General features: G+C 49.8%; 7 protein-coding genes and 1 pseudogene across 11 annotated transcripts; 4 read left to right on the forward strand and 4 right to left on the reverse strand.

The window, feature by feature from the left end:
- Window positions 1–5,525: 5,525 nt before the first annotated feature.
- Window positions 5,526–14,416, reverse strand: SPRED3 (sprouty related EVH1 domain containing 3; the record flags this gene model as incomplete). Of its 3 annotated transcripts, none has more annotated exons than XM_080704583.1 (5): window positions 5,526–6,191; window positions 6,906–7,046; window positions 12,303–12,382; window positions 12,474–12,642; window positions 14,333–14,416. In XM_080704583.1, 5 exons carry the CDS (start codon window positions 14,414–14,416, stop codon window positions 5,526–5,528), a joined length of 1,140 nt encoding a protein of 379 aa, XP_080560709.1. The 3 variants fall into 3 exon arrangements, with proteins under 3 accessions (XP_080560709.1, XP_080560708.1, XP_080560710.1); XM_080704582.1 differs by having other exon boundaries at window positions 14,240–14,416; XM_080704584.1 differs by lacking the exon at window positions 6,906–7,046 and having other exon boundaries at window positions 14,240–14,416.
- Window positions 14,417–17,572: 3,156 nt separating this feature from the next.
- Window positions 17,573–20,315, forward strand: GGN (gametogenetin; the record flags this gene model as incomplete). The annotated part of the gene is made up of 2 exons (XM_080704661.1): window positions 17,573–19,431; window positions 20,198–20,315. 2 exons carry the CDS (start codon window positions 17,573–17,575, stop codon window positions 20,313–20,315), a joined length of 1,977 nt encoding a protein of 658 aa, XP_080560787.1.
- A 1,245-nt stretch (window positions 20,316–21,560) lies between these two features.
- On the reverse strand, window positions 21,561–32,076 carry PSMD8 (proteasome 26S subunit, non-ATPase 8; the record flags this gene model as incomplete). Its single annotated transcript, XM_080702349.1, has 7 exons — window positions 31,830–32,076; window positions 30,418–30,490; window positions 30,200–30,302; window positions 27,175–27,340; window positions 26,161–26,261; window positions 24,390–24,501; window positions 21,561–21,698 (listed from the first exon to the last, which is right to left on the reverse strand). The coding sequence occupies exons 1-7, from the start codon at window positions 31,998–32,000 to the stop codon at window positions 21,561–21,563; spliced, it is 864 nt and encodes a 287-aa protein (XP_080558475.1). The 5' UTR covers window positions 32,001–32,076.
- A 5,807-nt stretch (window positions 32,077–37,883) lies between these two features.
- On the forward strand, window positions 37,884–38,256 carry LOC308267622 (large ribosomal subunit protein eL30; the record flags this gene model as incomplete). Its single annotated transcript, XM_080702459.1, has 1 exon — window positions 37,884–38,256. Exon 1 carries the CDS (start codon window positions 37,909–37,911, stop codon window positions 38,254–38,256), a length of 348 nt encoding a protein of 115 aa, XP_080558585.1. The 5' UTR covers window positions 37,884–37,908.
- Window positions 38,257–38,418: 162 nt separating this feature from the next.
- On the forward strand, window positions 38,419–38,863 carry LOC308267972 (single-stranded DNA-binding protein, mitochondrial-like; annotated as a pseudogene). Its single transcript has one exon. The product of its transcript is annotated as a single-stranded DNA-binding protein, mitochondrial-like (transcript).
- A 6,933-nt stretch (window positions 38,864–45,796) lies between these two features.
- CATSPERG (cation channel sperm associated auxiliary subunit gamma) lies at window positions 45,797–84,110 on the reverse strand (the record flags this gene model as incomplete). The annotated part of the gene is given in 26 exon segments (XM_080703586.1): window positions 45,797–46,054; window positions 46,139–46,238; window positions 46,329–46,421; window positions 46,897–46,992; window positions 47,207–47,302; window positions 47,408–47,471; window positions 47,648–47,804; window positions 52,199–52,255; window positions 52,334–52,414; window positions 52,483–52,989; window positions 53,164–53,226; window positions 53,424–53,637; window positions 56,687–56,796; window positions 56,879–57,037; window positions 59,856–59,967; window positions 61,554–61,683; window positions 62,600–62,719; window positions 62,831–62,947; window positions 67,050–67,187; window positions 68,535–68,706; window positions 72,826–72,981; window positions 76,668–76,740; window positions 76,859–76,985; window positions 77,095–77,239; window positions 83,721–83,822; window positions 83,826–84,110. Coding segments are annotated over 26 exon segments (3,732 nt in total).
- Window positions 84,111–94,862: 10,752 nt separating this feature from the next.
- On the reverse strand, window positions 94,863–107,397 carry KCNK6 (potassium two pore domain channel subfamily K member 6; the record flags this gene model as incomplete). Its single annotated transcript, XM_080704585.1, has 3 exons — window positions 94,863–95,086; window positions 95,249–95,644; window positions 107,076–107,397. 3 exons carry the CDS (start codon window positions 107,395–107,397, stop codon window positions 94,863–94,865), a joined length of 942 nt encoding a protein of 313 aa, XP_080560711.1.
- Window positions 107,398–127,422: 20,025 nt separating this feature from the next.
- Window positions 127,423–139,951, forward strand: YIF1B (Yip1 interacting factor homolog B, membrane trafficking protein; the record flags this gene model as incomplete). Of its 2 annotated transcripts, none has more annotated exons than XM_080702941.1 (8): window positions 127,423–127,474; window positions 134,329–134,558; window positions 134,630–134,734; window positions 134,834–134,912; window positions 135,006–135,063; window positions 136,224–136,379; window positions 136,462–136,555; window positions 139,796–139,951. In XM_080702941.1, the coding sequence occupies 8 exons, from the start codon at window positions 127,423–127,425 to the stop codon at window positions 139,949–139,951; spliced, it is 930 nt and encodes a 309-aa protein (XP_080559067.1). The 2 variants fall into 2 exon arrangements, with proteins under 2 accessions (XP_080559067.1, XP_080559068.1); XM_080702942.1 differs by having other exon boundaries at window positions 127,423–127,465.
- Between the last annotated feature and the right edge of the window lie 1,020 nt (window positions 139,952–140,971).

The raw sequence follows: 140,971 nt of genomic DNA on the forward strand, positions 1-140,971 counted from the left end.
GGAGACTCAGGAGAACAAGGGCCACAACTTTTCAGGATCAGAGCCTGCTCTGGATTTCATCCCTCCATAGACCTGCCTAACCCTAGTCAGGGCACTTAGGTTGACATTTGTTGAACTAAAAAAAAAACCATTAAAAAGTGCTTAGCCAAGTCAGGCGTGGTGGCGCGCGCTTGTAATCCCCGCACTTGGGAGGCTGAGACAGGAGGATCGCACGGGTTCGAAGCCAGCCTCAGCTAGTGAGGCTCTCAGCAACTTAGTGAGACCCTGTTTCCAAATAAAATATTAACAAAATAGATCTGGGAGTATAGCCCAGAGGTAGAAAGCCTCTGGGTTCCACCCCCAGTACCACCAAAAAAAAAAAAAAAAAGTGCTTAGCCCAAAAACTAGATTCATAACCTCAATGTCTCTTTTGTTGGTGGGGGAGGGTACTGATGGGTGGAACCCAGAGGTTTTCTACCTCCAAGCTATACCTCCAGCCCCATTTTATTTCTTATTTGAAAACAGGATCTCACTAGGTTGCTGAGTACCTTGGTAAGTTCCCGAGGCTGGCTTTGAACCTGTAATCCTCCTGTCTCAACCTCCCAAGTATTGGAATTACAAGCGTGCTCTATCACACTGGGCTCTGTCTCTTTTCTTTCCTCCTCCCCCCACTGATGATGGGGATTGTACATGCTAAGCACATGCTCTACCACTGAGCTATGCCCCCAGCTTTGATTCTTCTCTTTATATTAAGCCATATACATAAATCTGTGAACAGTACCTTCACAGTATCCTCACACTTGCGCTCCCTTCTGCTCTGCTGTCCCCCACCCTGGTCTTATCCACCACTGCCTCCCCCTGGATCATCACAACAGCCTCCTCACCAACACCCTGCCGCTCCCCCAAATGTCTATTACCCACCTGCAGCCAGAGGGAGCCTGTGAACACATGAGTCAGGCCGGATCCCACCTTTGCCTAGAGGCTTCTTGTGGCTCCATCTCAGGATAAAAACCCAAGTCTATGCAATGGCCCCGCAAGACCCCACAGATCTGCCCTGTCCCCCTCTCCTAGGATTCTCCCTACTTTCTCCCCTGTAGGAGCTCTAGCCCCCTTGATATTCCTCTTTTAGTTTTTTGTTTGTTTTGGTGCCAGGGATTGAATCCAGGGACATTCTTATCCTTGAGCTATACCCACCCCCAACACATTTTTTTTTTTTTTTGGTGGTACTGGGGGTGGAACCCAGAGGCTTTCTACCTCTGGGCTATACTCCCAGACCTATTTTTTATATTTTATTTGGAAACAGAGTCTCACTAAGTAGCTGAGAGCCTCACTAAGTGGCTGATCGTGGTCCGCAAACCACGATCCTCAGGTCTCAGCCTCCCGAGTGCTGGGATTACAAGTGTGTGCCACCACGCCCGGCTTCGAACCTGTGTGATCCTCCTGTCTCAGCCTCCCAAGTGCTGGGATTACAAGCGGGCACCACTACACTGGCCCCCTAACACAGGGTCTCAAGAAGTTGCTGAGGCTGACCTCAAACTGTGAGCTTCCTGTTTCAGTATCCCGAGTACTGGGATTATAGGTGTGTGCCACTGCTCCTAGACAAAAGCATTTTTTGTTTATTGTTTTGTTCCTAGCTCTTTTGTTTGTTTATTGGTACTAGGGATCAAACCCAGAACATTGAGTGTGTAAGGTAAACACTGCCACTGAGCTACAGCCCATCTCCAGCCTTTTTTTTTTTTTGCGGGTCTGAGGATGGAACTCAGGGGCATTTGACCTCCAAGCTACACCCCCTGCCCTATTTTTTATTCTTTATTTTGAAACCGGGTCTCACTGAGTTGCAGAGGGCCTAAGGTCCGCAAACCACGATCCTCAGGTCTCAGCCTCCCGAGTGCTGGGATTACAAGTGTGTGCCACCACGCCTGGCTATTCTTTATTTTGAAACAGGGTCTCACTGAGTTGCAAAGGGCCTCACTAAGTAGCAGAGGCTGTCCACGAACCGCGATCCTCTGGTCTCAGTCTCTGGAATGCTGGGATTACAAGCATGTGCCACCACGCCCGGCAGCCCTTTATATTATTTATTTAGTGGTACTAGGGATGGAACCCTCATGACATTTTACCTCTGAGCTACACATTCAGCCCTATTTTATATTTTATTTGGAACCAGGGTCTCATTAAGTCGCAGAGAACCTCACTAAGTTGCTGAGGCTGGCCCAAGCATGTGCCATCCCCACCCCCTTATAATTTTTATTTTGAAACAAAGTTTCACCAAATTGCAGAGAGTCTTACTAAATTGCTGAGGCTGGTTTGGAACCTGCTATCAAGACTCTTGTCTTCCCCTCCCAAGTACTAGGATTGCAGGCATGCTCCATCATACCCAACTTTTGCCTGTTCTGATTGATGCTTCCTCCCCAACATCTACTACAAGCCTGGGCACATCATAATGTTCTTGTCGGGTGACTGAATGTATAAGACTCAGCTGGACGGTCGGCTTGAGACCAAAGGTTATGGAGGTACAGGGAACTGAGGCAGGCCACCGGCGTGGCACTGGACAGGGTGCGCCAATGCAAATAAAGGACACAGGCTGAGACTTTGTCACACATGTTTCTTGGAGCAGATCTCATGCCCCCTCCCCCGATGACAAACTGGGTCTTTGGCCCCCATCCTCCCCACCACTTCAGCCTGCACTGACGCTGACAATACTGAGGTCATAGACTGGCTTAGAATCCAGATCAGGAAGATAAATGTGGAGGTGCCTCCCCCAAGTCTGGGGGCCAAGCATCCGATCTGAGGGGCAAGCAGCTGGAAAATTGGGCCTGGGAGCTCCAGGGTGTGAGGTCTTCCTGGATCCCAGGGTCAGCCCTCAAAGCACCCCTGATTTGGGGGCAATGAAGGGTAATCATGGATCAGAGGTGGGTATCAGCAGGGAACAGGACTGGGAGACCTGGGAGAGGCGGTGCTGGGGGGTGGGGGCCAGGAGGTTCCCCGGCCCCCACCACTTCATCCAAAGATCCCACAGCACCATACAGCACTCTGGTCCCCTGTCCCACCCCTCCCCCAAAACGAGGTAGGTTAAGAATGGAGCTTCCCCCCTCCCGCCCACCATGGAGGGGGAGACCGAGGCACAGAGGGGGGATGGGGACCCCGGCTGCCCAGCCCCCAGTCCCTTTGCCCTCAGCTCTGGAGGATCTGACAGTGATGAGAGCCAGGCATCGTGGGGATGGGAGGGACACCCTCCCTTTTCTCTCTCCCATCCCAGGGTCTGGTTTGGAGAGCTGAATCTCACAGGTTCCGGATGCAATAAATAGTTAATAACTTAAAGGAAGTGACAAAAACGTCTATCCCTTGAAACCCCACAAGGCCACCCAAGTCCAGATAATAAAGGTAAATGCACATTTCTAGATGCTTGGGGCCAGAGGCAGGTCCCAAGCCCATAAAACGGAGGCCCTTGCTCCAAGACCTTGGTTTCCTCATACAGGACACCAGATCTTAGGTACACTGGCATCTCACTTTACTCAGGGTAAAGACTGTGGCATCCTTCCTCTCCAGAAGAGGAGTCTCAGAGGACCATTAAATAAGATCTTAAGCTCTCCAAAGCAACCCCTGACTCTGAGATGGAAGAGGAGGTTATTGGAGGGATAAACTTAGACCAGGGCTCAGGGTTGAGCTTGAAGGAGGATCTGCCAAGGCTGGGGAGAACAGGGGTCCCAGCAGAGCCATCACTCACCCAAAAGATGTCTTTGTGCAAATGACAAAAAGGTTGGCCGTCATTTGACCACCCAGTTTGGCCAGCAGACTCCAGTAGGAGACCCAGACCCAGTGCACCATGGTGGCTGTGTGCCTTAGCTTAGCGAATGGCCTATACAATCCTCTGTGGCACGCTGGGCCCTGGAAGTGGAAATGGAGAGTTCCCAGGTGTCCAGGAATCTGAGTTCTAAATGGTGGAAGGTTCTCTCTAGGATAAAGGGTAATTCTGAGGATTGCGGGGATGTTGAGATAGGGGTCTGGAGACCAGAATTCCAAAGTCTAGGATCCTGGGGTTTCAGGAGTCTATGGATGGAAGAATTCAAGGGCCAACTGTTCTGAGGGTGCATGAGCCAGGCCTGGGAAATCAGGTGTAGAGGCATCTGGGGGCTTCATCAGGCTAGAGAGGTTTGAGTCCAAAGAAATCTGAAGTCTGAGGGTGCTAGGGTGCTGGGACATCTCGGATCTGAATGACTGGTATGGAGGGAGGGACCAAGGTCTTTGGCCAGGAATAATCCCAGTGTTGTGGGGGTTTGAGCTCTGCATCTGAGGGTCAGTGGTACCTTGAAGTCTTGGATCCAGTGCTCTTGGGATCTAAAGCACCTTGGGGTCACTCAGGAGCTGGAAGCCCAGGATCAAGGTCTGGATTGCCATGACCTTTCCATCTTCTGGGAGCTGGACTCCTGCCTGTCTTTAAGGGATTGGGGATCTGTGAGTAGAAGGAAACCAAATATTGTAGGACATTTTGGGTCTCAAAATTTAGGTCCAAGGGGAAGACGGCTACTATTTAAGGACTTGAGACCAGTGTCTTGGACCCTGAGATGCTAGTGACGTCCAGAAATGAGACACCTCAGAGTCCACACATGAGATCCAAAGCTCCCAAGAAGACTGGCTTGGGGGTGGATGAGTCCAGAGGGGGCTTTGATCCCTGGCTCCCAGGGCATCTTGGTGTCTGGACCCTGTGGCATGGGCCTCTCAAATCATTTGATCAGAGGGCATCTCATATTTGAGCATAGCCAAGGACTCAGTGCATCTTACATCTACACTTCTAGTACAGCTGGTGTCACGTGGACATCTTAGACCTGTGTCCTGGATCAAAGGCTCAGTCTGTGGGCACCCAGAAGTGGTAGGCTTAGGGCCAGCATCTGATGATTCCAGACCATATCAGAGTCTCAAACCCAGGAGGTTTGGTGTCTCGGGGAGGAGGGGGTCCTAGGGCTACAAGAATATCTCAGATGTGGGTGTAACAGGCCTCAGGTGAATGTTCAGGGACCACGTGGTGGTGATTCTGGGTCCTCTGGTCTCAAGATCTGGGAGTAATTGGATACATACAGGTGGGGTCAACTATTGGCAACTCCTGATTAATTAATTCTAGGGCTGTAATCTGAGGGTTATGGTGCCATGTGTGACCAGGGCCTGGGTTGGTCATTTGGACAGAGTCGGGCAGGGCTCAAGGTCCCCGCTCTGTCAGGGGCCTGGGTGCTCCCGGTCCCTCTGAGATGCGATCCGGAGATGCCTGGAGTCTCCTCCGTGGGGGGGGGGGGGCGAGGGGCGGAGACTCCTGGGTGCTCTCTACAGACGTCCCACTGAAGCCGGGTCTGAATTCACTCTGTTATAGGTTTGGTGGCTTGGTGGTAGGTTTGGGGTCCAGGTTCCAGGTCTGGGATTTCTCACTCCAAACTCAAGCTCCAAGTTCCCGACGTGCCTAGGTTTGGTTTTTAGGTTCGAACGGGGTCCGAGTCCCGGACCCTTGAGCCAGGGTCCTCGGTCTGGCTAAGACCCCACCGGCCGGCCGCGCTCACTCCTCACCGCGCAGCCTCCTCGTGGCGACCCCCGCAGCCCGCGCAGCCGCAGCGCGCCGCGACCCAGTGGCAGGCGCGCAGGGGCGCGTAGCAGCAGAGGCAGGGCACGGCCAGAGACAGCGCGGCCAGCGCCGCCCAGCGCGCGGCCGGCCGCGGGTGGCCCGGCTCGCAGGCGCACGGGTCCGAGAAGTCGCCCTCGGCGTCCGACAGGCAGTGGTAGAGCAAGCTCTCGGCGCACCACAGGCAGCTGAGCCGCCGCACCAGCAGGCGTCCCGGGTCCGGAGCCTCGGCGCAGCGGCCGCCACGCCCGTCCGCGCGGCGGCGGAAGAGCGCCCGGCAGTGCACGCAGCGCGCCGCCTCCTCCGCCTCCGGGGAGCCCTTGGCCGGCGCGGGGATGGGGCCCGGGCCCGGGGGCGGGCGAGCCGGGGGCGCTGGGGGCGCAGCCTCGGAAAGAGGGGCCGGTAGTGACACCGGGGGGCCCAGGGCTGCGCCTCTCAAGGGGCCAGTCTTAGCGAAGCGCACCACGCAGGTGGACAGGGCGAGGGGCGTGGGCGGCCCGGAGCGCCGGTAATCCTCATAGCCACGTCCACCCCAGCCGGGGCCCCCTGCCCCGGCCATGGGCTCCGAGGGCTCCGGAGCCCCGGTGAACGGTAGAAGGGGAGGGTAGCTCTGCAGGACGAAGGAACAAGATCAGTTTAGCGAGGCCTGTGACTCACTCACCCCCCAAGACAATCTACCCCAGTCTCAGAAACACCAAGGATCCCAAGACCTTTCAGACACAGGCTTGTCACCAGGAGTGCTATCCCCTAAGACGCTCCTGGGTTCAGGATTTAGACTTCCAGACCCAAGCCTGCTCCTCTTCCAAGGTCCCTCGGCCTCCTCCTCTCCCAGGGACAGAGGAATCCGAGCACCACTCCCATAATTCAAGGATCTCATAGCCTAAACCATGGCAGTCTCAACATCCGGGAATCCCAGGCTCCAGCCCCCTCTACCTTCCCAGGAGTTCAGGACAAGGAGTCCCATCTCTGGGCCCCTTATGGACCAAGTCTCCCATGCTGACAGGTGAATTAGCAGTTTCAAGGAGCCCATGAGTAGCAGCCAGCATCCTCTAATAAGCTCAGAAATCTGTCCACTTCTTCCCCAAAGCTCCTCCGAAATTCAGAAATTCCCCAAATCCACAGGAGCCCAGGAGATGGGAGAAGCCCCAACTCAACCCTGGGAGAATCCCAGGCCTCTTCTCTCCACACCCCAGCACAAGAATCAAATCAACCATCCTCCGGGTCTGTTTCTCACCCCTCTAGGTCTCAGCTCCAGGCCGCTTAGCGACCAGAGCAGCAGGGCCCCCATTCCGCCCAAACTTCCTCCAGGGGGCAGAGGTCGCACCTGAGCTGAGGAGCGGCGGCGCGGGGGCGTAGCCGGCCCGAAGGCAGAAGCGGACTCCACGGTGACTATGGGGGCCGCTGTGGCGGTGGGAGGCGTCTCCTGGCGGCTGTGACTGGAGGACGAGTCGCTATCCACGTGGGACTGGGGGAGATTGACCGTCTCAGCGTGAGCAGTCCCACCCAGCTGAAGCCCTCACACAGACCCCTTCCCATTGAGAGCCAGGACTCTGAGGCCAGGCAGGCCTGGGGGCGATGGGCTGTCACACCTCCCACATGAGCTCACCTCTAAGCCTGCTTCCTCCTCTGTATAACGGGGGGGTCATAATAGTACCTAGTCATAAGGATGTGGTTAGGCCCATGCTGGAAGCACAGAAAGAGCTGGAAACAGTTACGGTTTTATTATTAACCCCCTCTTCTGAACTGCTAACTCACCGACCTACAGAACATCAAATCTGCTCAGAACCCGCTCCCTTAGCCAGTCAGCCAGCCGCCTTCCTGCCTCGTTCCCACCAGAGCACCTTTGTGGGGCAGTTCCCTCACCTGCATCGCCTTTTTCCCTTCCAAATCAGGCTCTGTGCTTTACCAGCTAAACATCACTTCTCGGGTTCTTTCTGAAACTCCCTTTCTGTGATTTGGGCATGATTCCTACTTCATCTGTTCACTACATCCACTATACATTGAGCACCGCGACGTGCCAGATCCAAAAGCCACCTTGAAGAATCAAGCTGGAGCTCGGGACAGCGGCACCATCTGAGTAGAGGCCCCGTGGAGCAGAACTGGTGACCGGCGGGGCCTCACCTCCGGCTCCGGCTCCCTGAGGTCCTCTCCGTTTCGGCCCAGAGAACCAATTTTGTTCCTCCAGGTGTTCTCAGCAACAACCACAATTTCCAGTAAGTGCCCAAATGCACCTGACATTCTGTGTACTCATTCATTCATTCATTCATTCAGTCCATTTATCCAACACATTTATTGGACACTTTCTGTGTACCAGACACTCTTTTAGGTACTAGAGGTGCAGCAAGCAACAAAAGATCCTGGCCCTCCTGGAGCTGACATTCTAGCATGGGGAATGGATAGTAAAATAACAGACCAGAAAGCAAGTAAGGAAAATGTCTTAGAAGATGGGGAAAAAACTAGAACCATATGAGGGGCATTAAGAAATTGCAATGTTAGCACCCAGCGTCGTAGCGCACTCTTGTAATCCCAGCATTCGGGGGGCTGAGACCGGAGGATCGCGGTTCGCGGACAGCCTTGGCTACTTAGTGAGGCCCTCTGCAACCCAGTGAGACCCTGTTGCGAAATAAAGAATAAAGCCGGGCGTGGTGGCGCACACTTGTAATCCCTGTGCTTGGGAGGCAGAGACAGGATCACGCAGGTTCAAAGCCATCCTCGCTGGCTTAAAAGACCCTGTTTCCAAATTTTAAAAAAGTATAAAATAGGTCTGGGAGCCGGGCGTGGTGGCGCACGCTTGTAATTCCAGCATTTGGGAGGCTGAGACAGGAGGATCGCGGTTCGCGGACAGCCTCAGCTATTTAGTGAGGCCCTTTGCAACTCAGTGAGACCCTATTTCAAAATAAAGAAGAAAAAATAGGGCAGGGGGTGTAGCTCGGAGGTCAAATGCCCCTGGGTTCCATTCCTAGACCCGCAAAATAAATAAATAAATAAACAAATAAATAAATAAAATAAAATAGGTCTGGGAGTGTAGCCCAGAGATAGAAGGGTTTCCAGAAACCCCAGTACCACCAAAACACACACACACACACACACACACACACACACACACACACCCCAACAACAAAATATAGGGCAGGGGGTGTAGCTTGGAGGTCAAATGCCTCTGGGTTCCATCCCAAGATTCACATGAAAGAAAGAAAGAAAGAAAGAAAGAAAGAAAGAAAGAAAGAAAGAAAGAGAGAGAGAAATTGCAATTTTAAGCTAGGTGTGATGGCCCTTATTTGTAATCCCAGTACTTGGGAGGCAGAGACAAGAGGAACTGGGTTTGGGGCCAGCCTCTGCTACTTAGTCACTGGGCAACTTAGTGAGACACTGTTTCAAAATAAAGAATAAAATATTGGCCTGGGAGTGTAGCTCAGAGGTAGAATGCCCCTGGGTTCAGTCCCTAGAACAGCAAATAAATAAATAAATTGCCATTTTATTTTATTGTGGGAAAGGGGGTGGAATCCAGGGGTTTTTCTACCTCCCATCTATACTGCCAGACCTAATTTTTTTTATATATTTGGAAACAGGGTCTCACTAAGTTGCTGAGAGCCTAAATAGCTGAGGCTGGCTTCGAACCTATGAGATCTTCCTGTCTCAGCCTCCAAAGCACTGGGATTACAAGCGTGCGCCACCACGCCCGGCAGAAATTGCCATTTTTAAGTCAGTTGTTCAGGTAAAGCGATAGTTCTGTAAAGCACTATGAAGACAATGAGCCATGTGAAAATCTGGGGACACATGTTCCAAACAAGAAGGAGCAGGCCAAGAATGTGCCTGCCCTGCGGAAAGGAGAAAGAGGAGCCAGTGCCGCCGGGGCAGAGAAAGTGAGGGGGGCAGGAACCCGGGGCCAAATGCGTGGGGCCTTAAGTGCCACCCTAAGGACTCTGTCCTGTACCTTAAGTGTGATGGAGCCTGGGAGGGTTCTGAGGCTGGTCTCACTGAGCCAGTGGGAGGGTTTCCCTGGCTGTGTGTAGGAAACAGACCCTGAGGGTCAGCAGCTAGGGAGAGGTGACAATAAGAAGCTGTTGAGATGGTCCAGTTGGGAAAGGTGCAGAGCTGGCCACTCTGAGAGCAGAAGTGATATCTGCTTATAGATTAGACAAAAAGCATAAACAGGAGTCAGCCCTGCCTCGAGGCTTGTAGTCTACGTGACTGCAATATGGAGCTGTCACTCATTTGCTCACCCATTTACTGTGTGCGTGTGTGTATGTGTGTGAAAGAGTGTAAGAGAGTGTGAATGTGTGTTATTGGGAATTGAGTCCAGAGGCATTCTGCCTGGCAGCTATGCCCTAGCCCTATTTTTAAATTCTGAAACAGGATCTCACTAAGTAGCCGAGGGTCTCATGAAGTAGCTGAGTCTGGCTGTGAACCTGCGATCCTCCTGTCTCAGCCTCCCAAGTACTGGGATTATAGGTGTGCACCACCACACCTGGCTTCACCCATCTTTTTTCTTTCTTTCTTTCTTTCTTTCTTTCTCTTTCTTTCTTTCTTTCTTTCTTTCTCTTTCTTCTTTTCTTTCTTTTTTTGCAGTACTGGGGATGGAACCCAGGGACATTCTACCTCCGAGCAACACCCCCAGCTCTAATTTTATATTCTTTATTTTGAAACAGGGTCTCACTGAGTTGCAAAGCACCTCACTTAAGTAGCTAAGTAGCTGAGGCTGTCCAGGAACTGTGATCCTCCTGTCTCAGCCTCCCAAATGCTGGGGTTACAAGAATGTGCCACCACACCCGGCCTTTTTCTTTATTTTTTTATGGTGCTGGCAGTGAAACCCAGGGCCTTGAGCATGCCAGGCAAGTGTTCTACCACTGTGCTGTTTCCTTAGTCCTTGCTTACTTTTTTCTTCTTTTTGCGGGTCTGGGGATGGAACCCAGGGGCATTCGACCTCCGAGCTACACCCCCTGCCCTATTTTTTTATTCTTTATTTTGAAACAGGGCCTCACTAGGTTGTGGACGTCCTTACTAAGTAGCTGAGGCTGTTCCAGTCTCAGCCTCCCAAATGCTGGGATTACAAGCATGAGCCACCATGCCCGGCTACTTATTTTTCCTTTTGATTGTAGTGGTACTGGGGATTGAGCCCAGAGGCATTCTACCTCTGAGCCCCATTTTATTTATTTATTTTTACTTTGGAAATAGGGTCTCACAATAAATCGTGGAGAGTCTGGCTAGCTGAGGCTGACTTCCAACCTAACATCAGACTGTCTAAGCTTCCCAATTAATTGGGATTAGAGGTATCACCAAGCTCCTCAGCCCTTTTTATTTTATTATTTTTTCTCTTTTTGATGATATTGGGGATTGAACCCACGGGCATCCTACTTCTGAGCTGCACCCCCAGCCCTATTTTATTTTTATTTTTTATTTTATTTTATCTTTTGCAGGTCTGGGGATGGAACCCAGAGGCATTTGACTTCTGAGCTACACCCCTTGCCCAATTTTTTATTCTTTATTTTTATTTATTTATTTATTTTGGTGGTACTGGGGTTCCTGGAAGCCCTTCTACCTCTGGGCTACACTCCCAGACCTATTTTATATTTTTATTTGGAAACAGGGTCTCTTAAGCCAGCACGGCTGGCTTCGAACCTGAGCAATCCTCCTGTCTCCGCCTCCCAAGCGCGGGGATTACAAGCGTGCGCCACCATGCCCAGCTTTATTCTTTATTTTGAAACAGGGTCTCACTGAGTTACAAAGGGCCTCACTAAGTAGCAGAGGCTGTCTGCAAACCGTGATCCTCCTGTCTCAGCCTCCCAAATGCTGGGATTACAAGCATGCACCACCACGCGGCTTATTTTTTATTTTGAAATAGGGTCTTGCTGCCGGGTGTGGTGGCGCTTGTAATCCCAGGATTCGAGGACAGCCTCAGCTACTATTTAGTGGGGCCCTTAGCAACTCAGTGAGACCCTGTTTCAAAATAAATAATTTAAAAATAGGGCTGGGGATGTCACTCAGAGGTAGAATATCCCTGGGTTCCATGCCCAGGACTAAAAAAAAAGAAAGAAAGAAAGAAAAAAGAAATAGGTCTTGCTAAGTTGTTGTGCTGACCTTGAACCTGGATTCTCCTGTCTCAACCTCCCTCCTAAGTACACGCAGTTACCACCATGCCTGGCTATATGGCTATATATATTTACATATTTATTTATTCAATTTTATTTATTTTTTGGTGGTACTGGGGTACCTGGAAGCCCTTCTACCTCCGGGCTACACTCCCAGACCTATTTTATACTTTTTTATTTTTGGAAACAGGGTCTCTAAAGCCAGCGCGGCTGGTTTCGAACCTGCGCGATCCTCCCGTCTCTGCCTCCCAAGCGCGGGGATTACAAGCGTGTGCCACCACGCCCGGCCCACATATTTATTTTTTATTTTGTCTTTTTTTTCCCCTTGCCTTTCCTGCACTAGAATAGATATTCCAGGGGGGTGGGGGGAAAGGAACTTTTTTTCATTCACTGATAGATCTCAAATGCCTAAAAACACTACCTGGTACACAGAAGATGCTCAGTAAGTACCCATGAATAAATGTATAATTAGAATAGAAAAACCCGAATAACTGGGATTGAATTGACACTCACTTGGGGCTCATTGTGTGTTTGCTGTAAGAGGCCTGGTGCCTGCTACACATAGGTGTTCTGCAATGTTTGGAGACTAGGAAACAACCCCTGCCCTCCCAGCAGAAGCACCCCAGACTCACCGTGAGAGGGCAGGGGGTCTCTGCGGTGTCCTGGGAAGGGGAGGAGGAGGAAGAAGAGGAAGAGGAGGGGGTGAGCGAGCCTGGAGCAGGGAGAGAGGCAGAGAGTGAGTCCCTAGGCCCAGCTGCTCCTATGCCTGTCCCAGCCCCAGTGCCACCACCAGTACCACTTACCTCGGCCGAGTGTGGCCAGCGCAGCCTGGAGGCTCTTCTGGAACTCATCCGCCTCTGCAGGACTCTGAAATGTCAGCCCAAACTTGCAGTCGCCCAGGCTCCAGTGGTGGAAGATGGGGTTCACCTTATTGTAAACCAAGCCTGGCCTTAGGGTACACTCCAAGGTAGTCTGAGGGGCAGGAGAAAACAGGTCAGACACTCCTCAGCCATGGCTACGACTTCTCCTCAACCCGTCAGCCTCTCTGCACATCCCAGCATCCTACCAACTTTGTTTTCAATCCCAGGTGTACATCTGAACCCTGATCGACACCCCAGTAGGACCCCCCAATTTTATGGAATCCTCTGATACTGCAGTGTCTCCCTCAATCTTTTGATCCCTACATCTTCTTTGATGCCCCAGTAGGAACCCCACATCTTATAGATTGCTTAAAAAATTAACTTTTTTTTTTTTTTTCGGCACTGGAGATGGAACCCAGGGGCGTTCTACCTCCGAGCTACATCCCCAGCCCTTTATTCTTTATTTTGAAACAGTCTTTCTAGGTTGATGAGTCTTGCTACTTTGCTAAGGCTGTCCTTGAACCTGTGATCCTCCTGTCTCAGCCTCCCAAGTACTGGGATTTCAAGCATATACCACCATGCCCTGGCTCCTCTGTGTGTGTGTGTGTGTGTGTGTGTGTGTGTGTGTGTGTGTGTGTATGCGTGCGCGCGTGCGCGCGCATGTGTGCACACTGGGGATTGAACTCAGGGGCATTATACCTCTGAATTACATCCCCAGCACTTTTTATTTTTTGTTTTGAAACAGGGTCTTTCTAAGTTGCTAAGGCCGGCTTTTAACCTGTGATCCTCTTGTCTCAGCCTCCCAAGTATTGGGATACAGGTATGTGCCACTACACTTGACTCCAAAATATTTTTTTGTGTGTGTATGATACTGGGGATTGAATCCAGGGATATTCTACCTCCAAGCTACACATTTTATTTTGAAACAGTGTCTCGCTGAGTTACACACTGCTGGCCTAGAACCTGCAATCCTCCTGTCTCAGCCTTCCAAGTACTAGGATTATAGACATGGACTACTGCACCTGGCCCCCAAATATTCTTAGTAAACTACCAGATTCCCCCCCAGTGCTGGTCACACCCTAGATCTTCCCTCATATCCTTGTCTAGCACCACGACCTTCCTTCACACCATATCAAACCCCCACACGTGCTTCCCAGTAACCCCTGCTCTGAAACAATCTCCTTCCCCAAAGCCTTTTCAAACAATCCACATCTTCCGATCACCTCCCCCGCTCAAACGTCCACTGTCCCTCCACATCTTGCCAGACAGCCCAGTTATTCCTGCTGAACCCACACAAAGAATTGCCAACTGCATTTGACACCTCCAAGTGGACCCCAACCAATGGCCCCATATACTTAGGGCACCCCGGGGCCAGCTGGTGTGGCCCTCTGCTGAGGCTCGATGAGGAAGATGGAGGCAGGGGAGGGCTCTGAGCTGAGGGGAGCGTCAGCAGGGCCCCTGTGGGCAGGAACAGGGCCCGGGAGATCAGTCAGGAGGCTGGAGTGGTGGATTAACAAGAGACACAGTGGACAGGACCTGGCCATAGCCTGATACTCCTGAAACTTCCAGTTCTCATCCTTGGCTTCTAAACTCCATCCCACTCCCCCATTGGACTTCCAGGCTGGGAAGCAACCTGACTCATCTGCACTTCCAGCCCATGCTCCCACCTCCCCGGGCCCCACCGACCCCCAGGCCCCGGGATGGCTCACTTTCTGGTCCCGGAGGCGCTCCCCGTGGATGACGTAGTGCCCCTGGCGGGCCCCCCCCTCGGGCCTGGACCCTCGGACCCGACATACGCTCACCTGGCTGAGGCCCCCTCCCCCCACAGGCAGCCAGCCCCCACTGGAGTCATCTCGGGCCATCACCACAGCTCGGACCCGCACCATGTACCTGGAAGAGGTTGGGAGGATGAGGACAATAGTCAGTGAATCAGATCCTGCTCCCCCTTCAGTATTCTTCCAATTCGGGTCTCCCCTCTGTAGTCATATCTCACGAACGGATCCACTGCCCCCTCAGCCCAAAATACCCACTGTCTCCCCTCTCATGCCCACTCTTCCTAGCATGGCTTCTTTCCTCCTGTGACATCTCTCCCATGCCTGCCTTCTTCCTCCTCTCCATACCCTTTCCCCCATCTTTCCGTCCCCACCCCCATAGCCTTGGTTTTCCACTTCCCCTCCCCCTCCGCATCCCCTCAACCCGTCTCCTTCCCTCCCAGCACATACCCACAGCCCCACCCATCGGCCCCCCTCACAGCTGGGTTCCTGCGCATATGTCTTTTCTTTGGGCCCATCAACTCAGCCCCAGTCTCCTAACCCTGCCTCCGCACCCACCGCCCAGGCCACTGGGCTGGGTGAGAAACCCTGGCTCTACCCCCCACCCCTTCCCGGATTTATGAATGAGACCGGATGCAAAGCTCTCTGAGTCACCCAGCAACGGGGAGATGGACAGGGAGAGAACCAGAAACGGCCAGAGAGGCCGAGAGCGATGGAGGCAGAGGAAGCCAGAAACGGCCAACCGAAGAGATCCAGGGAGCATTTCATTCACAAAAATCAAGGTTGCTTCTTCAGGTCCCAGCCGGGGGAAGCAAAGGGATAGAGATTGATTGTGTGTGTGTGTGGGGGGGGGGTCGATCCTCCCTCAGCATCCTTCAGAAATGTTTTACCCCGCCCCCCAGCTCAGGGGACGTAGCCCTCCGCCCAGTAATCAGGTTTAGCGTCCAGCCCCTCACTGCCACCCAGCGCAGGGACCCTGGAGTCCCAACCTTAGGGACCCAGGCAACGAGTTCTAGCCCCCTCCCCCATCTGTAGGTTTCTGGGTTTCCCCCGCTCTTCAGGAGGGGAAGGGGCGGCCGCAGCGCCCCCAGCCCCCTTTTCTCAATGGGATGGGATTTTGTGAATGAGCAGTCACGTGACGCTGCTTCCTTTGTCCGCCCGCCTCCCCCGACAACAGGTGAAGCAGGGAGAGGGCAAGGGTCCCCCCAGGGCCTACCTGGGATGGGGCACCCGAATCTCGGGGTGCCCCAGGATCCCCACACATCTATGTTCCCCGGGGGAGTGGTCCTCAGAGTTCCTCAATGGTGAGGGTCCAGGACGGAATTTTGTGAATGGGGCGTCCTCGGAAGAAGTCCAGGACCCCGAAATGAAGACTGGTACCCCAAATGGCTACCGCGCAGTTTTGGGGCGCCCTCCCCATGACCTCCCAGCCGGGGTCCGCGGGCGCCGGGGTGGGCAGAAGGCGCAGAGCGGCCGGGCCGCCCCCTCACTGGGGCAGGCGGTCTGTCAGCCCCCGCCCCCCGGCCGCCCTCGGCACCTGCCTGGGAGGCTCCGGCCGGGCTCCGAGCGGCGGCGACGCGGCCTCCTCCTCCTCCTCCGGCTCGCTCCGGCTCCCTCGCTGGCTCCGGCGGCGCTGGAGACGGGCACCGGGAGCCGGGGCGAGGGGGGAGGGAGGGGGGAACCTGGAAGACGGGGGAGGGGGAGGGGGCGGCCTGGGGGAGGGGTAAGAGCGAGGCGGGCATACTCGCCCGCTGGGTCCTAGAGACCGCTACCGGCGCCAATGGAGAGCCCCCCAGCCCCCGTTTCCTCAGGATCCAGAGGGGATCCCTCACTTTTCCACTCGTACGCTTCTTCGATCCCTAAGGGGGTGGGGAAGGGACAGGGGCAGGGCCTCGGGGTTCTAAAGAGCTGGGGGTCTACGGTGTGGGCTCTGAGGGGAGGAGCTGGGCGCCCGGCAGGGTTCGAGAAGGGGCGGGGCCAGGGGAGCATCGCGTGGGGGCGGGGCCGGAGGGAGGGCCCGAGTTAGGAGAGGGCCGGGATGCTGAGGAGGCCGACGAGAGGCTTCGTCATGGAAGGGGCGGTTCCACGGTAGATGGGCCTTCTGGGCGGGCGGAGGGAGGAGAGGGTCTTGGAAAGACTTGCGGTCGGATCCCAAAACGCCGAGCTGAGATAAACTGCCTTAGGGCTCGGCCGCCGAGAGCTACCAAAGGGAGGAGCTACGTAGGCAGTGTCCACGTGGGCGGGGCTCTGGGAGGGAATAACGGGAGGGCGGGGCATTCTGAGGGGGCGGGGCCAAGGGACGGCCCGGAGGGTGGGGCCCAGGACCCGGCGGCCTGGGGGCGGGAAAGAAGACCCGAGCACCTCACAGGGAGACCCAGGTTCGTAGGAGCCCGAGCTCACGCCGGCTCCTGGGGGCGGGGCCTCGAGCTCGGGGGCGGGGTCTAGATCTCGGGGTCCGCCCTCGTCTCGCCCACTTGCCTTCACCCGCATCCCCGTTCTTTTCGGTTATTTTCTGCTACGGCCGTTCCCCGCCCTACCCTGGGCCCAGGGGGCCGCGGCCTGAACTTTGGTGGGCCGGAGGAGTCGGTGAGTGGGGGTGCCCTGGGCGGAGCCACGGCCGAGCTTGGGAAAAGGGGTGGAGCCTGAGTGTGCAGAGCTGGCGGATGAGAGCCGAGAAGTTTAGGAATAGCCTGGAGGATCTGCCCCTGCCTGGGAAGAGGGTGTCCAAATGGTCAGAGAGAACGTGTGCGGTCGAAGCGCTCGAGCTGAGGCCTGAGAGGCGGCTGGCTTGACCTGGCGTGTGTTGGATGCGGAGGCAGGCGGGGGTAGGGTGAGGAGGGGGAAGGAGCCCCGACTCCCCTACGGGGGGGCCGGGCCAGGGAGCCGGGCTAAGTGCCGGGAGAGTGGCCCGAATTAGTGGTTTACTGGCCACAAACATCGCTAGCAGTGTAACCGGACAGACAGACTGAAGGCGGCGAGGCCTGCGTCTTGAGGCCTGGAGACGCGGGGCCGGCCAGGGTAGAGAGGTGGTCCACCGACCCAGCCAGGGGCCGGGGCCGGGGCTGGGGCCAGCCTCCCGGGGGCCGCGGGGACGTGGGCGGGAGCCTGCGGACTCCGCCAGCCGGCGACTGCCGGGCTGGAAGGCAGGGTTGGGGCGAAGCAGACTAAATAAGTTCGGGAGGAGCCAGCGTCGAGGGGGCTGCTCCCTACGGCCCCCGCCGACTAACTGGCGGACGTTTTTCTGACCCTAGTCCCCGACCTCCGTCGGAAATGGGGAACGTGCAGTCGGAGCCGTCCGCGGGCGGGGGCTCCCGAAAAGAGCAGGCCTCGGACCGCGCCTCTAACTCCCGAACGCCCCTGGCGGAGCCCGAGGTGACCCCCTCCTCCCCGGCCATGCGCCTGGCTCGAGGGCTGGGCGTCTGGTTCCCCGGCAGCTCCGCGCCCCCGGGACTCCTGGTGCCCCCGGAGCCCCAGGCGTCACCCTCACCCCTGCCCCTGCCCTTAGAACTGCCCTCGCCAGTGACGCCTCCCCCAGAGGAGGTGGCTGCGGCCGCGGTCACCACACCACCCCCGCCCCCCGCGGGGGCTCTGCTGCCCGCGCCGTCCAAGTGGCGAAAGCCCACGGGCACCACGGTGCCCCGGATCCGCGGCCTGCTGGAAGCGAGCCATCGCGGCCAGGGCGACCCCCCGAGCCTCCGCCCGCTGCCGCCGCTTCCCCGGCAATTAACCGAGAAGGAGCCTGTCCCGAGGGCAGCAGCCCCACCTCCGACGCCCCTGGAGCCGCGGAAGCCACCGCCGCCCGCTGCAGACCGGCAGCCCGCGAGCCGCAGGATCACTCCAGCGCTGGCCGCACCCGCCGCAGGCCCCACGGAAAGCCCGGCCCGGCACGGGATCGAGGCCCCGGCGGCCGGTGCGACCCGCGCAGGGGCGCCTCTCCCAGCAGGCGAAGGCGAAATGGCTCGGTCTGCGGCGTCCGAGGCCGGCCTGAGCCTGCTGTGTAAAGTCACCTTCAAGTCCGGGCCCCCCTTGTCCCCTGCGGCAGCCTCGGGTCCCTTAGCGGCCAAGGCCTCCCTCGGGGGTGGCGCAGGAGGAGGACTCTTCTCTGCCTCAGGTGCCATCTCTTACGCTGAGGTCCTGAAGCAGGGGCCCCTCCCTCCTGGAGCTGCTCGGCCCTTGGGAGAGGTATCTCGCAGTGGCGCACCAGAAACCGAGGGCGGGGACGGAGACGGAGAAGGGTGTTCTGGACCCCCCTCGGCGCCCGCGCCCCACACCCGGGCTCTCCCGCCGCCCGCCTACACTACATTCCCAGGTTCGAAGCCTAAGTTCGACTGGGTGAGCCCTCCCGACGGCCCTGAACGCCACTTCCGCTTCAATGGGGCCGGCGGAGGCGTCGGGGTGGCCCGACGGCGCACTGCCGCGCTCTCGGGGCCCTGGGGCTCCCCGCCGCCGCCGCCAGGGCAGGCGCACGCCGCGCCCGGGACCCGGAGGCCCGCGCCTGCCCTGCTGGCGCCGCCTATGTTCATCTTCCCGGCGCCCCCCACTGGCGAGTCGACGTGCCCCGCACCTCCGGGCCCGCAGCAGCCGCTGCCTCGCCCGCCGCCGCCCACGCCGCCAGCCACGCCGCCGCCGGTGCCACCGCCCACACCGCAGCCTCCAGCGCTCCAGCCAACGCCGCTGCCAGTGGCCCGGCCGCCCACCCCAGGCTCTGGCCAGGTGGAGCCCGCCCCGGCGCCCGCCCCAGCCCCCACTCCGCCCCCTGCCTCGGCCGCCGAACAGGCCGCGGCCCCGGCCCCAGCTTCAGCTCCCACCACCGCTGAGGGGCCGTCGCCCGCGCCCCCGCCTCCGCCTCCGCCTCCGCCTATCAAGGTTCGCACGCGCAGAAACAAGGGTTCCCGAGCTGCCAGAGGCACGACCCGTGAAGACGGGGTGCCTGGAGATGGGCCTCGCGAACCTGCTGCAGCTACCGTGACTGAGAGCAGCGGCCGCGGCGGGGCACCTCCGGTTGGGGCAGCTAACATGGGCACCGCACGCCACTGGCCACCGTTCCAGGTGCTTAACTCTTGTCCCTGCAAGTGCTACTGCCGCCATCAGCTGCGCCATCGCCGTCTACCTCGCAACGTGTCTGCCTGGTGAGGAAAGGTCAGGTAGTAGGGCTGGAAGGGCACACCCCATAGTCTTGAACCTGTTCCCTGAATAGAATACTATTCAGGGCTTTGGCATCCTAGCCCTAGGCTGATCCTTGACTGTACCTCAAACCTACTGGGCTCCAAACCTCTAGGAACACGAGGAGCCTTAACCCCATACTGACCTCTGGCAGGGGATAGGGGGATAACGTGGCCCTCCTGTGACTCTGGAGCCATCTAGGAGGGAAGCTGGTTTCCATTAACTGCTTTAACGCTGACCCTGAGAACACCAACAGCAACCATGTTCCAAGCTCTTCAGGGGTGGGAGGTGGCTGTCTTCCTAAAACTAAATGGAGGGCCCCAACTTTCCCAACAGGGAGGCCCTGGCCTAGCATCTCTGACTCCTGACCCTTTGGCAACTTCTGACCCAAGGCCCTTATGCCCCAGCCCTCTTGCCACAAAGGCTACTTCTGAGTCCCCAGACCCAGGAAGACACTGCATCCTCCAGCAACCCCCATCCATACCAAACTTCCAAATCTGGCCAGCAGGGTCTGGCCCCCTTTGATGCTGAATCAGAGAAGCTGACGGGGGTTTCTGGAGGTTCAGCTGGGGTACTCACCAATTCTCAGCCCCTTCTTGCTCTCAAGAATGGAAGGGGGGAGTTCTGCCCTAAGTTGCCTTTTTACAGCCAGCCTTCAGGATGGGGAACTGAAGGCCCAGAAAGGGTAGAGGCCTGGTCACACAGGTCCCATTGATTCTTCCTTCCTCTCAGGCTGAGCACAACCACCAACCACCTGAGTGAGCCGCCCTGGGTTGCCACCATCAAGCTGGCTGGTTCCTTGGTAGCTGGGCTGGAGCACTATGACTTGCAGGCCACCCATACCAACTGAGTGCAGTGTGCTCTCTATCCCGTCTTCCCCTCCATGCCAATAAAATAACGAATCCAGCCGCCTAGCTGCTTGTCAGTGACCCACTGCAGGCTGAAGGAGTAGCAAGGGGCAAGAAAGAGGTGTCCATTAAAGTGCCCCATCCTGGAAATGGTAAGGTGGCTGGGGCCAAAGCAGCAGTGACATTCCATTCATCTAGCATCTGCACTGCTGGGGTGCAGAGCTGGGGAGGTCCCATTCCCCTCAATACCATCAGCCCCAACACAAATCACTCTGGAAAGAAGCGATCATTCACAGTTTACAGTGGGGGAAACCATTTCTGGGCAATTTCTTGAAAACCCCCACTCAGTACTTCCTCAAGAACTTTAGGCAGGTAACAAACTGGCATGTGGGCTGGTCCCGTGTCATAGTGCTGGCTCAGGAAGAGGACAAAGTGGGAGAAGTCCATGCCAAGACCCATAGCATGCTTCACAAAGGACTCACAGGGGTAGCCCACAGACAAGTTCCATTTTCATGTCATTTTAAAAATTATTTAATGCATTACTTCTTATTCAGTGGTACTAGGGATTGAACCCTACCTCCCAGCTATACACTCAGCCCTATTTTATTATTTTGAAACAGGGTCTCACTTGGTTGATGAATCTCACTACTTGCTGAGGCTGTCCTTGAAGCTGGAATCCTCCTGTTTCAGCCTCCCAAGAACTGGGATTAAAGGCATGCACCACCACACCAGCTAACTGTCAACGTGTGTGTGTGTGGGGGGGGGGCACTGGGAATGGAACCCAGGGGCTTTCTACATCCAGGCTATACTCCCAAACCTATTTTATATTTTATCTGGAAACAGGGTCTCACCTAGTTGCTGAGAGCCTCACTAAGTAGCTGAGGCTGGTTCCGAACCTGCGTGATACTCCTGTCTCAAGCCTCCCAAGTACTGGGATTAAAAGTGTGCACTACCATGCCCTGCTTGCTGCCAACATTTTAAAGAAACATTACATGTCCATAGCTAGCTGGAGCAACCCCTCTATCTAGGGCCTATGCTCTCCCATGGGCTACTGAACTGCAGAGGCTAACCAATGGAAGGTATCTGCAACTCAAGGGCCCCAAAGATCTAAATTCCCCAGATAGTCCACCAGCCATCCCACCTGGGAAGACAAGGGCCCCGAAGACCAAATGTCAATCCACCTTTATTGGAAGACAGCTGTAATGTTTTAAATAACCATGCCCTGCCCCACCCCAGAGCCTGGTGGCTCAGACAATCATCTCCAGCTGCCGGGCATACTCGATGACCTGTTTGGCCAGTTCCGTAGAGGGGATGGTTGTGTCTTCTGGCTTCTGCTGCTGGCTGGCAAAACTGTAGTAGTTGCTGGGGCCCAGGACCCACCCTCGCTGCAAGAAAGGAAGGATTAGAGATTAGTGGGGTGATCCTAAGGTTGTCCACTCCATGGAGCCACCACTCACACATGGGTGCCACAGCTCCCTTTCCTAACCAAACCCCTTTACACAAAACTAAACAGAGGACTATATACTCTCTGTGCCTCCATGTTCAAGATGGGGACCTGAAGCGGGACATGGCGGCCCATGCTTGTAAGCCCAGTACTTGGGAGGTTGAGACAAGAAGATCTCAGGTTCACAACCAGCCTCCACATTTAGCAAGGTCCTCAGCAAATTAGTGAGACCCTGTTTCAAAATAAAAAATAAGCTAGGTATGGTGGTGCAAGCTTGCAACCCCAGTACTTTGGAGGCTGAGATTGGAGGATTGCAGGTTCTCAGCTAGCCTCAGCTACTTAGTGAAACCCTCTACAACTTAGTAAGACCTGGTTTCAAAATAATAAAAAATCTGAGCCAGGGGTGGTGGTGCACATTTGTAATCCCAGCATTTGGGAGGCTGAGACAGGAGGATCGCACCGGTTCATCCACTACTTACGAGGCTCTCAGCAACTTAGTGAGACCCTGTTTCCAAATAAAATATAAAATAGGTCTGGGAGGGTAGTCCGGGTATACAAAGCCCCTGGGTTCCATCCCCAGTACCAAAAAAAAAAAAAAAAAAAAAAAAGACTGGATGAGCCAGGGGTGGTGGCACATGCTTTTGGGTCCCAGCATTTGTGTGGCTGAGACAGGAGAATGGTAGGTTCACAGCCAACTTCCTTTACTTAGTGAGACTTTCCACAATTTAGCAAGATTGTTTCAAAGTAAGAAATGGTAAAAACTAGGGCTGGGAGTATAACTTGGAGGTAGAGTGCCCCTGGGTTCAATCCCTGGTACTGCAAAGAAAAGAAAGGAAAAAAAAAGGACTGGAGGTATAGTTCAGAGGTAGAATGCCCCTGGGTTGAATTCCCAGTACTGCAAAAGATTAAAATAAAGTAGGGCTAGCCGGGCGTGGTGGTGCTCACTTGTAATCCTCGCACTTGGGAGACTGAGGCAGGAGAACTGCGCAGGTTCGAAGCCAGCCTCAGCTACTTAGCAAGACCCTGTTTCAAAAAAAAAAGGCAAGGGGAAAAAAAAAACAAGAAAAGGGCAGGGGATGCATCTCAGAGGTTCACCCCTCAGTACCACAAACCAAACAAACCTTTGAAGCACAGAAAATGAGTAGGTGACCAATAGCTCTCACCATCAGACTCAATTTTACCCTTTCCACAGTCACTCTTCACTCTCCTCCCACCTCTGGGGACACAGAGCCGCTGTGCCCATGAGTCAGCACTTCCAGGGGTGGTATTCCTGCTCAAATCTCCAAGCCAAATGAAACAATTTTACCAGAAAAGCTGTGGTTTTTTTTTTTTTTTTTTTTAATTAAACCCAGGGGCATTCTACCTCCGAGCTACACCCCAGCCCTATTTTTTTATTCTTTACTTTGAAACAGGGTCTCACTGAGTTGCAAAGGGCCTTATAACTCACTGCGATCCTATTGTTTCAGCCTCCCAAATGCTGGGAATACAAGTGTGCGCCACCTTGCCTGGCTAGAAAGATGTGTTTTGTATTGCTTTTTTACTAAGCATTAAATACAAGGGCATGCTATATCCAAGCTATATCTCCAACCACATTTTATATTTATATTTATTTTATGGCACTGGGGATTGAACCTAGGGGCATTCCACCTCTAAGCTGTACCCCTAGCCCTATTCTCCCCCCCGCCCCCCAGTCTGGGGATGGAACCCAGGAGCATTCGACCTCTGCATCCCCAGCCCTATTTTTTATTCTTTATTTTGAAACAGGGTCTCACTGAGTTGCAGAGAGCCTCACTAAGTAGCTGAGGCTGTCTGCAAACCCTGATCCTCCTGTCTCAGCCTCCCAAGTAGTGGGATTACAAGCGTGTGCCACCATACCCAGCTTTATTTTTATTCAAAATGGTCTCACTAGGTATATGAGAATCTCACTACTTGCTAAGGCTGCCCTTGAGCCTGTGATTGATTCCTGTCTCAGTCTCCCAAGTACTGGGAGAATTGGCCTGCATCAGATCTTAACCGCTCAGCTTAAACTACTGTTTTTAAGGAACTCTGATAATGGCCAAAAAAAAGTGTTAGCACCTGCCTGCACTATCAGCTACTCTGAAGGATGAGACAGGAAGATTGAAGGTCAAGACCAGTATGGGCAACTTAACAAAACCCTGTCTCAAAAAGTTAAAAGGGCTGGGAGCCAGGCATGGTGGCACATACTTGTAATCCCAGTAATTGGGAGGCTGAGATAGGAGGATCCCAGGTTCACAGCCAGCCTCAGCTACTAAGTGAAGCCCTCTGCAATTTAGTGAGACCCTGTTTCAAACTAAAAAAAAATAAGGCTGGGGATGTACCTAAATGGCAGGGCACCTCTAGGATTGATACTCAGTATTGGGAAGAATAAGGGCAAAAGTCAACCCGTACAGAACACTCACCTCCCAGATGATTTGGTAAGCGCTAAACTCCAGCTACATCCTATGGATAGGCAAACTAGCTCAGAGAGAGGTCTGGCAACTTGTCTAAGGTCACATAGCTGGCTTTAACCCTGGGTAGTCTCCTCCCCTCTAGTGTCCTTCTAGATAGCCCCACTGCTAACACTGGTGTCAGAGTGCATCCCTTGGCTTCACGGCCCCTGAACCCCAGTCACCTTCTTGGCATAGTCTGTCATCTTTTTGGGTGTGTTGAAGAAGAGGATCCGGGTGGCCTCAGAGAAAAGGATTTTCTCATAGGCCTTCTCAATGCATCCAGCAATCTCGTCCCTGTGGGAAGATAACAAGGTCCTCATTGAGTACAGACAACCAACCTCCCAGGCCCTATCCTCCCACACCTGATGTCGAGCTAACCGTTCAGTTCATCACTGATGGCTGCAACGTTACTGCCCTATTTCACTGATGGGGGCTCAGAGAGTGGGGTTCGTAGTCAGCCTCAGCTACTGACCCCGGTCACAAAGCAGGCAAAGGGCACCAGGTTTCCACATTTAGACCTCTGACTCCAGAATTGTGGAGCTGAACTCTCAATTCCACTCCTAGCCACAAGGTCTGAAGCTTTCTGAAACCCAGCTTGGGATTCACACGAGGGGATCTCTTCACATATAAAACCATCCTCACGGGGTGCTTCACAGATCCTGAGGAGGATCCTTAAATCCATCAAGAGGTACCATGAAAGCTGGGCATGGTGGCACAGGCTTGTAATCCCAGTACTTTGGAGGATGAGGCAGGAGGATTGCAGGTTCAAAGCCAGCCTCAGATACTTAGTCTCTCAGCAGCTTAGGGAGACTGTTTCCAAAAAAGAATTTAAATAGGTCTGGGGGTAAAGTCCGGAGGTAGAAGGGCTCTGGGTTCCATCTCCAGCACCACACTCACATGGTAACATAAGAGTCAGGCATGATATCGCAAGCCTATAATCCCAGTATTTGGAAGGCTCAGACAAGATGACTGCAGATGCAAGGCCAGCCTCAGCAATTTAGCAAGACCCTGTTTCCAAATTATATATAGCTCAGAAGTAGACTGCCCCTGGGTTCAATCTTGAATATCGCCTAAATAAATAAATAAATAGAATGAGGTTGGGGTAAACTCTGGGGAAACACATAACTCTGGGGGGAAAAAGTGAAAGGAGCACGTCTATTTCTGCAAAATCACATGGGCTACATATGGGTGCTCACGTTAAATTCTTGTTCATTTGGGAGAACTAAGATATTTCATAATAAAAAATACCCCAGGAGCTAGGTATGGTAGCACATGCCTGTAAATCCCAGGACTAGAGAGGCTGAGACAGGAGGCTTGCAGGTGCAAAGAGAGTCTCAGGAACGTAGTGAGGCCTTCTACAATTTAGTGAGACCTTGTTTTAAAATAAAAAAAGAAAGAAACCCATCCAGTTATCCAGTTTGGTGCTCTGTGCAAGGGAATCTGCTCTGCCACCGCCCTAAAACCTTTTTGCACCTCAAGGAATTTGAACATCACATTCAGCCACCTATGTAATGTCACTTGAGCACACAGCAAATGGAGGGACTGGTAAGTTTCGTGGCTCTGCTCTAGGGAAGGGAAAACGGTATTCCAGCTGAGGTTCCTCAAGGCGAGGTCACGCACCCAATGGATGCACTCTGGTCAAGAGATGGGCTGAAACACTTTTCAGAGAGAATGCAAGGCCCCCATCCACTGCGCTGTCTGGGTGCCTGACCAAGACTCAGGTTCAACACACATGGCCACATGTGTAAACTGCCTGGGCCAAGTGGAGGGCTGCTGCCCACCAAGCACGACCAGTTCCAGTTCATGGAAAAGGAGAACTAAGGTGCTAGGAGGATAGGAAACATGCCCAGCCTACCCAGATCACAGTGGCCAGGATGGGACTCAAACTCAGGGCTGTCTGATGGCAGAGTCCATACATTTCCCAAACCCTACAGGTCCTGGCCCCCAGCACACCTGATAGTGTCCAGCAAGATGTCGATGAAGAAGGTGTAGCTCTCAGCAGGGATATTACCCTTGGCCAGGAACACTTTGTTGTAGCTGCCCTCCATCAGGTACTGCAGAGGCCATGGATGAGGAAGAAGAGGATGAAAATGAAGCAGTGCAGAGACCTCGTTGCACTCCTATTGCCCCCATAGCCCTACTCTGCCACAATACCCTTTGCTACATAGCTACCCATTCCTCAAGAGATCAGGTTCCTCCTCCTCCCTGGTTCACACACACATGCACACATATATACTCTCACAAGCCACTAGCTTGTTGTGAAAGAGTGTCTCATCTCACCTCCAATTTAGGAGGACGACAGCTGGATCCACCCTAGGTTCAGCCTTCGACACCTTTGCACAAACGGTGCTGTTGGTCCTACCTGCCCTCTCTGCCATCCCCTCCCCACAGCCAAATCCTCTGGAGCACCCAGCTAACAACTTCCGAAGCCCAGCTCCTAAGGCTTTCCCCTGGCCGCTTCACCTTATTCCAGAAACGCAGGCAGGTTTCTGCCCCACTTTAGACTGGCTGGTCCCTCTGCCTGGATTTCCACATGGCTTGATTCTCATTCCTTTCAAGTCTTCTCAGATCTCACCTCTTCGGTGGAGCCTTCCCTGACCACCCCATGTTAAATTTTGCCACTGCCCTGAACACCCCACCTTCTTCCTGCTTTATTTTTCTCTATAGCACGTAACATCTGGTGGGCAACGCAGGTTGCTTATTCTTTTGGTTTAGTGTCTGCTGCCTCACCTCAGTGTCATTTCCCTAAGATCAAGGATTTTATCTGTTTGACTCACTGCACCATCTGAAAACCTACCACAGTGCGCTGCACACAGCTGGGCTCAGTAGCCATTGCATGAACGAGCCAACAAGTCCATGGCTGAAGATGAGTGAGCCATAACCACTCCTCAGGAAATCCCCACTAAATGCCTGACCCAGCACCACCCACATCAGCCAGGCCCTCCCCTTCGCCTTCCCCAGCCTCACTTGCTCAAGGGACACAGGGTGCTTGATGTAAACATTGGTCTGGATATCCTTGGCGGGCAGGCGCTCCAACTCTGTATGGAACTCAGCCACTCGGTTCTGGGACAGCAGGAAGAGGAGGTTGAGTCCCAAGAGCTGGTGCATATAGGCTGACTCGGGGAGCTGCTCCCTGTGAACCGGGGAAGGGAACCATGGTAAGGAGGGGTTAGAGGCCTACCAAGTACTCTACCCCAGGTGCCAAAGACCCTGGTCTCCATGAGGGGTTATAAGGTTCTGAGTTTTCCTTTTTTTTTTTTTTGTTTTTTGTTTGAGATACCGGGAATAGAACCCAGGGACACTCTACCTCCAAACTACATTCCCACCCCTATTGTTTATTCTTTATTTATTTATTTTGGTGGTACTGGGGTTCCTGGAAGCCCTTCTACCTCTGGGCTACATCCAAGACCTACTTTATACTTTTTTTATTTTTGGAAACAGGGTCTCTTAAGCCAGCGCGGCTGGCTTCGAACCTGCACGATCCTGTCTCCGCCTCCCAAGCGTGGGGATTACAAGCGTGCATCACCACGCCCGGCTTATTCTTTATTTTGAAACAGCCCTATTTTTTTCTTATTCTTTATTTTGAAACAGGGTCTCACTAAGTTACAGAAGGCCTCACTAAGTAGCTGAGGCTGTCCACGAACTGGGATCCATCTGTCCCAGCTTGGAAGTAAAATGCTCCTGGATTCCACCCCCAGTACTAAAAAAAAAGGGGGGGCTGGGGGTGTAGCTCGGAGGTAGAATGTCCCTAGGTGTCGTGGTGCATGTCTATAATCCCAATACTTTAGGAAGCTAAGAATGGAAGATCACAAGTTCAAGGACAGCCTCAGCAAACAGTGAGGCTCTCATCAACGTAGTAAGACCCATTTCAAAAAGTAAAGATAATAAGCCAGGTATGGTGGTGCACACTTGTAATCCCAGTACTTGGGAGGCTGAGACAGAAGGATCAAAGGTTGGAAGCCAACCATGGCAGCTTAGTGAGGCTCTCAGCAACATAATGAGACCCTGTTTCCAAATAAGATACAAAATTAGGCTTGGTGGGCGTAGTGGCGGTGAATGCTTGAAATCTCAAGTCTTTGTAGGCTGAGACAAGAGGATCATGGATTCGAGGCGAGCTTCAGCTACTTAGTGAGGTCCTCCGCAACATAGTAAGAACCTGTTTCAAAAAAAAAGAATTGCCGGGCGTGGTGACGCACGCTTGTAATCCCCGCGCTTGGGAGGCAGAGACAGGAGGATCGCACAGGTTCGAAGCCAGCCACGCGCGCTGGCTTAGGAGACCCTGTTTCCAAATGAAAATGTAAAAATAGGTCTGGGAGTGTAGCCCGGAGGTAGAAGGGCTTCCAGGAACCCCAGTACCACCAAAAAAAAAAAAAAAAAAAGACTTAAAAAAATAGGGCTGGGGGTGTAGCTTAGAGGTAAAATGCCCCTGGATTTCATCTCTATTATCACACACACACAAAAATCAGGCTGGGGGTATAGCTTGGAGGTAGAGTACCTCTGAGTTTATTCCCCAGAGCCTAAAAAATAAAGATAAAATTGGGCTAGGGGAGTAACTCAAAGATAGACTGTCCCTGGGTTCAATCCCCAGTACCACAAAAATATAAAATAAAAAAAACAAAAAAATAGCCGAGCATGGTGGCGCATGCTTGTAACCCCAGCATTTGGGAAGCTGCGACAGGAAGATTGCGGTTCGCGGACAGCCTCAGCTACTTAGCGGGGCCCTTTGCAACTCAGTGAGACCCTGTTTCAAAATAAAGAATAAAAAATAGGGCTGGGGTTGTAGCTCGTAGGTAGAATGCCCCTGGGTTCCATCCCCAGTACCACAAAGTAAATAAATAAAATAAAAAATAGAAAATAGGGCTGGGGGTGTAGCTCGGGGGAAGAATGCCCCTGGGTTCCATCCCTAGTACCCCCCACACACACACACCAAAAAAAATGGAGGTGTAGCTCAGGGGCAGAATGACCCTGTATTCAACCCCCCCCCAAAAAAAATAATGTCTGTCTGATATTTCTTTTTTGGTGGTACTAGGGGTAGAACCTAGCGGGTTTCTACCTCCGGGCTACACTCCCAGACCTATTTTATACTTTATTTGGTAACAGGTTCTCACTAAGTTGCTGAGAGCCTCATTTAGTAGCTGAGGCTGGCTTTGAACCTGTGCGATCCTCCTGTCTCAGCCTCTCAAGCGCGGGGATTACAAGCATGTGTCACCACGCCCAGCAAGTCTGTCTGATATTAAATTATTTATCATTAATTCATGCAAGTGTCAGTTTTATACTCAGCACACATCAAGTCAGTCTCTGCTCTGGGCCTGTGGTAGGCAGTGCTGAGGACACAGCAGTGTCCAAGCTCACAGTCCACTGGAAGAGAATCTAGGGCTGAAATGGAGAAGCACAGACAGCAGAGTCAGGATCAGGACAGGGAGGCACAAGCAGAGGAATGGAAGCCAGGATGGGGAGGCACAGGCAGAGGGTTCAGGGCTGAACTGAACCCTCTGAACTGAGAGCCAGGACCAGTTCAGAGCAGGTCAAGAGGGCCAAATTTTAATGATGGGGCACAAGTGCAACTCAGCAAGTAGAGCACTTGCCCAGCATGTGAAGCCCTGGGTTCAATCCCCAGCACCAAGGGGAAGAAAAAAATTATGTCATAAAAATCCTATTGTTTGCTATAGGATCTGAGTTAGAGGGGGCAAGGCTGGAGCCAGGGCAGGGAAAAGGTGATACAGCTACACTGGGAAGAAAGGATGTGGTATGAGAAAAGATAAGGAGATGATGGACTGGAGATCCACAGAAACTGGATTACACAACCCATCTCAGGACCTCCAAGCCAACCTCCAGACCCTGCTCTGGGGACACAGAAAGGCAGAGTGGAGGTTCCAAGAAAAGAAGATGGCCCACGTGGCTGGAGAGTCAGAGATTCAAGAACTGCCAAGTAACCCCCATCCCTGGGTGCAATCCCCAATACCGCAAAAATTGGGGTAAGGCCCATTCTCACCTGTAATCAAAGTAGTAGCATTTGAGCTGAGCCATGTAGCGCTCGAAGGATGGGATGTCCTTGCGAAGGATACTCCATTGGGCCCCAATCTCCAGTATGTCACCTGTAGGTGACAGGGCAGGCTCTCAGGTGAATGGAGTCCCAACCCAACCATCACTGCCACCATTCCTGCCACAACCCCCAGCCCCTCACCCCGCAGAAACTCAAGGGACACTTACGAGCCAGAATGAGCTGCTGTTTAGTCAGCTTGGTCCCTGTGGTTGGCAGGAAGTTGAGCTCCAGCAGAACTAGCTGATGAGGAAGAAAGGAAGTAAAGATGAAACTTCAAATATAGGTTACTGGGCTGAAAGATGTAGCTCAATGGTAGAGCACTGGCCTAGAATGTGTATGGCCTTGGGTTTGATCTCCAGCACCACACACACACAAATAAAATATAGGGCTGGGCATGATGGTGCATACCTGTAAACTCAGTACTTGGAAGGCTAAGATAGGAGGAGCAGAGGTTGGAGGCCAGCCTCAGCGATCTAGCAAGACCTTCACCAACTGAGCAAGACCTTGTTTCCAGACAAAAAATATAAAAGCTGGAGGTATACTTCAGAGGTAGAATACCTCTGAGTTTGGCCCTCAGTAAAACACACACACACACACACACACACACACACACACACACAACCATATACTAAAAGTAGGGCCAGGAGTGTGACTAGGAGGTAGAACCCCCCTGGGTTCAACCTCCAGTACCATACAAAAAATACAGGCTACTTATGGCTTCAGTTCTCCTACCTGGAAAATGGAGCTAACCATCATCCCTGCCTCATAAAACTGTTGTGTATTACAGGAGTCAGTCCTCATAAAGCACTCAGAACAGAGACTGAGTACACAGCATGTACTCACTTAAGATTACCTAATGCTACAATTATTAATAGCATCACTGGGGAAACAGGAGAGATACTCAATGCCTGGGTCAATGGAGTCATGGGGGTGGACCAGTACCTTCAGTTCATGGCAGAACTCACCCACACTCTTTGGGTAGGGGTAGCTGGGCTATCCCCAAAAACTACAGGGAGGAGATTAGTGCCCCCCAACCCAGCCCATAAACCATTCCTTAAAAGACTCAGCAACTTGGTCCAGCCTACTATATTTATATTCCTTCCCAAACACATGTCTGAAGCACTCTGCGCCCCATATTCTTTTTTTTTTTTTTAAGCCCAGGGGGTGTTCTACCTTTTTAAACTTTTTATTTTGAAGCAGGGCCTAAACTGCTGAAGCTAGCCTCCAATCTGCGATTCTCCAGTCTCAACTTCCCAAGTACTAGGATTCCGGGCACGGGCCACCACCGCCGGTCTTGTTCTGGGTTCAGTCTAGCTCCTACAACTCCAGGGCATCCTCTTCACACAGATGCGTCCCCGAGTCCCGAAATCCTAACTTGTTCTACTCTTAACCCCACATCCCATACACACTCCATCCCCTCGGCCCCATTCTTTCCCGCCCCTCGGCCCAGCACCAACATCTGAAGCCCTCACTGGGTTCCAGCCCTTCCCAGCCCGCGCCCTCGGGGGGCTCCACGCTCTCCCGGCCGTCCCCTTCCCGCAGCTCCCGCCCAGCGCCGGCTCCCCGCCGCCCGCCCTACCTTGAGGCGGCCCAACTCTTCCCCGCACTTGCTCAGATTGGGGCTCTTCCGGTTCCACTCGCCCTTGAGCTGCTCGTACATGCCGGCCGCGGCCTGCAGGACAGCGCCCGAGGCCACCGCGGGCCCCGAGCTCGAGACGCTGGTGGCCCCGTTCACCGCCGCGGCCGCCATCTTCCGTGACGCGGCAACCCCGGGCCCGGTTTACGGCAGCGACGCCTCCCGGCGGCCGCCCGGAAGCGCGGGAGGAGGAGCCGGGCGCCGGGGCGGGGCCACGACTGCGAGCCCTGCCCTCCGCGAACCCGTCACCCGGAGCCCCGCCTTGCCGTCATTCAAAACGGCGACCGGAAGTTGGTTTGCCCTCACTAAAAATGGCAGCCGGCCCCGCGCCGCCCTCCCGCTCCAGTAGTCAATATGGCTGCCCTGGCTTCAAAGCCCCACCTTCGGGGCAGTTCTTGTAAGCCAAGAGGTGGCGATGTGGAGCCTTTCGGACAAAGGTGTTATTCTCATCTACACAGGATTGGAGCTGATTGACCTTCCAAGCTCTAGCAGCGAGAAATTTGACTTCAGTCTCTTTAGTCCCTCTCTCAGTGCATCTTTCCAGTTTCCTTTTTTTCTATTTTTCAGTGGGTATTTCCATTTTCCTCCAAGCTTATACAGATATCAGATAATCACAAGGTGTCTTTGTTACAAAGTTCAACCAGTCCTATGGCTTTAAGTTCCATACAGAAGCAGAAAATTCTCAATGTGTGTGCGTGCGTGTGTGTGTGTGTGTGTGTGTGTGTGTGTGTGTGTGTGTGAAACTGGGGATTTAACAGCAGGGGCATTCTATCTCTGAGCTACACCCCAGCCCTATTATTTATTTATTTATATTTTTGTGGTACAGGGGATGGAACCCAGGGGCATTCTACCTCCAATCTCCACCCCCAGCCCTATTTTTTAGTCTTTTTTTTAATGTTTGAAACAAGGTCTCACTGAGTTGCAAAGGGCCTAAGTAGCTGTGGCTGTCAGTTAACTGCGATCCGCTGGTCTCCACCTCCAGAATCCTGGGATAACAAGCATGTACCACCGCATCCAGCTTATTTATTTATTTATTTATTTATTTATTTATTTATTTATATTTTTGTGGTACAGGGGATGGAACCCAGGGGCCTTTTACCTCCAGGGTACACCCCCAGCCCTGTTTTATTTTTTTATTTTGAAACAGGGTCTCAATCAGTTGTTGAGGGCCTCACTAAATTGCTGAGGCTGGCTTCGAACCTGCTATCTTCAGCATTAAAGTGTACATCATCACACCTGGCTACCAAACCTAATTCATTCATTCATTCTTTCTTTCTTCACAGGGTTTCACTAAATTGCTGAGAGCCTAAGTAGCTGAGGCTGGCCGCGAACCTATGCGATTCTCCTCTCAGCCTCCCAAGTACTGGGATTGCAAGCGTGCGCCACCACGCCCAGCTATGTTTTTTTGTTTTTGTTTTGTTTTTGTTTTTTTCTGTAGCAGGGTGTTACTGGGGACTGAGCCCAGGACCATTCTACCTCTGAGCTATGTCCCCAGACCTATTTTTTATTTGGAAACAGGGTCTCACTAGGTTGCTGAGAGTCTTACTACTTGACAAGGCTGGCGGTGAACCTGTAATCCTCCTGCCTCCGCCTCCCAAGTACTGGGATTACAAGCATGCCACTATACCCGTCTTTAGCCAACATGACTTAGATCGGTTACACTTTTTTTTTTTTTTTTTTTTTTGTGGTACTGGGGTTCCTGGAAGCCCTTCTACCTCCGGGCTACACTCCCAGACCTATTTTATATTTTTATTTAGAAACAGGGTCTCCTAAGCCAGCGCGGGTGGCTGGCTTCGAACCTGCGCGATCCTCCTGTCTCCGCCTCCCAAGTACGAGGATTACAAGCGTGCGCCACCACGCCCGGCCTCATGATCGGTTACACTTTTTACTTGTCCAGCTTCTTAGAGATGGGTGATCTTCGATTGAGAAACACACAGGTGAGTTGAGGAGAGGGCTCCTTATTGATGAGGCCCAGGTCCCTCGAGCTCTTTGACAAGGTCCCAGAGAGAAGAGAACTCCTACAAGGCAGGAGGAGAAGACTACCCTCACATTGACCCTGTTTTGTATTTTGTGTCTTAATTGGATTATTAATCAAGCCAAAGGATCTGGGTGATCTCAATGAGACATGCTGTTCTTTGCAAATGAAGATTACAGGAAAAGGGGTATTAAGAAACCTGGGAGCCTGGCGTGGTGGTGCATGCTTGTAATCCCTGTGCTGGGAGGCTGAGACAAGAGGAGCACACAGGTTCGAAGCCAGCCTCAGCTACTTAGTGAGGCTCTCAGCGACTTAGTGAGACCCTGTTTTCAAATAAAATATATATAAGTCTGGGAGTATAGCCCGGAGGTAGAAAGCCCCTGGATTCCACCCCCAGTACCATCAGAAAGAAAGAAAGAAAGAAAGAAAGAAAGAAAGAAAGAAAGGAGTGAATTGCTTAGAAATTCATAAAATCCCTAATAGTAAAAATCTGACTAGTAGAAAATGAAACAATTAGAGTTGTTTATAGATGCTGAGTCTTTTGAGGAAAGGCCTGACATGATGCCTGCAAAATTAATTGGGTCAGTTTATATGATTAAAGAGCGTCCATGATTGCCACTTCAGGGGGCCAGAACTAATTAGTACATAGTCCCACTACCACCCTTAATAGGAATAGTGTAGGATGGAGCTTGGATGGTAAGGGTTAAGGGAAAATGAACTCTGACACAAAAATAGACTTTTATGGAGAGGTTGGGTAGGCAGGGACCTCCTTGGTGCCTGCTCACTAAGGCACAAAAGAATTTTCTTAGTTAATAATTTAATAGGCATTATAGAAAAATAGGTGTGGGTTTGGTGGTTGGGTCAGAATAAGTTAATAGAATACCTAGTGGTTAAAATAGTAGATAAAGCCAGGTGTGGTGGCGCACACTTGTAATCCCAGCATTCGGGAGGCTGAGACAGGAGGATCGTGATTCGCGGACAGCCTCAGCTACTTAGTGAGGACCTCCGCAACTCAGTGAGACCCTGTTTCAAAATAAAAAATAAAATATAGGGCTGGGGGGGGGTGTCGCTCAGAGGTAGAATGCCCCTGGGTTCTACCCAGGTAGGTGCCTCCAGTACCACCAAATTAAAATAAAATAAAATAAAATAAAATAGCAGATGAAATAAAATAAAAATAAAATAGAGACGCCGGGCGTGGTGGCGCACGCTTGTAATCCCCGCGCTTGGGAGGCAGAGACAGGAGGATCGTGCGGGTTCGAAGCCAGCCGTGCTGGCGTAAGAGACCCTGTTTCAAAAATATAAAATAGGTCTGGGAGTGTAGCCCAGAGGAAGAAGGGCTTCCAGGAACCCCAGTACCACCAAAAAAATAAATAAATAAAATAAAATAAAAATAAAATAGAGACAAGAGGAGCACACAGGTTTGAAGCCAGCCTCAGCTACTTAGTGAGGCTCTCAGCAACTTAGTGAGACCCTGTTTTCAAATAAAATATATATAAGTCTGGGAGTATAGCCCGGAGGTAGAAAGCCCCTGGGTTCCACCCCCAGTACCACCAAAAAGAAAGAAAGAAACAAACCTGTGAATTGCTCAGAAATTAATAAAATCCCTAATAGTAATAATTTGACTAGCAGTTAATTTTAGAAGTTAAAGTAGTAAGTATAGCATTTAGTAGTTAAGGATAAGTTTAGTTAAAGTTTATTGAGTGATGGAGAGATTAGTTGGCACCCCCCCCTTTGGTGTTTTCTGATCAAGGATCAAAAGAATTCCAGAAAATAAATTGTATACTTTGCATTTTAAAATATGAAATATGGCCAGGCGTGGTGGCGCACGCTAGTAATCCCCCCGCTTGGGAGGTGGAGACAGGAAGATCGCACAGGTTTGAAGCTAGCCACGCTGGCTTAAGAGACCCTGTTTCCAAATTTTTAAAAAAAGTATAAAGATAGGTCTTGGAGTGTAGCCCAGAGGTAGAAGGGTTTCCAGGAACCCCAGTACCACCCAAATACATATATGAAATATGACTGGTGTGGTGGCACAGTTTGTAATCCCCGAGTTTGGGAGGCAGAGACAGGAGGATCGCGCAGGTTCGAAGCCCCTCGCTGGCTTAAGAGACCCTGTTTCCAAATAATTAAAAAATAGATTTGGGAGTGTAGCCTGGAGGTAGAAGGGTTCCATCCCCAGCACTATACATATATATATAAGCTGGGCGTGGCAGTGCATGCTTGTAATCCTTGCACTTGGGAGGCTGAGACAGGAGGATTGCACAGGTTCAAAACCAGCCTCAGCTACTTAGTGAGGCTCTCAGCAACTTAGTGAGATGCTGTTTCCAAATAAAATAGGTCTGGGATTATAGCCCAGAGGATGAAAGTCCCTGGGTTCCACACCCATTATCACCAAGAAAGCAAGAAAGCAAGCAAGCAAGAAGTAAAATGCCTTGTGCCCTTTAAAGATCTTTTATAATTTTTGTGTCCTTTTTAATGGAAAAGCCCCTTGTTTTCTATGTTTTCAGCTTAGCCCTGGGTGTGAAAATGCTCTGAAGCTATGCAGAATTTCATTGTTATTTACGTTAATATTAAATAGAATTGATTTTTGTGGCTAGGCAATCAGATGAATTGTATGACATTAATTTGGATGGTTTGGGGTGTTTTTCCAAGCATGATATATGAGCTCAGGTGTGTGCTGAGAAATTTGTGTAAAAATATGTTTTGCCAAAAGTTGTTTGTACCCAGGTGTACCGAAAACATGTTTTGCCAAAAGTTAATATCAAATACTTCATGTAAAAGCATATAAAAATAAAGGATTGACTGCAAATGGCAGTCACGCCTCTGAAAACAGCCGTCTCTCATTCCCTCAAAGCACGGATCTCGCCCACCTTCGAGAACCCCTGAATTGGCTGGAGCTGGGCTTCGGCAGGTGGCGCTCGAACATTGGGACTGGAAGGTACGACCCCTGCATTTGTGTGGATAGGACCCCTGACGAGAACACCAGGTGAGTGAAGGGACGGAAAGTGCAGAACTGTGTTGAGAAGCACTGGCCACACTGAGTCTAAAGAAAGAGGACTCTTTGTAGAGATAGTAAAGCGTATGTTAGAAAAGACGGACATAGCCGGGCATGGTGGTGCACGCTTGTAATCCCCGCGCTTGGGAGGCGGAGACAGATTGCGCAGGTTCGAAGCCAGCCTAGCTGGCTTCAGAGACCCTGTTTCCAAATAAAAATATAAAAAATTAGGTGTCTGGGAGTGTAGCCCGGAGGTAGAAGGGTTTCCAGGAACCCCAGTACCACCAAAAAAAGAAAAAAAGAAAAGAAGGACACTAAAGTCTCTATAGCACAACTTTTGAAGTTCTTTCATTTTGTTCAAACGTGTTGTCCACGGTTCCCAGAGGACGGTTCTCTAGATTTGCAAATGTGGCATAAAATAGGTCAGCAATTAAATATGATTCTAGTGCTCGCTTCGGAAGCACATATACTAAAGTTGGAATGATACAGAGATTAGCATGGCCCCTGCGCAAGGATGACACACAAATTCATGAAGCGTTCCATATTTTTAAAAAAATAAAAAATAAAATAAATAAAAACATTATTCTATCCATGGACCAAAAAATGTTCCTATAGAAATGTTTGTATTATGGAATTTACTAAGAAATGTTTTGGAACAGCCGGGCGTGGTGGCGCACACTTGTAATCCCAGCTCTTGGGAGGCTGAGACAGGAGGATCACAGGTTCGAAGCCAGCCTCAGCTACTTAGTGAGACTCTCAGCAACTGAGTGAGACCCTGTTTCCAAATAAAGTATAAAACTAGGTCTGCGAGGATAGCCTGGAGGTAGAAATGCCCTGGGTTCCACCCCAGTACCACCAAAAAAAAAAAAAAAAAGGAAAGAAAGAAATGTTTTGGAACCATCCATGAGCTAAAAACTTTTTAAAAATCAGGTACAGCACATGGGAATCTGATTGAGAAAACTCCTTTACTTAAAGAAAAGAACAGCCTTTCTCGTTCCCGGGCCATCTTGGCGGCTGCTTGTGGTTGGGGGCCGTCCCGCGCCTAAGGCAGGAAGATGGTGGCCGCAAAGAAGACGAAAAAGTCCCTGGAGTCGATCAACTCCAGGCTCCAGCTTGTTATGAAAAGTGGCAAGTACGTGCTGGGGTACAAGCAGACTCTGAAGATGATCAGACAGGGCAAAGCGAAATTGGTCATCCTCGCCAACAACTGCCCGGCTCTAAGGAAATCTGAAATAGAATACTATGCCATGTTGGCCAAAACAGGTGTTCATCACTACAGTGGCAATAATATAGAATTGGGCACAGCATGCGGAAAGTACTACAGAGTGTGCACACTGGCTATCATTGATCCAGGTGATTCTGATATCATTAGGAGCATGCCAGAACAGACTGGTGAAAAGTAAACCATGTAACATTTTTCTTTAATAAAACTTGCCAGAGCTTGTTTTCAAAAAAAAAAAAAAAAAAGAAAAGAAAAGAACAGTTCTCGGGACACCGGAAGTGATCCCTTGGCTGGAAGTTGACCAGGAAAAGACTAAAGATTAGAATGTAAGAAAATAGAAACCATGTTTCGACGACCTGTAATACAGGTACTTCATAAGTTTGTAAGACATGAATCTGAAATAGCCAGCAGTTTGATTCTTGAAAGATCTCTGAATCGTGTACAGTTACTTGGGCGAGTGGGTTGGGACCCTGTCACAAGACAGGCGGAAGGAAAAAATCCAGTCACAATATTTTCTCTAGTGACAAATGAGATGTGGCAATCAGGGGACAGTAAAGAACATCAAATGTGTGATGCTAGTCAAGAGAGAACACGGCACAGAGCATCAGTGTTCCGGCCAGGCCTCACAGAGGCGGCATCTCAATATGTGAAAAGGGGTCTGGGACGTATGTGGAAGGGAGAGTCGACAATGGTGAATACATGGATAAGAACAATGAGAGGGGCAGGCGACAGCCATCATTGCTGATAACATTATATTTCTGAGTGACCAGCCAAAAGAAAAGGCATAGAATGGACAGTTCTTCTTTGGCCGTTGTTTAGTATAGGCTCAATTTCTAATCATGTATAGTCTTTTTGTGTGTGTGTGGTACTGGGGTTCCTGGAAACCCTTCTACCTCCGGGCTACACTCCCAGACCTATTTTTTATACTTTTTAAATTTGGAAACAGGGTCTCTTAAGCCAGCACAGCTGGCTTCGAACCTGCGCGATCTTCCTGTCTCCGCCTCCCAAGCGCGGGGATTACAAGCATGCGCCACCACGCCCGGCATCAGGTATAGTCTTTATAGTTTCTAATAACAAGAATTAAAATGCTCTTTTCTATAAAAAATAAAAGAACAAACAATCTTTATAATAGAAGAACAGGGTTATGAGGAACTTTCTAAGGAAGATCAAGAATTTTTGGAAGAACAGGCAGCACACTATCATGACGGTGACTGGAACAAAATGACTTTTTTTTTTTTTTTGGTGGTACTGGGGGTGGAACCCAGAGGCTTTCTACCTCCAGGCTATACTCCCAGACCTATTTTTCTATTTTATTTGGAAACAGGGTCTCACTAAGTTGCTGAGAGCCTCACTAAGTAGCTGAGGCTGGCTTCGAACCTGCCTGATCCTCCTGTCTCAGCCTCCCAAGCGCGGGGATTACAAGCGTGCACCACGCCCAGCCAAAATGCCTTTTAAAAGTCGCCCTCCAGCCAGGCGTGGTGGCGCAAGCTTGTAATCCCCGCGCTTGGGAGGCAGAGACAGGAGGATTGCGCAGGTTCGAAGCCAGCCGCGCGTGCTGGCTTAGGAGATCCTGTTTCCAAAAAAAAAGTAAAAATAGGTCTGGGAGTGTAGCCCAGAGCTAGAAGGGCTTCCAGGAACCCCAGTACCACCAAAATAATAATAATAATAATAATAATAATAATAATAATAATAATATAAAAAATAAAAATGACTAAGAAATATGGCCGGGGGTGTAGTTTGGAGGTAGAATGCTCCTGAATTCTATCCCCAGTGCTGAAAAAAAAAAAAAAAGAGATTTCCAAAAACTTCTTGGATATATCAATTGGATACCACCATTACTTAAAATTAACTATAGCAGAACCTAAGACATTACTTGACATATTAAGAGGAGACTCTGATCCTAATTCCAAAAGGAAACTAACCAGAAAGGCTGCAGCGGGTCTACGAAAAGTAGAAAAGGCAATTAATAGTCGAAAATTGCTTAAGGTGGATTATGGTAAAACTTGGGACTTGCTTATTCTTCCCACCCCACATACACCTACTGGATGTCTTTGGCAGGACGGACCACTCAAATGGATCCATTTGCTTGTAACTCCTAAGAAAACTGTGCTTCCTATCCCTCTTTAGCAGCCTTATTAATTACCAACAGATGCCACAGTAGAGAATTATTTGAAATAGATGTGGCTAATAATAGTAATTGTTCCTTTTAAGGAACAATTACTGCTGCCTTTATTTATTTATTTTGCGGTACTGGGGATGGAACCCAGGGGCATTCTGCCTCCGAGCTACACCCCCAGCCCTATTTTTTAATTCTTTATTTTGAAACAGGGCCTCACTGAGTTGCAAAGGGCCTCACTAAATAGCTGAGGCTGTCTGCGAACCCCAATTCTCCCGTCTAAGCCTCCCAAATGCTGGAATTACAAGCACGTGCCACTGCGCCCGGCTCTACAGATGTTTTTAGAATTTGAAGATTCATGGCAGATAGTTGTTAGCTCCTTTACAGAACAAATTTTATTCCATCTACCAGGACATCCCTTGAGACAATTTTTGGCAAAAACCCCTCTTATATTCCCTAGATTAACTTCTCATTTGCCTTTAGAAGGAAATGTTGCTATGGTATCTACAGATGGATCTTTCAATGGTAGAGCTGTGACTATTATTAATAACGTCCCCTTAGTACAGGATACAGAACACAATTAGGCCCAAAAGGCTGAATTGGTGGCAGTTATTATACAGCCTTTGAACGGCTTCAAGAAACACAATTCAGCCAGGCGTGGTGGCGCACGCTTGTAATCCCTGCACTTGGGAGGTGGAGACAGGAGGATCGTGCAGGTTTGAACCAGCCTTGCTGGCTTAAGAGACTGTTTCCAAATAAAAATATAAAATAGGTCTGGAGTGTAGCCCAGAGGTAGAAGGGTTTCCAGGAACCCCAGTACCACAAGAAAGAGAAAGAAAGAAAGAAAGAAAGAAAGAAAGAAAGAAAGAAAGAAAGAAAGAAAGAAAGAAGGAAGAAAGAGAGAGAGAGAGAAAGAAAAGAAAGAAAGGGGGATGGAGGGCGGACAGGCAGGCAATTCGTGCTGGGCGTGGTGGCACACACTTTAATCCCAGCATTTGGGAGGCTGAGACAGGAGGATTGGGATTCGCACACACACAGTAAAAGAAAAAAAGGGCTTGGGTAGCTTGGCATGGCAGAGTACACCTGTAATCTCAATATCTGGGGTTCCATCCCCCGTACTACAAAAAAAGAACCTGGTGCTTAAGTGCCACTCCAAACCAGTTCTCAACCAGTTCTCTTTCCCAGGCCTGTCTGGTTTCAAATTCCTAGGAAATCTGAAGGTCTTAGAGTTAACTGGAAGAAACGGTAATTGCCATATGTATTGCTAACAAGACAGATACAATATCTTTTTTTTTTTTTTTCCGGTACTGGGGATTGAACCCAGAGGCATTCTAGCTCTGAGCTACTCTCCCAGCCCATTTTTAAATCTTTATTTTGAAACAGGGTACCGCTAAGTTTCAGAGGGCCTAAGTAGCTGAGACTGGCCAGAAAGTGAGATCATCCTTTCTCAGTCTTTCAAGCGCTATGATTACAAGTGTGTGCCACCATGCCCAGCTCAGATACAAGACCTTGAGAAACCTATAATATAGGACACTCTCCAGCTTAACTGTTGATCAGACATTGAAGATCTCAATCAGCCTGGACTGAGATCATCCGCATTTGCCTGACACCCTGTTTCTTTGTGTGTGTGTGTATGCTTTGGTTGCGTTGGAACTCAGGGGCATTCTACATTTGAGCTACATACCCAGCCCTATTTTTAATGTTTTATTGGGAAATAGTCTCACAAAGTTGCTGAGGCTGATTTCAAACCTGTGATCCAAGGCTGGGCGTGGTGTCGCACGCTTGTAATCCCTGCGCTTGGGAGGCTGAGACAGGAGGATTTCACAGGTTCGAAGCCAGCCTCAGCTACTTAGTGAGCCTCTCAGCAACTTAGTGAGACCCTGTTTCCAAATAAAGTATAAAATAGGTCTGGGAGTATAGCCTGGAGGTAGAAGGCCCCTGGGTTCCACCCTCAGTACCACACACATACAAAAAAAAAACCCCTGTGATCCACCCATTTTAGCCTCCCAGATATTGAGATTACAGGTGTACTCTGCCATGCCAAGCTACCCAAGCCCTTTTTTATCTTTTACTCTGTATGTGTGTGTGTGTGTGTGTGTGTGTGTGTGTGTGTGTGTGTGTGTACTGGGGATGGAACCCTTGTAGCCTATCTCCAAGCTATCTCCTTACTTTTTATTCTTTATTTTGAAACAGGGTCTCACTAAGTTGCAGAGGGTCTCACTAAGTAGCTGAGGTTGGCTATGAATCTATAATCCTCCTGTCCTAACCTCCCAAGTACTGGATTACAAATGTGTACTACCATGCCCTGCTACCCCTGCCCATTTCTTTTCTTATTTTTAAATTTTTTTTATTTTTGCATTACTGGGGACAAAACCCAGGGGCATTCTATCTCCGAGCTATACCCCCGCCCTATTTTTTATTCTTTATTTGAAACAAGTTCTTATTCAATTGCAGAGGGCCTCACTAAGTAGCTGAAGCTATCTACGAACCTATAAACCTACTGTCTCAGCCTCCCAAGTACTGGGATTACAAGGGTGTGCCACCACACCTATCATACCTCAGACCTTTTTATATTTTATTTATTTATTTATTTTTGGTGGTACTGAGGATTGAAACCAGGAGCATTCTGCCTCTGGGCTACACTCCCAGACCTATTTTATATTTTATTTGGAAACAGGGTCTCTTAAGCCAGCTGAGGCTGGCTTTGAACCTGCACGATCCTCCTGTCTCAGCCTCCCAAACACGGGGATTACAAGCGTGCGCCACCACGCCCAGATGTATGTATGTATGTATGTATGTATGTATGTATGTATTTATTTTTGTGGTACTAGGGTGGAACCCAGGGGCTTTTCTACCTCTGGGTTATACTCCCAGACCTATTTTATACTTTATTTGGAAACAGAATCTCACTAAGTTGCTGAGAGCCTCACTAAGTAGCTGAGGCTGGCTTTGAACCTGTGTGATCCTGTCTCAGCCTCCCAAGCACTGAGATTACAAGTGTTCGCCACCACACCCAGCTACTTATTTTGAAACAGGATCTTGCTAAATTGCTGAAAGACTCACTTTTTTTGTTGTTGTTGTTGTTGCGGTACTGGGGATGAACCCCAGGGGCATTCTACCTCCAAGCTACAACTCCAGTCCTATTTTTTAGTCTTTTTTATTTTTTGAAAGAGGTCTCACTGAGTTGTGAAGGGCCTAAGTAGCTGAGGCTGTCCACGATCCTCTGGTCTCCCCCTCCTGAATGCTGGGATTACAAGCATGTGCTGCCACTCCCGGCTTATTGAGACTGTCCTGAAACCTGTGATCCTCCAGTCTCAGTTTTCCAAGTATTGGGATTACAGCCACCAGGCCTGGCTCCTCTTAAATTTTTTTTTGAGGCAGGATCTCACCTAATTGCCAAGACTGGGTTCAAATTTACAATCCTCTTCGCTGGGTGGCGCATGCTTGTAATCCCAGCATTCGGGAGGCTGAGACCTGGAAGATCATGGTTCGCGGACAGCCTCAGCTGCTTAGTGAGGCCCTCTGCAACTCAGTGAGACCCGGTTTCAAAGAATAAAATATAGGGCAGGGGGAGTAGCCTGGAGGTTGAATGCCCTTGGGTTCCAACCCCAGACCTGCAAAAAAAAAAAAAAAAGAATTAAAAAATAGGGCTGGCAATGTGTGGCTTGGACATAGAATGTCCCTGGGTTACATTCCCAGGACCAAAAACACAAAAAAAAACCCCAAAAAACGCCTTGCAATCCTCCTGACTCAGCCTCCTAAGTAGCTGTAATTACAGGTGAGCGCCACCACCCCTGGCCCATTTACCTTTTTGTGTGTTTTGTGGTTCTGGGGATTGAACCCAGGAACATTCTACCTCCCAGCTGTGTGTGTGTGTGTGTGTGTGTGTGTGTGTGTGTGTGTAGTGCTGGGGATTGAACCCAGAAGCATTCTATCTCCAAATTACACCTCAGTCCTATTTTTTATTTTGAAACAGGGTCTCACTAAGTTGCAGATGGCTTCACTCAGTAGCTGAGGCTGGCCACAAACCTGCGAACTTCTTGTCTCAATCACCCAGTACTGGGATAGTACTGGGATGACAGGCATTACCACCACACCCAGCTCCCCCAGCCCTCATTACTCTTTGATTTGAAACAGAACAGGGAGGGTCTCATTAGATTGCTGAGTCTCACTAAACTGATGATTCTGCTCTCGAACCTGTGATTTTCATGTTTAGCCTCCCAAGGACTGGGATCACAGCTGTGAGCCACCGTGCCTCGCCCTTATTTGATGGTACTGGGGATTGAACCCAGGGGCATTTGTATTTGAGCTATACCCCCATCCCTAATTTTTTTTTTTTTTTTTGTATGTGTGTGTGGTGCTGGCAATTTCTACTTCTGTGCTACACTCCCAGCCCTATTTTAATTTTGGGGGGGGGTTATTTTATTTTATTTTTTTGTGGGTCTGATAATGGAACCCAGGGGCATTCACCTCTGAGCTACACCCCCTGCCCTATTTTTTATTCTTTATTTTGAAACAGAGTCTCACTAAGTTGTGGAGGGCCTAAGTAGCTGAGGCTGTCCGCGAACCGCGATCCTCCTGTCTCAACCTCCAGAATGCTGGGATTACAAGCGTGCGCTACCACGCCCAGCTTGGGGTTCTTATGTTTTGATACTGGGGATTGAACCCAGAGGCATTCTACTTCCAAGCTATACCTCCAGCCTGATTTTATTTTTTTTATTTGGAAACAGGGTCTCACTAGGTTGCTGAGACTGTCCTTGAATCTGAGATCCTCCTGTCCCAACTTCCCAAATACTGGGGGTTCCAAGTGTGCAACACTAAGCAGGGCTCTTTCAATTTTGAAAAGAGGTCTCACTAATTCGCAGAGGGCCCTGCCAAGTGGCTGAGGATGGCCGTGAACCTGTGATCTTTTTTGTCTCAGGCTCCAAAGTACCAGGACTGTAGGAGTCCAGCACCATTCCTGGCTGTCCATTTGGTTTGGGTTTGTTGTTTTTTGCACTACTGGGGATTGAACTCAGGGGCATTCTACCTCTGAGCTACACCCAGCCCTATTTTTAAATTCTTTATTTTGAAACAGGGTTTCAGTAAGTTGCAGAGGGCCTCACTAAGTAGCTGAGGCTAGCCAGGTGTGGTACCCATGCTTATAATACCAGCATTTGGGAGGCTGAGACAGGAGGATTGCAGTTTGAGGACAGCCTCAGCTACTTAGTGGGGCCCTCTGCAACTCAGTGAGGCTCTGCTTCATTCCCAGATCTATTTTACATTTTCATTTTGGAAACAGGGTCTCTTAAACCAGCGCGGCTGGCTTCGAACCTGCGCGATCCTCCTGTCTCCGCCTCCCAAGCGCGGGGATTACAAGCGTGCGCCACCACGCCCCGCTTAGATTTTGATATTTTAATGATCTATGTGCTTGTGCTGGTACAGACCAACTGAACATACACCTTTATGAGGATTCATGGTGGTCCTGAAATGAGGCTTTATTTGGGTCTGAAAAAAAGTGAACTTCCGAGCAAAACAAAAAGGCACGGGATGAGCGAGAGTACATTTCCAAAGAGAGGCCCCGGGCAGGGGAGAGAGATCAGCGAGTCTGCTCCAAGGACTGCTCCTACTTGGCTTTGTCCTCCTCCTCATCCTCCGTGTCCCTGGTGTCAACTTTGGAGGGGCCTTTGGAAGGGGGCCCGGAGCTAGTTTGAGATGAGATGCTGAAGGCTCGTGAAGAGCTGGCGTAGGTGTAGTAGGATTCGGAAGCGATGATGTTGTTGATTTTCCACCGGAGCGAGGCCCAGGCCCTCACCACGTAGGGCCAGACGAGGCAGATGAGGATGTAGAGAACCACCAGGCCCACGAAAAATCCGGATGACACCTGCGGGCACCGTGTGTGGGCGAGGGCGGGCATCTGAGGACCCCACCCCACCCTCCCGGCGGGCTGTTCCTGGGCAGTGCTCACCATGACAATGAAGAGGGCCCGCTTGGCGCTGAGCGGGAGCCCGTGCAGGTGCAGCAGGAAGGTGAGCTGGTGGTCGCAGTAGGTGCTGTTGTCCACGTTCCTGGTGGGGGTGGGGTCCAAGACTGGAGGAGTAGCCAGGCACCCCACAGAACTCCTTAAGACCCCCCCACACGCCACATGCCTGGCTCACCTGTTGCTCACCAACACTCTGAAGTAGAATTCTGGGGTGTAGATGCCTTGGGGGACGGTGTCATAGCATGGGGAGTTCTCCAGACACAGCCACCTGGGAGCCCACGTTCAGGACCTTGTGTTGCCAACCAGGGCCGGTGTGCGCCAAGCCCGGCTTCTTCCTCCACCCCACGCTCTGGGCGGGCACCCCGGGGAACAGTCTCACATCTCACCCACTGCTTCCCCGCATCCACCCAGTCACACTGCCTGAACACCTGACACAACGGGCAACTCGTTTATTCCTTCGCTTCCTCCTGCCTTCGCGTTTCTATCTGCCAACTCACCTGTCCCCCGGCCTCCGTTCACCCAGACTGGGGGCCAGGGACCTATCCCTATCAGGGGCCAATCTCACTCATTCCTTAAGAAAGCACAGGAGGCACAGCACCCAGAGGAGCCCGGCTGGAGCCAGCCAGCCCTCTTTGAGGGACACAGGGGTAGTCGGTGTGGCTGCAAGCTCCAGAAGCCTTTCGAGGCAGAAAGGATAACACACCCCGTGGGCAGGTGGGGGCCACGGGGCCTTGTACACTCACTCGATGCCCGAGTTGCCCAAGGTCTTATGGGACATGACGAAGAAGGGTCCGTCCATGTGCTTTATTCTCTTTGTGGTCCAGATGAGGCTCCTGGTCCTGTACAGGATCGAGGAATCTGAGTGGGCCCCCCCCCCCTAGCTCCCAGGCTGACCCTGCGCACGGGGGCGGGGCCTCGCGGTGTGGGCGGGGCCTGTGGCTGGGAGGTGGGTGGGGCTTGCAGCAAGCCTCAGACCTGCGGGCTGGGGGGTGGGAGGGACTGCTGGGGAGGAAAGGAAGATTACTAGGACACAGGGGCCCAAACAGGGATTACTTGTCCAGCGGGCTGTTGTAGCGGTAGATTTCCTCCTCGCTGTAGTCTCGGACGGTGTCCATCGTGGGCCCGCCCCCTATCACCTTCAGAACGTAGCTGCGGGAGCAGAGGTACCGAGGTGCGCACGCAGGGACCAGTCCGGAGTCCTGCACTAAGGCCACCCCCATATTCCCCTCACCCTGTGGCTCGTCTCGCCTTTACCTTCCCTCAAAACTGCCGGACTCTCCTGTCACCAAGTCTTGAATCAGGAAGAAGGGGTAGAACACTGTGGAGTGGGAGAGGGTGGAGACCAGGAGGAAAGCAATTGGCTTAGCCCGGACGAGAGGGGCAGGGCAGAGGAGGGCGGACCGTGGGGAGGTGGGCTGGAGGGAGAGAAGGTGAAGGAGGGTGAAGGGGTGGGGGCAAGAGGACAGATAACTACGGGAAAGACTGGACACACACGGTCGCGGAAGAGGAAGCAGGGCCTCTCTGGGTCCACCTTCAAGCAGTCGAAATAGTGCTTGTTCTCCTTGCGGTTGTAATGTAACGTGTTCGTGATGTCGAAGGCCAGACGCTTGCCTGGGGGGCAGCCGATAAACACTGGGACCATCAGGTTTCCCTGAGCAGGAGAAAAACCTCGTGCTGGGGGGCAGCCAGATTGGGGAGGGGAAAGGAGAACCACCATCCCTTCAACACAAGACACCAGGCCCTGCCTGCCCCACCACACATGGCAGTACGATCCTATTATAACAAACAAATAAATAAAAATAAATATTTTATGGTATTGGGGATTGAAACTTAGAGCATTCTACTTTTTTTTTTTTTTTTTTTTCGGGTCTGAGGATTTGACCAGAGGCATTTGACCTCCGAGCTACACCCCCTGCCCATTTCTTTTCTTTCCTTTCCTTTTTTTTTTTTTGGTGGTACTGGGGGTGGAACCCAGAGGCTTTCTACCTCCGGGCTATACTCCCAGCCCTATTTTATATTTTATTTGGAAACAGGGTCTCACTAAGTTGCTGAGAGCCTCACTAAGTAGCTGAGGCTGGCTTCGAACCTGTGCTATCCTGTCTCAGCCTCCCAAGCGCAGGGATTACAAGCGCGCGCCACCATGCCCAGCTCTTATTCTTTATTTTGAAACCGGGTCTCACTGAGTTGCAGAGCCTCACTAAGTAGCTGAGGCTGTCTCTGAACCGCGATCCTCCGGTCTCAGCTTCCCAAATGCTAGGATTACAAGTGTGCGCCACCACCACGCCTGGCTTGCATTCTATGTTTGTATGTGTGTGTGGTGTCGGGGATTGAATCCAGAGGCATTCTACCTCCAAGCTACACTCCCGATTCTATTTTATTTTTATTTATTTAGTTTATTTTATTTTTGCGGTACTGGGGATAGAACTCAGGGGCATTCTACCACCAAGCTACATCCCAAGCCCTATTTTTTATTCTTTATTTTTGAAACAGGGTCTCACTGAGTTGCAAAGGGCCTCACTAAATAGCTGAGGCTGGCTTCAAACCTGCGCGGTCCTCCTGTCTCAGCCTCCCAAATGCAGGGATTACAAGTATGTGCCACCACACCTGGCTTTTTAATTTTTTAATTATTTATTTTTACTCTTTTTTTTTTGTGGTGGTGGTACTGGGGGTGGAACCCAGAGGCTCTCTACCTCCAGGCTATACTCCCAGACCTATTTTTTATATTTTATTTGGAAACAGGGTCTCACTAAGTTGCCGAGAGCCTCACTTGGAACCTGTGCGATCCTCCTGTCTCAGCCTCCTAAGTGCAGGGATTACAAGCATGCGCCACCACGCCCGGCCTTTTTATTTTTATTTTGAAACAGGGTCTTGCTAGGTTGATAAGAGTCTTTTTTTTTTCTTTTTCAGTACTGGGGGTGTAGCCCAGGGGCATTCTACCTCTGAGCTACACCCCCAGCCCTATTTTTTTTATTACTCTTTATTTTGAAACAGGGTCTCACTGAGTTGCAAAGAGCCTCACTAAGTAGTAGCTGAGGCTGTCCTCAAACTGCTTTCCTCCTGTCTCAGCCTCCCAAATGCTGAGATTATAAGTGTGCACCACCACCTCTGCCTCTCATTCTTTAGTTTGAAACAGTGTCTCACTGAGTTGCATAGGGCATCACTAAGAGCTGAGACTGGCTGTGGACCATGATCCTCCTGTCTCAGCCTCTCAAATGCTGGGATTACAAGCATGGGCCACCACGCCTGACTCTGAAACAATAATTTTAATAACTGCTAATGTTCTAAAAGCTCCACATATTAAGTCACTTAAGCCGTACGCAGCCTTGCATGGTAGAGAGCATTGATATCCCAATTTTAGACATGTAAGCACAGAAAGGCCAAGCAACTTATTATCCAAAGCCACATGGCTGGTCCATGGTAGGGTTGGGATTGGAGCAGACAGGTGGGCTCCAGATGCCCCTCGTGTGTGACATGGCAAATCACTGACACCAAGGGGGCACCAGAGCCCTGGACACGCACATGACTCTCAAATAACAGGCCAGCAGGAGCATGCGACATTTGACAGAAGTGGTGGCCAGCAGGGGCTTCCAGGGGTGTGGGAATTCCTGATGACATTGTCTGTAGAATGAAGAGTCCCTGGGCTCACTGGAAGGTAGGGTACAAGGGTTTCCCCCAGCTGTCTAAGGAGCATGGACATCAGAGACTATGGCCTGGGACTATGTCCATGGTGACTGCAGAGAGGAGCTGGTGGTCATTAAGTAAGCACTTGCAATGGCGGAGCCCACTCACTGGCAAGGAGGTCCAATGGGCATCTGAGATTCTATCTGTCTAGAACCCAACTTGACCAATGGTGCTTCCATCCCCTTCCCCTCGCTGTTCAAGTTAAAAGCCTTGACCCGTCCTTAAAATCTCCGTCTCCTACACAACCACATCTAGTCCATTAGGAAAACCCATTGATTGTAGCTTTCAAAATACATCCAAAGGAGCCGGGCGTGGTGGCACACACTTGTAATCCCAGCATTCGGGAGGCTGAGAGAGGAGGGTCACTGTTACTGGACAGCCTCAGCTACTCAGTGAGGCCCTCCACAACTCAGTGAGACCCTGTCTCAAAATAAAGAATAAAAAAAGATCCAAAGAAGCCAGGCATGGTGGCACATGCTTGTGAATCCCAGTATTTGGGAGGCTGAGACAGGAGAATTGCAGGTTCAAGAACAGCCTCAGCAATTTAGCAAGGCTCTCAGAAATTTAGCAAGACCCTTTTACAAAAAATATTCTTTTAGCCAGGTGTGGTGGTGCACGCTTGTAATCCCCACGCTTGGGAGGCGGAGACAGGAGGATCGCGCAGGTTCGAAGCTAGCCGCACTGGTGTAAGAGACCCTGTTTCAAAAATATAAAATAGGTCTGGGAGTGTAGCCCGGAGGTAGAAGGGCTTCCAGGAACCCCAGTACCATATATATGTACATATATATACATATATATATATATATATATATATATATATATATATATATATATTCTTTTAAATTAAAAAATAGGCCGGGCGTGGAGGTACACGCTTGTAATCCCCGCGCTTGGGAGGCAGAGACAGGAGGATCACGCAGGTTCGAAGCCAGCCACGTGTGCTGGCTTAGGAGACCCTGTTTCCAAATAAAAAAAAAATATAAAATAGGTCTGGGAGTGTATCCCAGAGGAAGAAGGGCTTCCAGGAACCCCAGTACCACCAAAAAAAAAAAAAAAAAATAGGGCCAGGTATGGTGGTGCACACTTGTAATCCCAGCATTTGGGAGGCTGAGAGAGGAGGATCACGGTTCATGGACAGCCTCAGCTACTCAGTGAGGCCCTCCGCAACTCAGTGAGACCCTGTTTCAAAATAAAGAATAAAAATAAGGGCCTCACTAAATCGCTGAGGCTCATCTAAAACCTGCAATCCTCCTGTCCCAGCCTCTGAAGTATTGGGATTACAAGGGTCTTAACTTGGCCTTCTGGAAGGTAGGTGGACAACCTGAAATTAAAGCCAGGATGACATGTGTGCATTTTCTTTTTCTGGAGAAAGTACCCATTGCTTTCATCAGAGATCCAAGGAGAAAACAAACTTAATAAGAATGCCTGTTAGGCATGGTGGTGCACACTTGTTATCCCAGTACTTGAGCGGCTAAGATTCAGCCACACTTGCTCCTTGTTACTTTAGTCTAACACATGAAATCTCCTGTAAACCAAGGAGCTTGGGGTTACTACAAGCTGCCTTTTACTGCCTGGGTCATTTCAACCTGGAGGGAGACGCCCCAGTCTCTCTGCTGGTGAGTGTGCAAGGAAGTGGGGTAAGCAATACAGCTGAGTCAGCTCCTCCTCTGCCATTTATGAGCTCCCGGGTTTCTCTGAGCAGATGTCTGCACCTCTCTGAGCCTCAGCATCTGCCTGAGTGCAAGGGGGATATTGTATCTGTATGCAAGAGAAGATCCACGAACCCAAAGGTGCGTGGGCAAATGAAGAGCCAAACTAGCCATCTGTGCCAAGTGCAAGGAGGGGCCCTGGCTCTCAGACACACTTTCCTTTGTAGAAAAGTAGTGGATGGACCCGGGCATGGTGTCACATGCTTGCAATTCCAGCATTCAGGAGGCTGAGACAGGAGGATCGCCGTTTGCAGACAGCCTCAGCTACTTATAGTGAGGCCCTTCGCAATTTAGAGAGACCTTGTTTCAAAATAAATAATAAAAAATAGGGCAGAGGCTGTAGCTTGGAGGTAGAATGCCCCTGGATTCCATCCCAGACCCGCAAAAAAAAAAAAAAAAAAAAAAAAAAAAGTAGTGGATAGAATATGTAGGCTTTTGTTCAACCTACACAACTCTGAAGTCAGCTTTTTTTCTGAAAGATGAATGGAAGAAAGGAGTAGAGGGTGGGGGGTATATGTGATGAAAGTGAACGAGAAGGAAAGAAATTCTGAATGCATTAGTGGGATTCCTGGGAGAGTACTGGGAATCAGCCTTGTTGAGACTAAATCCAACCCCTTCCCACCCAGCCCAGGGTCCAGTACCCAAGTTCCAGTACTTGCATGAGGGGTCCAAGGAGCGTGTTCTGGAAGCAGTGCCCAGAAGAACCGATCACCTGCAGGTAGGATCAGGTGATGATGGTGGTCCCATGGACCCAGTCTTTCCGACCCTCCCTTCCAATCTTGGGCCTCACCTTAACCATCAAAGCTGTCCTCAGGAGTTGCTTTCCACTAATGCCTTGTTCATAGCAAAAACTTCTTTCCCTGATTGTAACCTGGGGCGGGGGGGGGAGAGGAGAGGAGTACACAGGACTGCCCAAGGTCTCAGCGACAGTTCCAATACCCCATAGTGGGAACTAGTAGGAAAGCGATGACCGCTTCCGCTTCCTGCACTGGCAAATACTAACAGCACCACAACAGCTCCGCGCCCGCCCTGGCGGAGCCTCACCTGGAAGAGCACGGTGTTGCGATTAACAATGACCCGCTCCTTCACCTCGGCCTCGACACAGTCGGGGTCCGCCAGCACCACGGACACCATCACCCTGCTGTACAAATCGAAGGAGCTGCCTGTGCGGAGGGAGGGGGCGGGTGCGGGGATCAGGGCCGCCCCGCGCGCCGCCCCCGCCGCCCTGCCCTCGCCCAGCTGCTGACTGATGCTGAGGCCCATCCTGAAGGAGTTGCCGGACGACGTGAGGATGATGGAGAAGTGGAACTGTGTGCCCTTGTCCAGGAAGATGCGCTCGGGCAGCGTGTTCGAGGACTTGGAGCTGTAGACCTTCTCGTAGCTATCCATGTCTATGTGAACGCCGCCCGCGCTCTGCCTGTTGCTGGCCAGGTAGAAGAAGTAGTCCTGGGGGTGGGGGCGGGCGGGTCAGCGGGAGGGAGCTAGGGCGGCCACGCCCCCGGCCCGCCACGCCCATGCCACACCCCCACACGCCACGCCCCTGGCACGCCCCGTCCCGCCTCGCGTCCCGACCCCCTCACCCCCCACCCCCGGCGCCCCCCCCCCCCCCCCCCCGCGCACCTTGTCGTGTTTCTTGTTCTTCCACCAGCGCCAGGTGGGGTCGTGCACCGGGTCCGCGTACGGCTGCAGGGGTGGCTCGGCAGGTGAGGGGGGCAGGGGGCCAGCCCTCGGCAAGCGGCAGCCCCGCACCCTTTCCTTCCTGGCCGCGTTCTAGCCCCTCACTCAAGGCGCAAGATGCACACCCGGCCGGCCCGCCCGCAGATCTGGGTCTCCCTCGTCTCCCGGCCGCCCCCGCCCCAGGCCAGCCCCGCGGAGCCCACCTTGTCGTACTTGGCGTGCAGCCAGAGCAGGTAGTAGACCAGGCCCTGGTAGACCGCGAGCGAGGACTCGCTGTGGAAGCCCGAGCTCTCCATCACGAGCGGCGGCCGGGCCCGGTAGCGCTCCTGGCGCGTGTAGATATGCGGGTCGGGCATCTCCCCGAGGCGAATCACCGTGAACGGGCAGAGGTTGGTGAAGGACACCCTCCGGTTGCCACTGGACAGCACAAGTGGGGAAGAGGCTGACTCGCCGCACCCGGGGCTCCAGGCGCCCATCTCGGCACTACTGGCTCCACCGGTCCAACGCAACCTTGACCACCTCCTCGCTCCAGCCTCTCCGGCCGGAGGTCTCTGGACACGTCCCCTTGGCTGTTCCTTGGTCCTTCGGGCCAGAGCACCCTGCCCTGGAGTTAGTCCAGGCTTGCCTTCTACTTAACCCACCTTTTGCCACCTCAGCAAAATGACCCTGCCCCAGCTACAACCCATCTCCAGCGACGTCTCGGGGCTCCTCTGACCCAGTGGGACCAAAAAGACCACTTCGGGGGTTTTTGTTTTGTTTTCGTTGCTGTTGTTTTGGGTACTGGGGATTGAACTCAGGAACATTGTACGTCCAACCTACATCTATAGCTCTATTTATTTACTTATGTACTTGCATATTCATTTTTGCAGAACTGGGGATGGAACCCAGGGGCATTCTACCTCCGATCTATACCACCAGCCCTATTACTATTATTTTTTAGTAGTAGTAGTAGTAGTAGTAGTAGTAGTAGTAGTAGTAGTAGTAGTAGTAGTACTGGGGATGGAACCTAGGGGCATTCTTTTTTTTTTTTTGGTGGTACTGGGGGTGGAACCCAGGAGCTTTCTACCTCCGGGCTATACTCCCAGACCTATTTTATACTTTATTTGGAAGCAGGGTCTCACTAAGTTGCTGAGAGCCTCATTAAGTAGCTGAGGCTGGCTTCGAACCCGTGCGATCCTCCTGTCTCAGCCTCCCAAGTGCGGGGATTACAAGCGTGCGCCACCACGCCCGGCAACCCAGGGACATTCTACCTCTGGGCTATACCCCAGCCCTATTTTTTATTTATTTATTTATTTATTTATTTTTTTATTTTATTTATTTATTTATTTTGCAGATGAAGGATGAGGATGGAACCCAGGGGCATTCATTCTACCTCCGAGCTACTATGTTTTATTCTTTATTTTGAAGAATAGCCCTATGTTTTATTCTTTATTTTTGAAACAAGGTCTCACTGAGTTGCAAAGGGCCTCACTAAATAGCTCGAACCGCAATCCTCCTGTCTCAGCCTCATAAGTGTTGGGATTACAAGCCTGTACCACCACACCCAGCTTTTTAAATTTTACTTATTTGTTTTTGTGGGTGTGGTACTAGGGATAGAACCCAGGGGCATTCTACCTCTGAGCTATACCCCCAACCCTATTTTTTATTCTTTATTTTAAAACGGTCTCACTGAGTTGCAAAGGGCCTCACTACACAGCTGAGGCTGGCCTCGAACCGCAATCCCCTTGTCTCAGCCTCCCAAATGCTGGGATTACAAGCGTGCGCCATCACACCTAGCTTTATTATTATTTTTATTATTATTATTATTATTATTATTATTATTATTAATTTTGAAACAGGGTCCCACTAAGTCTAGCAGAAGCTGGCCACAGACCTGCAATCCTCCTGTCTCGGTCTCCTGAGTACTGGGAACACAAGCATATAAAACCATGCCAGGCTATTATTTTTGGTACGAGGGATTCAACCCAGGTGCATTTTACCTCTAGGCTACACCCTTAGCCTTTTTTATGTTTTACTTTGTTTTGTTTTTGTGGTACTGGAGATTGAACCCAGGGGATATTCTACCTCTGAGCTACACCCTCCAGCCCTATTTTTTATTCTTTCTTTCTTTCTTTTTTCTTTTTTTTTTTTTGTTGTTCTTTTGTGTGGTACTGGGGATAGAACCCAAGGGCTTTCTACCTCCAGACTACACTCCCAGACCTATTTTATATTTTATTTGGAAACAAAGTCTCACTAAGTTGCTGAAAGCCTCACTAAATAGCTGAGGCTGGCTTCTAACCTGTGTGATCCTCCTGTCTCAGCACCTCCCCCCCCCCCAGTACTGGGATTACAAATTACGCCACCACACCCTGCTTATTCTTTATTTTGTTTTTATTTTTCTTTTTTTGTGGTACTGGGGGTAGAACCCAGTGGTTTTTCTACCTCTGGGCTATACTCCTAGACCTATTATATACTTTATTTGAAAACAGGGTCTCACTAAGTTGCTGAGAGCCTCACTAAGTAGCTGAGGCTGGCTTCAAACCTGTGTGATCCTCCTGTCTCAGCCTCCCAAACTCTGGGATTACAAGTGTGCACAACCACACCCAGCCTTATTTTTATTTTATTTCTGTGGTACTAGAGATTGAACCCAGGGGCATTCTACCTCTGAGCTACACTCCCAGCCCTATTTTTCATTCTTCAATTTGAAACAGGGTCTCACTAAGTTGCAGAGGGCCTAAGTATCTGAGGTTAGCTGTCTGTGAACCTGCGATCCTCCTGTCTCAGCCTCCCAAGTACTGGGATTACAAGATGTGCCACCATGCCCAGCTCCTATTTTATTTTTTACTTGGAAACAGGGTCTCGCTAAGTTGCTGAGGGCCTCACTAAGTTGCTGAGGCTGGCTTTGAACCTGTGGTCCTCCTGTCTCAGCCTCCCAAGCACTATGGCTATAGGGGTAGCGGTATAACTGGATTCTCTCACCTTTCCCCCACAAGGTCTTTGCACCTGTGGCTCCCCCACCAGCAACATTCTTCCTTACCTTGTGGCCTGGCTAATTCCTCTACCCCTTAAGTCACAGCTCACCCCACCTCCTCCCTGAAGCCCTACCCCTATTGGCCTTTCTTCAAGGTTGTCCAAGCTCTACTTTGTGTGTGTGTGTGTGTGTGTGTGTGTGTGTGTGTGTGTGTGTGTGTGTTAGTACTGGGGTTCCTGGAAGCCCTTCTACCTCTGGGCTACACTCCTAGACCTATTTTTTATATATTTTTATTTGGAAACAGGGTCTCTTAAGCCAGCGCAGCTGGCTTCGAACCTGCGAGATCCTCCTGTCTCTGCCTCCCAAGCGCAGGGATTACAAGCATGCGCCACCATGCCCAGCCAAGCTCTACCTTTGAGCATCCCCATCCCAGCCCCAAGGTTATCCCTGGGATGGTTTCTGCCCCACTCCAGGGATGAGAGCTCAGCCCGCAGCATGGTCCACATCTTCTCTTACTTTGTCTCATCCAAGTAGTGATGTTTGAGCTGATAGCTGATCAAAAGCTTCTCCACAGGAATAGGCCTCTTGACTAGGCGTTGCTGCCTCTCATCCATAAGATACACCAGCTGCAGGAAGAAGGTGGCCAAGTGAACTGGTGGCGGCCGCCCCCCCATCCCTCCATATGCCTCAGCATCACCCGCCTGGCACCTGGTACAGCTTGCCACTATCATAGAAGAGGGTGACCATCGTCTCATTGCTGGCATAGAGAGTGGATTTCTGCATCATCTGCAGCGTGAATTCGGTGTTCCAGGCACTGGATGGGAATAGCTGGTATACTTTGTAGGTGCCCTCAATGTGGTACCAGATCTGAGGGGCGGGCAGCGGGAGGGGAAAGAAGCCTATGAGCCATGGGAACCTCCCACCCCATGTCTCCCTCAGCCCAGGGTATGAGAAGTGAGGCCTCGCGCTCACCTCTGGAGAGGAGGGACCAGAGGAGACCATATACCTTCTCCCTAGTGCCGTCCCTCTACTTCCAGAGCCTAACCACCTTGAGTTCCAGTCCCTATCAGCATCATCACCTTTCTTTTTCCTCCTCCTCCTCCTCCTCCTTTTTTTTTTTTTTTTTGTACTGGGGATAGAACGCAGGGGCATTCTACCTCTGAGCTACAACCCTAGCTCTAATTTTTATTCTTTATTTTGAAATAGGGTCTCACTGAATCGCAAAGGGCCTAAGTAGCTGAGGCTGGCTTTGAACCTACGCAATCCTCACAAGCATGAGCCAACACACCCGACATCTTTATTCTTTATTTGGAAACAGGGTCTCACTAAGTTATGAAGGGCCTCACTAAGTAGCTGAGGCTGGCTGCAAACCTGTGATCACCTGTCTCAGCCTCTCAAGTACTGGGATTACAAGAGTGTGCCACCATGCCTGGCACTATTTTATTTTGAAACAGGGTCTTAGCTGGGCATGGTGGCTCATGTGTGCGGTGCTGGGGTTTGAACCTGGGGCATTCTACCTCCAAGTTTCACCCCCAGTCCTATTTTATTTTTATTTTTTTTAAATTTATTATTATTTTGTTTTGCAAGTCTGGGGATGGAACCCAGGGGCATTCGACCTCTGAGCTACACCCCCTGCCCTAATTTTTATTCTTTTATTTTGAAACCGAGTCTCACTAAGTTGCAGAGGGTCTCACTAAGTAGCTGAGGCTGTCCACGAACTGCGATCCTCCCGTCTCACCCTCCCGAATGTTGGGATTACAAGCGTGCACCACCACGCCCGGCCCTATTTTATTTTTTTTGTGGTGCTGGGGATTGAATCCAGGGGCATTCTACCTCTGAGCTACACCCCAGCCCTATTTTTATTTATTTATTTTGTGGTACTGGTGGTGGAACCCAGGGGATTTTCTACCTCCAGGCTATACTTCCAGACCTATTTTATACTTTATTTGGAAACAGGGTCTCACTAAGTTGCTGAGAGCCTCACTAAGTAGCAGAGGCTGACTTCAAACCTGTGTGATGCTCCTGCCTCAGCCTCCCAAGCGCTGGGATTACAAGCGTGAGCCACCCCACTTGGCTTTTATTTTTATTTTGAAACAGGATGTCACTAGGTTGATGGGAGTCTCACTTCTAGCTAAATCAGCCTCCCAGGTACTGGGATTACAGGCATGTGCCAGCTACCCTTCTCTCCGTTTTTTTTTTTTTTTTTTCCCCCTCAGTACTGGAGATGGAACCCAGGAGCATTCTACCTCTGAGCTACACCCCCCGCCCTATTTCTTATTTTGAAACAGGGTCTCACTGAGTTGCAAAGGGCCTCACTAAGTAGTTGAGGCTGTCCACAAACCATGATCCTCTAGTCTCAGCCCCTCAAATGCTGGATTACAAGCATGCACCACCACACCTGGCTCTCTCAGTTCTTTTAATTTTTATTTTTTGGTACTGGAGATTAAACCTAGGGGCATGCTACCTTTGAGCTATACTCCCAGCCCAATTTTATTTTATTTTATTTATTTTTGGCACTGGGCATGGACCCCAGGGGCCTTCTACCTCTGGGCTATATCCCCAGACCTTTTTTATATATTTTCTCCTGTCCCAACTTTCCAAGTGCTGGGATTATAGGCAGGCACTGGCATACCCAGCTTGAGACCCTAAGCTTTTTTAAAATTTTTTGCGGTACTGGGGATGGAACCAAGGGGCATTCTACCTCCGAGCTACAGCCCCAGCCCTATTTTTTATTCTTTATTTGGAAACAGGGTCTCACTAAGTTGCTGAGAGCCTCACTAAGTAGCTGAGGCTGGCTTTGAACCTGTGCGATCCTCCTGTCTCAGCCTCCCAAGCGCTGGGATTACAAGCGTGCGCCACCACACACCCAGGTGTAGGTACTGTTTTTTCCACTGCTGTCACTGTCTGGGAATAGATCACTGAGGACAGCAGGGGGCTGACCCGGTCACCATCGTGTCCCCAGCTATGGGTCAAAGCGTGCTCAACAATGTTAAGCCAACACCTGAACAGTGGGATGCAAGTGGCTTCCTCTGGAAATCAGGTCATTGCTCAGAACTTTCATTTCTTTTTGGCGGGAGGTACTGGAGATGGAACCCAGGGGCTTCTACCTCCAAGCTACACCTCCAGTCTATTATTATTATTATTATTATTATTATTATTATTATTATTATTATTTGTGGTGGTACTGGAGATAGAACCCAGGGGCATTCTACCTCCAAGCTATACTCCCAGCCCTATTTTTTATTTTTTATTTTGAAGCAGGGCCTCACTGAGTTGTAAAGCACCTCACTAAGTAGGCTGGCCGTGAACCCATGATCCTCCTGTCTCAGCCTCCCGAATGCTGGGATTACAAGCGTGTGCCACCACACCCAGCCTTTTATTATTTTTATTTTGAAACAGGGTCTTGATAAATTGCTGAGGCTAGCCTCAACCTGTGATCCTCCTGTCTCAGCCTCCCAAAGTCCTGGGATAAAAGGTATGTATCACTGCGCCTGGCTTTCAGGCCTTTCGGTCTGCTGTGTGATTTGGAAGACTCCTGAGTTCCAGAGTTCCAAGTTATCAAGCTTCCACTGCCCTTTCCCAGGGTCCCAGCGGGTACTGCCTCCCTGAGCCCCTCTAACCCTGACAGCAGAAAGAGGGTTTGGGATGGGCAGAGAGGAAGGGAGAGAGGGGCGGGGCAGCCCACCTCCTCGTTCTCTGTGACAATAGCCACATCCCCTCGGAATGAGTTGATCAGGTACTTGATGGTTAACTCCTTAGGGAAGTTTGCCAGGTAGATGAAGTTTTCTGACATGTAGCTGCAGAAGCAGAGAGAGAGAGAGTAGCTCAGGAAGCAGGACAGCTAGCTATCCTGAAACCCCCGATCCCTAGTTCTAGGCTTGATACCACGCAGGACCCACTGAATCTGTTTCTCCCGCAGCCTGGTGAGCAAGTACAAGGAACCCTGGGTTTTTTTTTTCTTTGTTTTTTTTTTTGGTGGTACTGGGGTTCCTGGAAGCCCTTCTACCTCCAGGCTACACTCCCAGACCATATATCCATATATATATATATATATATATATATATATATATATATATATATATATATATTTTTTTTTTTTTTTTTTTAAACAGGGTCTCCTAAGCCAGCAAGGCTGGCTTCGAACCTGCACGATCCTCCTGTCTCTGCCTCCCAAGCGCGGGGATTACAAGCATGCACCACCACGCCCGGCTGGAACCCTGGGTTCTGTCTCCCCCACCTGTTACCTCTCATCCCTAGGTGCAGAGAGGGGTACTGGAGATGGAACCCGGGAGTGTTCTATTTCCGAGCTATACCCCCAGGCCTTTGTTTGTTTGTTTGTTTGTTTTTGTGGTACTGGAGATGGAACCCAGGGGCATTGTACAGCCCTATTTTTTCACTGAGTTGCGAAGGGCCTCACTAAGTTAAGTTAAGGCTGTCCACAAACCTTGATCCTCCTGTCTCCGCCTCCCAAATGCTGGGATTCCAAGTGTGCACCACCACACCTGGCCTGTTTTGTTTGTTTTTGTGGTACTGGGTATTGAACCCAGGGGCATTTTACATCCAAATTACACCCCCAGCCTAAGTAGCTGAGGCTGGACATGAACTGTGATCCTCCTGTGTCAGACTCCCAAGTACTGGGATTACAAGCATGTATCACCGCGCCTGGCCAGGTTGTGATTTGTTGTTGTTGTTGTTGTTTATGTGGTAGTGAGAATTAAGCTAAGGGGGGGGGTTCTAATCCTGAGATACACCCCTGCTTTTTTATTTTCAAACAGGGTCTTGGTAAGTTGCCGAGTCTGGACTCAAACCCACGACCCTCCTGTCTCAGTCCCCCAAGTGTTGAGATTATAGGCGTACACCACCCTTCCCAGCTCAGGTTCTGATATAAGTTTTAATTTTTCAGAAAGGGCTCCCAAAGCCGGCATGGTGATCCATGCTTGTAATCTCAGTACTTGGAAGGCTGAGACAGGAGGATCGCAGGTTCGAGGACAGCTTCAGTAATTAGTGAAGCCCTCTGCAACCCTGTTTCAAAATAATCAAAATTAGGGCTGGGGGTGTAGCTCAGAGGTAGAATACACCTGGGCTCAATCCTCCTTACCATAAAAAAAAAGGCTCTCAGGGCCTGGTGTGTGGCAGAGTGCTTGCCTAGCATGTGCAAGACTCTGGGTTCCATCCCCAGCAACATATGAGTCCGAGTATGCACACGCGTGTGCGTGCACACAGAGATGCACACATTGCCTTCCCCTACCACAGCCCTGATAACTTTTGGACTTGAGCATCCTCTGAAATCTGGGAGACATCAGAAAGGGGCCCAACTTAATGGGGCTGGGGAGGCAGAATAGGCCGGGGCCACCCAGGGATGCAGGGCTTGGGGGAAACCTACCTTTGAATAAGGAAGTTGCCCCAGATAAACAACAGATTGTTGTAAGTGTTAAAGAACATGCCCTTGGGGACCATTGGAGTGGTGGTAAAAGCCTCCGTCCCTATGATCATCATGAAGTCCATGTCCTTAACTGTTCAGAACAGGAGAGAGAATATAGCAGACAGGTGGGTGACCTGGGCCCCTCCTGGCCCCTCCGCTCCTTGGAGGACACACTGCATTCCCCTCTTACCTTTAGGAATGAATTCTGGCAAGGTAGAGAGGACATTCGCAATGTTAGTCGCTACAGGTGGGGAGAAAACAGCAAGATTTCCTGAGACCCTACGCTTTCTTTTTTTTTTTTTTTTTGAGGGGGGAGTACTGGGGATTGAAGCCAGGGGCTTCTACTTTTGAGCTTTTGTTTGCTTGTCTGTAAACAGTGCCTAACTAGTGCCTAACTGCCTAAACAGTGCCCAACTAGTCTAAACAGTGCTACACATCTTGCTGTGTTGCTGAGGCTGGCTTAGAACCTGTGATTCTCCTGTCCCAACTTTCCAAGTGCTGGGATTATAGGCAGGCACTGGCATACCCAGCTTGAGACCCTAAGCTTTTTTTAAATTTTTTGCGGTACTGGGGATGGAACCAAGGGGCATTCTACCTCCGAGCTACAGCCCCAGCCCTATTTTTTATTCTTTATTTGGAAACAGGGTCTCACTGAGATGCAAAGGGTCTCATTAAGTAGCTGAGGCTGGCTGTGAACCACAATCCTCCTGTCTCAGCCTCCCAAGCGCTGGGATTACAAGCGTGCGCCATCACGCCCGGCTTCAATGCTTATTTAGATCGGGCTTCCATCATTTCTCCAATCTCCTGTCCTCCCCTCTCCTTCTAGTCACACTGGCTTACTCTGCGTTTCCGCAGCCCACGCAGCCTCTACCCTGTTCCCCACTTCATCCTTTTCTGGGACTGAGGAGCAACACTGCCCCCTCTAAGAGCTTGTCACAGATTCCTTGGGGTGGGCACACAGGTCACAGTCTGGGCTCCTCCTCCCCCCACACCATCACCCCAATTACTTAAGTCGTACTCGATCACTTCATAAAGTAACTTATTGTTAGGTTTTTTGTTCTCCACCAGCAGCACGAGCTCGTTATCACTGGCGAGGTATTCGGCCCACATTATGGAGCATTTGAAAGCTGAGGGTGGGAGGGAGAGTGGGGCAGTCTCAGGACCCAGCCCCAGCCCACGCCCTCCTGTCACTCCCCACCTCCCCTCAAGGCCCCATCTTGGCGCACCGTCCCTCCCACTTCTCTGCCCTCCACAGTCCCCACCCCCTGCCACAAAACCGTCTGAGGTAGCAGCACCCTTGATCATCTCGCACACAGACTCTTCATTAGGCAGCATCTTGAAGGACACCTGGCCGTCTGTGGAGCAAGGCAGGGTCTGTAGACAGCCGCCCCGTCCCAGTGGTCTGCCTGTCACCCCACCCAACCTGCTTCCAATATTCTCCTCACTCCTCTCTGCCCCGGGGTTCTGGTGTTCCAAGGGGCAGATCTCACCCTCTGGCCTTCCAAGCACCCATACAGAGTTGACCAAAGTGTGTCTGTCTCCAGGCACAGCGCTGGGCTCAGGTCTGGGTATGTGTCCCAGCGTAGACCAATGAGACTGAATTCCGGGGCTTGTGTTAGAGCTAATGGAGTTGGGAGCGTGCTCAATGGTTAGCTCTGGCCTAGTGTGTGTGAGGCGCTGGGGGGTTCCATCCTTAGTATCACACACACACACACACACACACACACACACACACACACGCACAGCCGGTGTGGTGGCGCACACTTGTAATCCCAGCGCTTGGGAGGTTGAGACAAGGGGGATCACATGTGTTCAAAGCCAGCCTCAGCTACTTAGTGAGGCTCTCCGCAACTTGGTGAGACCCTGTTTCCAAATAAAGTATAAAATAGGTCTGGGAGTATAGCCCGGAGGTAGAAAGCCTCTGGGTTCCACCCCTAGTACCACCACCAAAAAAAAGAAGAAGAAGAACAACAACAACAACAACAACTAATGTAAAGATGTTTCTCTCATTCCCCGGGGTAACTCAGATTGGTGAGTATGATGAACCTTGAGTTCCTTGGGATTACCTCTATTTTTTATCTATTTTTATTTTTTGTGGGTCTGGGGATGGAACCCAGGGGCATTCGACCTCCAAGCTACACCCCCTGCCCTATTTTTACTCTTTATTTTGAAACCGGGTCTCACTGAGTTGCAGAGGGCCTCACTAAGTAGCTGAGGCTGTCTGCGAACCGCGATCCTCCGGTTCCAAATGCTGGGATTACAAGCGCGCACCACACCTGGCTTGGGATCACCTTTAAATTCCATAAGAGAGTCTACCTGGAAATGAAGCCAAATCATAGGGTTAATAATAATTCAGCCTTTGTGTTTGTATATGTGGTATGGGGGATTGAACCCAAGGGCATTCTACCTCTGAGCTATACCTCCAGCCCGATATTTATTTACTTACTTACATATTTATTTATAGTCCTGGGGCTTGAGCCCAGGAACATTCTATCTCTGAGCTACAACCCCAGCCTTATTTCTTATCCTTCATTTTGAAACTGGGTTTCTTTTTTTTTTTTTTTTTTTTTTTTGGTGGTACTGGGGGTAGAACCCAGGGGCTTTCTACCTCCAGGCTACACTCCCAGACCTATTTTTTTATTTATTTTTTTTTGGAAACAGGGTCTAAGTTGCCAAGAGCCTCACTAAGTAGCTGAGGCTGGCTTTGAACCTGTGCGATCCTCCTGTCTCAGCCTCCCAAGTGGGGATTACAAGTGTGCGCCACCACGCCCGGCTGAAACTGGGTTTCACTAAATTGCAGAGGGCCTCAATAAGTAGCTGAGGCTGTTCTCGAACCACGATCTTCCTGTCTCAGTCTATCAAGTTCTGGGGTTACAAGCCTGTGCCACCATGCCTGGGTTTAATTTTTATTTTGAAGCAAGGTCTTGCTAAATTGCTAAGGCTGGCCCCCAGCCTGCAATCCTCCTGTCTCAGTGTCCCATGTACTGGGATTACAAGCATGCATCACTCTACCCATTTTTTAAAATATATATAATAGGATAAAACCCAGGGATGCCTTACCACTGAGCTACACCCTGAGCCATTTATTTATTTATTTATTTATTTATTTATTTATTTTTTATTTTGAGATAGTCTCACTGGCCTCAAACTTTCAACTGTCCTGCCGTCTCTACCTCCTCCTACTTCCTCCCCACTCCCCACACACACACACACACACACACCGTGATACTGGAGATTGAACCCAGGGCCATTCTATCTCCAAGCTAAACTCCCAGCCCTATTTTTCATTCTTTATTTTGAAACAGGGTCTCACTAAGTTGCAGAGGGCCTAAGTAGCTGAGGCTGGCTGAGAACCTGCGATCCTCCTGTCTTAGCCTCCAAAGGGATTACAAGCATGCGCCACCATGTCTGGCTCTGCCTGAGCTTCTGAGTGGGTAGGATTACAGATGTGTTTCACCATGCACAGCATAGTCAAATTCACTTTTGCTTTTTGTTTGTTTCTTTATGGGGCCGGAGATGGAACCCAGGGGCATTCTACCTCCAAGCTAAACCCCCAGCCCTATTTTTTTATCCTTTATTTTGAAACAGGGTCTCACTGAGTCACAAAGGGCCTAAGTGTCCTCTGATTGCAATTCTGTCTCAGCCTCCCAAATACTGGGATTACAAGCATGCGCCTTCCACGCCCGGCTTTCAAATTAATTTAATCTTCATATCAACCCAAAGAAGTAGGTATAGTACCATCATTTAGCTCCATGTTGTGTTTGAGGAAAAAAAGGATGATGATTTCAATTCACTGTCAAAAGCCACACACCTAGGGTATGATGGAGCTGCTGTCTCCAGAACCCACTGTGATTAGTTACTGTACTATCCCACCTTGCCCAGAGTCTTGATGATACTCCCCTTGGGCCCCTGGGTCTAGCCATGCCTGACGCTGACCTTGGTCTTTTTATTTAGATAGTCTTTATTGTTGTTGTTACTGGGCAATGAACCCAAGGGTATTTTACCTCCAAGCTACACCCCCAGCCTTCTTTTATTTATTTATATTTTTTAATTTTTTGGTACTTGAGATAGAACCTGAAGGCATTCCACCTTCAAATTATACCCCAAACCGATTTTATTTCTTATTTGGAAACAGGGTCTCACTAAGTATGCACCACTATGCCTGGCTTTTTTATGTACTTCCGAGCTACTTCCCCAGCCCTATTTTTTAGTTTTTTTATTTGTTTTATTTTATTTTTTGCAGTACTGGGGCTGGAACCCAGGGGCATTCTACCTTCAAGCTATACTCCCAGCCCTACTTTTTTATTCTTTATTTTGAAACAGGGTCTGAGTTGCAAAGGGCCTAAGTAGCTGAGGCTATCATCGAATGGCTATCCTCCTGTCTTAGCCTCCCAAATTCTGGGATTACAGGCATGCGCCACCACCCCCGGCTTAGTCTTTTTATTTCTGAAACAGGGTCTTACTGAGTTGCAAAGGGCCTAAGTAGCTGAGGCTGTCTCCCAATGGCAATCCTCCGGTCTCAGCCTCTGGAATGCCAGGATTACAAGCGTGCACCACCATGCCCGGCCGTGGCTTCTTTTTTATTTTGAAATGGGTCTCTCTACATTTCAAGAGTCTCACTGAACCCATGGGCATTTTACCTCCAAGCTACACCCCTATCCCTATTTTATCTTTATTTTGAAATAGGGTCTTGCTATGTTGATGAGTCTCACTACTTGCTGAGGCTGTCCTTGAATCTGTGGTCTTCCTGTTTCCACCTCTCAAGAACTGGAATTTTAAGTATGTGCCACCATACCTGGCTTAAGTGATTTTTCTTTTTTTTGGTGGTACTGGGGATGGAAACCAGGGGGCCTTCTACCTCTGGGCTACACTCCCAGACCTATTTTATATTTTATTTGGAAACAGGGTCTCTTAAACCAGACGAGGCTGGCTTCGAACCTGCGCAATCCTCCTGTCTCAGCCTCCCAAGCGCGGGGATTACAAGTGTGTACCACCACATCCGGCTTAAGTGATTTTTTTTTTTTAATTGGACTTCTGTCCTTTAAAACTCAACACATCGCCCGGCGTGGTGGCGCACGCTTGTAATCCCAGCATTTGGGAGGCTGACACCTCCCAAATGGAGGGTCCACAGTTCACGGACAACCTCAGCTACTTAGTGAGGCCCTTCACAACTCAGTGAGACCCGGTTTCAAAATAAAGAATAAAAAATTGGGCAGAGGTTGTAGCTCAAAGGTCAAATGCCTCTGGGTTCCATCCCAGACCCGCAAAAAGAAAAAAAAAAAACTTAACACATCATGAAATATACATAACACACTCTACAAATACATGCCCCACATACATACACACACAGGGACAATACCCAACCTGAGGCCCCCCCAGTGCACATGACTAGGAACAAGAGTCTGAGGTGGGAGCGTGTGCAGGGTGTTCTTGAACTTCCAGAGCCCCCAGCCTTACCTGTGATGGTCCCAAGGTGGATATAGCCCTCGTGTTTGCCAGAGGTAAGGGCCAGTATGTAGTCAGAGCCATTGCTGTTGAAGTACACGGGGCACAGCCTCTTGATGCACTCATTGGCCAGAACTCGAACCCAGTTTTCTACGGGCAAGCATGCAGTCTCAGGAGTTGCACTTGTGCCTGGCCCAGGCCCGCTCAGGCTGTGTCTGTCCTCTTGGATGGAACAACTGTTACACCTGTTCAGTGTAGTATTCGGGGACCTCTGGCAGTGGCACCAGGTGCCTTTCTGTTTTGTTTTGGTACTAGGAAATTGAACCCAGAAGCATTTTCCTCCAACTGACACTCCTTAGACTTTTTCTTTTATTTATTTATTGATTGATTGAAAAAGGGTTCCAACCCAGCGTGATGGCACACAACTGTAATCCTAGTACTTGAGAGGTTGAGACAGGAGGACTGCAAGTTCGCAGCCAGCCTCAGCAACTTAGTGAGGACCTGTTTCAAAATTAAAAAAATAAAATAGGGCTGGGGTTGTAGCTCAGAGATAGAGTGCCCCTGAGTTCAATCCCTAGTAAATAACTAACAGAGGGAGAGAGGGATGGAGGGATGGAGGGATGGAGGGAGGGAGGGAGGGGGAGAAAGAGAGAGATAGAGAGATAGAGATAGAGATAGAGATAGAGATAGAGAGAGAGAGAGAGAGAGAGGGAAGCAGGCTCACTAAGGTGCAGAGGGTTTCACTAAACTGCTGAGGCAGGCCTTTAACCTGCAGTCCTTCTGTCTCAGCCTCTCATGTACTGGGATCACAGGTATGTACTACCACACTTGGCTACCAGCTGCTTTTGAGAAAAATCTTCCTTACTTGTCTTCTGTTCATGAGGCCCAGATTGGGGTGACTCCTCTCTGGTACTCCCCTAGCCAGAGCAATTGTTTCTGAACTGGGCATGTGACCAAGCTGGGCAATCACTAACAAAAAGATGTTCTTGCCAGGTGTGGTGGTGCACGCTTGTAATCTCAGCATTTGGGAGGCTGAGGCAGAAGGATTCGGGTTCGCGGCCAGCCTCAGGTACTTAGTAAGGCCCTTTGCAATTCAGTGAGACCCAGTTTTAAAACAAAAAATAAAAAACATAGGGCTGGGGGTGCAGCTCGGAGACAGAATGTCCCTGGGTTCCATCCCCAGTACCACACACACACACACACACACACACACACACACACACGTTCTTTCCTGGGGCTACATAACAGTGTGTGGTTCCTGGGTGGGGGTAGGAGCCGCCTTGCCATTCCCAAGGATGAGGCTGTCTAACAGTGACAGCAAGCTCTTGGATCCAGCTGTGCCTAAAACCAACAAGCATCAGCTCTGTAAACCAACAACACCAGTCTCAGTGCCTCCAAAAGACGGGCTCACTGGGGCCCTCCCTTGGGCTCCAACAGTGGACCTCCTCGCCCGACGTGCCAGCGCCCCAAGGCACGAGCCCAGGCCCAGTCCCTCACCGCTGGGTTTTCTTTTCTCATAGAGTGTGTTATAGGTGCCTGAAAAATAGTAGACGAGCTGGTTCTGTCGGATGAAGAGCGTGCTCTCTGTGGAGATGGCGTCATAGATGGTGGCTGAGAAGTCGACTTGGGGGCAGTAAAAGGAGCCCACCCAGCAACTGTCGATGCTCAACTGCAGGGGAGCAGAGGGTAATGGTGAGCCCGTGACCTTGCCCAGCCCCACGTCCCGCCTTGGGATGGACACAGGCAGTCACCCCAGGGTGTTCTTCCTGCAGTGGCACTTTGATGGCCAAACTTCCCCAACATGGGCCAGGAAAGCGGATGACAGAGACCTGAGCCAGCCTGGGCACTGTGTGCCCCTGGAGCACTGTGCCATCCCTGCACCTCTGGTTACAGTCAAGGGTATACCCACATCAATAAAAAAAAATCCCATGCTTGCCTCATGGTTCATTCTAGCAATCCTAGTCTACCTTAAATACTTTTGAATGTCCGGTCAATACCACCTGAACCCAACAGCCAGTTATACCCACCTCATCACTGACAGTGGGACGGCACCACCAATACGGAGATCTTGCCTCTTAAGACCGAATCTAAGTCTAGATAATTAGGTTCCTAGAGCTCACTACCAGCTCAGAGGCAACGCAGGATATAGATGGAACTCTGTCCCCCCCAAATTTATATGTTGAACCTTTAACTTAACTATCTTTGCAGACAGAGTCTTTAAAGGAGGTAAATAACATTAAATGAGGAAGCTAGGAGGTATAAGACTCTAGTTCAAATCCCAGGACCACCCCCACCCAAAAAAAAAAAATTTTAAGTGGGTAGACTGCAGTAGCACCCTCCTCTCATCCCAGTACTTGGAAGACTGAAGCAGAAGGATCACAGGTTCTGGGCCAGGGCAAGATAACTTACATACAGGAGACTTTGTTTCAAAGTAAATGTGTGTGTGTGTGTGTGTGTGTGTGTGTGTGTGTGTGTGTTGCTGGAGATTGAACCCAGGGGCATTCTATCTTCCAGCTACATCCCCAGCCCAATTTTTCATTTTTTATTTTGAAACAGGATCTAACTAAGTTGAAGAGGGCCTCAATAGTTAGCTGAGACTGTCCTCGAATCCAGATCCTCCTTGTCTCAGCCTCCCAAGTACTGGGATTATAAACATATATCACCATGCCTGGCTCTCAAAATAAATAATTTTTGGAAAGGACTGAGGGGATAGCATAGAGGTAGAACCCTCCTAGGTTCAATCCCACTACTGCAAAATAGAATAAAAGTAAAAATAAACCGGGCATGGTGGCACACACTTGCAATCCTAGCATTTGGAAAGCTGAGACAGGAGGATCGGGGTTTGAGGACAGCCTCAGGCCCTTTGCAGCTCAGTGAGACGCTGTTTCAAAAATAAAGAATAGAGCTGGCATGATGGCACACGCTTGTAATCCCAGCATTTGGGAGGCTGAGACCTGGAGGATCGCGGTTCACAGACAGCCTCAGCTACTTAGTGAGGCCCTCTGCAACTCAGTGAGACCCGGTTTCAAAATAAAGAATAAAAAGAGGTTGAATGCCCCTGGGTTCCATCCCCAAACCCAAAAAAAAAATAATAATAATTTAAAAAAATAAAAAAATAAAACATAGGGATGGGGGTGTAGCTCAGAGGTAGAATGCCCCTAGGTTCCATCCCCAATACCACAAAAGAAGAAGAAAAAAGAAACAAAAGTAAAAATCCCAATACTTGGAGGCTGAGACAGGAGGATCACAGGATCAAGGCCAACCTCTGCAACTTAGTGAGATCCTTGACACACTTAGCAAGACCCTGCTTCAAAATAAAAAGTAAAAGATGTAGTAGCAGCTGGGCACAGTGGTGCATGCTTGTAATCCCAGTATTTGGGAGGCTGAGACAGGAGGATCTGAGTTCAGAGCGAGCCTCAGCTACTTAGTGAGGCCCTCTGCAACTTTGTGGAATCTTGTTTCAAAATAAAGAATAAAAAATAGGGCTGTGGGCATAGCTCAAAGGTAGAATGCCCCTCGGTTCCATTCCCAGTACCACAACAAATAAAATAGAATAAAATAAAATAAAATAAAATAGGGCTGAGGGTATAGTTAGAGGTAGAATACCCTTGGGTTCAATCCCCAGTACCACCAAAAATAAAAAAAAAGGCCAGGTGTGGTGGCGCACGCTTGTAATCCTCGCGCTTGGGAGGCGGAGCAGAGACAGGAGGATTGCGCTGGTTTGGAGCCAGCCTCGCTGGCTTAAGAGACCCTGTTTCCACATAAAAAGGTAAAAAAGAGGTCTGGGAGTGTAACCCATGGGAGTGTATCCCGGAGGTAGAAGGGCTTCCAGGAACCCCAGTACCACCAATAAATAAATAAATAAATAAATAAATAAATAAATAAATAAATAAATAAATGTACTGGGGGTATAACTTACAGGTAGAACACCACTGGTTTCAATCTTTAGTACCAAAAAAAGGAAGTAAGTGCATGCCTGTAATTTCAGTCCATGGGAAGCCAAGACAGGAGGATCGCAGGTTTGAGAACAGACTTAGCAACTTAGAGAGGCTCTGTTTCAAAATAAAAAGGGTCTGGGCATGTAGCTCAAAGGTGGAATGCCCCTGGGTTACACACACACACACACACACACACACACACACACACACACACACACAGGTTGGGATGTAGCTCAAAGACAAAAACCCTGGGTTCAAGGCCAGTACCAAAAAAAAAAAAAAAAAATTAGGTATACCTACTAGATCCATTTCTGAGTGCGGCTCTGCCAGCAGCTACACTAACTAATGCAAACATTTTTCTGCCACTCAAACTGAAAGACCAAAGACCTTAATTCCGGTCTCTTCCCACTGTGGGACAACGCAGGCCCTTAATGCCTCATTTGAAACCCTCAGGGCCAGATGTATCTGGCAGTTCAGAATTTTCCAGAATGTAGAAGGCACTATGGCACATAAATACCCTTCATTATGGAAGCCACTGACTTATCCTCAGTGATTTTTTTTTTTTAAGTACTGAGGATAACCCAGAGGCATTCTACCTTTGAGCTACACCCTAGCCTTACTTTTTTTTTTTTAATTATTCTTTTTTCTTTATTGTATTACTGAAGGTGGAACCCAGGGGTTTTTCTGCCTCTGGGATATTCTTCCAGACCTATTTTATATTTTACTTGGAAACAGGGTCTCACAAAGTTGCTGAGAGCCTCACTAAGTAGCTAAGGCTGGCTTCGAACCTGTGTCGATCCTCTTGTCTCAGCCTCCCAAGCGCTGGGAATACACGCGTGCATGGCACCAAGCTATTTTTTCTTTGTTTGTACCTCTGAGCTACACCCCCAGCCATATTTTTTCTTTATTTTGAAAAAAGAGTCTTATTGAGTTGCAAAGGGCCTAAGTAGAGCACATCTGAGGCTGTCCTCTGACCCTAATCCTCCTGTTTTAGCCTCCCAAATGCTGAGATTACAAGCATATGCCACCACGCCCGGCTCTTTATTCTTTATCCATCCATCCTTCCTTCCTTCCTTCCTTCCTTCCTTCCTTCATTTCTTTGCAGGTCTGGGGATGGAACCCAGGGCATCCGACCTCCGAGCTACACCCCCTGCCTTATTTTTTATTCTTTATTTTGAAACAGGGTCTCACTAAGTTGCAGAGGGCCTCTCTAAGTAGCTGAGGCTGTCCAGGAACCGCGATCCTCTGGTCTCAGCCTCCTGAATGCTGGGATTACAAATGTGCGCCACCGCGCCCGGCTTCTTATTCTTTATTTTGAAACAGGGTCTCATTAAGTTGGGAAGGGCTTCACTTTAGTAGCTGAAGCTGGCCACAAACCTGAGATACTCCTGTCTCAGCCTCCCAAGTACCAGGATTACAAGCGTGTGCCACAAGGCCTGGCACACCCAGCAATTTTTTTTTTTTTTTTTTTGGCAGTACTGGGAATGGAACTCAGGGGCATTCACCTCCGAGCTACATCCCCAACCCTGTTTTTTATTCTTTATTTTGAAACAAGGTCTCACTGAGTTGCAAAGGGCCTTACTAAGTAGCTGAGGCTGGCCGTGAACTGAGATCCTCCTGATTCAGCCTCCCGGATGCTGGTATTACAAGTGTGTGCCACCACGCCCAGCTCACTCAGGTATTTTTAAATTTTGAAACAAGGTCTAAGTTGCTGAGGCTCTCGCTAAATTGCTGGGGGTGTAGCTCAAACGTACAAAGTTTCAGCTTCCCAAATACTGAGACTTGAGCCCCCACGCCCGGGTCCAGTTCCTTTTGCCAGACCCAGCCCACTGTCTGTCCACACTACTCACTTCCACAAGAGAAAAATCCTTGAAGTTGGTGTCCGTCATCAGGATGGCCTTCTCGTCGGGAATGCCGCCCAGGATGAACACAGGTGAATGGTTCTCAGTGTGCCATACGGGCCTCGATGGGGCATTCAAAAAGTAGCGGGGCATCAGTTCTACGAGCTGCCAGGGAGGGAAGGAGGCCGCTCAGCACTCTCGCACCCTCTCATGACTTCACATCATCCAGGGAAAAGGCAAAGTCCTCACCCTGACCACAAGGGCCCTCCCCCAGTTTGCCCTGTCTCCAGCCTGACCTCACTGTCCACCCCTGTCTTGTTCTCTCCCAGCCCATGGGCCTCCTCCCTGCCTCCCAGATGTACAAGGCACGTTCCTACCTCAGGGCCGCTGCGCCCGCCCTGCCCTCTGTCGGACATGACGCTCCCTCAGTATCCACAAGCACTCCTCCTTGTCTCTACCCAAATGTCTCCCTTCCCACTGAGGCCTTCCTTAACCATTCTATCAAGCGTGGCATCTCTTCCTGCACAGACCCACTTCTCTTGCCTTGTTCAGTTTCTGTCCAGATGTCCACTGGCCATCGTGTGTGCATGTGTGTGTGCGCGCGCCCCTGTATATATTGAACCCAAGGGCATTCTACCTCCAAGCCACAACCCAGGCCTATTTTCTTTTTTATTGGAAACAGGGTCTCCCTAGGTCACCGAGAGCCTTGCTAATTTGCCGAGGCTGGCATTGAACCTGCGATCCTCTGTCTCAGCCTCACAAGTATTAAGATTACAGGCATTCGCCACCATGGCCGACTACCATCTTTTAACTGAGAGTGGAATGGACTTGATTTTCACACGTGTGTGTCTGGTGTCTGTCTTCCCCACTATCACATCACAGCTCTGTGAGGGCAGGGGTGGGTGTCTGCACGTTCGCGGTTATATCCCCACAATGTCACAATGTGCACTCACAAAGTGTATGTTGAATGAATAAATGAGTGAGTGAATGAATGACTGTACAGTCATTAAGGATCGGGTGCAGGCTGGGCGTGGTGGCACGCTTGTAATCCCAGTACTTGGGAGGCTGAGACAGGAGGATCATAGGTTCAAAGCCAGCCTCAGCTACTTAGTGAGACCCTCTGCAATTTAGTGAGACCCTGTTTCAAAAATAAAAAATAAACCAGGCGTGGTGGCGCACGCTTGTAATCCTAGCATTTGGGAGACTGAGACAGGAGGGTTTACAGTTCGCAGACAGCCTTAGCTATTTAGCAAGGCCCTTTATAACTCAGTGAGACCCTGTTTCCAAATAAAGAATTAAAAACAAAAAAAAAGGGGGGGCTGGGTGTGGAGCTCAGAGGTAGAATGCCCCTGGGTTCCATCCTTAGAACTGGAAAAATAAATAAAATAATAATAACAATAAATAGGGGTAGGGGTGTAGCTTAGAGGCAGAATGTCCCTGGGTTCAATCCCCAATACCACACACACACAAAAGAAAACAAGTACAGGGCCTGTTGGCACATGCGTATAATCCCAGTATTTGGGAAGCTGAGACAGGAGGATTGCAGGTTCAAGGATGGCCTCAACAACTTAGTGAGACACTCTGCAATTTAGCAAGTTCCTGTTTCAAATAAAAAATAAAATAGGGCTGGGAAACTGGGCGTGGTGGCCCATGCTTGTAATCCCAGCATTTGGGAGGCTAAGACAGGAGGATTGCAGTTCTCAGACAGCCTCAGCTACTTACTGAGGTCCTTTGCATCTCATTGAGACCCTGCTTCAAAATAAAGAATTAAAAAATAGGGCTGGGGGTGTAGCTCAGAGGTAGAATGCCCCTGGGTTTCACCCCAAGTACCAAAAAAAAAAAAAAAAAATAGGGCTAGGGATATATAGCCTGAAGGTAGAAGGCCCCTGGGTTCCATTCCCAGTACAATAAATGAATGAATAAATAAATAAATTTTTAAAAATGGATACATGAAACTAGGCATGGTGACACACGCCTGTAATTCCAATCCTTGGGAGGCTAAAACAGGAATATCGCAGGTTTGAGACCAGACTCAGCATCTTAGCAAAACCGTCTCAAAAAATAGAAAGGAGCCAGGTGTGGTGGCGCACACTTGTAATCCCAGCATTTGGGAGATTGAAACCGGAGGATTGCGGTTCCCGGATAGCCTCAGCTACTTAGTGAGGCTCTCTGCAACTCAGTGAGACCCAGTTTCAAAATAAAGAATAAAAAAACAGGGCAGGGGGTGTAGCTCGGAGGTCGAATGCCCCTGGGTTCCATCCCCAAACCCGCAAAAAAAAAAAAAAAGAAAGGAACCAGGCATGGTGGTACATGCTTATAATCCCAGTACTTGGAAGGACCACAGGTTCTTGGCCAGCCTTAGCTACTTAGTGAGGACCTCTGCAACTCAGCAAGACTCTGTTTCAAAATAAAGAATAAAAAGCTGGGCATGGGGGAGTGGTGAGTCGGCCCGGGCCACCCTTCCACCTCATGCCATTTTGGCATGGGGCTGTGACTATTTTCTGTATTTCTATTTTCTACATTTCTATCTTTTTAATAAACTTCTTTAAATCTTCAAAAAAAAAAAAAAAAAAGCTGGGCATAGTGGCACAGGCTTGTAATCCCAGCATTCAGGAGGCTGAGACAGGAGGATTGCAGTTCATGGACAGCCTCAGCTACTTAGTGAGGCCCTCTGCAACTTAGTGAGACCCTGTTTCAAAATAAAGGATAAAAAATAGGGCAGGGTGTGTAGCTCGGAGGTCAAATGCCCCTGGGTTCCATCCCCAGACCCGCAAAAAAAACCCCAAAAAATAAAATAATAATAATAATAATAATAATAATAATAATAAAGAATAAAAAGGCGCTTGGGAGGCTGAGACAAGAGGATCGCACGGGTTCGAAGCCAGCCTCAGCTACTTAGTGAGGCTTTCAGCAACTTAGTGAGACCCTGTTTCCAAATAAAATAGAAAAAAGGTCTGGGAGGTAGAAAGCCTCTGGGTTCCACCCCCAGTACCACCAAAAAAACCCAAAAACAAACAAACAACAACAACAACAACAACAAAAAGCCAGCCTCAGCAGCTACTTAGTGAGGCTCTCAGCAACTTAGTGAGAGCCTGTTTCCAAATAAAAATATAAAATAGGTCTGGGAGTGTGGCCCAGAGGTAGAAGGTCTCTGGGTTCCACCCCCAATACCACCAAAAATAAAAAAAAAAATAAAATAAAAAGCCAGGTATGGTGGCGCATGCCTGTAATCCCAGCATTTGGGAGGCTGAGACAGGGGGATCACGGTTCGAGGACAGCCTCAGCTACTATTTAGTGGGGCCCTTTGGAACTCAGTGAGACCCTGTTTCAAAAAAAATTAAAGAATAAAAATTAAGCCTGGGGGGTGTAGCTCAGAGGTAGAATGCCCCTGGATTCCATTCCCAGTACCACAAAAAATAAAAAAGAAGAAAAAGCCGGGCATGGTGGCGCACGCTTGTAATCCCTGTGCTTGGGAGGCTGAGACAGGAGGATCGCACAGGTTCAAAGCCAGCCTCAGCTACTTAGTGAGGCTCTCAGCAACTTAGTGAGACCCTGTTTCCAAATAAAATATAAAATAGGTCTGGGAGCATAGCCCGGAGGTAGAAAAAGCCCCTGGGTTCCACCTCCAGTACCACAAAAGAAAATAATAATAAAATAAAGCTGGGTACATGAGACCTTCTCCCCTCCCCGGTGACTATTGTGCACTCAGGAAGGCGCTTCCCCTGGGGCCTGGTAGGAAATACCATCCACATGGGATCAGCCTCTTGTTGGGGAGCAAGGAGGGCCCCTCCCAAGGCCTGGGTGGCTGTCCGGTGCCATCTCCCTTTCTGGCAGCCCTCCAGGCCCCTCACCTCTTCTCCCACTGTGAAACGGATGTTGTTCTCTTCATCTTTCTTCAGGAAGCCATTAATATTCATATGGAACCTGGAGGCAGGTGCTAGGCCCAGGTGAGGGTTCCCTTCAGCTCCCAGCCACCTCCCAGCCTCTCCCTTTCCTCTCCCAGGCTCCTTTGGGGACAGGGTTTGGGCAGTGTTCCAAGGACCTTGCATTGGGAATGAAGGGCCCCAGGCCATTGCTGCTGATTTCCACGCTCATGACCACGCTGCCATTCTTGATGGGCATGGGTGTATACCAGTTCATGACGCACACCTCCGTTGCATCACACGACCCTGTGAGTGGGCGCAGGGCTGAGGTGCTGGTGCTCCTGAGGAGGGGGCTCCCAGGCCACGGAGCACAGCAGGGTACCCTGCCACTCCCCCCACAGATCAGGAAGCCCACCTCTGCTGCGGAAGGGGGCCGCCTCCATCTGGATCTGCAGCTCCTCTATCTTCCAGCGATAGAAGTTGACAGGCGCGTAGAAGGTGACCAGGACCATGGGCTTCAGCCCCACCAGATGGCCCCTGCGGACCAGGTTCTGGGATTGCTGAGGAAGAGAGGGCCCCAAAGGCATGTCCTTAAGACAGCCTCTGGGACCCCTGCCTCAAGCCCCACTATAGTGTCCTGTCTGCCCGGGATGGGTGGGGAGGGCAGGTTCTCTGCCCCAGGGTGGGCGAGGTAAGGAGAGGGCAGAGGGGCCGGGATGGGAGTCAGAGGTCTTCCTGGAGGAAGTTATGTCTTCAGAGAAGGTACAGCTGGGTGCCACTGTGCCAGTTTGTAATCTTAGTACCTGGGAGGCTGAGACAGGATAATAGCAACCTTGTGGCCCATCTCTTCAACTTAGCAAGACTGTCATCAACTTAGTGAGACCCTGTCCCAAAATTAAAAATAAAGAGCTGGGTGTGGTGGCACATGCCTATAATCCCAGTACTTGGAAGGCTGAGACAGGAGGATCACAGGTTCGAGGACAGTCTCAGCAAGTAATGAGACTTCTCAGACTTCTCAACCTAGTGAGACCCTGTTTCCAAATAAATAAAATTGGGCAGGGGGGCGTAGCTTAAAGGTAGAATGCCTCTGGGTTCAGTCCCCACTACCATAAAAAATAAAATAAAATAAAATAAAAACATATTAAAAAAAAAGCCAAGCGTGGCAACACATGCCTGTAATCCTAGTACTTGGAAGGCTGAGACAGGATTGCAGGTTCAAGACTAGCCTCAGCAACAATTTAGTGAGGCCATTGTGTGTATATGTGTGTGTGTGTGTGTGTGTGTGTGTGTGTGTGTGTGTGTGTAGTACTGGGGATGGAATCCAGGGGCATCCTACCTCTGAGAGACACCCCCAGCCCTAATTTTTTATTCTTTTTATTTTTGAAACAGGGTCTCACTGAGTTGCAAAGGGCCTCACTAAGTAGCTGAGGCTGGCTGTTGAACCGCGATCCTCTGGTCTCCGCCTCCCAAATGCTGGGATTACAAGCGTGAACCACCATGCCCAGCAAGACCATGTTTTTAAAATAAATAAGTAAATAAAGCCAGGCATGGTGGTGTACGCTTGTAATCCCAGCATTTGAGAGGCTGAGACAGGAGGATCGTGGTCTGTGGACAGCCTCAGCTACTTAGTGAGGCCCTTTGCAACTCAGTGAGACCCTGTTTCAAAATAAAGAATAAGAAATAGGGCTGGGGGGATGCAGTTGTGAGGTAGAATACCCTTGGGTTCCATCCCCAGTACCAAAAAAAAAAAAAAAAAGGAAAGAAAAGTAGGGGCTGGGGCTATAACACTGATGTAGAAATGCCTTTGGGTTCAAACTTCAGAACCAAATAAATAAAATTCTAGTGGTATATCTCAGAGGTAGTACATGCCTAAGTTCAATTCCCAATACCAAAACAAATAAATGAAAAAGGTGCATGCTGGATGTTTAAGGAAGTGGCTGAGTGTGGCAAACTTCCAGAAACTCCATCAGCCCCCCTAACCCCAACCAGTACCCCTGCGCAGAGAGGTGGACTTCTGCCCTCCCTTGCAGAGGCAAGACCTTCTGCTCTCTGCACTGGACAGAGGACAGGGAGGCTGGGGCCTGGGCCTGCCGATGGCAAGTGCTGAGCAATTAGACAGAAAGGGACTGAGGAAGAGGGTTTGGGCAGTTGGGATAACCTCCCTGAGATGCTGGGGTCCTGGCTGGGCTGAGAAGATAAGTGAGGCTTTGAATGTGGTGGCAGGAGGGAAAGAGGAGGGGGTTTCAGAGGAGTGGACAGTGTGAGCGTGCCACAGGTACCCCAACTGCAGGCAGCTAGGGAGTGGGGTGGGGCCAGGGCCAGGGCCAGGTTTTTTTTGTGTGTTTTTTGGGTCTTTTTGCAGTACTGGGGATGGAACCCAGGGGCATTCTACCTCCAAGCTAGCCCTATTTCTTATTCTTTAGTTTGAAACAAGGTCTCACTAAGTTGTGGAGGGCCTTAATAAGTAGTTGAGACTGGCTATGAACCCAGATCCTCCTGTCTCAGCCTCCCAAGTACTGGGATTACAAGTGTGCACCACCATGCCCAGCTCTATCTTATTTTTTATTTGAAAATAGTCTCTAAGTGCCGTGCGTGGTGGCGCACGCTTGTAATCCCCCCGCTTGGGAGGCAGAGACAGGAGGATCGTGCAGGTTCGAAGCCAGCCGCGGGCGCTGGCTTAGGAGACCCTGCTTCCAAATTTAAAAAAAAATGTAAAAATAGGTCTGGGAGTGTAGCCCAGAGGTAGAAGGGCTTCCAGGAACCCCAGTACCACAAAAAAAAAAAAAAAAAAAAAAAAGAAAATAGTCTCTAAGTGACTAAGGGTCTCATGAAATTGCTGAGGCCGGCTTCAAACCTGCCTTTTTTAGCCTCCCTAATACTGGAATTATAGGTGAATGCCACCAAGCCTTTCTGTCATTTTTCTTTCTTTGTTTGTGGCATTGGGTATTGAACCCAGAAGCATTCTATTTCTAAGCTACATCCCCGGTCATCTTTATTATTATTATTATTATTAGTGTTATTATTTTATTATTATTAGTGTGTGTGTGTGTGTGTGTGTGTGGTACTGGGGATTGAACCCAGGGACATTCTATCTCTGAGCTTCACCCCCAGCCCGATTTTTTTTTTCTTCTGAGTATTGGGGATGAAACCCGGGGATATTTTACCCCCAAGCTACACCCTAGCCCTATTTTTTTTTTATTCTTTATTTTGAAACAGGGTCTCACTGAGTTGCAAAGAACCTCACTTAGTAACTGAGGTTGTCCTCAAACTGCGATCCTCTTGTCTCAGCCACCAGAATGCTGCAATTACAAGTGTGCGCCAGCACACCCGGCTTCTATTTCTTTCTCTCTCTCTCTCTTTTTTTTTTTTTTTGGTGTGGCACATGGGATTAAACCCAGGGACATTCTACCTCTGAGCAACACCCCCAGCCCTATTTTTTATTCTATATTTTGAAACAGAGTCTCACTGAGTTGCAAAGGGCCTCACTAAGTAGCTAAGGCTGGCCTCGAATCGCAAACCTCCTGTCTCAGCCTCCCAGATGCTGGGATTACAAGAGTGCACCATCCCGGCCCAGCTTTCGTATTTATTTTGAGACAAGGTCTCACTGAATTGCGGAGGTCCTAAGTTGCTGAGGCTAGCCACAAACCTACAATCCTCTAGTCTCTGCCTCCCAAGTACTGGACTTAGAAACATGCGCCACCATGTCCAGCTGTTTTTAATTTTGAACTATGGTCTAAGTTTCAGAGAGCCTTGCTAAATTGCTAAAACTGTCCCAGAACTTGGCAATCCTCCTGTTTCAACCTCCCAAGTTCTGGAATTACAGGCCTGTGCCACCACTCCAGGCTTTATTTTGTATTTTGAGACAGAGTTGCCCAGGCTGTCATTGCCTAGGCTGGCCTCAAATTAGCACTGAGGATTGCTGAGTTGCTGGGATTGCAGTTGTGCTCCATGACACCCAAAGACCAGGAGCCTTTCCATCTCACCACCTCTCCACCTGTCTCTGGCCTGGCCTCTAGGTGTCCAGTCACTGGGGAACAGGTGCTGGGGCTGGGCACCACCTCCCTACGGGGCGACAGTGGTCGCTAACCCCTGGTCCTGTCCACCCTCATCTCCTGCAAGGACAGCCCAGCAGCCTCCCCACTGTCCCCCACTCCTGCCTAAGCCAGGAAGCCTGAGTCAGAGATCTGCCCCTCCTCTACTCAGAACCCTCCTTCTCCTCCTCCACCTTCTTCCTCCTTCTTCTTTCTCCTCCTTCTTCCTCCTCTTCCTACTTCTTTTTCTCCTCCTCCTCCTCCTCCTCCTTCTTCTTCTCCTCCTCCTCCTCTTTCTTCTTTCTTTCTTTCTTTCTTTCTTTCTTTTTTTTTTTTTTTTTTGCGGGTCTGGAGGTGGAACCCAGCGGCATTCTACCTCTGAGCTACACCTCCAGCCCTATTTTTTATTCTTTATTTTGAAACAGGGTCTTACAAGATTGCAGAGGGCCTCAGTACGTAGCTGAGGCTGTCCTCGGACCACGATCCCCTTGTCTCAGCCTCCCAAATGCTGGGATTACAAGCGTGCACCACCACGCCTGGCTCTGACTTTTATTTCTTATTTGGAAACAGGGCCTCATTAGGTTGATGTGTCTCACTACTTGCTGAGGCTGTCCTCGAACCACGATCCTCTTGCTCAGCCTCCCAAGTACTGGGATTACAAGCAGGCACCAGCACACCTGACTTTGCTCAGAGTCTTTCTTAGGGGTCCACGTCACTCAGAGTCAAAGCTCTATCCTCAGCTTGGCCTGTGAGGCCTATTAATCTTCCCATTGCCTCCCAGGCCTCTCCCCTTCCAGGCCCACCGGTGCTCACTTGCTTCCAGCAGCACGGGCCTCTTTGAGGCGCTCACACATCTACTTCTTCCCCACCTCCAGCTTGAGCCTGGAATGCTCTTCCCAGCCCCCCTCCTGGTAGCCCCTTCTCATCCTGCAGTTCTCTGCTCCAGGCTCTTCCCTGCGATCCTGCTGTCTCAGTCTCCCAAGGACTAGGATTACAGGTATGCACCACTACACTCACTCAGCTTACCCGCAGCCCTTTTTTTAAAAAATGTTAAATTGTTTTAGTTTTTAATTTTGAATTACGGTCCGTCTAAATGGCTCAGGCTGGCCTTGAAACTGTGATCCTCCTATCTCAGCCTCCCAAGTACTGGTATTATAGGCATGTGCCACTATGCTTGGCTTAAACCTCTTTTAAGGGTCCAACTTCAGCCAGGTGTGCTGGCTGGAGAACCCCAACAACATGCTCTACTTCCCTTCCTACTGTACTTTTCCAGGTACATGACAATGACAGACTCAAAGCTACGTCTGCAACCTCCAGAATTTTACTTCTGGACCACAGTACTCTACTGATACCGGGCACACTTGTAATCCCAACGCTGAAGAGGCTAAAGCAGGAGACCTGCAGGTTCAAGGCCAGCCTTAGCAATTTAGTGAAGCTCTCAGGAACTTAGTAAGACCCTGTTTCAAAATAAAAAATAAAATAGGGGTGGGGGTGTAGCTCAGAGGTAGAATGCCTTTGGGTTCAATCCTTAGTACCAACTGGGCATGGTGGCACTTGCCTGTAATTCCAATATTTGGGAGGCTAAAACAGAAGTATTGGAAGTTATGGATAACCTCAGCAATACAGTGAGACTCTCAATAACCTAGTGAGACTTTGTTTCAAAAACATTAACTAACAAAATAGCTGGGGTGTAGCTTGAAAGTAGAATGCCCATGGATTCAAACTCTAGTACCATGGGATAAATAAATAAATGCTGGGCATGGTGGCACTTAAAATCCCAGTACGTGGGAGGTTGAGACAAGAGGTTCACAGGTTTGAGGACAGCCTCAGCAAGTAGTGAGACTCTCATGGTGAATTACATCTCAATAGACAAAATATGAACCTGGACGTGGTGACTGACACATGCCTGTAATCCCAGTACTTGGGAGGCTGAGACAAGAGGATCACAGGTTTGGGGCCAGCCTCAGCTACTTAGTGAGGCCCTCTGAAACTCAGTGAGACCTTGTTTCAAAATAAAGAATAAGAAATGGGGTTGAGAAGCCAGATGTGGTGGTGTACACTTGTAATCCCAGCATTCGGGAGGCTGAGACCTGAGGATCGCAGTTCGCGGACAGCCTCAGCTACTTAGTGAGGTCCTCTGCAACTCAGTGAGACCCGGTTTCAAAATACAGAATAAAAATAGGGCTGGGGGTGTAGCTTGGGGGTAGAATGCCCCTGGGTTCCATCCCCAGTACTGCAAAGAAAAAAAAAATAGTGCCAGAGGTGTAGCTCAGAGGTAGAAAGCTCCTGGGTTCAATATATGGCACTAAAAAAAAATAAAATAAATTAAACTGGGAGAACCCAGGAATAGTGGCTCACGCTTGTAATCCCAGCATTTGGGAGGCTGAGACAGGAGAACTGCAGACAGCCTCAACTACTTAGGGAGGCCCTCTGCAACTCAGTGAGACTCTGTTTCAAAATAAAAAAAATAGGGCTGGAGAGTAGCTCAGAGGTAGAATACCCCTGAGTTCCATCCCCAGTACCTCAAATAAAATAAAATAAAATAAATAAATAAAATAAATAAAGCTGGGAATAAAATAAAATAAAGCTGGGAGTCTTATAATCCCAGTTCTTGGGAGGCTAATACAGGAGGATCGCAGGTTCGAAGCCAGCCTCAGCAGCTTAGTGGGGCTCTCAGCAACTTAGTGAGACCCTGTTTCCAAATAAAGTATAAAATAGGTCTGGAGGTGTAGCATGGAGGTAGAAGGCCCCTGAGTTCCATTCCCAGTACCAAAAAAATAAAAAATAAAAATAGACCTAGAGGTCTATCTCAGAAGTAGAAGCCTCCTGGGTTCAATCCCTTGTACCAAAAACAAAAACAAAAACAAAACAAAACAAACAAACAAAAGTTAGGACTAGGGGTGTAGCTCAGAGGCAGAATATCCCTGGGTTCAATCCCTAGCATCAGAAATAAAACAAAATGGGAATATGAGACCGACAAAATCAGCCCGCCCCCACTGCACCCACTCACCTCTTCGTTACAGGAGTAGTTGATTTTCAGGTAGTAAGGAAAGCCCAGGTATTTCTGCAAGGAGAGGTGGGTGAAATTTCCAGAGCCAAGTAGCATGCCGGTTCAGTACCCTTCTGATTCTCTTGACTTTGTTGACCTTACCTCCTTCGGGTCTATGGGAGAGTCCACCAGCGTCCTGAACACTTTGCCCACAGTATCCAAGGGCTCTTGTTCAAAGAAGCGATCATTCACGTCCCGGCCTAAATTACTAAACCGGTTCAGGACAACCTGCCAGGTGCACACCTGGGTATTGAAGACTGCCCAGAGCCTCGGTGCCAGGAGCACCGCCAGCAGTGGCCACAGAGACTGCAGACCTCGGACTCTCAGCCACACCGGGATGGCAGGGTACATGGCTGGGCAGCACACAATGTAGCTAGAACCTGGAGAATGCGGGGGTTAATACCCAGGTGCAAGACTGCAAGTTAAGGCCGAATTCAGGGATCCTGCCCGGCTTCTGCGCTTCGCCCCGCCCCTGCCCCTGGCTCCGCCTCTGCCCTTGCTCCTGGCTCCGCCTCTGCTCTTGCTCCTGGCTCCGCCTCTGCCCTTGCTCCTGGCTCCGCCTCTGCTTTTACTCCTGGCCCCCGCCCTGCTCTTGCTTCTGGCTCCGCCCCTGCTCTTGCTCCTGACCACGCCCCTACTTCTGCACTTGGTTTCGCCCAGCTTCCTTGCTTCTCCCTGTAACTTTACTCCGCCCTGGCTCCTAGCTCCCACCCCCCTAGGTATTCCGCTCCTGCCCTTCACGGGGTCTCGGTTTCTGTTCCTCCCTTTGACTGGGTCCCTTCTCTTCTGCGCCCTTGTGCTCCAACCTGGGGTCCCTCCCGCGTTCCTGCACCTGGTCCCGCCCTCACCCCTTGCCTCGCCTCCACGTTTCTGTTCGCACCGCCCCTTTCTCCTCCCTCGAGCCCTGCCAGGAAACCGGCTCCGAGGCCTTCTCTCTCCCCTCTCCCGGTCCTGCTCTCCCGCCTTCTCCACTGCCCGCCCTTTCCCCTGTCCCCGCCCCTGTCTCTGGCTGGGGGCTGGCTCCCACCGGGGCTTGCCTTGCTTGCCGCGCCTCTGGTCCTCGAGCCCCGGCTTCTCCGCCCGCCCTTTCCCCTGGTCCTTCCTGCCCTCTTCTTCCCGCTCCTGCTTCCCGCTCCTTCCCTTCCTATGGTCCTGCCCCCTGGCCTCGGCCCGCGCCTTCCCGTGAGAGGCCCTCTCCTCTCCTTCGGCCCCCTCCTCAGCACCAGCCCTCCCCCGAGCCTGGGATCTCTCTCCGCCTTTCTCTTTCCCCTCGTCCCGCCCTGTCTCCTCGCTCAGAGACCTCTCTTCGCCGGACGATTTCTCCTCGCCCCGGGATCGCTCCCCTCCAGGGTCCTGCCCCTTTCCCCGAGATCTCTCCTCATCCCGAGGTCGCACTTCGCCTCTGGATCTCTCCCCGCCTCGGGCCTTGCCCTCTTCGCGAGATCGCTCCTGGGCTCGGGATCTCCCCTCGCCCCGGGATGGCTCCTGGTCTCGGGATCTCCCCTGGTCTCGGGATCGCTCCTCGCCCCGGGATGGCTCCTGGTCTCGGGATCTCCCCTGGTCTCGGGATGGCTCCTGGTCTCGGGATCTCCCCTCGCCCCGGGGTGGCTCCTGGTCTCGGGATCTCCCCTGGTCTCGGGATCGCTCCTCGCCCCGGGATGGCTCCTGGTCTCGGGATCTCCCCTGGTCTCGGGATGGCTCCTGGTCTCGGGATCTCCCCTCGCCCCGGGATGGCTCCTGGTCTCGGGATCTCCCCTCGCCCCGGGATCGCTCCTGGTCTCGGGATCTCCCCTCGCCCCGGGATCGCTCCTGGTCTCGGGATCTCCCCTGGTCTCGGGATCGCTCCTCGCCCCGGGATGGCTCCTGGTCTCGGGATCTCCCCTCGCCCCGGGATGGCTCCTGGTCTCGGGATCTCCCCTGGTCTCGGGATCGCTCCTCGCCCCGGGATGGCTCCTGGTCTCGGGATCTCCCCTGGTCTCGGGATGGCTCCTGGTCTCGGGATCTCCCCTCGCCCCGGGATCTCCCCTGGTCTCGGGATCGCTCCTCGCCCCGGGATGGCTCCTGGTCTCGGGATCTCCCCTCGCCCCGGGATGGCTCCTGGTCTCGGGATCTCCCCTCGCCCCGGGATCGCTCCTGGTCTCGGGATCTCCCCTGTTCTCGGGATCGCTCCTCGCCCCGGGATGGCTCCTGGTCTCGGGATCTCCCCTCGCCCCGGGATGGCTCCTGGTCTCGGGATCTCCCCTCGCCCCGGGATGGCTCCTGGTCTCGGGATCTCCCCTCGCCCCGGGATCGCTCCTGGTCTCGGGATCTCCCCTGTTCTCGGGATCGCTCCTCGCCCCGGGATGGCTCCTGGTCTCGGGATCTCCCCTCGCCCCGGGATGGCTCCTGGTCTCGGGATCTCCCCTCGCCCCGGGATCGCTCCTGGTCTCGGGATCTCCCCTCGCCCCGGGATCGCTCCTCTCCAAGGGCCTGCCCCTCGCTCCAAGGCTTCTCCTCATCCCTGGATCTCTCCTCGCCCCGGGCCTTCCCCTCTCCCCAAGATCGCTCCTGGTCTCGGGATCTCCCCTCGCCCCGAGGTCGCTCCTGTCCGCGGGCCTTCCCCTCGCCGTGAGCTCTCCCCTCGTTCCGCGCTGGCGCTGGCTCCTCTATCCTCACCCTTTCCCACCTCTTGGCCCCGGCCCTGTCCATGCCCCGCACACCTACCAGCAGCGCGCCCCGCCTCCCCGGCCCCGCCCCTCCGCATCGCCCCGGCCCCGCCCCTCCCTGCCTTTGCCCGCCCCTCCCGTCCCGCCCCCCTGGGGTGGCACCGCCCTCTTCTCTCCGCCCCGCGGTACCACCTGGTTAAAACCGGTCAACCGTCGCTGGGCAGCGCCTGTCCTGCCTGGTTCGCCCGGGCTCAAAATGGCCGCCTGGACTTCCTCAACCGACTTCCGCCTTTCTCGGGGGCCGTCGGCTGGTGCGTCTCCATGGTGACGTTCCCCGGCAACCGACGCCCAGGAGTGGGGGGGCTGCGCGGGTGCGGAATTGAGAAAGTTTGCGCTAGAGAGACCTTCAAGGAGTTCCTAGTGACTTCTAGCACCAGGCACTGTCCCTTATTGTCCTTCAGCGTAAAAATTATACTCCTGCGGCCCACGCCCGTAATCCCAGTACTTGGGAGGCTGAGACAGTAGGCTCGCAGGTTGGAGCCCAGCCTCAAAATTTAGTGAGTCCTTCAGCAACTTGGCAAGACACTGGGTGTAATAAAATAGGACTAGGGAGTAGCTCAGAGGTAGAATGTCCTGAATTTAATTCAAAAAATAAAAAGTAAGCCAGGCGTGGTGGTGCACACTTATAATCCCAGCATTTGGGAGGCTGAGATGGAAGGATCGCGGTTCACAGCCAGCCTCAGCTACTTTGGCCCTCTGCAACTCAGCGAGACCCTGTTTCAAAATAAAGAATAAAAAATAGGGCTGGGGATGTTGCTCGGAGTTTGAATGTCCCTGGGTTCCATCCCCAATACCGCAAAAAAAAAAAAAAAAAGTAATAACTACTGAAAAAAAAAATGGAGCCAAGGCACACACCTGTAATCCCAGTACATAGGAGGCTGAGACAGAAGGATTACAAGTTCACAGCAAAACTTAACTTTAGCGAGGCCTTCTGCAATTTAGGGACATCCTGTTTCAAAATAAAAAATAGCAGCATTTGGGAGGCTGAGACAGGAGGATCACCATTCTCAGACAACCTCAGCTACTAAGTGAAGCCCTTTACAACTCAGTTTCAAAATAAAGAATAAAAAATAGGGCTGGGGGTGTATCTCAGAGGTAGAATGCCACCGGGGTTCCATCCCAAGTACCGCAATAAAATAAATAAATAAGGGTGTGGTGACACACGAAATCCTAGCATTCAGGAGGCTGTGACAGGAGGATCGTGCTTCCAGGCCAGCCTCAGCTACTTCGTGAGGCCCTCCACAACTTAGTGAGACCCTATTTAAAAATAAAGAATAACAAATAGGGGAGGGGGGGTGGCTCGGAGGTCGAGTGCCCCTGGGTTCCAACCCCAGACCTGCAATAAATAAATAAATAAATATTTAAAAATAAAAAAATAGGAGCTGGGCGTGGTGGCACACACTTGTAAAACCAGTACTTGGGAGGCTGAGACAGGACGATCCCAGTTCCCAACCAGCCTCAGCTACTTGGTGAGGCCCTCTGTAACTTAGTGAGACCTTGTTTCAAAACAAAGAATAAAAAATAGGGCTGAGGGTATAGCTCAGAGGTAGAATGCCCCTGGGGTCAATCCCCAGTACCACAATAAATAAATAAATAAATAAATAAATAAGTAAGTAAGTAATAAGGCTCCAAGGCAGAATACCCTTGGGTTCAATTCCCAGAACCAGCCAGGCATGGTGGCACATGCCTGTAATCCCACTACTTGGGAAGCTAAGACAGGAGGAGGACAGGTGAGAACAGCCTCAGCAACACAGACTCTCAGCAACCTGGCGAGACTGTCTCAAAAACAATAAATAGGCCAAGTGTGGTGGTTCACCCACGCTTCTTATCTCAGTAATTTGGAGGCTGAGACAGGAGGATCACAGGTCCAAGGCCAGCCTCAGCTAATTGGTGAGGCTCTCTGGAATGTAGTGAGACTCTCTTTCAAAATAAAGAATAAAAAATAGGACTGGAGCCGGGCGTGGTGGCGCACGCTTGTAATCCCCGCGCTTGGGAGGCAGAGACAGGAGGATCGCGCAGGTTCGAAGCCAGCCGCGCGCGCTGGCTTAGGAGACCCTGTTTCCAAATAAAAATGTACAAATAGGTCTGGGAGTGTAGCCCGGAGGTAGAAGGGCTTCCAGGAACCCCAGTACCACTAAAAAAAAAAAAAAAAAAAAATAGGACTGGGGGTGTAGCTTAGAGGTAAAATGTCCCTGGGTTCTATCCCCAGCACCACACACACACACACACAAAATGCGAAACTGAGAATAATCTAGTAAAACGTTATTAGTATATATTAAGTGCAGAAATGAAAAGAGCAGTGATGAGACAACATTTTATTGAGTCCCAGGTGCAGTGTGCTTGCTCACATCCACGGGCTTGGGAGTGACTGAGCTCGGTCATACTCAGGGGCTCTGGCTCTCCCAGACAGTCATCACCACCTCAGCCCAGTGGGTACCATTTGTGTAGAAGGGAAAATAAGTGACACAGAGGTGCATATGGCCGGCACATGATGTAACGCTCTTGGAAGGAGACCTGGACGTCCATCAGCATAATCTGAATGTGGGAGAAAGTCTGACTTTCCATTATAAACTTCATTTTTTCTCTGTGTGTGTGTGTGTCTGTGTGTGTTTCTAGGGATGGAACTCAGGGTCTCATGCATGCCACTGAACTATATATATCCTAGCCCCTTTGAAAAAAAATTTTTATGGCCCTGTGGCCCTGGGGATTGAACTCCGGAGCATTCTACCCCAGCCCGATTTTATTTCTTATTTGAAAACAAGGTCTCACTAAGTTGCTGAGGGCCTAAGTTGTCGAGGCTGTCTTCAACCCTGCGATCCTCTTGTCTCAGCCTCCCAAATACTAGGGTGTCTGCCACCAAACCCTCCCCATTTGAATTTTTTTTTTTTTTTTTGGTGGTACTGGGGTTCCTGGAAACCCTTCTACCTCCAGGCTACACTCCCAGACCTATGTTATGTTTTTTTTTTTTGTTGTTGTTGTTGTTTTTAATTTGGAAACAGGGTTTCTTAGCCAGCAAGGCTGGCTTCAAACCTACACGATCCTCTTGTCTCTGCCTCCCAAGCTCGGAGATTTCAAGCATGCGCCGCCAAGCCCAGCACCCCCTTTGAAATTTTCAGCCCACTTTTTTTATCTTTTTGTACTGGGCATTGAATCCAGAGGCATTTTACCTCTGAGATACACCGACAGCCCTTTTTTTTTTTTTTAATTTTTTTTGTTGTTTGTTACTCTGGGATATAACCCAGAGGCATTCTATCTCTGTGCTACACCCCCACCCCTATTTTATTTATTTATTTATTTATTTATTTATTTATTTATTTTTGTGGTACTGAGGGTAGAACCCAGGGGCCTTCTACCTCCAGGCTATACTCCCAGACCTATTTTATACTTTATTTGGAAACAGGGTCTCACTAAGTTGCTGAGAGGCTAAGTAGCTGAGGCTGGCTTCGAACCTGTGCAATCCTCCTGTCTCAGCCTCCCAAGCGCGGGGATTACAAGCATGCGCCACCATGCCCGGCTATTTTATTTTTATTTTAAAGCAAGGTCTCACTAGTTGATGAAAGTCTCACTACTTGCTGAGACTGTCCTTGAACCTGAGATCCCCCTGTCTCAGCCTCCCATGTACTAGGGTTACAGGCTGTACCACCTTGCCAGGCTTGGACAAGTTATCTATTCTCTCTGGGACCCTTTACCTCAGTCTATAAAAGGTGGAGAAAGTTCATAATTCACAGGTTTGCTGAGAAGAAGGTTAAAAGTATCAAGGGCCACCTGTAATCCCAATCAAAGCCACCATGCCCAGCTCCCTTATTTATTTATTTATTTATTTATTTATTTATTTTTGCAGGTCTGGGGATGGAACCCAGGGGCATTCTACCTCCAAGCTACACCCCCTGCCCTATTTTTTATTCTTTATTTTGAAACTGGGGTCTCACTGAGTTGCAGAGGGCCTCACTAAGTAGCTGTCCATGAACCGCGATCCTCCAGTCTCAGTCCCCCGAATGCTGGGATTACAAGCGTGTGCCACCACACCCGGCTTTATTTTTTATTTAGAGATAAGGTCTCACTAAATTGCTGAGTCTGGCTGCAAAGTTGTGATTTTCCTACTTCATTCAGACTCCTGGATAGCCTACATAAGTACTTTATGTGTATGTGTGTGGTACTGGAGATCCAACCCAGGGGTATTCTACCTCTGAGATACACCCCCTCCCTATTTTATTTTTATTTTGAAACAGGGTCTAGCTAGGTTGATGAGAATCTCGCTACGTGCTGAGGCTATCCTTGAACCTGCAATACCCCGGTCTTAGCCTCTCAAGTACTGGAATTGAAAGTGTGCCTGCCCCACTTTACCTTTTACTTTTGAAACAGAATCTCTCTAAGTTGCAAAGGGCCTCACTAAATTGCTGAGGCTGGCCTCAAACCTCCAGTCCTCTGTCTCAGCCTCTCAAGTACTGGGTTTTATAGGCTGGGTTTTATAGGTGTGTGCCATTGTAAATACTTTTTCTTTTTTCTTTTTGGTACTGGGGATGAAACCCAGGGGCATTCTACCTCTGAGCTACACCCCCAGCCTTTTTTTTTTTTTTTTTTTTTTGGTGGTACTGGGGTTCCTGGAAACCCTTCTACTTCCGGGCTACACTCTACACTCCCAGATATATATATATATATATATATATATTTTTTTTTTCTTTTTTTAAACAGGGTCTCTTAAGCCAGCGAGGCTGACTTCGAACCAGCGCGATCCTCCTGTCTCCACCTCCCAAGCGTGGGGATTACAAGCGTGCGCCACCACGCCTGGCGCCCCAACCCTATTTTTATTCTTTATTTTGAAACAGGGTCTCACTGAGTTGCAAAGGGCCTCACTAAGTAGCTGAGGCTAGCTGAGATCCTCCTGTGCCAGCCTCCCAAGTACTGGGCTTACAGGTGTGCACCACCTGCCTGGCCACCTTCACTGTACTCTAAACTAGCCACAGCATCTCCCATGTCAGAGACAACTGACCGTTCCTTTGACACGTCCCTGGCCTGGTCCCTCTTCACTCCATCAAGCCTCTGGCCCATCGGTGTGGCTCCTAAGCACGCCTCCACTCACCCCTTCCCCACTTCCATTCCCTGCCCAGGCCCCATCCTCTCCCACTTTGTTCTGTCCTACTCTCCCCCTAGTATCCTGTCTCAGTTTCCCTCTCTAGTCTATGTCCACACAGCAATAAAAGGAAATCTCCCTAAACCTAACCATAATCTTCTCCTTCTCAAAAGCCCTCCACAACTGGGTACAGTAGCTCAGGAGGCTGAGACAGGAGGATTGCAAGTTCAAGACCAACCAAGGTAATTTAGCAAGACCCTGTCTTAAATCAAGAAATTAAAAGGGTTGGGGTAAGCCAAGCATGGTGGCGCAGGTCTGTAATCCCAGTACTTGGGAGGCTGAGACAGGAGAATCATGTTTCACGGACAGCCTCAGCTACTTAGAGAGGCCCTTTTCAACTCAGAGAGACCCTGTTTCAAAATAAAGAGTGAAAATAGGGCTGGGGGAACTGGGCATGGTGGCGCACACTTGTAATCCCAGCATTTGGGAGGCTGAGACAGAAGAATCGTGTTCACAGACAGCCTCAGCTACTACTTGGTGAGGCCCTTTGCAACTCAGTGAGCCCTATTTCAAAAAGAAAGAATAAAAAATAGGGCTAGGGCCAGGCATGGTGGTGCACGCTTGTAGTCCCCGCAATCAGGAGGCAGAGACCAGGTGATCACAGTTTGCAGACAGCCTCAGCTACTTAGCAAGCCCCTTCACAAATCAGTGAGACTCCGTTTCAAAAAATAAAAATAAAAAAAAAAATAGGATTGGGGCCAGGTGTGGTAGCTCACGCTTGTAATCCCCGCGCTTGGGAGGTGGAGACAGGAGGATCGCACAGGTTCGAAACCAGCCTTGCTGGCTTAAGAGACCCTGTTTTCAAATAAAAATATAAAATAGGTCTGGGAGTGTAGCCTGGAGATAGAAGGGTCTCCAGGAACCCCAGGACCACAAAGAAAAAAAAAAAAAAGGATGGGGGGTGTGTGGCTTGGAGGTACAATGCCTCTGTGTTCTATCCCCAGTACTGAAAAAATAAATAAAAATAAAAATAGGGCTAGGGATGTAGCTCAGAGGTAGAATGAATACCCTGGGTTCCAATCCAAGTACCACAAAAAAAAAAAAAAAAAAAAAAAAGGAAGGGATAAATCTGGGCACTTAGACCTAAAATCAATTACTTCCTCACTTGGGGGTTAAGACAAGGGATAGTTCTTTCCTGTGCCTCAGTTTCCTTATTTAAGAAAAGAAAATGCTTAATTTTATGTCTTCACTGGGCACAGTGGCATACACCTATAATCCCAATACTTAGGAGACTAAAACAGGAGAATCAAGGTTCAAGGACAGCCTCACAATTTAAGACTCTCAGCAACCTAGTGAGACCCTGTTTCAAAGTTTTAAAAAGTTGTAGCTGTAGCTTGGAGGTAGAATGCCCCTGGGTTCAATCCCCAGTACCACAAAAAAAGAAAAAACAAAAATTGAAAAAGGGCTGGGGTGTAGCTTGGAAGTAGAAGGCCCCTGGGTTCAGTCCTTAGTACATACACATATGCACATATACATACATACATATATATATAAAATCTCCCTCCTATATAAAGTACCCAGAACAGGGCCTGGCTACAGAGTATCGCAGAGCAACACTCGCTCTGTATAAAATCACTTTGTGAAGTAGTACCGTGTGGTCACTATTTTATAGAAACAGTCGAAGAGGTAGAGTGACCGCCCAAGGGCACGGGGAGGATGGCTGAGTTGGGAGCTGCCCCAGGCAGGCTGGCTCCCAAGCCCGGGCGTGGCCTGCTACCTGCACTCAGTACACCAGGGTCAGGCAAGAAGCAGTGTCTCCCATGCACTGGCATCTGGGCTAGGGTCCTGCATCTGCTTCTGGTCTGTTGCCTAGGGCTACCCCAGGGTCCCTGGGGACACCTGAGAAAAACAAGTCAGGACAATCTCTTCCTCTGACCATTTTTTACACTCCAGTCCTTTTTTTTTTTTTTTTGTAGGCACTGGTGTTCCTGGAAACTCTTCTACCTCGGGGATACACTCCCAGACCTATTTTATATTTTTTATTTCGAAACAGGGTCTCTTAAGCCAGCGTGGCTGGCTTCGAACCTGCGTGATCCTCCTGTCTCCGCCTCCCAAGCGTGGGGATTGCAAGTGTGAGCCACCTCGCCTGGCTTTTTTTTTAATTTTTAAACAAGGTCTTTCTAGGTTGCTGAGTCTCACTACTTGCTGAGACTGTCCTTGAATCTGCGATCCTCCTGTGTCAGCCCCCCAAGTACTGGGATTATAGGCGTGCCACCACGCCCGGCTCAGGTCTCATTCCAGTTGTCCCTCCAACAGGGATCGCTCTCTGACCTTTCAGGCTGTGCCGGCCGCGTCCTCACGTCAGCCCGACCCTTCCCTCCAGTGTATCCTCTATCATACCCTGGTCATTCAGCCTCTTCCACTGAAGTCCTGCCCATTTAGAACCATCACTGTCCACCTCACCAATCTGCAGCCCAAGACAGCAGGTCCCAGGGCCACCTCCACTGCTGCACAAAGAGATCTGGAGATGACTGAGCTTCTTGTCATCCACAGCTGAGAAATTCAAGGCTCAGCAAGGAGCAATCACCAAGCAACTGATGTAGCGTCCGAAATGAAGTCCAGGGCAAATGAGAAGCGGTTTAACAAGTACTTGGCATGCTGAGACAGGAGGATCACAGGCTCATCACCAGCCTCGGCAATTTAGCAAGACCCTATTTCAAAAAAGAAAAGGGCCTAGCTGGGCGTGGTGGCGCACGCTTGTAATCCCAGCATTAGAGAGGCTGAGACTGGAGGATCGCGGTTCGCGGACAGCCTCCGCTACTTAGTGAGGCCCTCCGCAACTCAGTGAGACCCAGTTTCAAAATAAAGAATAAAAAATTGGGCAGGGGAAGTAGCTTGGAGGTCAAATGCCTCTGGGTTCCACCCCCAGACCCGCAAAAAAAAAAAAAAAAAAAAAAAAAAAGGCCTGGGGCTGTAGCTCAGAGGTAGAATGCCCCTGTGTTCAATCCCTAGTACCAAGGGGGAGTGGGGGAATGGTTGAATGAGAGACAGATTATGTAAGAGAAAGAGACAAAGAGGCAGTAAGAGGAAAGACAGACAGTGAGGAAGCCAGGAGGCCGGCGTGGGGAAATGGGAGCAAGGGCGGAGGAGAAGGAGGCAATGTTGGAACCCGGGATGGAGGACCACCCAGCCAGCCTTCTCCTCCAGCCAGGTTCTGTAGCACCACATGGACGGGTGTGGGCAACGCCTCACGCACACTCGTGTGCACACATGCACATCCACTCGGCTCTTGCTCGTGGGTCCCGCAGCCTGGCAGCGCCCGGCCGGCTATCTAGGGATGGAGGCGTAGTTGGCATGGGAGCTGGCAGAGAGGTGCTGGTGTGGCTCCGGCTGGGAGCCCAGGATGTCCACCTGATCGTCCCCGTCCTCGCTGAGGCTGGCAGGGCGTGGAGCAGGCAGCAGGATGAGCTCGGTGAGGCCGTGGAGGTCAGACATGTGGCGGAAAGCCTGCAACACCAGCACCATGGCCACCAGGCCCAGGAAGAGGTACACTGCAGACATGCGGAGGGAAGCCAGGTCCACGTAGGGTTCAGATCCAGGGGGCAGGCCGTGGTTCTACACCCATGCACCTACGGGGGCCGCCAGGGAGGGGCTGGCTCCCTCTTGGAACCCCTTCGACACCCCCGGGACAGGGCCATGGCCACCCAACTCACCTGTGACCAGCACCTTGTAGAGGGCCCTGTAGGGCTGGCCGGGGGCCTCCCCCGGCACATAGTCGCCCAGGCCAATGGTGGAGAGAGAGATGAAGCAGAAGTAGAAAGCATCCAGAAAGCTCCAGGTCTCCTCGAGGTGGGCGAAGACCGCAGCCGGCACCAGGAAGCAGATGGTCACTACAACCCCCAGCAGGGCCACCAGGTGCCAGCGGGCTGCCCGCCGGGGGTCCCAGCCCCAGCGCCAGCTCAGCCAAGACAGGGGCTTGTGGGTCAGCAGCAGCGACAGGCGCTGGGCCGTGGCGGTCAGCAGCAGCATGGTGGTGGGCACACCCAGGAGCGCGAAGGCGATGGAGAAGGCCTTGCCCGCGTCGGTCAGCGGCGTGGTGTAGCCATAGCCTGGGGGAAGGCACGAGTCCTCCTGCCCACCTGGCTCCTCCACGGAGGGGCTGGGGACGCCCTAAAGCAACACCTAACTTCCTCTCCAGTCCTGTGCTCCCATGTTCTCTGTCCCAGGCAGTGGTCCCTCTGCCCTTCTGTGGCTCAGGCCAGGAGCCCAGGTTGCTTCTGAAACTGGAATAAACTTCTAGACTTAGCTCCCCGTGCTTGCTTTCCGGGTTTTCGTTTTGCATGAGTGTGTTGTGTATAGTGCTGGGGATGGAACCCAGGGGTATTCTACCTCCAAGCTACACCCCCGGCACTATTTTACTTTTATTTTCTATTTTTATTATTTTTTATTTTTTATATTTATTTATTTATTTATTTATTTTTGTGGTACTGGAGGCAGAACCCAGGGGCTTTTCTACCTCTGGGCTATACTCCCAGACCTATTTTATATTTTATTTAGAAACAGGGTCTCACAAAAATATTGAGAGCCTCACTCAGTAGCTGAGGCTGGCTTCAATCCTGTGCAATCCTCCTGTCTCAGCTTCCCAAGCACTGGGATTACAAGCGTGCGCCACCACGCCCAGCTCCTATTTAACTTTATTTTTATTTTTATTTTTTGCGGGTCTGGGGATGGAACCCAGAGGCATCTGACCTCCGAGTTACACCCCCTGCCCAATTTTTTATTCTTTATTTTGAAACAGGGTCTCACTGAGTTGCGAAGGGCTTAACTAAGTAGCTGAGGCTGTTCACGAACTGCGATCCTCTGGTCTCAGCCTCCCAAATGCTGGGATTACAGGTGTGCACCACCAGGCTGTACTTTTATTTTTAAACAGGGCCTCGCTATGTTGGTAAGAGTCTCACTACTTTTTGAGGCTGTCTTCAAAACTGTGATCATCTTGTCTCATCCTCCAAAGTACTGAGATTATAGCATGTACCACCACACCCAGGTATCTTTTGTTAATGTAGATATGTAAAAAATAAAAATAGAACCAGGCGTGGTGGTGCACACTTATAATCCCAGCATTCAGGAGGATGGGACAAGAGGATCACGATTCGAGAACAGCCTCAGCTACTTATTGAGGCCCTTTGCAACTCAGTGAGACCCTGTTTCAAAATAAAGAAGAAGAAATAGAGCTGGGGATGTTTCCCAGAGGTAGAATGCCCCTGGGTTCCATCCCAGTACCACAAAAAAATAAAAATAAATAAAAAATAAATAAAAATAGTATTCGGTTATGGTGGTGCACAATTGTAATCCCAGTACTTAGGAGGCTAAGGCAGGAGGATCACAGGTTCACAACCAGCCTCAGCTACTTTGTGAGGCCCTCTGCAACTTAGTGAGACCCTGTTTCAAAATAAAGAATAAGCCAGGTGTGGTGGTGCACTTTGTAATCCCAGAATTTGGGAGGCTGAGACAGGAGGATTGTGGTTTGGAGTCAGCCTCAGCTAGTTAGTGAGGTCCTCTGCCACTCAGTGAGACCCTGTTTCAAAATAAAAGAATAAGAAATAGGGCTGGGGGTGTAGCTCTGAGGTAGAATGCCCTCGGGTTCAATCACCCATAAAAAAAATAAATAAATATAACCAGGCATAGTGGTGCACACCTATAATCCCAGTACTCAGGAGGCTGAAACAGGAAGACAGCAGGTTGAAACCAGACTCAGCAACTTAGCAGGACCCTCAGCAATCTAGTGAGACCCTGTTTCAAAATAAGAAATAAAAAGGTAGCCAGCATGGTGGCCGTAGGACTGGCCGGGGGGCCTCCTCAGGCACGTAGTCGCTCAGGCCGATGGTGGAGATAGAAAGGAAGCAGAGGTAGGAAGCAACCAGAAAACTCCAGGTCTCCTTGAGATGGGCGAAGACCACAGCCTTGTAATCCCAGTACTTGGGAGGCTGAGGCAAGAGGATGGCATAGGTTCGAAGCCAGGCTCAGCTACTTAGTGAGGCTCGCGGGAACTTAGTGAGACCCTGTTTCCAAATAGCCCAGAGGTAGAAAGCCCCTGGATTCCATCCATCCCCAGAACCACACATACACACATACGTACGTACACACATACATGAATGGAATGTAGCTAGGAAGTAAAATGCCCTTGGGTTCAATCCTCAGTACTAAAATGAATAATCACTGATTTGAGCAGAGTATGGTGGGAACAGGCCTGTAATCCCTATACTACTTGGGAGGCTGAGACAGGTCACAGGTTCAAGACTAGCCTCAGCAACTTACTGTTTCTTTTCTTTTCGTTCCTTTTCTTTGGTGGTACTGGGGGTAGAACCCAGAAGCATTCTACCTTCAAGCTATATACCCCCAGATGTATTTTATTCTATTATTTGGAAACAGGGTCTCACTAAGTTGCAGATGGCCTCACTAAGTAGCTGAGCCTGGCCATGGGCCTGAGAGCCTCCTTTCTCAGCCTCCCAAGGGCTAAGATTACAAGCATGTGCCACCATGTCCCACTTAAGACCCTGTTTCAAAACAAAAAATAATAGGGCCCTGGGTATAGCTCAGAAGTCAAATGCCTCTGGGTTCATCCCCCAGTGCCACGCAGAAAGAAAGAAAGAGAGAAAGAATGAAAGAAAGAAAGGGAGGGAGGGAAGGAGGGAGGGAGGAAAGGAAGGAAGGAAAAGAAAGGAAGGAAGGAAGATGCTAGATGGACGATAGATGATAGACCGATCGATCACGATCGATCGATCTGGCTCTGGCACAATGACACAGGATTGTGACCCCAGCTACTCTGGAGGCTAAGGCAAGAGGACTGCATGGAGTCAGGCATGGTGGCACACGCTTGTAATCTCCACTATTGGGAGGCGGAGACAGAAGGATTGTGCAGGTTCGAAGCCAGCCTTGCTTTTAAGAGACTCTTTCCAAATAAAAAAATATATAAGAAATAGGTCTGGGAGTGTAACCTGGAGGTAGAAGGGTTTCCAGGAGCCCCAGTACCACCAAAAAAAAATAGTAGTACTCCAGATAAAGCTCAGAGGTTGAATCTCATGGTTTTCATCCCCTGTACCACACAAAAAAAGGGGGGTCTGGGGTGTAACTCAGTGATCGACCACACTGTGTTCAATCCCCAGTACCATGCACACACATACAAATCCCTGATTTCGGGGAGGCTGGGGGTGTAGTTCAATATTAGGCACCTGACTAGGCCTGGCACCAAAAATCACTAATTCTGGAGTTCACACAGCTGAGCAACACATGACTGACTTAATCTCCTACCAGCTCAGCTGTAGATAACACCTCTGACATGTGGGTCACAATGATAATGGGTCCCTAGTTTACTTCACAGGGACTTGAAGACACTTGTGGAAAGAATGGCCTCTGCAGTTGGGTGGGAGCAGGTATGACACGGGTGATCTCTCTGACATAGACGGGGAGGCTGGAAACTACCCTCAGGTCATACTAATGCTGCCATTTTCTGGATTCGAGCCCTGTGGGGAGCCATGATGCAAGTGCAGACCACTGACTGCTTAAATCACACCCTGCTCCTCCCACCCAGAAGTATCCCCGAACCCTGTGCTGGGGAGGCAGATCTGACACTCGCCTTCCTGTCTCCACACTTACACCTTGTGATTAAACTCTTGCAAAACTCCCTCATTTCAGGGATTGACTAAGTACACGGCAAACAAAAAGGGCCTGGTTTCAGGTTTGATCCCCCTCCTGCCAGGCCCCATCGGTCAGTGAGGCCTGTCAACAGACCCAGAACCTACCTGCTTCTCCCCCAACCCAGCCCCAAGGACCGACCCTCATCCTGTGACCACAGCGGCCTCCCCCAGGCCTCCCCTCTCCTAAGACCTGGACTCCACGGTCTATTCGGCCAGAGGAAACCTTTGAACACCTGAGCCAGGTCACATCGTCTCTGGCTCAGAGCCCTCGGTACTGGAGATTGAACCAGGAGCATTCTACCTGAGCCACATCCTAGCTCCTATTATTATTATTATTATTATTATTATTATTATTGACATACTGGGGATGGAACCCAGGGGCATTCTACCTCCAAGCTACACCTCCAGCCCTATTTTGTTATTATTATTTATTATTATTATTATTATTACTTATTTATTTATTTATTTTGAAACAGGGTCTCACTGAGCGGCAAAGGGCCTCACTAAGTAGCTAAGGCTGTCTTCGAACCGCGATCCTTCTGTCTCAGCCTCCCAAATGCTGGGATTACAAGTGCGCACCACCACACCTGGCCTCTTCTTATTTTTTGAGATAAGGTCTTACTAAGTTGCCCAGGATGGCCTCAAACTCGTGATCCTCCTGTCTCATCCTCCAAAGTTCTGGGATTATAGGCATGTACCACTGTGTGCTGCCTTGATTCAAATATCACCCTCTCGTTGATACCTTCCCTAACCACCTTATGATTAATATTACTATTTTGCAGTACTGTGGATTAAGCCCAAGGCCACAACCTCCAGCCTTTTATTTTTTATTTTGAGACAGGACCTCACTATATCGCTGAGAGGGTCTCCCTGAACCTCCTGTCTCAGCCTCTCAAGTATTGTAAGCATAAGCACGCACCACTACGCCTGGCTCTGTGGCCCTTAAGGCCTCCTGCACACTATCTGGTTACTTACTTGGTTACTATCTATCACCCACGAGGGTGTCAATTCCAGGAGGGGAAGGGATTCTGTGGTCACCTCTGTGGGCATTGATCATGTGGGCACTCAACCAATACTTCTCAAATTGACGTATGAAAGAAGGGTGCCGACTCTCACTTGGAGTTTCCTCTACTCTAAAATGGGAGCGTCAGCCATCATGGTGGCTTGTAATCCCAGAGTTCTGGAGGCTGAGACAGGAGGATCACGGTTCTCGGACAGCCTCAACTACTTAGAAGCCCTCCACAACTCAGTGAGACCCTATTTCAAACTAAAAGATAATAAAAATAGGGCTAGGGGTATAGCTCGGAAGTAGAATGTCCCCGGGTTTCATCCCCAATACCACAATAAAATCAAATAAAACAAAATAAATAGGAATGTCGAAGCCAAGCATGGTGGATCACGCTTGTAATCCCAGCAATTGGAAGACTGAGACAGGAGGATCGTGGTTTGAGGACGTCAGCTACTACTTTGTGAGGCCCTTTGTAACTCAGTGAGACCCTGTTTCAAAATAAAGAATAAAAAATAAGGCTAGGGGTGTAGCTTGGAGGTAGAATGCCCCTGGGTTCCATCCCCAGTACTGAAAAAAAAAAATATATATATATATATATATATATAAAATGTATGTATGTATGTGTATGTATGTATGTATGTATGTATGTAATAAAACAGGGCTGGGAATATAATTTAGAGGTAGAGTGCCCCCGTGTTCAATCCCTAGTGCCACACACACAAAAGTCTCACCCCAAATACTGTGCAGACCCAGCTCTGTGACCCACAATAAAGGGGTTCACCCACACCCTTTGTCCATACAAAAGGACGCCTCACTTTGTGTGTGGCGCTGGGTACTGAACTCAGGGACAGTCTTCTTCCAGGCTACACTCTCAATCCTTTTATTTCATGTTTGGAAACAGGATGTTGATAAGTTGTGAGCGCCTTGGTAGGTTGCCAGGCTAGCTACGAGCCTGAGATCCTCCTGTCTCCGCCTCCCAGGTACTTAGACTCCGGTGTGTGCCGCCTGCCCAGCCATTTAGTGTTCCCTTTCAGCAAATACATTCAAGGGTTCCCGCCCCACCCAGAACGAGGATGACCAGGATCTGTAAATATTAGTTATTGCCAGTGCTTCACTCTGACAAAGACGCCTCCTTGATTAAACCTTAGTCAGCTCCTCTAAGCATTGATGGTTCTCAAGTAGGTACAGTTTTAGCAAGAATCCTAAGAATCCTCACCCTGGATATCTCATCCGAGTCTTCACTCCTCTCTCTCTCTTTTTTTCAATACTAGGGATGGGACCCAGGGGCATTCGACCTCCGAGCTACACCCCCAGCCCTATTTTTTATTCTTTATTTTGAAACAGGGTCTCGCTAAGTTGCAGAGGGCCTCACTAAGTAGCTGAGGCTGTCCGCAAACCGTGATCCTCCGGTCTCAGCCTCCTGAATGCTGGGATTACACGCGTGCGCCACCATACCCAGTTTATTATTTTTTATTTTGAAATAGAGTCAGTCTCACTAACTTGATGAGCCTCCTGTCTCAGCCTCCCAAATACTGGGATCAGAGGCATATCCCATTGCATCCAGCTGTTTAAGAATCTTGTTAGGCTAGGATGTAGCTCAGTGGTAGAGTGCTTGTCTAGCTTGTGCGAGACCCTGGGTCTCATCCCCAACACTGAAAAAAAAAAAAAAAAAGAAAATAGAAAAATTGTTAAGTCAAGAAACAATCCCCATCACCCTGACATCTCTTCTTAATAATTTTCTGTCCACTAATCCCCTCATTTTGTTGTCTTTGCTATATTCAGAATTCTTTTACAAGGCCGGATGTGGTGGCACATGCTTGTAATCGTGGTCTGTGGACAGCCTCAGCTACTTAGTAAGGCCCTTTGCAACTCAGTGAGTTCCTGTTTCAAAAATAAAAAGACAGCCTGGCATAGTGGTGCACACTTGTAATCCCAGCATTCAGGAGTCTAAACCAGGAGGATTGTGGTTTGAGGACAGCCTCAGCTACTACTTAGTGAGGCCCTTTGCAACTCAGTGAGACACTGTTTCAAAATAAAGAATAAAAAATTGGGCTAGGAGCCGGGCTTGGTAATCCCAGCATTCGGGCTTGGTAATCCCAGCATTCGGGAGGCTGAGACTGGAGAATCATGGTAGCCTCAGCTACTTTAGTGAGGTGCTATGTAACCCAAGTGAGACCCTGTTTCAAAATAAAGATAAAAAAAAATAGGGCAGGGGGGTGTCGCTCGGAGTTCAAATGCCCCTGGGTTCCATCCCCAGACCCGCAAAAAAAAAAAAAAGAAAATAGGCCTGGGGGGTATAGCTTGGAGGTACAATCCCCCTGGGGTTCCATATACTAGTTCCTAGTACTGCAATAATAATAATAATTAATAATAATAATAATAATACCAAAAAATTAAGGCTAGGGGTGTAGCTCAGAGGTACAATGCCCCTGGGTTCCATTCCTGGTACCGAAAATAATAATAATAATAATAATAATAATAATAATAATAATTCTACAATACAACCATCACCATTCTTCTTGCCCACCAAGTGTTGAAACTGAGCCAGAAAAAGGCAGCTTCCCTGATCCTAAAAACTGTTTAGGCTCTTTTTCAGGACACAGGCACAGAACCTCCAAATCTGACCTTGACAATCCGAATGACCCAAAAGTCTCTAAGGAGCAAACCCAGAAAAAAAGAACAGGCCCTCCTGGACCTGACTTAGAAATTAGGGGTGCTGTTAGCTGGGAGTGGTGGTGCATCTGCAGTCTCAGTACTTGGGAAGCAGAGACAGGAGGATCACAGGTTCAAGGCCAGCCTTGGCAACTTAGCAAAAAAAAAAAAAAAAAAAGGGCTAGGGGCACAGCTTAGAGATAGAAGACATCTGGCTTCAATTCCATATATATATATATACTCCAGTCTCTCTGGGCCTCAGTCTCACATATACACGTCCAATGGTAGCTGCTTCACGAGCCCACTGTGCTGTTTGTGTCCTGTGCCTCTGTCAGGTGACTACTCCCGTGAGGTAGGGAGTGTTATTACCCCATTCTACAGAGGAGGAATAATACCCAATGAGCAGCTGCTGAGCGGGGACGCCGCCAGGCAGGCTGGCCTGCTCCTCTGCCAGGGCCGGCTCCTCAGAAGGCAAACTGGGAGGAGGCAGAACAAGGCGTCCATGAGCCCAGAAGCAGGTCAGGCCGGCCCTGGCAGCGTGGGGGCGAGCAGGTCCCAGACGAGGTCAGCTAATTCCGGCCTGTGAGGAATCGCCCGGCTCTGTGCCAATTGGCCTGAGGTTTGCTGGTTTACAGGGTGGGGCACAAGTAGGAGCTAGGGGGAGAGTGGGGGCCGCCGCCCCCTACTGGTGCACTGCTAACTGGGGGAAAGTTAGGATTCTAGACCAAGCCTCTTCCTGGTTCCAAAAATGACAGGTGAGGTGGGGGGGGGGGGGATATGATGGATTGGAGATTGGAGAACAGCCAGGCCTGAGCGTGGGGGGATTTCCCAGGTTCCTCCATATCAGGGGAAGAAGGGACTTCCCAAGGTCCTGGTTCTCAAGGGCTGTAAAGGGAAAGTAGGGTGGCCCCAGGGCCCCTCTTTTTGTTCTTGTTGCTGTTTGTGTGTGTAGTACTGGGGATTGAACCCAGGCTCATTTTACCTCCAAGCTACATCCCCAACCCTTTTTATTTTGCTACATTCTGAGGCCATCCTTGAATCTCATTTCTGAGGCCATCCTTGAATCTGTCAGTCATCTTTCTGTCTCACCTTTCCAAGTACTGGGATTACAACTGCGCCCCACCATGTCTGCCTTCTTTTTCTTTTTCCTTTTTTTTTTTTTCTGACACCTCTACTTCTGAGCTATACCCTCAGAGACGTGTGTGTGTGTGTGTGTGTGTGTGTGTGTGTGTGTGTGTGTATGTTACTGGAGATGGAACCCAGGGGCATTCTACCTCAAAGCCACACCCCCAGCCCTATTTTTTATTCTTTGTTTTGAAACAGGGTCTGAGTTGCAAAGGGCCTTGCTAAGTAGCTGGGGCTGCCTGCAAACCACAATCCTCCTGTCTCAGCCTCCCAAATGCTGGGATTACAAGCATGTACCACCTCACCCACCTCCCCCAGCCCTATTTTATTTTTTATTTTCACACAGGATTTCATCAAGTTGTGGAAAACCTCAGTAAGTAGCTGAGGCTGGCCATGAACCTGTTATCTTCCTGTCTCAGCCTCCCATGTACTGGGATTACAAGCCTGTGCCAACATACCCACCTCCAGGGTCTCTTTTTTTTAAATTTTGAAACAGGTTCTCACTAAGTTTCAGAGGACCTCACTAAGTAGCTGAAGCTGGCAGCAAACCTGTAATCCTCCTGTCTCAGCCCCCCAAGTACTGGGATTACAAGCATACACCACCACACTTGGCTTGTCCTGTTTTATTTAATTTAATTTGTTTATTAACTAGCCCCCCCCTTTTTTTTGCAGTACTGGAGATTGAACCCAGGGGCATTCTACCTCCAAACCACACTCCCAGCCCTATTTTTTATTCTTTATTTTAAAACAGGGTCTCACTAAGTTGCAGAGGACCTCACTGACCAGCTGAGCCCAGCTGCAAACGTCTGATTCTCCTGTCTCAGCCCTCCCAAGTACTGGGAGTATAAGGGTGAGCCACCACATTCAGGGTCCCTCTTGAATAGGGCTCAGTGAAGGGAGCCTAGAGAGTCTTATCTTTGTGTGTGTGTGTGTGTGTGTGTGTGTGTGTGTGTGGTACTGGGGTTCCTGGAAGCCCTTCTACCTCCGGGCTACACTCCCAGACCTATTTTTACTTTTTTTTTTTTTTTTGGAAACTGGGTCTCCTAAGCCAGCACGCACAGCTGGCTTCGAACCTGCGTGATCCTCCTGTCTCTGCCTCCCAAGTGCGGGGATTACAAGCGTGCGCCACCACGCCTGACGAGAGAGTCATATCTTAAACCACAGCCCACTGTCATGGTTTCAAATGGATCCTGTGTCCAAAGGAAGAAGGGGTGACTTTTTTTTTTTTTTTTTGCGATACTGGGGATTGAATCCAGGGTTGCTTTACCACTGCACCCCCCCCACCTTTTTTATTTTTCATCTTGAAACAGGTCTAAGTCGCCTAGGCTGGCCTCAGATTTGCGATCCACCTCTTGCCTCAGCCTCCAAGTAACTGGGATTACAGGTGTGCACACGGTGCCTGACATCCAGAGGGTGACTTCTAAATCATTTCCTCAGGTGAGGGGGCTTCTGAGCCCTGCTGCCCAAAGCAAGGTGATGAGGCTGACACTGCCAAAAGGGTGCTAAGGGCAGTGTCCCAGATCCTTGCTGAGTGTCCAGGGTAGACAGTGAAATTGTGTGTGTGTGTGTGTGTGTGTGTGTGTGTGTGTGTTAGTTACTGGGAACTGAACCCAGAGGCATTCTACTTCAGAACTGTACCTCCAGCCCTGTTTTACAATGTCTTTGTTTTGAAGCAGGGTCTGTCTAGGTTGCTGAGAGTCTTGCTAAATTCCTGAGGCTGGTCTCAAACCTGCGACCCTCTTGTCTCAGCCTCCCAAGTACTGGGATTACTGGCATGCACCACCATGCTCAGTGTAAAATGGTCTCGAGTGGGCGCCGGGGAGGGTTCTGGATGCTGAGGGCCTGAAGCATCCCTGATGGAGAAAATTTCAAATCCAAAATAGGCTGGAGCAATGTTGGTTAGAGAGGGAGTTCCCAACCACAGATCTGGAGAAGGATGGAGAGGTCCCCAGCCCCCGGAAAATCCCTTGTTTGGGGAATTCACAGTGAGGGGCCCTGGGGCCAGGACAGCAGGTGAGAAGGCCAAGTCCCCCCCCCTGGCCTCCTGTGAGGGGTGGGGGTGGGTTCCGCTCTCTGCAACAGTGTGGAGGGCGCTCAGGTTCCTGGCAGGAAGTCACACTGGTTCTGGGGCTCTTACTGATGGATGCCAGGGTCCAGAAAGGGGTGGGAGTCTCCGTTCATGGGTTTAAAGGGGCCTTCATGGTGAGTCCTCCGTATTGCTGGAGGTGGTTTGAAGACAAAGGGGTGGGAGGGTCTTAGTTGGACAGTCAGTGGTCCTCCGTGGAAAGTATTCTGGCTCTCACCATGCTGGGTCCCTTTCACACACCCACCTTTGCTGGGGGTGTTGAATTGGGAATCCCCGATCTAGAGGAAACAGAGTTCCAGTGGGAGGAAACCCCTGAAAATAAAGGGGAGATCCCAAGTAGGGGGCCAGAAGAGGGGTGGGGGCCGTCCTGGGTCCAGGCCGCTGCTGGAGAGGTCCTGAGCTCCAGAGGGATGGGAGTGTCAGAGGGCCCAGGTCCTTGCCAAGGCCTCTAGCAGGAAGACATTCAGTGGTGGTGCCTGAAAGGTCTGGGGAGTCAGGGTCCTTTGCTGGGGTGCCAGAGTCGGGAGGAAGTTGAGTTGGGGTGTTTGGGGAAGGATGCATCTGGTCACAAACCTGTTCATAAGGGATGGCTGTACCAGCCCAGAGTTAGGGCAGGGTCCTGGCATGGCTGAGGCCCCCCGATGGAGAGGGCAGGTTCTCAGGCAGAAGGCTCCTGGTCCTCCTTGGTCTCTGAGGACAGTCCTAGTCTCCCCAGAGGGCACCGAGGAGACCCAGGTCGCCAGTGAGGTTAAGACGGAGGAGGGGGCTCCAGATACTCTGGCCGAGGTACCGAGGGGGCGCTAGTCCTGGGGTACTTTCTTGCTTAGGAGAAAGGGCTTGGAGGAAGGGACGGGGGAGTGGTGACGCGGGGGTCCTGTGGGTGGGGTGAGGTTGAGGGGCCCTAGGTCCGGGGCGCACGCGGGTGCGGGCGAGGGCGCCGGTGGGAGGCCCGGGGCGGGGCGGCGCTCACGTACCCACGGTGGTGACCAGCGTGCTGGCGAAGAAGAGGGCCGAGGCGAAGTCCCAGGCGGGGTCCGAGGCGTTGGCGGGCCCCGCGGCGTCGGCGAGCGCGGCGCGCCCCAGCCGTCCGGCCGCCAGCACCCGCTCCAGGAAGGCGTCCAGCGCCGCGGCCGCCACGCACGGGCTGCGCCGCAGCAGCTGCTCCCGCAGCGCCCCCAGCTCGGCGCGCAGCCGGGCCTCGTGCGGGCGCTCCAGCCGCGCCACGAGCAGCGCGCCCAGCGCCAGGTAGGCGGCGTAGACGGCCAGGGCGCCCGCCAGCAGCGCGCCCCGCCGCATGGCGCCGCCGACGTGGCCGGCGCCCGCAGCCCGCCGCAGTTCCGGGAGGATCCCCGAGGGGCTGGGGGGGAAGGGGAGGAGCGGCCGAGGCACGCCCAGCCGCCGGGAAACTGAGGCACGCCCAGCCGGCGGGTGCGGGGACGGGACGGAGAGGGTGGGGCTCGGCGCTCCCGGAGCCGGCGGCCGGCGGGACGGAGCGCGCGGAGGAGATCTGCCCTTCCTAACATTCCTTCTCTTTCTTCCTCTCCAAGTTAAAGAGGATCCAGATTGTCCTTTCTGCGCCCGGGCGGGAGAGCGGCTCCCGCCTCCCCGGCGCCGGGCGGCTAAGCGTGTGCGCGCTGCGGGGCAGACTGACATCTGCTTCTCACCGCATTGGCCAGGACTTGGTCCTTGGAGTAGGGAGGCACGATTCACAGAAACGCGCACCGTGGGTAGAGTCAGGTGGTCCCCGCGCCCGCGTGCACGGAGCGCGGCGCAGTGCCCTTCCACCAGACCTTTGCTCAGAGCCACTCTGAGCTGGGGAGCAGTAGTGACCAAGACAGCCTTGGGCCTACCCTCATCGGGCTCTCTGGGGAGACTGAGCGGTGAGCCCAGGGTGGTCAGGGTGGACATGTCCACCAGAGTGGACAGCCCCGGATGCAGGGAGCAAGGCTCAAGGACCAAGGCCGGGCTGCGTGGAGACAGAGGAAGCCATAACCCAGACTAGGAGGTGGGGAGAGCTTCTGGAAGGGGCTAACCTCGCTGGCACACCAGGGCTGACTAGCAGTGAGCCAGGCTCTTTTCCTGGTAGATGCACAAGTATTACAGAGGCACTGGAGAAAGAGAGAAAATTTCACAAGTATATGCCTTTATTGAGGAGTGAGTGCTGGGGAGTATCTCAGTGGTAGAGTGCATGCCAAGGTGCTAAACTCAGTCCTTGGCACAAAAAAGCCTCAGCAACAACAACAAAAGAGAGAATGTTTCCTTCCATGTTCCTCTCGAGTGTCTGTCTCTCCACTTCCCTTGTGCCTGGAACTCAGGGCCCCCTGGCAGCCTCTGCAAAGCAGCGCTAGACCACATCTAACCCACAGAGTAGTAGGTCTTGGGGTCCAGATCAGCCAGCCTACTTGCTTCTATTTATAAAACTGGCAATTCGAGTCGGGCGTGGTGGCACACGCTCGTAATTCCCACGTTTGGGAGGTGGAGACAGGAGGATCGCGCAGGTTGGAAGCCAGCCTCGTTGGCTTGAGACCCTGTTTCCAAATGAAATATAAAGTGGGTCTGGGGGGTGTAGCCCGGAGGTAGGCCCTTTGCAACTCAGTGAGACCCTGTTTCAAAATAAAGAATAGCCGGGCGTGGTGGCGCACGCTTGTAATCCCTGCACTTGGGAGGCCGAGACAGGAGGATCGCACAGGTTCAAAGCCAGCCTCAGATACTTAGTGAGGCTCTTGGCAACTTAATGAGACCCTGTTTCCAAATAAAGTATAAAAAAGGTCTGGGAGTGTAGCCCGGAGATAGAAAGCTTCTGGGTTCCACCTCCAGTACCACCAGAAAAGAAGAAGAAGAAGAAGAAGAAGAAGAAGAAGAAGAAGAAGAAGAAGAAGAAGAAGAAGAAGAAGAAGAAAATCGGACTAGTGGTATAGCTCAGAGGTAGAGTGCCCTGGGTTCCATCCCCAGTACCACTAAATAATAAATAAATAAATAAATAAATAAATAAATAAATAAATAAGAAGGACTAGCTGGGCATGGTAACACATGCTTATAATCCTAGCATTTGGGAGGCTGAGACAGGAGGTTTGCCAACAGCCTCAGCTACTTAGTGAGGCCCTTTGAAACTCAGTGAGACCCTGTTTCAAAGTAAGGAATAAAAAGTAGGGCTGGGGTGTAGCTCAGAGGTAGAATGCCCCTGAGTTCCATCCTCGGTACCCCCACACACACAAAAAAAAACCTGGCAATTCATGAGAAAGGGACCAATTTGGGGCCTGACAGTGCACAGGAAGAAACACAAAATAATAAACATAGTCACCGTAGCTGCCAGTGATCAAAGGCTCATAAAAGATGCAAGGCTCAGGAGGCTGTAGTGACACACGCTTGGAATCCCAGCATTTGGAAGACGGAGACTGGAGGATCACAGTTTGTAGACAGCCTCAGCTACTTAGCAAGGCCCTTTGCAACTCAGTGAGACCCTGTTTCAAACAATAATAAGACTAAAAAATAGGGTTAGGGGTGTAGCTTGGAGGTACAATGCACCTGGGTTCCATCCCCAGTACTACAAAAAAAAAAAAAAAATGCAAGGTCCTGTAGACACCTGCACTGGTACTGAATCCTCAACCAGGAGGCTCCTTTAACTCCCATTAAGGAGATGAGAAAAAGTAGGCTTAAAGATGGGAATAAGCCCACTATGGTGGCACACACCTGTAATCCCAGTACTTGTGAGGCTAAGGCAGGAGGATTACAATTTCCAGGCCAGCCTGGGAATTTAGCAAGACCCTGACTCAATAAAAAAATACAAAGGAAGCAGTGCATGGTAGCACACGCTTGTAATCCCAACATTCAAGAGGCTGAGACAGGAGGATCATGGTTCACGGACAGCCTCAGCCACTTAGTAAGGTCCCTTGCTACTCAGTGAGAACCTGTTTTAAAATACAAAAAATAGGGCCGGGGGTGTAGCTCGGAGGTAGAATACCCCTGGGTTCCATCCCCAGTACCACAAAACAAACAAACAAACAAACAAACAAATAAAAGGAAGTTGGGCATAGTGGTGTACTCCTGTAATCCCAGTACGTGGGAGGCTGAGACAAAAGTATCACAGGTTCAATGCCAGCCTCAGCAAGTAAAATAGAGACTCTCATCAACCTAGTGAGACCCTGTTTCAAAATAAAAACAAAACAAAAGGAATAGAAGCCGGGCACGATGGTGCACGCTTGTATTTCCAGCACTTGTAAGGTTGAGACAGAAGGATTTCAGATTTGTAACCAGCTTCAGGTACTTAGTGAGGCCTTCTGCAATTTATTGAGACCTTGTTTTAAAATAAAGAATATAGCCGGGTGTGGTGGCGCATGCTTGTAATCCCTGCGCTTGGGAGGCTGAGACAGGAGGATCGCACGGGTTCGAAGCCAGCCTCAGCTACTTAGTGAGGCTCTCAGCAACTTAGTGAGACCCTGTTTCCAAATAAAATATAAAATAGGTCTGGGAATATAGCCCGGAGGTAGAACGCCTCTGGGTTCCACCCCCAGTACCACCAAAAAAATAAATAAATAAAATAAAATAAAGAATACATGGTAGCACACACTTGTGGGGTTTTTTGTTTGTTTGTTTGTGGTGGTACTGGGGTTCCTGGAAACCTTTCTACCTCCAGGCTACACTCCCAGACCTATTTTTATGCTTTTTTATTTGGAAACAGGGTCTCTTTAAACCAGCGCAGCTGGCTTTGAATCTGCGCGATCCTCCTATCTCCATTTCCCAAGCACGGGGGATTACAAGTGTGTGCCACCACACCCGGCAAGGTGGTGCACACTTGTAATCTCAGTATTTGGAAGGCTGAGACAGAAGGATTGTGCCTCATGGACAGCCTCAGCTGCTTAGTGAGGTCCTTTGCAACTCAGTGAGACCATGTTTCAAAATAAAGAATAAAAAACAGGGATGGGGGTGTAGCTCAGAGGTAGAATGACCCTGGGTTCCATCCTCAGTACTGCAAAATAAAATAAAATAAAATAATAAAATAAAATAAAAAATAAAGCCGAGCATGGTGGCGCATGCTTGTAATCCTAGCATTTAAGAGGCTGAGACAGGAGGATTCCGGTTTGCAGACAGCCTCACCTACTTAGGCCCTTTGCAACTCAGTAAGATCCTGTTTCAAAATAAAGAATAAAAAAAAAAATAGGGCTGGGGTGTAGCTTGAAGGTAGAATGACCCTGGGTTCTATCCCTAGTACCATAAGAGAAAGAAAGAAAGAAAGAAAAAAAGAAAGAAAGAAAGAAAGAAAGAAAGAAAGAGAAAAGGAAGGAAGGAAGGAAGATAAGGAATAAAAAATAGGGCTGGGAAGCTGGGCATGGTGTCGCACACTTGTAATCCCAGCATTTGGGAGGGTGGGACAGAAGGATTGCGGTTCGGGGACAGCCTCAGTTACTTAGTGAGGTATCCTCAACTTTGTGAGACCCTATTTCCAAATAAAGAATAAAATAGGTCTGGGAGTATAGCCAAGAGGTACAAAGGCCCCTAGGTTCCACCCTCAGTACCACAAAAATAAATAAATACATAAATACATAACTAGAAAATAGGGCTGAGGGTGTATCTTGAAACTAGAAAATAGGGCTGAGGGTGTACTGGGTTCCATCCACAGTACTGCAAAAATGAAATAAAGGATGGATGGATAAGGAATAAAAAATAGGGCTGGAAAGCTGGGCATGGTGTTGCACACTTGTAATCCCACTGTTTGGGAGGCTGAGACAGAATCTGGGTTTGTGACCAGCCTCAAATTAGAAAGACACTGCTTCTTTTCGTGTGTGTGCGTGTGCGTGCGTGCGTGTGTGCGTGTGTGTGTGTGTGTGTTACTGGGGATAGAACCCAGATGGAACTCTGACCTACACCTCCGGCCCTATTTTTTTTTTGGGGGGGGTACTGGGGTTCCTAGAAGCCCTTCTACCTCCGGGCTACACTCCCAGACCTATTTTTTTATATTTTTTATTTGGAAACAGGGTCTCTTAAACCAGCGAGGCTGGCTCCGAACCAGTGCAATCCTCCTGTCTCCGCCTCCCAAGCGCAGGGATTACAAGCGTGTGCCACCACCCCTGGACCTATTTTTTTTCTTGTTCTTTCTTCCTCCTCCTCCTCCGCCTCCTCCATTTTTTTTTTTTTTTTTTTTTTTTTTTTGGTACTGGGGATGGAACCCAGGGTCATTCTACCTTTGAGCTACAACCCCAGCCCTGTTTTTTTTTAATTATTATTATTCTTTATTTTGAAACAGGGTCTCACTAAGTTGCAAAGGGCATAAGTAGCTGAGGCTGTCCGTGAACCGCGATCCTCCTGCTTCAGCCTCCCAAATGCTGGAATTACAAGCATGTACCACATGCCTGACTCCAGCCCTATTTTTTATTATTTTTTATTTTTTATTTTTTGCGGTACTGAGGATTGAACCGAGGGACATTTTATCTGTGAGCTACACCTCCAGCCCTATTTTTTATTCTTTCTTTTTTTCTTTCTTTACTTAATTTATTTATTTATTTTTGCAGGTCTAGGGATGGAACCCAGGGGCATTTGACTTCCGAGCTACACACCCTGCCCTCTTTTTTATTCTTTATTTTGAAACCGGGTCTCAGTGAGTTGCAGAGGGTCTCACTAAGTAGCTGAGGCTGTCCGCGAACGGCAATCCTCCAGTCTCAGCCTCCCGAATGCTGGGATTACAAGCGTGCGCCACCATGCCTGGCTTTATTCTTTATTTTGAAACAGGGTCTCACTAAGATGCGGAGGGCCTCACTGAGTAGTTGAGGCTGGCCACGAACCTGTGATCCTCCTGTCTCAGCCTCCCAAGTACTGGGATAACAGACCTGTGCCACCATACTCGGCTCTATTTTTTTTTTTTTTTTTTTTTTTTTTTTTTTTGCAGGTTTGGGGATGGAACCCAGGGGAATGTGACCTCCGAGCTACACCCCCTGCCCTATTTGTGTGTGTGTGTGTGTGGGGGGTACTGGGGATGAAACCCAGGGGCTTTCTACCTTCGGGCTATCCTCCCCTAAAAGGCAAACTACCTAACCTGCTCCATATTTGCCCCTACCTTCACCCCTGCCTTCAACCTGCAGTACCTGAAAATTCCCTTGAATCCTCGCCATCCAATCAGCTTAAAGGTCAGGTCCCCAGGGGCCTAGAAAAGTAACCAACATTCTGTTTCCCAGATCACAGCATCCTAAACCTTGACAATTCCTTGGCAATTCCCAGACCACGGAGTCCTGAAGCTTGGCAATAGCCAATCAATGCCTGACACGGTTTGATAGTCACCTCAAATGAAATGAGCACCTGCTATTGCCCTTTGTCTTTATACACCCCTACCCCCGACCAGTCGGCGCACCCCTCCAGTCAGATTTCTAAACTGAGGCCTCTGCCGCTGGCCAGCTAATAAAGGCTTCAATTGGCACATTCCCTTGGGCTCTTGAATCTCTCATTTCTCGCTAAACCTGCATACAACACTCCCAAACCTATTTAGTGGTACTTGGGGTGGAACCCAGACATTTTCTACCTCAGGGCTATACTCCCAGACCTATTTTATATTTTATTTGGAAACAGGGTCTCACTAAGTTGCTGAGAGCCTCACTAAGTAGCTGAGCCTGGCTTCAAACCCGTGATCCTCCTGTCTCAGCCTCCCAAGCGCAGGGATTACAAGCATGCACCACCATGCCTGGCTTATTTTTTACTTTGAAAGAGTGTCTCACTAAGTTGCTGAGAGCCTCACTAAGTAGCTGAGGCTGTCTGTGAACCGCAATCCTCTGGTCTCAGCCTCCCAAATACTAGGATTACAAGTGTGCGCCACCACGCTGGGCTTATTATTTATTCTTTATTTTGAAACAGGGTATCACTAAGTTGTGGAAGGCCTCACTAAATTGAGGCTGTCCTTGAAATTGCCATCCTCCTGTCTCAGCAAAAGTGTGTGCCACCAAGCCTGGCTTTTATTTTTGTTTTTGAACAAGGTCACCAATCTGTGAGGGTCTCACTACTTTTTTTTTTTTTTTTTTTTTGCAGGTCTGGGGATAGAACCCAGAGGCATTTGACCTCAGAGCTATGTCCCCTGCCCAATTTTTTATTTTTTATTTTGAAACAGGGTCTCACTGAGTTGCAGAGGGCCTCTCTAAGTAGCTGAGGCTGTCCGCGAACCACAATCCTCCCGTCTCAGCCTCCCAAATGCTGGGATTACAAGCGTGTGCCACCACACCCGACTTGTCTCACTACTTTCCTAGGCTGTTCTCCAACCTGCAAGCCTCCTGTCTCATTCTCCCAAGTACTGGGGTTATATGCATTTACCACCAAACCTGGCTGAGACTCTGTTTAAAAATAAAAAATAAGACTTGGTGTGTGGTACACACCTGTAATCCTAGTGCTTAATAAACTGAAACAGGAAGATAGAAGCTACTAAAGACCTCCAGCAATTTAGTAAATTATAGCAGGGCGTGGTGACTCACACTTGTAATCTCAGTATTTGGGAGAATGAGATAAGGAGGAACACAGATTCAAAACCAGCCTCAGTAACTTAGTGAGACCCTGGCTCAAAATCAGAAATAAAAGCTGGAGCTGGGCCTGGTGGTGTAGGTTTGTAATCCCAGCAAACCCAAAGGAGTCTGAGAAAGGAGGATTGCAGTTCGAGGACAGCCTCAGCTACTTAGTGAGGCCCTTTGCAACTCAGTGAGACTGTGTTTCCAAAAAAAAAAATAGGGCTGGGGTGTAGCTCAAAGGTAGAATGCCCCTTGGTTCCATCCCTAGTACTCTAAATAAATAAATAAATAAATAAATAAATAGAAAGAAAGAAATAAAAGATGGGCATGGTGTCACACGGTTGTAAATCCCAGTACTTGGGAGGCTGAGACAGAAGGATTAGAGGTTTAAAATCAGCCTCAATCCGGCGTGGTGGCACACGCTTGTAATCCCCGCGCTTGGGAGGCAGAGACAGGAAGATCCCGCAGGTTCAAAGCCAGTCGCACGCGCTGGCTTAGGAGACCCTGTTTCCAAATAAAAATGTAAAAACAGGTCTGGGAGTGTAACCCGGAGGTAAAAGGGCTTCCAGGAACCCCAGTACCACACAAAAAAATAAATAAATAAAGTCAGCCTCAGAAATTTAGTGAGACTCTAAGCAATCTAGTGAGACCCTGTTCCCCCCCCCCAAATTTTTTTTATTCTTATTTTTTACAGGTCTGGGGATGGAACCCAGAGGCATTTGACCTTCAAGCTACACCCAATTTTTTATTCTTTATTTTGAAACTGGGTCTCACTGAGTTGCAGAGGGCCTCACTAAGTAGCTAAGGCTGTCCACGAACCGTCATCCTCCGGCCTCAGCTTCCCAAATGCTGGGATTACAAGCGTGCACCACCATGCCCGGCTTCCAGCCCTATTTTTTATTCTTTATTTTAAAGTAGGGTCTCACTGAGTTGCAAAGGGCCTCACTAAGTAGCAGGTGAGGCTGTGAACCACGATCCTCCTATCTCAGCCTCCCAAAGGCTGGAATTACCACGCCCAGCCCCTGGTTTATTATTATTATTATTATTATTATTATTATATTATTATTATTATTTTGGGGTTTTGTGTTTTTTTCTTTTTTGCAGGTTTGGGAATGGAATCCAGAGGCATTTGATCTCCGAGCTACATCGCCTGCCCAAATTTTTATCCTTTATTTTGAAACAGGGTCTCACTAAGTTACAGAGGGCCTAAGTAGCTGAGGCTGTCTGAGAACCGCGATCCTCTGGTCTCAGCCTCCCAAATGCTGGGATCACAAGCGTGCGCCACCAAGCCCGGCTATTTCCATAGTATTTATATATTAGATATCACATGTAATATATTAGATATCACACGTAATATAGAATTTTTAGGAGGGAAGCTGGGCAATATGGTACAAGCTTGTAATCCCAGTACTTGGAAGGCTGAGACCAGAGGATCACAGGTTTGCAACCGTCCTCAGCTATTTAGTGAGGCCCTCTACAACTTAGTTAGACCCTGTTTCAAAAAAAAAAAGAATAAAAGCCGGTGGGCGTGGTAGCACACACTTGTAATTCCAGTATTTGGGAGTCTGAGACAGGAGGATCGTTGTTCGTGGCCAGCCTCAGCTACTTAGTGAGGACCTTTGCAACTCAGTGAGACCTTGTTTCAAAATAATGAATAAAAAATAGGGCTGGAGGTATAGCTCAGAGGTAGAATGCCCCTGGGTTCAATCCTTAGTTCTGAAAAAAAAAAAAAAAAAAAGAATGTAGATGTAGCTCAGTGGTAGAGCATCCCTGCATCCCTGGTTCAGTTCCCAGTACTGCAAAGAAAGGAGGTCTTGGGGTATAGTTTAGTTATAGAGTACTTGCTTAGCATGGGTGAAGCCTTGGGTTTGATCTTCTGCAATGCAAATAATAATGATAATAATAATTGTCATCATTATTATTTAAAGTGTACAGGAGGTCAGGCATGGTAGCGCACACTTGTAATCCCAGCATTTGGGAGGAAGAGACCAGAGGATAACGGTTCATGGACAGCCTCAACTACTTAGTGAGGCCCTTTGCAACTCAGTGAGACCCAGTTTCAAAAAATAAAAAAAGACTAAAAAATAGGGCTGGGAGTATAGCTTGGAAGTAGAATGCCCCTGGGTTCCATTCCTAGTACCATAAAAAATAAAATAAAATAAAATAAAGTATACAGAAGATGTGCATAGGTTACACACAAATACTACTTTTTTTTTTTTTTTTTTTTTTTGGTGGTACTGGGGAAGGAACCCTTCTACCTCCGGGCTACACTCCCAGACCTGTTTTATATTTTTATTTAGAAACAGGGTCTCTTGGAGCCGGGTGTGGTGGCGCACGCTTGTAATCCCAGCATTCGGGAGGCTGAGACCTGGAGGATCGCGGTTCGCGGACAGCCTCAGCTACTTAGTAAGGCCTTTTGCAACTCAGTGAGACCCAGTTTCAAAATAAAGAATAAAAAATAGGGCAGGGGTTGTAGCTCGGAGGTCAAATGCCCCTGGGTTCCATCCCTAGACCCGCGAAGGAAGGAAGGAAGGAAGGAAGGAAGGAAGGAAGGAGAGAGAAGAAAAGGAAGGAAGAAAGAAACAGGGTCTCTTAAGCCAGTGCAGCTGGCTTTGAACCTGCGGGATCCTCCTGTCTCCGCCTCCCAAGCACGGAGATTACAAGCGTGGGCCACCACGCCTGGCTGGTTCTGGAAACCAATCCTCCACAGATACTGAGCAGGGACTATAGTAACATAGAGGCCAAAATGAAGTCGAAATACTTGCTCTATTGTGTGTGTGTGTGTGTGTGTGTGTGTGTGTGTGTGTGTGTGTGTAGATTGGGGATTGAACCTGAGGACTTTTTATCTCAGAGCCTCACCCTCAGGCCTCCCATTTTTGGTGCTGGGGATAGAGCCCAGGGGGCATTCTACCACTGAGCCACACACATCCCGCCCTATTTTTTATTCTTTATTTGGAAACAGGGTCAGTAAATTGTTGTTGTTGTTGTTGTTGTTGTTGTTGTTGTTGTTGTTGTTGTACTGGGGTTCCTGGAAACCCTTCTCCAGGCTACACTCCCAGACCTGTTTTTATAATTTTTTTATTTGGAAACAGGGTCTCCTAAGCCAGCACGGCTGGCTTTGAACCTGCACGATCCTCCTATCTCCGCCTCCCAAGCACGGGGATTACAAGCGTGTGCCACCACACCCGGCCAGGGTCAGTAAATTTGCTGAGGGCCTCACTAAGTAGCTGAGGCTGGCTGAGAACCTATGATCATCCTGTCTCAACCTCCTAAATACTGAGATTACAAATGTGTGCCACCAGGCCTGGCTCACTTTTTTTTTTTTTTTTGGCGGTACTGGGGATAGAACCCAGGGGCATTCTACTTCCGAGCTACACCCCCAGCCCTATTTTTATTCTTTATTTTGAAACAGGGTCTCACTGAGTTGCAAAGGGCATCACTAAATAGCTGAGGCTGTCCGCAAACCGTGATCCTCCTGTTTCAGCCTCCTGAATGCTGGGATTACAAGCATGTACCACCACACACGGCTCACTTTTTTATTTTTTTATTTTTTATATATTTTTTAAATTTTTTATTGGTGCAGTGTATTCATACATCATAGTGGGATACCAACTTTTGTAGACATACATGCACACATCGCCCAGTCAGCCCCCACCCGATCCCTATTCCATTCCCTCCTCATCCCTCCTTCCCATGCTTGGCTTAGTGGTTGACATCTAGTATTATAGCAATTTATCCAAAATTAAAAATGATAATCTCACATAACAGTTTCATTTGTCTGATACCAAGCTTTTGATAACTTAAAGATAACATTTTAATATTTCTTTTTGCTTTCTTTACCAGAGAATATTTTTTTTTCTTTTTTTTTTTTAGGTGAAACTATCATATATTTATATATTTATTTTTCAGAAAAAATCTATCCTAATATGGAATATGGACTCTAGATACCCAAAACGATCTCAAAAAAGAACAAAGCTAGAAGATATATATTTTCTGATTTCAAACCATATAAAGCTACAATAATTGAAACAGTGTAGTACTGTTCTAAAGGCAGATATATAAACCATTGGAGTTAAATAAAAGCCTAGAGCTAAATTCTTCCATATATTGTCAAGTTATTTTTGACAAGGTTTCCATGAACATTTGGTGGGGGAAATAATAATCTTTTAACTAAATATTGTTGAAAAATAATAATTACATGGAAAAGAATAAAATTGGACCCTTACCTAATCCCACATACAAATATTAACTCAAAATAGATAAAAGACCTAAATATAAATCTTAAGACTATAAACTTTTAGAAGAAAATCTGGGTCATAAAACCTCACAACACTGAAATTGGCAGTGATTTCTTGGATATGATTTCAATGGCACAGGCAACAGAAGAGTATACAAACTCCCTAAAAAATAAACAAAACATATTGTATATCCAAAGACAATGTAAACAGTTAAAAGTTACTTATAGAATGGGATAAAATATTTCCAAATGCTATATATGAAGGTATATTAATATTCCAAATAGAAATCCTAAAAATTAACAACAATAAAAGCAAATAATACAATTTAGAGATAGGTAAAAGACTAACATAAATAATGAATCTCCACAGATAACCAATCTTAGTTGTCTGTTGGATGGAAAATCTTGTTTCTCTGGTTCTGGTGTGTGTTACCTATTTCTTCTTTGTAGTTAATCTCTTTGAGTATTTTCTCTAGCGCTGGTTTTGAAGACATAAATTCCTTCAGTTTCTGTTTGTCATGGAAGCTTCTTATTTCCCCATCTAATTTGATAGAAAGTTTTGCTGGGTAGGAAATTTTTGGCTGGAAGTTGTTTTCTTTCAGAGTTTGGAATATGTTACTCCAAGCCCTTCTGGCTCTCATGACTTGGTTTGGGAAGTCTGGAGTGATTCTAATTGGTTTGCCTCTGAATGTCACTTGGCCCTTTGTTTTTGTTGCCTTTAAGATTCTCTGCTTGGCTTCCACATTGGTCATTTTGACAATTATGTGGTGTGGGGATCCTCTTCTCCGATCCTGTCTAAAGGGAGTTCTATAAGTTTCCTGGACCTGTGTATCGACCTCTTGCTCTATGTTTGAAAATTTTTCTGCTATTACTTCCTTGAAGAGATTGTTGATCCCTTTGGTTTCACCTTCTTTTCCCTCCTCTATTCCAATTATTCTTAGGTTAGCTCTCTTAAAATGGACCCATATTTCTTCAATGTCAGATTCCTGCTGTCGGATATTTTTCTCTAGATTAGAAACTATGTGTTCATTTTTGGATTGATCATCTTCTAAGAGCAAGATTCTATTCTCCATGTGGTCTAATCAGTTGTTTGTACTTTGAATTGAGGGCTTTACTTCATTAATTGCATCCTTTATCTCTCTTTGGCTCTCTCTGAATTCTTTTCAAAACACCTCTATTATTTCTACAGTTATTTTCCTGATTTGATCTTCTAGAAATCTCTGAATTTCTGTTTTATCAGGTTCTGATGTTGTGGGGTTGTGGGCATTCATTGCTCCATTGTTATTCCTCTTTCCCATGATTTCGGAAGTTTGTGCCTTCTCTGGGTTCTTCCATTGGGTCACTATGACTTCACTTAAGGTGCTCTGGATCTCGAGTCTGTGGTATCTCAGACCCTACTACTCCTTTACTGGGTTTGTATCACAGAGTCTCCGACCCAGGGAGTCGATAGAGGCTGCTTTAGACTATGGGGGGGTGCCAGGTTGCACGTTCTCCTATGGTGTGATATCTCTGCCACCACCACTCCTCCACTGGGTCAAGTCCCTGGGAGTACAGTACTGGGATTTCTCCTCTGGGGCTCGCAATTTGACTCACTGTTGTTAAGTACGCAGATGGAGCTGTAGTGGACTCGGTGAATTCGCTGCTGCCGCCGCCAGTGGCAATATGGCGCCACTGCTACGCCCTCGGCCATGAGGCTGAGGCTGGTGTATTTCTTCTCTAGTTTTTTTTTTTTTTTTTTTTTTTTTTGGTGGTACTGGGGCTCCTGGAAGCCCTTCTACCTCCGGGCTACACTCCCAGACCTATTTTTACATTTTATATTTGTAAACAGGGTCTCCTAAGCCAGCGTGCGGGGCTGGCTTTGAACCTGCGCGATCCTCCTGTCTCTGCCTCCCAAGCGTGGGGATTACAAGCGTGCTAAATCTGAGATGAAGAAGGATGAAGTACACACACACACACACACACAATGATCACAACAGAGCCCAGACAGGTCATTGAAAAACCTTCATAGTGCCCAGAAAAGACCACATCCTAGGGGCCGGGCATGGTGGCCCACGCTTCTAATTGAGAGGCTGATTCAATTCAAATTGCATTTGAGAGGTTGAGACAGGAGTATTGCATTGAGGCTTGGCCAGCCTCAGCTACTTAGTGAGGCCCTCTGCAACTCAGTGAGACCCTGTTTCAAAACAAAGAATAACCCAGGCGTGGTGGCACACACTTGTAATTCCAGCGCTTGGGAGGCTGAGATAGGAGGATCGCAGCCAGCCTCAGCTACTTACTGAGGCTCTCAGCAACTTAGTGAGACCCTGTTTCCAAATAAAGTATAAAATAGGTAGCCAGGCGTGGTGGCACACGCTTGTAATCCAAGCATTTGGGAGGCTGAGACCAGAGGATCGCGGTTCACGGACAGCCTCAGCCTCAGCTACTTATTGAGGCCCTCTGCAACTCAGTGAGACCCTGTTGCAAAATAAAGAATAAAAAAAAAATTGGGCAGGGGGTGTAGCTCGGAGGTCAAATGCCTCTGGGTTCTATCTCCAGACCCGCAAAAAATAAATTAAATTAAATTAAATTAAATAGGTCTGAGAGTATAGCCCGGAGGTACAAAACCTCTGGGTCCCACCCCCAGTGCCACCAAAATAAATAAAATAACAAATAGGGCTGGGGGTGTAGCTTGGAGGTAGAATGACCCTGGGTTCCATCCCCAGTGCCACAAAAAAAGAAGAGAAAAAAAGAAAAGACAAGACCACGTTTCAGAGGAGGAAGGGGAAGCCACAATGACAGGGTGGCTTGTTGGTATTCTTCCGGACTGCTATCACTGTCCAGAACTCACTTCCACCGTTAGTTTTGCCTAAAATAAGTGGAGGAGAGCTGGGGACAGGAAAGAGGACACTAAGGCACAGGGAGAGGGAGCTTGGTTTGCATGCTGTACCTGCAGGTCTCCATGAGGGGGCACTGCTGGGGGCTGTAGAATGGCTTTTCTATTTTGTTGTGTTTGCCACTGGGAATTGAACTCAGCCATATGTATGGGTGAGTGTGTGAGTGAATGAATGAAGGAATGAATGGTCTCACTAAATTGTTGAGGGTCTTTCTTGCCAAGTTGTTAAGGCTTTCCTTGAATCTGCCATCTTCCTGTCTCAACCTCCCAGGTGTTGGGATTACAGGCGTGTGCTAACACACCCAGCTTCAACAGCTCCTTTTCTTTCTTTCTTTCTTTCTTTCTTTCTTTCTTTCTCTCTCTCTTTCTTTCTTTCATTCTTTTTTGCGGTGCTGGGGATGGAACCCAGGGACATTCAACCTCCGAGCTACACTCCCAGACATACTTTTTTTTTTTGTCTTTTTATTTTTGAAACAGGGTCTCACTGAGTTGCAGAGGGCCTCACTAAGTAGCTGAGGCTGTCCACGAACCATATTCCTCCAGTCTCAGCCTCCCAAATGCTGGGATTACAAACCTGCGCTACCATGCCTGGCTATTTTTTTATTCTTTATTTTGAAATAGGGTCTCAGAACTTCCGGGAAGATGGCGACCGAGAAAAGCGGGGCTTAAGAGCCCCGCTAACAACAAATCTCCATTACCACAAAATCAGCGTCTTTCATAGCCAGAAAACAACATCACCAGTGAAACAAAAAATCACCAGGCTCCAGAGAGAAAGCGGACTGAGAACAGAGCCACAGAGGAGATAACCGGCCTTGTGCCCGAGGACGCGGCAGACGCGGCGGCAGACGCGGCAGCAGCGCCATACTGCCGGCGGCACAAGCGAATTCACGGGACGGCTACAGCAAGCCGAGGTCAGCCACTGCGGAACAGCCAGGCGGGATTTCTCCGCGCAGAGAGCATCTAAAGCTCCCAGTGGCCGAGCTCAGCACACGCTGCAGGGATTCAGAAGAAAGCAAAATCAAGAAGAAAAACGCCAGCCCCATAGCCGAGGGCGTAGCAGCGGCGCCATATTGCCACCGGCGGCAGCAGCAGAAAATTCACCGAATCCAGTATAGCTACATCTGCGTACTCAAGAACAGTGAGTCAAATTGCGGGCCACAGAGGAGAAATCCCAGTACTGTACTCACTGGGACTTGACCCAGTGGGGGAGGGGCGGTGGCAGAGATATCACACCATAGGAGAACGTGCAACCTGGCACCCCCCACAGTCTAAAGCAGCCTCTATCGACTCTCTGGGTCAGAGACTCTGTGATAAAACCCAGTAAAGGAGTAGTGGGGTCCGAGATACTACTGACTCGAGATCCAGAACACCTTAAGGGAAATCATAGTGACACAAGGGAAGAACCCAGAGAAGGCACAAACTTCCAAAATCATGGGAAAGAGGAATAATACTGGAGCAATGAATGCCCACAACCCCACAACATCAGAACCCGATAAAACAGAAAATCAGAGATTTCTAGAAGAGCAAATCAGGAAAATAACTGTAGAAATAATAGAGGTGCTTCGAAAAGAACTCAGAGAGAGCCAAAAAGAGATAAAGGATGCAATTAATGAAGTAAAGGCCTCAATTCAAAGCACAAACAACCGATTAGAACACATGGAGAACAGAATCTCGCTCTTAGAAGATGATCATTCCAAAAATGAACTCATAGTTTCTAATCTAGAAAAAAATATCCGACAACAGGAATCTGATATTGAAGAAATATGGGCCCATTTTAAGAGAGCTAACCTAAGAATAATTGGAATAGAGGAGGGAAAAGAAAGTGAAACCAAAGGGATCAACAATCTCTTCAAAGAAGTAATAGCAGAAAATTTTCCAAACATAGAGCAAGAGGTTGATACACAGATCCAGGAAACTTATAGAACTCCCTTTAGACAGGATCAGAGAAGAGGATCCCCACGCCACATAATTGTCAAAATGACCGATGTGGAAGCCAAGCAGAGAATCTTAAAGGCAACAAAAACAAAGGGCCAATTGACATTCAGAGGCAAACCAATTAGAATCACTCCAGACTTCCCAAACCAAGTCATGAGAGCCAGAAGGGCTTGGAGTAACATATTCCAAACTCTGAAAGAAAACAACTTCCAGCCAAAAATTTCCTACCCAGCAAAACTTTCTATCAAATTAGATGGAAAAATAAGAAGCTTCCATGACAAACAGAAACTGAAGGAATTTATGTCTTCAAAACCAGCACTAGAGAAAATACTCAAAGAGATTAACTACAAAGAAGAAATAGGTAACACACACCAGAACCAGAGAAACAAGAGTTTCCATCCAACAGACAATTAAGATTGGTTATCTGTGGAGATTCATTATTTATGTTAGTCTTTTGCCTATCTCTAAATGGTATTGTTTGCCTTTATTGTTGTTAAATTTTAGGATTTCTAGTTGGAATATTAATATACCTTCAGATATAGCAATTGGAAATATTTTATCCCATTCTATTAGTAACTGTTAACTCTGTTTACATTGTCTTTGGATATACAATTTTTTTTTTAATTTTTTAGGGAGTCTGTATACTCCTCTGTTGCCTGTGCCATTGAAATCATAACCAAGAAATCACTGCCAATTTCAATGTTGTGAGGTTTTATGACCCAGATTTTCTCCTAAAAGTTTATAGTCTTAAGATTTATATTTAGGTCTATTATCTATTTTGAGTTAATATTTGTATATGGGATTAGGTAAGGGTCCAATTTTATTCTTTTCCATGTAATTATTATTTTTTAACAATATTTAGTTAAAAGAATATCATTTCCACCACCAAATGTTCGTGGAAACCTTGTCAAAAATAACTTGACAATATAGGGAAGAATTTAGCTCTAGGCTTTTATTTAACTCCAATGGTTTATATATCTGCCTTTAGAATAGTACTACACTGTTTCAATTATTGTAGCTTTATATGGTTTGAAATCAGAAAATATATATCTTCTAGCTTTGTTCTTTTTCAAGATCGTTTTGGGTACCTAGACTCCATATTCCATATTAGGATAGATTTTTTTCTTTTTCTTTTTTTTTTTTTTTTTTTTTTTTGGTGGTACTGGGGTTCCTGGAAGCCCTTCTACCTCCGGGCTACACTCCCAGACCTATTTTTGCATTTTTATTTGGAAACAGGGTCTCCTAAGCCAGCGCGCGGGGCTAGCTTCGAACCTGCGCGATCCTCCTGTCTCTGCCTCCCAAGCGCGGGGATTGCAGGCGTGCGCCACCACGCCCGGCTTTAGGATAGATTTTTTTCTGAAAAATAAAGATATAAATATATGATAGTTTCACCTAAAAAACAGAAAAAAATATTCTCTGGTAAGAAAGAAAGCAAAAAGAAATATTGAAATGTTATCTTTAAGTCATCAAAAGCTTGGTATCAGACCAATGAAACTGTTATGTGAGATTATCATTTTTAATTTTAGATAAATTGCCATAATACTAGATGTCAACTACTAAGCCAAGCATGGGAGGGAGGGATAGGGAGAGAATGGGGTGGGGATTGGGTGGGGGCTGACTGGGAAAAGTGTGCATGTATGTCTACAAAAGTATGTATCCTACTATAATGTATGAATACAGTGCACCAATAAAAAAATAAAATAAAATAAAATACTAAAAAAAAAAAAAAAAAAAAGAAATAGGGTCTCACTGAGTTGCAAAGGACCTCACTAAGTAGCTGAGGCCTACTACAAACCACAGTCCTCCTGTCTCAGCCTCCTAAACACTGGGATTAAAAGCATGGGCCACCATGCCAGGCTTGGTTATTCTTAAGAAGGAAGGTATATATATAATTTTTTTCCAGTACTGGGAATGGAACCCAGGGCCATTTTACCTCTGAGCTACACCCTCAGCCCTATTTTATTTTTTTATTCTTTATTTTGAAACAAGGTCTCACTGAGTTGCAAAGGGCCTCACTAAGTAGCTGAGGCTGTCCAGGAACCACGATTCTCCTGTCTCAACCTCCTGAATGCTGGGATTACAAGAGTGCATCACCACGCCTAGCTCAGGCCCACATTTTAAAATTAAAAAAAAGCATGGTGGCACACGCTTGTAATCCCAGCTCTTGGGAGGCTGAGACAGGAGGATCATACAGGTTTGAAGCCAGCCTCAGCTACTTAGTGAGGCTCTCAGCAATTTAACAAGACCCTGTTTTCAAATAAAGTAAAAACTAGGTCTGAGAGTATAGCCTGGAGGTAGAAAAGCCCCTGGGTTCCACCCTCAGTACCAAAAAAAAAAAAAAAAACCTCGGCCTTTATCTCTGACTGGTGCGTGTTGAAATTATTTTGGCTACGGAAGCCAAGAACCCACAGAAGTTATTGTGCTGTTCATGACAAGATCACTTCTATAAATTTTTGAGCCGGGCGTGGTGGCGCACGCTTGTAATCCCCTCGTTTGGGAGGCAGAGACAGGAGGATTGTGCAGGTTTGAAGCCAGCCTTGCTGGCTTAAGAGACCCTGTTTCCAAATAAAAAGTATAAAATAGGTCTGGGAGTGTAGCCTGGAGGTAAAAGGGCTTCCAGGAACCCCAGTACCACCAAAAAAAAAATTTTTTTTTGAGAACTGCCCAAGGGTATTTTTTTTTTTTATGGTACTGTTAGTAAAACCTAGAAGCATTCTACCTCTGAGCAATACCCCCAGTCTTAAATTATTTTTATTCTTTATTTTTGAAACAGTCTCACTGAGTTGCAAGGGGCCTCACTAAGTAGCTTGGTAACTTTCTTAAAACATACCCTTGGAGCCAGGCGTGGTAGGGCACGCTTGTAATCCCACATTTGGGAGGCTGAGACCAAGGATCGCGGTTCCCAGACAGCCTCAGCTACTTAGTGAGGCCCTCTGCAACTCCGTGAGGCCCTACTTCAAAATAAAGAATAAAACATAGGGCAGGTAGTGTAGCTCGGAGGTAGACTGCCCCTGGGTTCCACTCCCAGTACCACGAAAGAAAGAAAGAGAGAGAGAGAGAGAGAGAGAGAGAGAGAAGGAAAGAAATGGCTGGGAGTGTAGCTCCACAGTAGAGTGATCCTGGGTTCAATCCCTAGTACCACAAAATGTAAAACTAAAAAACAGTGCTGGGGTGTATCTCGATTGTAGAATGCCACTGGGTTCAATACCCGATACCACACAGAGTAAAAATAGAAAAAAATTTTTTTGGGTTTACAGAGTTTTGTGTGTGTGTGTGTGGGTCTGGGGATGGAACCCAGAGGCATTTGACCTTCGCTAGGCCCCCTGCCCTATTTTTTATTCTTTATTTTTTATTTTGAAACAGGGTCTTACTAAGTTGCAGAGAGCCTAAGTAGGCGAGGATGTCTGCGAACCGTGAGCCTTTGGTCTCAGCCTAAAGCTGGGATTACAAGTGTCCGCCACCACGCCCGGTTTGCCGAGTTCCTTTCATAGGAAACTCTTTCCCAGCGACCTCTTCGCCCAACATTGACGCCCACTTTCCCGACCCCGCCCACTCCCAGGCCGGCTCCCAGCCCCGCCCACTACGCCTTAGGCCCCGCCTCCCGCCCGGACGTGGCGAGCCCCGTCCCCGCCTCTTACGCACGCCGCACCCACTCGCCTGGGCCTCCGCGAGGGGCGTGGCCTCTGCGCAAGCCTGAAGCCCATTGGTTGTCGTGTCGCCGCTGGGGCGTGGCTACGGGAGCCGGGCGGCCACGTTCGGAGCCGCGGCTGAGGCGGCGGCGGCGGCGGCGGCGAGGTGGGAAGATGCACCCGGCAGGCCAGGCGGCGGCGGGGACGCCCCGGCTGCGTAAGTGGCGTACGTGGCCGGCCCGGAGAGCGGGAGGCGGGGCGGCCGCGGCGGCGGTTGGGAGGTCACTGCAGGTCGGAGGTCACGGGACCGGGTGTGGAGCTTGGAGGCGTGCACCGTGGGGATGCCGGGTCCTAGAGGGGACGCACGGGGGTAGGCTCCTTGGGGCATTCCTGGAGGAGAGAGCAACTTGGAGCCAGATGCTGTGGGATGTGCAGAGAAACGCGACTTTCATTCATTTGGAGTTTCCCATCTGCCTTCCCCTGCGCCCAGCCTCCCGAGGCTCCCCTGTGCCCTCGGGCTGTCGCCTGTGCAACTTACTTCGGGCTTCACGGCCCTCCGTCAGCGGAGAGGGCCAGGTTTATTCCTCTTTAAGATTAAACCTTCCCAGCATTTGGGAGGCAGAGACAGGAGGATCCGCGTTCGGGACCAACCACAGCTACTTAGTGAGGCCCTTTGCAACTCATTGAGACCCTGCTTAAAAATAGAGAATAAAAAATAGGGCTGGATGTGTAGCTCGGAGCTACAATGACTCTTTGTTCCATCCCCAATACCGCACCAAAAAAAAAAGATTTATTTATTTATTTGGTGGTACTGGGAGTGGAACCCAGGGGCATTCTATCTCTGGACTAAACTCCCAGACCTGTTTTATATTTTATTTGGAAACAGGGTCTCACTAAGTTGCTGAGAGCCTCACTAAGTAGCTGAGGCTGGCTTTGAACCTGTGCGATCCTCCTGTCTCAGCCTCCCAAGCGCGGGAATTACAAGCATGCGCCACCAGGCCCGGCTAAGAAAAAAGATTTAAACCTGCCTGTATTGCACTGTCAACCTTTTCCCATCTCTGAATTGCATACCTCTTTAAGTTCCTTCTCATCTCGTGTGTATGCTCTGCGTTTCATTTACTCTTTAGGCAAAATTAATAATAATAATAATAATAATAATAATAATAATATGGAGAGTAAGAGGTGTAAAGGCAGCTGGGTGGTGTGCTGGCACATACCTGTAATCCCGGTACTTGGGAGGCAGAGACACAAGGATTGCAGGTTCAAGGCCAGCCTTAATTTAGGGAGAACCTTCACAATTTAGGGAGACTTTGTTTCAACATAAAAGATTGTTTTCTTTTGTTCTTGGTACTGGGGATTGAACTTGGAGGTGTTCTACTTCCAAGCTACACTTCCAGCCTGATGTTTTATATATATATATATATATATATATATATATATATTTTTTTTAATTTAATTTAATTTAATTTAATTTTTTTTTTTTTTTTTTTTTTTTTTGCGGGTCTGGGGATGGAACCCAGAGGCATTTGACCTCTGAGCTACACACTCGGCTCAATTTTTTCTTCTTTATTTTGAAACAGGGTCTCACTGAGTTGCGAAGGGCCTCACTAAGTAGCTGAGGCTGTCCGCGAACCACAATTCTCCGGTCTCAGCCTCCGGAATGCTGGGATTACAAGCGTGTGCCACCACACCCGGCTCTGATGTTATATCTTATTTGGAAACAAGGTCTCACGAGTTGCTGAGGCTAGCTTTGTACTTGGAATCTTCCTGTCTTAGCCTCCCAAGTACTGGGATTACAAAGTTGCATCAACACCCAGCTGAAAAAAAGAGGTGCTGGAGTTGTAGCTCGGTAGTAGACTGCCTCTGGGTTGAGTCCCCAGTACTAAAAATAAATAAATATAACCTGTAAAGAGAATAATTAAGGCAAAGTGTGGTGGCACACACACCTACAATCCCAGCCACTCCAGAGACAGAGGCAGGAAGATTGCAAGTATGAGGCCAGCCTGGGCAATTTAGTGAGACATTGTCTCAAAATAAAATTTAGGAAAGGACTGGAGATATAGCTTAGTGTATGCAGCCTAGGGTTTAATCCCCAGTACTGAGAGAGAGGTAATGTCAGCTGTGAGTAGGGGTGGAGAAGGCCTCTCTTTTTTGACCTCCGAGCTACACCCTCTGCCTTATTTTTTACTCTATATCTTGAAACAGGGTCTCACTAAGTTGTGGAGGGCCTCACTAAGTAGCTGAGGCTGTCTGTGAGCCGTGATCCCCTAGTCTCAGCCTCCCGAATGCTGGGATTACAAACGTGCGCCACCACGCCCGGCAGAAGGCCTCTCTTTTAAGGGAGAAGGTGATATGCTATTCCTCTGTTCAATGATTAGTGAGGCTTCTGGCTGGCCGGGTGGTGGTGATGCGGAGATGCAGTGGTGTCCACACAGCCCTCGTTCCTGTTCCCATGGAGCTGCCAGCACAGAGCAGAAGACAGTGCCATCTGGAGGAATGCAGGTGTGATGAGAGCAGCACAGGGCAGGGCTGGGAAGAGCAGCCAGAGCATCAGGGCCAGGATGGAGGTGTTGTGGGAGCCCAGAGAAGGCATCAGGCCTGGGGCGTCATTGCAGGTTCCTGGAAGAGGGTACCTTTAATGATGAGGATTTTCCAGAAGGAAATTTATGGGGAGAGGGAAAGACATGAGAAGCCTGTGCCAAGTAGACAAGCAGATGGGTGAATATCGATGTAGAAATTGTGTAAGTGGCTCCAGGCATGTTAGCACACACTTGTAATTCCAGCATTCGGGAGGCTGAGATAGGAGGATTGCGGTTCGTGGACAGCCTGAGCTATTTAGTGAGGCCCTCCACAACTTAGTGAGATCCTATTTCAAAATACAGAATAAAAAATAGGGCTGGGGTGTACCTTGAAGGTAAAATGCCTCTGAGTTCAATCCCTAGCACCACACACACACACACACACACACACACACACACACACACACACGAAATTGGGTAAGTACACTAGGCACAGTAGCACATGCCTGTAAGCCCAGTAGTAGTTAGGAAGCTGGGACAGGAGGATTGTGGGCTTGAAGCCAGCCTCAGCAATTTAGAGCCTTTCAGCAATTTAGTGAGACCCTGTTTCCAAATAAAAGCCCTTTGCAACTCAATGAGACCCTGTTTCAAAAATAAAAAGACTAAAAAATAAGGCTGGGGGTATAGCTTGGAGTTTCAATGCCCCTGGGTTCCATCCCCAGTACCAGAAGGAAAAAAAAAAAAAAATCAAATAGGGCTAAGGGTGTAGCCCAGAGGTAGAATACCACTAGTCTCAATTCCCCATACAACAATAACAAAAAAGAAATTGTGTAAAAGTAGCCAGGCATAGGAGTGTATGCCTGTAATCCCAGTACTTGGGAGACAGGAGGATCAGAGGTTGGTGGCCAGCCTTAGCTACTTAGTGAGGCCTTCTGCAACTTAGTGAGACCCTGTTTCAAAATAAAAAGTAGGGCTGGGTGTATAGGTTGGAGGTAGAATAGAATGCTCCTGGGTTCAACCCCCAGTACCACAAATAAATAAATAAATAAATAAATAAATAAATAAATAAATAAATGCATGTGGAAGCTGGGCATGATGGCACATACTTGTAGTACTTGGGAAACTGAGACAGGAGGATCATGGGTTCATCAATTTAGTGAGATCATTTCAAAGCAAAAGATAAAAAGGCCTAGGGGTGTAGCCTGGAGGTATTCTACCTCCAGGTTCAATCCCCTGAACCGGAAAACAAAAAAAGTGATAAGAGATGGAGTCCAGAAACCAAAGGCATACTGGCAGTGAGAGCGAGCAGACCAGATTGCTGGAGGTGAGAGGCAGAGGGCACGACTAGGGTAGAAAACTGGGTCACATATTTCCGGGAGCTGCAGAGGGCCCATTTGGAAGACCATCAGCTCAGGATGGCTGAAGCATTTGTCTTCTTATCCATTGCAGCATGCACTATGCTTACAGCAGCGCCTTGCACAGAGGTGCATGCTCAGCAGATGTTTATGGGGTGGGACAGATAAGAAGTATGAACAACTGTGCACAGCATCTCAGAAGCAGAGCTGGCAGGGCACAGTGGTGCTTGCCTATAATCCCAGTACTTGGGAGGCTGAGACAAGAAGATTGCAAGGAGGCCGGGCGTGGTGGCGCACGCTTGTAATCCCCGCGCTTGGGAGGCGGAGACAGGAGGATCGCGCAGGTTCGAAGCCAGCCTCTCTGGCTTAAGAGATCCTGTTTCCAAATAAAAATTTAAAAATAGGTCTGGGAGTGTAGCCCGGAGGTAAAAGGGTTTCCAGGAACCCCAGTACCACCAAAAAATAAAAATAAAAAAGATTGCAAGGTCAAGGCCAGCCTCAGCAACTTAGCAAGACCCTGTTTCCAAATAAAAATTAGAAAAGGGCTGGGGGTGTAACTCAGCAGTAGAATGCCCCTGGGGTCAATCCCCAGCGCCACACACACACACACACACACACACACACACACACACGTCTCAGAAGCAGAGAGCTGGAAGTCGGCTACCAAGGGATTGAGTCAGCTCTGACAGCAGAACCCCACATGCTGAGAACTTTGAGGAAGTGAACTTTCAGTAAGCCAGCGCTGTGGCCAGGAGTGGGAGTGGGGAAATAGGGCGTGGGGATGAGGACAGGCCTGCTGCTGCTTGCTTTGAGATTGAAGAGATCTGGGTCTGCTTTCAGGCTACAAAACCTTACAAGGAAGAGACTGGCATGGCAGAGCGCATGCCCAGCACTTGCAAAGCCCTGGGCTTCACATCCGTAAAAAGAACCTTTGTGAGGAAGAGGTAAAGGCTGATTGCTTGTTAAGTGATATACACTTGCTGCTCTCGTGGGGCTGAGCAGTTTATGAGTGTCACTTAGCCTCACAACAGCCCTGTGCAGCAGGACAGTTAACTCCATTCTAGAGAGGAGATAATTAACAATTCAATTCTTTTAATTGATAATTCAATTCTTCTTTTTTCTTTTTTTCTTTTCTTGCCTGTCTGAGGATGGAACCCAGGGGCATTCTCCCTCCGAGCTATACCCCCTTCCCTATTTTTTATTCTTTATTTTGAAACCGGGTCTCACTGAGTTGCGGAGGGCCTCACTAAGTAGCTGAGGCTGGCCACGAACCGCGATCCTCCTGTCTCAGCCTCCCAAATGCTGGGATTGCAAGCATGTGCCACCACGCCTGGCTGATAATTCAATTCTTGTCCCCCTATATCCTGAAAGGTTTTTTTTGGTTTTTGTTTTGGTAGTGGGGATTTATTTTATGCCTTGACTTCCACATCTGTAAAATGGGTGGCCACTTACTCATTCTTCGGGTTGGGATCAAGTGCTAGCCATATCCTTGTTGGAGCTAGGGATTCAGCTGAGAACCCGCGTTCACAGATCCTGCCTGGGGGCTCACAGTCTAGGGGAGACTAAGCAAAGTAAAGAACACTCATCAGTTAGCTGGTGCTGAGTTCTGTGGACATAAATGAAGGGTGGGGCGGCAGGAGTGCCACAAATGGAGGTTCCGCTATGGGCGGGGTGGTCAGGCAACACCCCACTCAGCAGGACCTGGAGGAGAGAAGGCACGCTGAGGGTGTGGAAGAAGAGCATTCCAGGTAGAGCACACAAGCCATGCCTGGGCGGGGGTGTCGTGTCCACTGAGCACTGAGGCCCAGGTGGCTGGGGCAGAGCCAGTGAGGGGGTGTGGGCCAAGAGGACAGAGATCTTATTTGTAAAAGGCTGGTGCAGCCGGGTGTGGTGGCACACGCTTGTAATCCCAGCATTTGGGAGGCTGAGACCGGAGGATCGCGGTTTGCAGCCAGCCTCAGCTCCTTAAGTGAGGCCCTTTGCAACTCAGACCCGGTTTCAAAATAAAGAATAAAAAATAGGGCAGGGGGGTGTAGCTTGGAGGTAGAATGACCCTGGGTTTCATCCCCAGTACTATACACACACACACACGCTTTTGTGCATGGTAGGCTACACAGTGCAGAGTCCTCTTAAGATTGTCCTTGTCATTGTTACTGTCACTTAGATGGACAGACGGTTGGGTCAGTGATAGGTAGATAGAGAATGGGCAGATGGGGAGGATGGATGAGTGAATGATGGATGCATGGATGAGTGGATGGGTGGTAGATAATGGATAGATGGGTAACAGGTAAGGATGTGGGTAAGTGGGTGATGGATGGATGGATGGGGATAATAGATGGACCAATGAATGGATGATGATTGATGGATGGATGGATAGATGAGTGGATGAGGGTGGGTAGATAGATGGAGGATGGGTAGATGGATGGATACTGGACTGGATATGTGAATGTATGTATAGATGATGGATGGATGGATGGATGGATGGATGGATGGATAGTGGGTGGGTAGGTGGATGGTAAACAGCCCACACCTGACAGCCCATCTGACATCAAAACCAGCCCTCTTAGCCAGGAGTGATGGTGCACACCTGTAATCCCAGTACTTGGGAGGCTAAGACAGGAGGATCACAGATTGAGAATTTAAAAAAAAATTTGAGTCGGGAGTAGTGGCACACACTTGTAATCCCAGTACTTGGGATGCTAAAACAAGAGGATCGCAAGTTTGCCGCCAGTCTCTAAAATTTAGTGAGGCTTTCTGCAATTTAGTGAGACACTGTTTCAAAATAAAATATGACTGGGTGTGGTGGCACATGACTGTAATCCCCGCGCTGGGGAGGTGGAGACAGGAGGATCGCGCAGGTTTGAAGCCAGCCCGGCTGGCTTAAGCAACCCTGTTTCCAAAAATAAAAAAGTATAAAATAGGTCTGGGAGTGTAGCCCGGAGGTAGAAGGGTTTCCAGGAACCCCAATACCACCAAAATAAAATAAAATAGGGCTGGAGGTATAGCTCAGAGGTAGAATGCCCCTGGGTTCCATCCCAAGTACTACAAATAAATAAAATTTAAAAAGGGCTAAGAGGGGTGTAGCTCAGAGGTAGAATGCCTCTGGGTTCAATCTCCAATACAAAAAAAAAGCCCACTAATGGTGGCACAGCCCCCCCATGGTGGCAGGATCAGATTGATGGAGCTCTCGCCCTTTCCCCCTGCAGCCTCGAAACGGAGGGTCCCTGCATCGCAGCCGGGCATGGCAGACCCCCACCAGCTCTTCGATGACACAAGTTCCGCGCAGAGCCGGGGCTACGGGGCCCAGCGGGCAGGCCTGGGCTACCCCGCCCCCTCTGCCCCGCAGGCAGCCTTCCTGGCTGGGCCGGTGTCCAATGTGGCCATGGCCTATGGGAGCAGCCTGGCAGCGCAGGGCAAGGAGCTGGTGGACAAGAACGTGAGTGGGCGCCCCGGCGGGAGCGGGGGTCGGGAGGGGCCGAGCCTCAGGCGTGAGCTCTGCCTCCCCAGATTGACCGCTTCATCCCCGTCTCCAAGCTCAAGTATTACTTCGCCGTGGACACTGTGTATGTGGGCAAAAAGCTGGGCTTGCTCGTCTTCCCCTACCTGCACCAGGTCAGCACTGCAGCGAGGCGGGTGGGGTCTGCTGCCCCACTGTGAGTGAGTAGGAGGGCCCGCTCAGGGGTCCTGCCCACTCCCCTGGTCTCCACACAGGACTGGGAGGTGCAGTACCAGCAGGACACCCCGGTGGCCCCCCGCTTTGATGTCAACGCTCCTGACCTCTATATTCCAGGTTTCCTCCTGCCCACCCCACCCGCCCCACCCCCTCTAGCTGGGCTCAACGTGGCCCCTCCTCCTCTGACCAGTGTCTGTCTACCTCCTACAGCAATGGCTTTCATCACCTACGTCTTGTTGGCTGGCCTTGCACTGGGGACCCAGGATAGGTAAGGGAGGCCTGGGGCCTGTGTGTGGGCAGGGCTGGGGCAAGGGGCAGTCAGGGAGGTCTCAGCCCTCAGGGCAGCGCCTTGCCCCAAGTGGCCACACGGAGCCCTCACTGCACACCTGTGTCACCATAGCCTCTCCCCCTTTTTTTTTTTTTGTACTGGCGACTGAACCCAGGGGCATTCTACCTCTGAGCTATACCCCCACTCCTATTTTTTATTTTTTATTTGGGAACAGGGTCTCACTAAGTTGCTGAGAGTCTCACTAAGTTGATGAGGCTGGCTTTGAACCTGCGATCCTACTGTCTCGGCCTCCCAAATCCTGGGATTACAGGAGTGTGCCACCGTGCCCAGCTCTTTCACCTCTTTTTCTACCCACATGTCTCCCCTAACATCCTGTGCTGGGTGACTCCCTAGGTCCATCCTTTCTCCCTCCTGACCTGCACCCCCAGATCTGTCCTCACCCTCGCCCTCTATTAAGCAAGGTCCCTCCTAGGTGCCCTACACCTTCACTCCAGCAGTGCACAAGTCTTAGGCAAGATGTGGGCCTGACTGTATCCCACCCTGTCCTACCCTGCTGGCCACAGCTCCTGGATTGAGTCCCTAGTCCCTAAGCCTGACACTGTCTCCCCACCATTCTGTCCTCTTCTACCCTTCTGAAGGGCCTGTTGCTGTCTCCCCCGGGCCTTTGCACCTCCAGGTCCCCTCCCAGGAGCATGTTGGTCCCCTGTACCACCTGCCCAGCACCTGCTCATTCCCCATGTCTCCCCCACGCCCTGCGAGCCGAAACAAGGCCGACCTCTCACTCAGGATCCCCTGTTTTAGCACTGAAGATAACCAGTTAGAACCAGTTGATTACCTGTTGAGAGCTGAGGACAGGGCAGAGATGAAGCCTTCTTGCCTGACCAGTGCTTACTCAGCTTCACTGTCCCCTCTCTGGGAAGCCCCTGAGGCCCCTTCCAGACTGCAATTGCCCCATCCCAGCCCTGGCCCTTCAGGGTGGCGCTGTCTGGGGACAGGCCTGCCTTCCTCCCCAGGAGGGACTTTGATGGTGACGGGCCCACTCCTGGGTCTCCAGCTCCAACCACCACAGGGCTGTCTTTAGGCAGGTGCTCAAGAGAGGGTCTAAGCCAGCCAAGGGGTAACAAGCTTGGGTGCTGCAGGTTCTCCCCAGACCTCCTGGGCCTGCAGGCAAGCTCGGCCCTGGCCTGGCTGGCCCTGGAGGTGATGGCCATCCTGCTCAGTCTCTACCTGGTCACTGTCAACACCGACCTCACCACCATTGACCTGGTGGCTTTCTTGGGCTACAAATACGTCGGGTAAGTACCCCACGGGCCACCTGCCAGCCCCAGCCCTTCCTTTCAGCCTGTTCCTCTGACCAGCCTTCCCTCTCCTCTCCAGCATGATTGGCGGCGTCCTCATGGGCCTGCTCTTTGGGAAAACTGGCTACTACCTGGTGCTGGGCTGGTGCTGCCTGTCCATCTTCGTGTTCATGGTGAGCTGGGGCTCAGGGTGGATGGGGTTGGGCATAGGCCTCCTGGGTGGAGTTGGGTCCCTGGGCATCTGGGCACAGGAGGTCAGGGGAGAGATTTAGAATACAATGTGGAACTGAGGGCCATGGAGTGGCTTCCCCAGCCTGGAGGTCAGGAGGGCTTCCTGAGGATGGGCATCCACCTAGAGCTTGGAGGAGGAACGGGAGCCAGCTGGGCTCAGGGGCTGGGCTCTCAGCTTTGCTTCACCCACCTTCCCTTCCTTCCTTCCTTCCCTTCCTGTGGTACTGGGGATGGAACCCCCCAAAAAGGGGGGGTTGAGGGTATAGCTGGGCATGGTGGCCCACGCTTGTAACCAGTACTTGGGAGGCAGAGACGGGAAGATTGCTATTCATGGACAATCTCAGCTACTTAGTGAGACCCTGTTTCAAAATAAAGAATAAGGCCAGGCATGGTGGCGCATGCTTGTAATTCCAGCATTTGGGAGACTGAGACCGGAGGATCATGGTTTGTGGACAGCCTCAGCTACTAAGTGAGGACCTTTGCAACTCAGTGAGACCCTGTTTCAAAATAAAGAATAAAAAAAAAAGGGCTGGGGTGTCACTCAGAGGTAGAATGTCCCGGGGTTCCATCTCTAGTACCAAAAAACAAACAAAATAAAGAATAAAAAATAGGACTGGGGGTGTAGCTCGGAGGTAGAATGCCCCTGGGTTTAGTCCTCAGCACCACAAAAATATAAATAAAATAAAAGTTATCTTTTTATTTTCTTTCTTTCCTTTTTTTGCAGTACTAGGAATGCAACCCAGGGGCATTCTACCTCCGAGCTATACCCTCAGACCGCCCTTTCATTTATTCATTCATTTTTGCAGTACTGGGGATGGAACCCCAGGGGCATTCTACCTCACAGCTACACCCCCAGCCCTATTTTCTAGTCATTTATTTATTTATTTATTTATTTATTTATTTATTTATTTAGATACTGAGGGTGGAACCCAGGGGCCTTTCTACCTCTGGGCTATACTCCCAGACCTTCCTATTTTATTTGGAAACAGGGTCTCACTAAGTTGCTGAGAGCCTCACTAAGTAGCTGAGGCTGGCTTTGAATCTGCGTGATCCTCCTGTCTCAGCCTCTTAAGCGCTGGGATTACAAGGGTGCGCCACCACGCCCAGCATTTATTTTTTATTTTGAAACAGAGTCTCACTAAATTGTGGAGGGTCTCACTAAGTAGCGGAGATTGGCTATGAACCTGCAATCCCCCTATCTCAGCCTCCCAAGTACTGGGATTACAGGTGTGCACCAGCATGCCTGGATCTTTTTTTTTTTTTTTTTTTCTTCCCAGTACTGAGGATGGAACCCAGGGGCATTCTACCTCCAAGCTATACCGCCAGCCAATTTTTTTATTCTTTATTTTGAAACAGAGTCTCACTAAGTTGTGGATGGCCTCACTAAGTAAAAGAGGCTGACCCAGATCCTCCTGTGTCAGCCTCCCAAATGCTGGGATTACAAGAGTGTGCCACCATGCCCAGCTTCCCAGCCCTATTTTTTTATTCCTTATCCATCCATCTTTCCTTCCTTCCTTTTTTTTTCTCTCTTTCTTTCTTTCTTTTTTGCAGTACTAGGAATGGAACCCAGGGGCCTTTGTACCTCTGGGCTATACTCCCAGACCTATTTTTATACTTTATTTGGAAACAGGGTCTCACTAAGTTGCGGAGAGCCTCACTAAGTAGCTAAGGCTGGCTTCAAACCTGTGCAATCCTCCTGTCTCAGCCTCCCAAGGGCTGGAATTACAAGTGTGTGCCACCACGCCCGGCTCTTTAGTCTTTTTTTTTTTTTTTTTTTTTTTGGTGGTTGTACTGGGGTTTCTGGAAACCCTTCTACCTCCGGGTTACACTCCCAGACCTATTTTTATCCCCTTTTTTTAAATTTTGGAAACAGGGCCTCTTAAGCCAGCGCTGCTGGCTTCAACCTGTGAGATCTGCGATCCTCCTGTCTCCGCCTAAGGCGCGGTGATTACAAGCATGCACCACCACGCCCAGCTAGTCTTTTATTTATTTATTTATTTATTTATTTATTTTTTTTTTTTTTTTTGCGGGTCTGGGGATGGAACCCAGGGGCACTTGACCTCTGAGCTACACCCCCTGCCCTATTTTTTATTCTTTATTTTGAAACCGGGTCTCACTGAGTTGCAGAGGGCCTCACTAAGTAGCTGAGGCTGTCCTTGAACCGCGATCCTCTGGTCTCAGCCTCCCGAATGCTGGGATTACAAGCCTGTGCCACCACGCCCGGCTAGTCTTTTATTTTTGAAACTGGATCTCACTGAGTTGCGAGGGGCTTCGCTAAGTAGCTGAGGCTATAGATCAATGGCAGAGTGGCCCCGGGTTCAGTCCCCAGGACCACACACAAAAGAAAGAGTCTTTAGAAACAAGCCAGGCATGATGGCTCATGCCTGCATTCCCAGTACTTGGGAGGCTGAGGAAGGATTGCAGAGCTGGGCATGGAGGCGTACGCTTGTAATCCCAGCATTTGGGAGACTGAGACTAGAGGATCGGTTCAAGGACAGCCTCAGCTACTACTTATTGAGGCCCTTTGGAATTCAGTGAGACCCTGTTTCAAAATAAAGAATAAAAAGTAGGGTTGGGGGTGTGTGGTAGCTCAGAGGTACAATGCCCCAGGGATTCATTCCCAGTACCACAAAAAAATAAAAAAGAGGAAGGATCACAGGTTTAAGGACAGCCTCAGCTACTTAGCAAGACCTTCCACAATTTAGTGAGATCCAGTTTCAAAATAAAAAATATATAGGGGTGGGGTTGCAGCTCAGAGGTAGAATGCCTTTGGGTTCAATCAGCAGTACCATTAAAAAGAGGAAAGAAAGAAAGCCTTTTCTGGTTTGTCTAGGAAAACTGGAGAGGTGGTTGTCGTTCAGTAGGTCAATCTTGCCTAGTGTGAGAGGCCCTGGGTTCGATCCCCAGCACTGAGGGGGGAAAAATCATTGCCTGGCCAGTGTTCAGCAGCCAAAGCCGCCTTAGCACCCCTTTGGGCGGAGAGCCACGCTGGGGTCCTCTGCAGTCACTTTGGGCCTACTGGGCATTTGAGTCAGGAACCCCTAGATTTCGCTTACAGGGGCTGCGGAGGGCCCATGTCTTGTCCCAGGCTGCCGGGTACTTAAGGGCAGAGGCTAGAATAAGTCCAGGCCTCGCAGCAATCCGTAGGATCAAGCATCACCCCTGGTCTCCTCTCCACCCAGATCCGGACCCTGCGGCTGAAGATCCTGGCCGAGGCGGCGGCGGAGGGGGTGCCGGTGCGCGGGGCGCGGAACCAGCTGCGCATGTACCTGACCATGGCGGTGGCGGCGGCGCAGCCCCTGCTCATGTACTGGCTCACCTTCCACCTGGTGCGGTGAGGGCGGCCGCTCCAGCCGCCCGCCAGACTCATCTCCGCAGGCCGGGCTGGCGTCCGCGCCGGACCCGCCCGCCCCCGCCTCCCTCCCCGCAAGGTGCTGAGATCTCCAGCTGCACAATGTAAACAATAAAGCCTGATGGACCTGCGGCTGCGGGGGCTCCTTGGGTGCGCGGGGCGCGGCTGGCCGGCAGGGGGCAGGAGCGGACATGCGGGCGGCGAGAGCCAGACAGCCTCACAGCAAGAGCCAAGCTTTAATCAGTGGGAAGCCCCCTTCTTGCCCTTCTTCTTCTCCTTCTCCTCCTTCTTCTTCTTCACTTTGGGCTTCTTGGCCTGGGCCCCGGCATGTTCAGCATGGGGCTGTGGGGCCGAGGGCAGCGGGAGAATAGAGATGTGGATGGAGCTGGAAGCAGGGCTGCCCGGCCCCCCTTCCCGGGCACCTCCACTGACCCAGGCCCTGGCCTCCACTCCAGGCCGGGTCTTACCTTCCCCTCCACCTCCGAGTCGCTGGAGCTGCTGCTGCTGCTGGAGTCGGAGGAGCTGCCCTGGCCATGCTGGGTGGGTGGGGGGGACAGTGAGGCAGGGCCCCCTTGCCCAGCTCCCACCCCAAGTTGGAAGACCAGGGTGCTGCAGGAGCCTAGGACCAAAGCCCAAACCCCATCCTTCGCCCCCGGGTATGCCTGGGGGAGTGACTTACCTTTGCTTTCTGAGCTGCCCCTGGGTTTGGCAAGTCCTGCGCTTTGGGGGAATTGTGCTTAGGGTCGCTCACCTGGCCTTTCTCCTTTGGCTTCTTGGAAGTGGACTCCAGGGCTGCGGGGAGAAGGTGGGTGAGGTGGTGCGGACAGCCGGAAGTGCCTCTCTGGACCCCCACCCTGCAAATCCTACACTGCACAGCACCGCAGACCTGTCGCCAGGTCGAACTCCATGGAGGCTGAGAGTAGGTGTGCTGGGCGGTGGCTGCAGGCTGGGGAGGAGCTGAGGGGCGCCCACCTCAGGAATTCTGATCAGCCCCACCCTCCAGACC

This window comes from Muscardinus avellanarius, assembly GCF_963383645.1.
Source record: "Muscardinus avellanarius genome assembly, chromosome: 10".
NCBI classification, from domain to species: Eukaryota; Metazoa; Chordata; class Mammalia; order Rodentia; family Gliridae; genus Muscardinus; species Muscardinus avellanarius.